At 46.7% G+C, this 142,496-nt stretch overlaps 4 protein-coding genes, 1 non-coding gene and 1 pseudogene across 5 annotated transcripts; 3 read left to right on the forward strand and 3 right to left on the reverse strand.

Annotated features, from left to right (window-relative positions):
- Positions 1 to 28,185: 28,185 nt before the first annotated feature.
- Positions 28,186 to 43,613, reverse strand: Ptafr (platelet activating factor receptor). Its single transcript, XM_021161644.3, has 2 exons — positions 43,507 to 43,613; positions 28,186 to 30,853 (listed from the first exon to the last, which is right to left on the reverse strand). Exon 2 carries the CDS (start codon positions 30,805 to 30,807, stop codon positions 29,782 to 29,784), a length of 1,026 nt encoding a protein of 341 aa, XP_021017303.1. The 5' UTR covers positions 30,808 to 30,853; positions 43,507 to 43,613; the 3' UTR covers positions 28,186 to 29,781.
- A 10,086-nt stretch (positions 43,614 to 53,699) lies between these two features.
- On the reverse strand, positions 53,700 to 73,503 carry Dnajc8 (DnaJ heat shock protein family (Hsp40) member C8). Its single transcript, XM_085838881.1, has 9 exons — positions 73,393 to 73,503; positions 70,586 to 70,687; positions 66,952 to 67,008; positions 64,047 to 64,113; positions 63,414 to 63,508; positions 60,834 to 60,905; positions 56,788 to 56,879; positions 55,820 to 55,895; positions 53,700 to 54,418 (listed from the first exon to the last, which is right to left on the reverse strand). Exons 1-9 carry the CDS (start codon positions 73,468 to 73,470, stop codon positions 54,296 to 54,298), a joined length of 762 nt encoding a protein of 253 aa, XP_085695007.1. The 5' UTR covers positions 73,471 to 73,503; the 3' UTR covers positions 53,700 to 54,295.
- LOC115030911 (U6 spliceosomal RNA) lies at positions 60,110 to 60,214 on the forward strand. The gene has a single exon (XR_003836512.1). It is a non-coding gene; the product is annotated as a U6 spliceosomal RNA (small nuclear RNA).
- A 1,999-nt stretch (positions 73,504 to 75,502) lies between the features above and the next one.
- Atp5if1 (ATP synthase inhibitory factor subunit 1) lies at positions 75,503 to 78,586 on the forward strand. The gene is made up of 3 exons (XM_029475851.2): positions 75,503 to 75,675; positions 75,770 to 75,861; positions 78,318 to 78,586. The coding sequence occupies exons 1-3, from the start codon at positions 75,589 to 75,591 to the stop codon at positions 78,457 to 78,459; spliced, it is 321 nt and encodes a 106-aa protein (XP_029331711.1). The 5' UTR covers positions 75,503 to 75,588; the 3' UTR covers positions 78,460 to 78,586.
- A 21,371-nt stretch (positions 78,587 to 99,957) lies between these two features.
- Positions 99,958 to 118,340, forward strand: Sesn2 (sestrin 2). Its single transcript, XM_021160713.2, has 10 exons — positions 99,958 to 100,383; positions 108,258 to 108,332; positions 110,398 to 110,595; positions 110,946 to 111,128; positions 111,236 to 111,448; positions 112,303 to 112,453; positions 112,893 to 113,011; positions 113,325 to 113,515; positions 115,774 to 115,918; positions 116,565 to 118,340. The coding sequence occupies exons 1-10, from the start codon at positions 100,294 to 100,296 to the stop codon at positions 116,649 to 116,651; spliced, it is 1,452 nt and encodes a 483-aa protein (XP_021016372.1). The 5' UTR covers positions 99,958 to 100,293; the 3' UTR covers positions 116,652 to 118,340.
- A 5,751-nt stretch (positions 118,341 to 124,091) lies between these two features.
- Positions 124,092 to 124,201, reverse strand: LOC115031048 (small nucleolar RNA U13; annotated as a pseudogene).
- Between the last annotated feature and the right edge of the window lie 18,295 nt (positions 124,202 to 142,496).

The following is a 142,496-nucleotide window of genomic DNA, read 5'->3' on the forward strand; positions in this document are numbered from 1 at the left end:
GCTCATTTAAACCTCAGGGAAATCGTAAGGAGTCGGCTGGCACTGTTCCTATTTTTACAGATAAGAATCACAAAACTGGGGCTGGGGTTTAGCTCTGCAGTAGTCTGGATGGGTGAGCCGCTGGGTTTGGTTCCCCAACCACACACACACACACACACACACACACACACACACACACGAATAAACTCACAAGCCAGTCAGCGGTGGTGGATGCCTTTAATCTTCCTCTGCCTTCCTCTGCATTTGGGAGACAGAGGCAGGAGGATCTCTGTGAGTTTGAGACCAGCCTGATCTACAGAGAGACTTCCAGCACAGCCAGGGCTACACAGAGAAACCCTGTCTCAAAAAAACAAACTAAACTAAAATAATAATATTCATAAAATGAGTGTGCAGGTGAGCCCAGCTGTTCTGGTTTCACGCTCTCACCCAGTGCCTGTCTGTTTCCTGAGACAGTGGAAAATCAAGCTATACTGGACTCTAAGATATCCCATGTTGTATAAAACAATGACTGTGCCATGCGCTAAGGGTCTCCACTGTTCAAGCAGCTTTTGACTCTGTCTCAAGGGACGAGAACGACTATAGCTGGGTGGGCCCAGGACTGTCTGTCAGTCACCATTCCTTCAGCATAGACTGACAAACTACTTATTGCTGAGGAGAGATGGGGTGAATCAACACCATGGGGACATAGTTGGATTAAAGCCATATTAGTGGGCTGGAGAGATGGCTCAGTGGTTAAGAGTACTGCCTGCTCTTCCAAAGGTCCTGCGTTCAATTCCCAGCACCCACATGGTGGCTCACAACCACCTGTAATGGGATCAGATGCCTACTTCTGGTGTGTCTGAAGGGAGCTACAGTGTACTCATATACATATGATAAATAAATATTTAAAAAAACAACATATTAGGAGGAAGCTGGAGAGATAGCTCAGAGATTAAGTGTGTGTGCTTTTCTTGAAGAGGAGCTGGGTTCAGTTCAACACCGACATCAGAGCTCACAACACCTGTTACCACAGTTCCAGGGGATTCAATGCCTCTGTCCTTTGCAGACACATGTACTCATGTGTACATATCCCCATACACACACACACATACACACACACACACACTCCTCACACACTCTCACACACACACATTTGCACACACATTTACATACACTTTGACACATATGCACACCCATGCACATAATTAATCATAAAATAAATCTTTAAAAATACGTAAAAAAAACCAAGCCCAAGAACTTAGTGGATACACCAGACCAAGGAAGGGGTGTGCCACCCTACCCTGGAACTCTGTCGTATGAAAGATGCCTAGCACTACAATGGTCCCACACCAGCCTATCATCTGATACTTGCCATGTATGTGCTAACACTTTTGAGAATTCTGGAATTTCTGATTCTTTTTTTAAAAAACACACAAAAATGTAAAAATGTGCTTTTGTTTTAATCCCAGGTGTGGGGTGTGGGGTGTGGGGCTGCTTCTGACTGTCCGCAGCAGCTGACTGTGATCTGCCTCGCGCTCTCGCAGAAGTGTGGTTTTGCCAGCTGCAGAGAGTTTCTGCAGTTGTGTGATGTTTAGAATTCTGAGAACTTTTTAGAGGGTGTATAAATGCTAGGGCCCGAAGAGATGGAGTGGGTGGTTGTTGGGCATTTAGGGAGGTTGTTTGTGGTTTGTTAGCCACTATGGTCAAAGAAGAAGCAAAAGGAAAGCAGATATCAGATTCAGGGCTCTCTTTCCCCTCTATCCTGTTTCCTCCTATCTAGTGTTGGGGGGCATAAAATGGGGGGAATAAAGGGTGGAAACAAGAAGAACCCACAAAATAACAAAGACCAGCTACATGTGTGCGTCAGGAACCAGCAGGCATGGGACTCCCTGGCTGTCTCCGGCGCTTCATCTCTGCTATTGATGCACCTCGGTTGCCTTCCCGCTCACCTGTTCCCTCTCTGGCCTTGAACCTAGACCCACTCTTCCTGCTCCCAAACCCCAGGGCTGACTTCTTCCTCCTAGCAGATCTCTGCAGCTTGGCTCTCAAGTTCCGACTCCAGCAGCTCCAGAAGCTGCTCCTCCCTCCCTCCAGGTGCTGGTCTGGTTCCTATCTTAGGACAATCTCACCCTCCATCTACCTTGGAGACCCTCGGACTCTGCTGCAGCCTCTGGAACTTGTATTCATTCCGTGACCCATATGAACGCATGTAGACTTATAGCTGCATTTAATGTATGCTTTGTGGTGTGTGATATGGAAGTTCATATAAATTAGGGCGAAAAGGAATCTGCATTGTCCTTGAGCCTGTTACCACTGGAAGTGGGACTGTCTAACAGATTTCTGTCATTAAAACTGCTAAACTTAGCTGGGCAGTGGTGGTGCATGCCTTTAATCTCACCACTCGAGAGGCAGAGGCAAGCTGGTCTCTGAGTTGGAAGCCCAGTCTACAGAGCCAGTTCCAGGACAGCCAGGGTTATACAGAGAAACCCTGCCTCCAAACAAACAAACAAACAAACAAACAAAAAGGAGCTGCTGGCCGGGTGGTGGTGTGCAAGCCTTTAATCCCAGCACTTGGGAGGCAGAGGCAGGTGGATTTCTGAGTTCGAGGCCAGCCTGGTCTACAAAGTGAGTTTCCAGGACAGTCAGGGCTATACAGAGAAACCCTGTCTCAAAACAAATCCTAACATTGTGGAAAGACCCAGATGACTGTTGTCTAGGTTTCTAACATAGCACGCTCATGACCCAGTATCTGGTGTAGCTCATGCTGGCTTTGAACTTGCTAGGTAGCTCCTGATTCTCCAGCCTCTACCTCCCCAGTGCTGGGATTGCAGGCAGCTTGTGCAACCAAGCCTAGGGAATGTGGCAGTAGGAGTCAGATCCAGCTTTGTGCGAGCTAAGCAAGCATTCTACCAACCGAGCCACATCCTCAGCCCAGGCCAATGTCTGCCGGTACACTCTATTGAACAGGACTGACTTACTCACTGTGGCAAGCTTGGCATCCCTGGCCCCAAACACCTCCACAGCCCTGAGCAGCCGTATCACATATTGTTATGTCCTTCTTATAGACAAGGAAAGCAGACCCAGGGAGCTGGCATAGTTTGACCCACCATGCTGGACAAGTAGAAGGAGAGAGGCACCTTCACAGCTCAAAGCTCTAGTCGATGCTTATAACTATTCAGCTACCCTGACTTATTTAAGGTGAAAGAAAACGGTGGATGAGAGATGAAGGGGAAGCCCTTGAAGTAGAGGCCAACAGACCCTCAGGAGTTCCCGGGAGCCACTCTAGGTGGGGAAGGCAAAGACTGGCAGGAACCAGCAAGCCTTCCCTTATACAGGGATGGCAACAAACAGAGAAAGAAGGGTACTGGCTGGTTGGTTTTGTGTGTGACACAAGCTAGGGTCATCAGAGAGGAAGGAGCCTTGGTTGAGAAAAGGCCTCTATGAGATCCAGCTGTTTGGAATGTTCTCAATTAGTGATCAGTGGGGTAGGGCCCAGCCCACTGTAGATGGGGCCATCCCTGGGATGGTGGTCCTGGGGTTCTATAAAGAAAGCAGGCTGAGCAAGCCAATAAGCAGCACATGACCTCTGCATCAGCTTCTGCCTCCAGGTTCCTGCCCTGCTTGAGTTCCTACCCTGCCTTCTTTTGATGATGAACAATGATATGGAAGCATAAGCCAAATGAACTCTTTCCTCCCTAACTTGCTTTTTGGTTATAGTGTTTCATCAGAGCAATAAAATCCCTAAGACAAGAAGGATGTTGTAGTCTATCTTGTGTTGCTGAATAAAACAAAGCATTGAGAATGTAGCTCAAGCCGGGCGTGGTGGCACACGCCTTTAATCCCAGCACTTGGGAGGCAGAGGCAGGTGGATTTCTGAGTTCGAGGCCAGCCTGGTCTACAAAGTGAGTTCCAGAACAGCCAGGGCTACACAGAGAAACCCTGTCTCAAAAAACAAAAAACAAACAAAAAAACCCACAAAAAAACTAACAAACACACACAAAAAAACTAAAAAACAATGATAAACAAAACCTGAAAAGAATCAAGTTGTCTAATATAAGTCATGCTAAATGTTACTAGTTTAAAACCAAATGCCAAGCCAGGCAGTAGTAGCTTATGCCTTTAAGCTCAGAGCTCAGGAGGCAGAGGCAGGCAGATCTCTGAGGTCCAGGGCAGCCTGGTCTACAGAGTGACTTCCAGGACAGCCAGGTCTACACAGAAAAACCCTGCCTCAAAAAAAATAAAATAAAACGAAATGCCAGGGGAGTACAAATGTGGATGGCTGTTTCAGCCAACGGATGTCACAGACCACTGAGCCAAAACAAAATAGAAAACAAACAACGAAAAGAGAAAAGCAAAAGGCGCTGCATGAACTATCACCTCACTTAGCTCAACCTCCTCTCCATCAGCCCTGCCCTGACCCCTAACTGTGCTATTTTTTGCCCCATTTGGCACCTTTGAACTTGTGGAAGATTCTGACTCAGCCTGTCACCCCTCAGTCATGGTTCCGCTTTCTCCTGCCCACTTCAGCAGGAACGCCCTGTGCAAGTGTGGCCATTGTATGTCTTGGTCAGCAATCACTTGTTTGTGAGATTGAATTCCTTCAAACTCGGAGAAAGAAAGACTCAAAGACCAAGAGTCATCTAGAAGCCAAGATAATAATCACAGTCATGATTGGGGACAGGACACCTTTACCTACCTCTGTATCTAGGGAGACACCATAATGTATTGTTGTGCCGAAATGAATGTGAGCCCTCCTGGTATTGAAAGACTCCAAAACTCCCAAAGGGAGGCACTTACTCAAGCCTCGGGTCAGCCGCGCACCCAAGAAGACACTGAGACCGGTACTTAAGATGTATAGGGAGTAAGATTTAATACAGCAACGACAAGAAAGCAAACAAAACAAACAAAAAGCACATATACCAGATATCTGGGGTCGGACCTCATGCAGCCTGCAAGGTGCAGAGGAGATCCGGCGATTAGCCCAAACTTTTCACAAGCTTTTATAGGTAGGAGGCAAGGGGGGGAGCAGGGCAGGGAAAATACAGTTTTTACGTCACTAAGTGATTCAACCAAGGGTTTTTCCAAAGTGCTTTTGCAACCGCGTCCCACACTTTGGCCATGTACTTGATTCATTAGAACTGAGGTTTTTACTCACACCCTTATCTCAAAAATGTCCCTGGCACAGTCCTTAGTTGGGAGGGGTAGGACTGGGTTCGTTCCAGGAAACCCTTATCTCAGAAATGTCCCCGGAACAGTTTTCATTTGAGAGGGGGTCTGACTCTGGTGTGAGAGTTCAGAATGTACTCTGGGGTGAGAGTTCTGGTGGTCAGTAATTTTCCTCTTTCATTCCCCACTCCTTCTAGTGAGTAATTCTAATCTTAGAATTTCAGAAGTCTATATTTTTATGCGGAGAATACTGCATTTACTCTATTTTAACATGGGAACAAAAACAGAATAAGAAGCATTAGTAAACAGAACTAGGCAGGGGCCCTTTTAGCGAGGCTTGAGGGTCTGGGCATGATGTAGGTGCACGTAGATCAGATCTCTGGCTGGAACTGGTGAGATGTCCTTGGGATACCCAGCTCGTTCACTGTCTCAGCTGTTGGGATCCCTGGAGCAATGTCGTCCATGTACTCAGTCCGATTTTTCCCAGTTGTGACCAGACCACCTGCAAGCCTTTTAACTTAGCATACAGATCATTATTATAACAACATAGGTTTAAACACGTCATTCAAAACTATGATGGGCATAGGAGTTTCATAAAGGATTTTAAACAGAGTAAAACTGAATCAAGAGATAGGGCATAGGGAAGGAACACCAAGTCTGTGCCAGTCCCCACGATTAATTTTGTCAAGGTCTGTCTTAGAGTTTTAAACTAATTTATTTTATCTGTCCTGAGCTCTGAGGTCTATACACACAATGTAATTTTTATTTGACCTCTAAATGCTTGGCCACACCCTGACTTACCTGGGCAACAAAGCAGGGCTATTATCTGACACTATTGCTTTTGGCACTCTGAACCTTGGAAAAATTTTCTTCAATAATCTTCTTGATGACTATGTGAGCAGTCTCATTTATCCAATTTGAGAACGTTTTTTCTCAGTAAAGTTTATTTCTCAGTTGATGTCAGGTCTGTCTTTTCAAGGGAGGACTAGTTTTCTTTCTTTCAGTTTTTACCATTTTATACAGGGTTTCTTTTACCAGTCTTAATTTGTCTATAACTTGATAGTCTTCAGACTGCCAGGATCATTGCTCTTTGGGATGCCTGTTTTTGGCGGTTAGATCTGCCATCTGATTTCTTTTGTTCACAGCATCTTAGGTCTTTTTCTGTAGATGTCAACAGCTTTCTTTGTCTGTATATTGTTCCATACAGTGGCAAAAGCATACCTGCTGTCAGTGTAGACTTTTCTAAAGCTTGTATCAAAGCCACAAATTTAGCTTTTTGGGCTGAAGTCCCTTTAGGGAGGCTGCTGGCCTAGATCACTTGTTTTTTTTTTTTGTCCACCGCTGCACTGCTGTCCCCGCCTTCCGCTTACCTTCAATCGTGAGGCTACTGCCGTCCGTGTACCAGCTCAAACTCTCAGGCCAAGGCTGATCTGATCTTTACTTGCCGAGGTAAGTAGCCCCCTCTGTTGGTAGATGGTCCCATGGATATGAGCTGCTTTCCATCTACTACTGTTGCTCCTGTGACAAAGCTGCTGCCATCTGTGTACCAGGCAGGCACACCTGGCCAAGGCTGATCAGTCAGATCTCTTCTTGTTCCAGTTTCCTCAGCCAGGACATCAGCACATTGATGTACAGGAGTGGAGTCATCCGCCAAGGAGCAGTAAACTCTGGTAGTGGGTATAGTCACATGCTGACCCAGAGTAAGCTTGTCAGCGTCTTTAACAAGCAGGGCTGCTCTGATAATGTGTCCATCAGTCAGGGGAACAATTGGATCATGTTTTCCAGAGCATTAGTCAGCCATCGGTCAGGGGGCTGAACCACACTTTTAGGGCATGTGCCAAGTTTTGTCTCAGAGTCAGTTTATCTGCGTCCTTGACCAGAAGCCACTATGGGCAGACAAGCAGGTCATCTTACAGTCACCAGGTCTAATTTTCACAAGTATGCCACCGTGGGTCTTTTTCAGGGTCCCAATTTCTGAGTAAGAACCTCTTTGGCAATACTTTTGTTCTCAGTCACATCTAGGAGTCCCAAAGTTAGGGACAACATTAGGGCAGTCTCAATAGCATCTAAGGCCATCCAAGGTTGTTCTTTTTATTTTTCATACGAAGGGCTGTTTATCTTTTTAATTCAGCAAAACCTGGAATCCACAGTCTGCAAAGGCCTGCAGTGTCCAGGAACCTTTTAAACTTGCTTTGCATTGGTCAGTGGAGGAATATGAAACACAGTCTCTTTTTAGCTGCTTCAACAGGTAGACCACCGGTCTCTTTTAAGGACTCAGCTTCTGTGTTAGCACCCCTTCTGCTTTTTCTTTACTTTCAGCCACAAACATGTGAAGGGTTTGGTCATGAGGGGGGGCTCCTCTTCTTTTTGTTAGGGCAGTCTCTCACTCAGTGCTCTTTTTCTTTAACAGATAACAGTAAACACTTTGATCTTCAGCCAAAAGCTTGCTTTTTGTTGCCGGGTACTAAGTTTTCTAGCTTCCCTGACTTTTGTGACCAGCATTTTATTTCTCTTATCTTTTTTAGAAAATTTTCTGGCTCCTTATTTTTTTACAGATCATCTCTAAGTGCTAGTATTATTAGCAAGTGTCACTTTGCTAGGTTCTAGTCTTTGTCATTTATCTCTCTTTGCTCCTGTTTTTTAACTGTAATGGAGATCTCATATAATGTCTCTCTTTCTATCTATATATATCTTTTTTGTTCCTCTTTTTTGTCTTTGCTTACTTTGAATGTTATCTAATTATTACATCTATATTCTGTCACTTAACTTTTTTCATAGTTTACCTCTTTTTACTGTTAGGTCAGATTGTCGGGGCATTAGTCCCACAGAGACGAGACCTCATCAGAGCCTGGCAGTTAGACCCGTAGGTGCTCCTTACCTTGTATGTCTCCCTCACCGGAGCTTAAAACAAACTCACACAGCTCAGGGCAGTGCCTGAGAAGAGAAAACACATGGGGCAGAGAAGGGAGGGCAGCTCTATTTGGCTGCACCAGACCACTGATATCCCAAAATGAACACAATTTTTTTCTCTGTTAACAAGAGACAAGATACAGAGGGCAGGAGAATGAGCCTTTCTCCCACCCAAGAGGCAGGCAAAGGCTGAAAACAGATCCTTTGATGTGAAGAGCCCAGCGCCGAGTCTCCGCTGCGTGCCGGAACGGTGTAAACTCCTGGGAGTGGCAAACAAACGCTGGCAGGCAGAGGCAGCAATTTAACTATTTAACTACCTGATAGACGCCTGGTGCTCTCTGCACTGTCTTTGGGGAGGGAGCACGCAGCCGGCCGGCACAAGGGAGTGCGGGTAGACTCTGGGGGGGGGGGGAACCAAAAGAGGGACGCTGTAGTCGGCCCCTCCCCAGCTGTGGCAGGCTTCACGGCCACTCCGGGACTGGCAGGCGGGGGCGGCAGGCCGCTGCACTCACTATCAGCATTTTACAACTCAGGGCACAGACAGCCTCCGTTGCTGCTGTGTCCGCAGAACTCAGAACCTCAGCACCACTGCGGCAGCTCTGGATCTCAGAGCTCTTTTGAGCAGCCTGGGACTCACCAGCACTGAGTTTTTTTCCCTTTTTTTTTCCTTTTTTAAAACTATTGCTGACAAATTTTGTCCTGACGTCAGTCCAAGTCTACAGTCGACAAAGGGTTAACACACACACACACACACACACACAGTCTTGTCACGTGACACAAACACAACCAGCCAAACGCCACTTTCTGAAGGGGTCGGATTCCACATTGACTCCTTTTCCTGATAGGGGTGGGATTCCACATCCACTCCCGCCCTGGCAGAGAGAACACTCTCTCTCTCCTTCACTCTGCCAGGCAACAGCCAGGTCTTTTTGACTGTTCTGTACCCTGGGCACTCCTTCCAGGGTCTCCCTTGGAACATCTTTTTGGGGTGCAGATTGTGAGGCCATAGACAGTCGTCCTCTCACAGCCACTGCCAGAATAAACCCACAATCTCAGAATACACAAATGCAGCAGTTCCACACTTACACACCCAGCAGATTGTCCCATTTCTAGAATAATAGCAGACACGACAAAAGCAGACACAAGACTTAGACAAAAGAAACCAAAAACAGCGGCGACTTCCCGTCGCCCACAGGCAACTCACAGATTCAGATGGCCTTTCCAAGGCCGGCCAGCTTAGACCTTCCACCTAAGTGATGGTCTCTCGGCCTTCAGAGGGGTCCGCCAAGCGTCCTTGGCCCTCCCCTTGTCTTCCTGGGGCGTCCCCCAGGGCGATCAGACGGTGGGCACCAGATACGTCTATCTCTACCCACCCCGTGCTCTCTATTGAGACCTGCTTGGTCTCCAGTCAGATGGCCTCTCCCAGGCCCACAGTCCCGGAGCACGGTCTCTGGTGCTCGTACTGAGCACAGAGCGTCACGCAAACCCAAAACAGCGATCGCACCAGATACAGATTCAGATGGCCTCTCCCAGGCCCACAGTAAACAGAACACAGACACTAGACCAAAGCAGAACAGTAAATCCTACTTCTGAGCGGGTCCAGGACTTCTGGGTAAACGCGCTGATTCCCGGCCAACGCACCAAATGAAAGACTCCAAAACTCCCAAAGGGAGGCACTTACTCAAGCCTCGGGTCAGCCGCGCACCCAAGAAGACACTGAGACCGGTACTTAAGATGTATAGGGAGTAAGATTTAATACAGCAACGACAAGAAAGCAAACAAAACAAACAAAAAGCACATATACCAGATATCTGGGGTCGGACCTCATGCAGCCTGCAAGGTGCAGAGGAGATCCGGCGATTAGCCCAAACTTTTCACAAGCTTTTATAGGTAGGAGGCAAGGGGGGGAGCAGGGCAGGGAAAATACAGTTTTTACGTCACTAAGTGATTCAACCAAGGGTTTTTCCAAAGTGCTTTTGCAACCGCGTCCCACACTTTGGCCATGTACTTGATTCATTAGAACTGAGGTTTTTACTCACACCCTTATCTCAAAAATGTCCCTGGCACAGTCCTTAGTTGGGAGGGGTAGGACTGGGTTCGTTCCAGGAAACCCTTATCTCAGAAATGTCCCCGGAACAGTTTTCATTTGAGAGGGGGTCTGACTCTGGTGTGAGAGTTCAGAATGTACTCTGGGGTGAGAGTTCTGGTGGTCAGTAATTTTCCTCTTTCAGTATGAAGGGACAAAGGATAAGGAACCGAGTCCATTACTTCCAGACCTCTCACCTGGATCAAAGATATTAGAAGGGAATCAGAATCCAGAAAGGAGAGAGAATGCTCTGAAGAGAGTACCCTGAGGAGAACTATTATCTATTTTACCATCTGCTAGATTGGCTACAGCAAGACTAAAGAGCACAGCAAGTGAGTGAGATTGGAATGTACAGCCCCAAATGCAGCGCTTACCACATCGAACATTTTGAGAGGAAGGTAAGTGAGAAACCGGAATTCCAGGGGGAATTTCTTCCCCACCCATATTTTACCCAAAAACAAAGCACTGGTTGTCTATATGTAACAGAAGAGGAAAGACACTCCTATTGCTGGAAACAGAGAGCTGCTGACAAGATTAATCTGTTCCAACCATGCCTGCGGAAAGAAACCCTAATCTTCAGTAGTCTGCCCTTGTCATCAACCCACGGTTAATTGCCCATTGTCCAGACCCCCCTTTCCCACAGTCTTTTCCTGTCTTCACACTTCATGACTCCTGTTAAAATGACATAAGCCAGGACTGGAGAGATGGCTCAGAGGTTGGGAGCATTGGCTGCTCTTCCAGAGGTCCTGAATTCAGTTCCCAGCAACCACATGGTGACTCACAACCATCTGTAATGGGATCTTCTGGTGTGTCTGAAGATAGGGAGAGCGTACTCATATACATAAAATAAATAAATACATTCTCTAAAAAAAATTATATAAACCAGACACACAAACACATGCTGCTAATCCAGCACTTGGGAGTCTCAGGCAGGAAGATTGCAAATTCAAGACCAGTCTGGGCTACACAGCAAGATTGGACCACAAGGCAAGACACTAAGATCCAGGGGCTGGAGATGGCTCATGCCTGTCATCCTACAACTTGGGAGGCAGAGGCAGGACAATCACAACATGAAGATTATCCTCAGTTCCATAGCAGGTTTAAGCCTGATTTGGGCTAGGGTGAGATCTGTCTTAAAAATGAAAACCAAGCCAATGACATGGCTCAGTGGTTAAGGGTTCATCGTCAAGCCTGGTGACCCGACTTCCATCCCTGGGACTCACAGGATAGAAAAAGAGAACTGACTTCCTCGAGTTGTCTCCTGACCTCCACACGTGCATCCTAACACATGCACAGTCCCCCTCCCCCGTAAATGAGTTAATAGAAGGAAAAATAAATACATACATAAAGAAAGTCACTAGCCTGTGTGAGTTCCTGGCTCCAACCCCTAATGCTGAAATAAATTAATGAACAAATAATGAAACAAAAAATTTTAAGTGGGCCTGGAAAGATGCCTGAGCAGTCTAGAATGCTTGCGGCTCTTGCAGAGGACCAGTTTGGTACCCAGCCCCTACATCAGTGGCCTCACTTCTAGCTCCAGTTTCAGGAGACACAGTGCCCTCTTCTGGACGACAAGGGCACCTGCACTCAAATACACACACATACACACACACACACACACACACACACACACGTAATTTAAAATGAAGTAAAATATTCTTCCATGCATGAGCTTAATAGCTACTCTGTCATCCTTTGCAAGGCCACAAAGCCTCATGTTCGTAGACTCTGAAGTCAACCTGCCATGTTTTTAATCCCACACATACCAAGTGTATATGATGATCGGTACGGAAGCACTTAAATCCATAAGCCTGCTATTTAGTTTTTCTGCATCATGGATGAAATTAGGAAACAGGGTTTGGTAGATTTGTTTACAGTTTGAAGAAACTGGGGAAAGAAAGTGAGTTTCTCTACACCACTTGTGGAGTACAGTCCCAGTTTTACAGAAAGATGAAATCACTGGCGTGGAGTGAGATGCCTGTAGTCCCAAACCTCTGAAGGTAGATGCAGGAGGAGCAGGCAGGCATTCACTGTCACACTTTGCTACATAGAGTTCAAGGCCAGCCCTATGTACCTTCTGCACACGAGACCCTGTCAAAGAAAGAAGAGGAGGGCAGGCAGGAAGGAGAGAGAGAGACTGAAAAAGAGAGAGAGAGAGAGAGACTGAGAGAGAGAGAGACTGAGAAAGAGAGAGACTGAGAGAGGACAGACTGAGAAAGAGAGAGAGACTGAGAAAGACTGAGAGACTGAGAAAAAGAGAGAGAGAGAGAGAGAGAGAGAGAGAGAGAGAGATTCAGGAAGGGATTCATAACTCAGCGACTGCTGAACACTCAGTCATAAATGGCATACATGTCACCCTCTTCCAAGGCTCAGGGAACATCTTAGGAAAAGGGTTGAGAAGAATGTGAGAGGCAGAGGAAAGAGCTGGATGATGTGGCACGGCTAGGCCACTGAGCTCTTCTCTGGACGCTCAGCAGACACAAGCCCTGCACAAGAGGAGAGCCATCAGCATCCTGCCACGCTGTAGGGAGGGGCTCCATGGCTCACCCAGCCGTGAGGACTTAGCACAGTTAATTGACTGACCAGGGAGGGAGGGCCTGTCCCCTTAGTGTTGAAGTCACTGATACAGTGCCCGGGCTCTGTAAGCAATCACAGCGAAACTCACCGAGTCTCACACAACCAAAACCACAGAAAAGTAGAAAGGGGACAAGGGGGGATGAGGACCGACATCCGCACAAGGGGACAGGAGGAAGTGATGGAGTAAATAGCATCTAAATGCATCACATAATGTTTTGACAGTGCCACCATGAGACCTATCACCCATAACCAATGCATGTTAACAAGAAGTCCTCACACCAGCCCCGCGCTTCTCAACTGTGAGATAAGCTGTCCGAACAGTGTCAATGTCTTCCTGTCTGGGAGAGAAGTCCCTGTCCCCGTGTCACGCAGACTTTAACCTTTACTGACCTCAGCTTGGGGGTTCCTGGGGGATTTTTAACTCCTTGGAGTCTTCGCTTCAATAGTTTAATAACCAAAGTGGAGGCACCCGCGCCTTCTCCTTGGAGTCTTCGCTTCAATAGTTTAATAACCAAAGTGGAGGCACCCGCGCCTTCTCTATATCTCCTCTCCCACCAGAACCATGGCTCTGAGTCCACTTTGAGAAAGGAACATATGGAACCTGAGTGTTTGGCAGCCTACACGTCCCCCAAATCACTAACCATGTAAGGTTATTCTTTCTCGTGTGTGTGTGTGTGTGTGTGTGTGTGTGTGTGTGTGTACATGCCTGTCCCTGTACTGTATCTGGAAGTCTCAGGACTACTTTATAAAGTCTGTTTTCTTCCACTTTTATGTGTGCTCTGGGGATAGAACTCATATTCTCAGACTTGCGAGGCAAGTCAAGCCATCTCACCAGCTCTTGCCTTGAACTCCTGGTCCTCCTGCCTCTCCCTCCTGCGTGCCAAAATTACAGGCATGTGCCACCATGCCCAGCTTGTTCACTAAAACTTCTTAAATAACTGGCATCTGTCAGAAACTCGGGGGCACAGCTAGGGAGACAAGAATACACCCATGACTTCGTGGGGTTTATTGTAGTAAAAAAAGCTAGACCGTGCTTTCTATTGCCGTGATATTGAACACCATAACCAAAGGCAGCTTAGGGAGGACAGGGTTTGCCTGGCTTTCATGTCCATATCCCAGCAGCAGCAGGGGGAGCAGTCACCACCACTCCCTCTCAGGGCTCTGGCATTTATATACTCTCTCAAGTGTCTCCAGAATTCCAAACATAAGCTATCTTCAGCTGGCAGAATCACGCCCCTGCCGAAGCACAAGACGAATCATAGTCAGCAGTGCGGACTATCTGAAGCAGCCCCATGTCCCACAGCTGGGATTAAAAGAAAAACCTATTCACATAGCATAACTGGGTTTTTTAAGAAACCAAAATTCTCACTACACCTGCAGGGAGGAACGAAAGCAGAAACCATGGCTGAACACAGCTCCCTGGCTTTCTCTCTATGGTTTGCTCCCTCCTCTCTCATACAACCCAGGCCCACCTGCCTGGGGGGTAACACTGCTCCCAGTGGGCTCCGCCCTCCTGCAGTAACCATCAGTCAAGAAAATGCCTCCCACAGTCAGTCACACAGCTGTGCCTGCCAGCCAGTCAGATAGAGGCATTTTCTCACTTCCCAAATGGCCCTAGCTTGCATCCAGGTGGCAAAAAACAAAACAAATGCAAACATTTAGTCCCACAAAGGAAACAAGAAGATGAGAAGTTCGAGATGGGGGGAGGGGGCTGGAGAGAGTCAGGGCTTGAGAACACATACTTGCTGAGAACCAGAGTTAGGTTCCCAACACGCACACTAGGCGGTTCACAACTGTCTGTAGCTAGTTCCTGGGGATCCAACTCCCTCTTCTGATCGCTATAGCTACCAGGCTTACGTGCACAAACCCACACACAGACATGCACACAGACACAGACACACACACACACATATGATTAAATGATGATGATGAAGATGATGGCAAATTAATAATAATTAGTAATAATAATAATATAATTAACAATAATAGCCTGAATGAACCACATGAAACTCTGTCTCTAAAAAGTCAACCGACAAACAAAAGGAAAAAAAAGTATAAAAGAATCAGTAATTCTCGGGAAGTTAAAGTTGGCTTGAACTCCCTGTCCCTAAGTTGGAACCCTGGAATCCCTCCCAGTATCTAAGGGAGTGGCTGTGAGGACCATGACCTCTGACCCTGGCCCTATTCTAGCTTGACTTCTCTTCTCAGGAATTCCTGTCATCCAGGAATTCCCAGCCATCCACTAAATACCACAGATAAACAAGCAGCTCACTGAGAATCTCCCTGCAAAGCAGAGCCCATCAGCAACTATCTTTCTCCTAGAGTCTCTCCCTACCCCCCACTCCCCTCCCCTTCCGAAGGTCACCCACAGTTGACGGTAGGCTGAATTCTCTCATCTACCCAGTCTCTTGTTGGGAGCTGTCATGAGAGGCAGGGCAACGAAGATGAGGGTTCACAATCCACCTGGGACAGACAGCTTAACTTAGTCCAGTGTGTCTGTCTGAACATTAAAGGTCTCAAACCTTGGAGAACTCCCGTGGAAAAGCACTTAGCCATGCTTCCACATTCCACAGCTTTCCCCTGCCTCCATCCACAACAAATTCTGGACTTGTCTCAGCTTCTCCTGGTCTTGACTTTTCCCAAGACAAAGAAATTTGACAAGAAAACCCTGCCAGGATCAAATCAAATGCAAAGCTTTTTCCCTGATTGTTTTTTTTTAATTTAATTTAATTTTTCTTCTCCCCATTTTACACAGAGAGAAACTGAGTCTTACCCACCACTAATAATCTTCTCTCCTTCCCTCTCTCCTTTCCTTTCTCCCCATGTGCCAGGTGAGCACTGTATCACTGAGCCACATCCCCAACCCCTTAGGAGTTTTGTTTAGTTCTTGTCCTTAGGATTTATTTATTAGCCGGGCGTGGTGGCGCACGCCTTTAATCCCAGCACTCAGGAGGCAGAGGCAGGCGGATTTCTGAGTTCGAGGCCAGCCTGGTCTACAAAGTGAGTTCCAGGACAGCCAGGGCTATACAGAGAAACCCTGTCTCGGAAAACCAAAACCAAAACCAAAAAAAAAAAAAAAAAATTATTTATTAAAGTGTCTGTGAATGGAAGAGAGAGACAGACAGAGAGACAGAGACAGACAGAGAGTTTCTTTGTGTGTGAGAGAGAATCTATGCGCTCCACACGGATGCCGGAGCCTTCAGAAGTCAGAAGTAGATGTTCCCTGGCATTAGAGCTATGGGTGGTTGTGCACTACCAAGTGGGTGCTAAGACCTGATCCAGGCTCCTCCACAAGAGCAGCAATTGCTCTTAACTGCTGAGCCATCTCTCCTGCCACTTGTTTTGATTTTTGAGACAGGGTCTCACATTATAGCCCAGACTAATCTGGAACTTTAATACATAGCTCAGGCTGATGTTGAACTCACAGCAGTCCTCCTGCCTCAGCCTCCAACTAGCTTGTTTTGGCCATAGCACGGGGATTACAGGCATGCGCCACCACACCTGGGAGCAACAAATTTCTAAGATGATGCAATTCTCTCCTATGACTTTCCCACCGCGATGATATAATTTATGTTCAAAGAGCCTTACAAATTCATCTGATGTGTCTGTCACCTAAGATGACAAACTGCCATCACGTGAGGGGGCACTTCCACATTCTAGGTTTGCAAATGGCAAAGCTTGCGGAACTGAAGGAAACTTATAGAAGTGGATGTCTCAGAAAGGAGAAGTCTCGGCGTTGAGAGGAAGACTAAGATCCTCAATTTTCAAACGACACAGTGTGGGTATGTTTTTCTCTGTCTAAGTTCCCTCTTCAAAGAAATTATCCCTCCTGGGCTCTAAAGAACTCACCCTGCCCACCTTTCCTGTTAATTTACAAAAATCAAGTCATCTAGGAAGTGATTTAAGCATCAATAAAAGCCCAAAATTGCATAGGGTGTGGTGGTACACGCCTTCAGTCCCAGCATTCACAAGCATTAGGAGTTTCAGGCCAGCTGCAGGCCAGCCTGGGCTACATGATAGGGCCCCCATCTCAAAATAATAATAATAATTTAAATGTTTTAATTATAAAAAAGAACTTGGAAAGCCAAGCATGGCGGTGTCTGCCTGTGACCCTAGCGCTCAGGAGGCAGAGGCAGAGAGGCAGTTGCTAGCTTAGGCCAGTCTCACTCACACATCAAACTTCAGGCCAGCCAGGGCTGCATAGAAAGATCCTAACGAAAACATAAGCAAAGAAACAAAGTACTGTAACTGTAAGTACTGACAACTATAGGGCAGTCAGTACTTCAGAGTTTGCCAATAATGTACCTGGCACAACAGACCCCCAGACCTTAGCACAACTGACTCCATGATGGAAGTCCTACTAAGGCCATGAAACTCAGCACAAAGCCAGCACCACGGCCAAAAAACAAAAACAAAGACCTAATGAATCAAAGTCCATAGTTCTGGCAAAGTCTCTAAATGTACTTGCTTTTTTGGCTTCTGTAATCCTGTTTCTGGCTTAATGTTCTTGTTAACTGAAATCTGTCAACCCAGGGTTTGGTTTGTTTGCATGCTTAAAAGCTGAGAAAGGCTCAGGGCTACCCTGGGATCCCAAACACCCAGTGTAGTCTGCTGTTGACTAGTTAGGACTTTTTATTGGCTTAAACCTGTGTCTGAGTAGGCTTCTCTGGTGGATACCACAACACTCAAAGCAGTTTGGAGTTCAGAGTGGTTAACTCAGGTCTGTAATCTCATCATTCAGGAAGCTGAGGCAGGAGGATTTCAGTGAGTTTGGGGACAGCTGGAACTACATAATGAGTTCCAAGCCAACCATGACCACAGAGTGAGACTTTGCCTCAAATAAAATAAGAATAATTAGGCAGAAAAAATAAATAGTCAGAACTGTGATGGCGCACACCTTTGAACCCAGCACTCTGGAGGCAGAGGCAGGCGGATCGCTGAGTCTGAGGCCAGCCTGGCCTGTAGAGCCAGTTCTAGGACAGCCAGAGCTAGACAGAGAAATCCTGACTCAAAAAACCACTAGTACTACTACTGGTAATAATAGTAGGAAGGAGCACAGTGTAACATCTCAACGTATGGGACTCCTGGACCTTGTCTGTGTCCACAATTGCTGTGTCCACGGGCGAGAACAGGGCTTTCAAGGATAATAACAATGTTGATTTATTTCTGGGGTCACTTCCTGTGATGGCCAGCAATGGATGCAGGCAACAACACTGGTTCTGGAGGTTGGAAGTATGGGGGTGTGTATGGTTTTCGGGGGTAGAGCACTTGCAACACAAGTTCTATATTGCAAAACAGAACTGTTTCTGATGCCACCCGCTCCATCTAACTGTGCCGCCAGCCCTTGATAGCCATGGGCCAAAGGCTGGGCTGCATAGGTCAACAGGGAGCTAAGAAGACAGAGGAAGTGGCACGGGGAGAAAAATGCCCCCATCGTGGACTCATTCTCTGCCGTGAAATAGTGTCACAGGAAGCTACTCTCCCTGTCCCCAAACCTCTTGTCACCAGCCAACAATGCCTTTTCCCTTTCTGTACAGTTCCAAGAGGACGCTCTTGTCAGGACCCCAAGGACATGGGTCTCATGTTTCTTCCCAACGCGGCTGTGCTGAGCACATTTTTCTCTTGCTCCTTCACCATTCACTTCTCTAACCGGACCTTGAAGGTGATTGAAGGTTACACAGGTAACCCAAGTCGGGCCACTAACCTAGGACACAGGTGACTCTCTCCCATGTAAAGGTGAGCAAGACCCATTCCTCAAACGTGTTTTCCCTTCTTAATCTGTCACTTGTTACAAAGATCTGTCCTCAAATGTCTTCTCCTGGGTCAGACTGACCAACAGCTATTCTCAGGAGTTGTGGGATGTTTTCCCAGTGGTAGGATTTTTTTTTTGTCATTGCTATTTATTATTACGTTTGATTCTATGTGTTGTATAGATATGGACTGTGAATGCTGGTATCCAGGAAGGTCAGAGGTGTCAGATTCCCCCCTGGCCCTTCCCAAGATCTGTAGTACAGGTGGTTGTGAGCAACCTGACCTGGGCTGAGACCAGAACACATCTTTGTTGTAGTTTTGTTTTATTTTGTTTTTATTTTTATTTATTTATTTATTTAGAGACAGGGTTTCTCGTAGTCCTGGCTGTCATGGAACTTGTTCTGTAGACCAGGCTGGCTCGAACTCACAGAGCTCTCACTTAGCCTCCTGAATGCTAAGATTAAAGATATGCACCACCACCGCCCAGGTCAGAACACACTCCCAACAGCTGAACCATCTCTTCAGCCCTTCCTCCACTGCTGGCTTTTTTTTTTTTTTTTTTAATGGGATAACCGGTACCTGAGTCTCCTTGCTTTAGGGGAGTTGTCTGCGAATGGCTTGCCTCCAGCCATGTACAAGGACATTGCTTTTATTCTAACAATCCACTCTCCTTCTGTCTGTCCTATTTCTACACTCTGGGCTGTTTGTCATTTTCTTTTCCCGTTCATAGAAGTGGATCCCATCCCAAGACAACAGGATCTTGGAGCACACTTAAGGACAAACATGCCTAGGTCTGAGTCAGGGTTCCAACCTCACCTCTCCAGTTTCTCGGTGACTTTAAACCTTACCTGAGATTTTAGTAGTAGACTGTGTGCTACACCCCCAGGCAACTGGCAAACTTGCATCTCAGTGGGCACAGCTTCATCCTGGGCTTCTTAAACAAGAGTTCTTTGGTTTAGGAAGAGCAGGAGAATAGACATGCTAGTCCCTCGTTCCTTCTACTCCCGCTTCTTGCCTTCCTACATTCCGGCTGATGATGATAGCATTTGTCGTGAGACATTCCCTAGGTCAGCAGCCATTAGCAGGCCAGAAAAACAGTTGTAAACAGTATAACATCTGGCTATGGTGAGCTCAGTTATCTCCTCCCTTGCCTCCCTATGCCATAGGTGAACGTGAACTGACTTCTGGAATGATGCCCTTGTGGGTCAATCCCCAGCCTGGGGCACTATTGGTACTAACAAGGGGGATAGAGAAGTTCCCAACAGTTACCAGAAAAGAGACTCAACTATAGCCAAGAACAACTCTCGAGGACTGAGACTATAGAGCATTCACAAGACACTAACTTCAGTCTCCAACAACAACAACAACAACAACAACAACAACACACACACACACACACACACCAGTTACCAGTGAGTCAGGCATGGTGATGCATGCCTGTAATCTCAGCACTTGGGAGGTAGAGACAGGAGGGCCAGCAGTTCAAGGCTAGCCCAGTCAATACAGCAAGTTGAAGGACAGCTTGCACTTACATGGAACCCTGTCTGGAAGCATAAGTAAACAATAATTAATAACCTAAATTAATAATAACTAATAGCCCACACCCTACCCCAAGTATCAAATCATGTTTCTCCTCTGGAGAGGAAGGAGAAAGGATGTGGTTCTTATTATGCCTACTCTACCAATACACTGAAGCTTAGGATGCGAACTGATTTCCAGGATCGCACAGCCAGCCAGTCAGTGGCGAAGCTGCGCCTGCGACTCTAATATTCCTCATCTGTGTCACAGGCTCATTCTTGTCCTCTAAATACTTACAACATGGCGGCTTTCAAACATGGCCTCTCTGAGCGTGCAGCTTGGAAGAGACGCTCCCAGCGAGCCCTGTGAGCACAGCATGGCAGCTTTCAAACATGGCCTCTCTGAGCGTGCAGCTGGGAAGAGACGCTCCCAGCGAGCCCCCATGAGCACCGAGTACTGAGTAGAACCATCTGTTCTGTTGGTGTGGTGCTTGTAAACAAGTCTGCCACTGTCACTTGACGGCAGGGACCATCTCTCTTTTTTTTCAACTTGGCCCTGCAGTGTGTGGCTAGACCATTAAACATTTGTGGAATTTAAAGACAAGTCGTTTTCGTTTCCCTGAGTCACCTTCCCACAGACAGCCACAGGCACAATACCACACGAGAAATGGACCAAACTCTTTCACACACCGTGACTCAGACTTCTCGGCCTCAGAGGCAGGAAATACTACCTTGCACATGAGAACCTGCTGTGAGGAAGTCTTCCATGGGAGTCTCAGTTTGCCTGCTCCTCCTTTCTCACTTTTTAGAACTGAATTATCCTTGCTACTTTTTTCTGTTTCTGAAAAAAAAACAACTTCAGGGAGAAAGGGTTTTGTCGTGGCTCTCAGTTCATGGGTACAGTCTATCACGGTGGGGAATTCAAGACAGCTGGAGCGTGAGGCACAATTGGGAAGGGAATGAATTCAGGCTGCTCCCTTAATCCTGTTAGACCTGTGGTTCTCAACCTATGGGTTGTGACCCCTCAGAGGTTGAACAATCCTTTTAAATGGGTCAGCCAAGACCATCAGAAAACACAGATATTTACACTGTGATTCATACTAGCAAAATTACAGTTATGAGGTAGCAACAAAAATAATTTTATGATTGGGAGGTCACCATAAGGTGACGAACTGTATTAGAAGATCGAAACACTAGGTAGGTTGAGAACCATGATGTTAGACAAATCATGATCCCAGTCAGGGAATGGTGACACCCACAGTGGGCAGGTATTCCCACCTCAATTAACATAATCAAGATAATCTCCCACAGGCAAGCCCAGAAGTCCATCTTCCAAGTGACTCTAGGTTCTGTCAACCCAACAATTGTCACCATCACATTACAGTCACATAAAATGTATCGTTTTATGGAGCTAGAGGGGTGATGGGTTGTATTTAAGAATACTTGCTGTTTTGCTGGGTCCCTTGGCAAAGGACCCAGGTTCAGTCCCAGCTCCTAAATGGTGGCTCACAACCATTCATTACCACAGTTATAGAGAACCCAGAACTCTCTTCTGGCCCCCACAGGCACCAGGCACAGAAGCAGAATCACACACTTGTCCTTTAGTGCCTGTCTTTGCTTTCTATCGCTTAGCATAACACCTTCAAGGTCATGGATGGTTTACCTCGTGTCAAATCGCCTTCCATTTTAAGCTAGGCCTATACCACCATATTATCACTCATCTGTCAGCAGAAAAATAGGTTGTCTGTACCTTTGTCTGCTGTGAATAATGTTGTTATGAGTGTTCATGTACAAATAACTGCTTGATTCCTTGCTTACAGTTATTTTAGGTATACTTCTAGGAGTGAAATTACTAGATACTGTGATGGTTTCTCCCTGGCACCACCCGCCTCCCCAGAACTAAGAATTGAGCCTAAACCTGGTGGCGATGGCATATGCTTTTGATCCTAGCCCTCAAGAGGCAGAGGCAGGTGGATATTCGTGAGTTTGAGGCCAGCTTGCATACAGAGTGAGTCCAAGGACAGTCAGGGCTACACAGAGAAACAAAACAAAACCAACCAACCAAAGCATTGAGCCTGGAGCCTCACAGGCTCAGAGTGCTCTACTGCTGAGATAAACCCCACTCCTGTTCGCTTGTTTGTTTGAAACAAAGTCTCACTCTACGGTCCAGGCAACCCTCAAACTCCTGCTTCAGTCTTCCAATCTTGAGATCACAGTCTGGCGTCTGGCACCAGGCCCAGAAGGAATCGCAACAGTTTCTACAGTGACTGCATCATTTCACACCCTCATGAGCAAGGCACAAGAATTCTGCTTTGGAGGGCTGAGGGTGTACAGCCTCATTTGGTGCAGTCCTACCCTGCATGCTCAAGACAAGGGTTAGAGCCGGGCAGTGATGGCGCACGCCTTTAATTCCAGCACTTGGGAGGCTGAGGCAAGTGGATTTCTGAGTTCAAGGCCAGCCTGGTCTACAGAGTGAGTTCCAGGATAGTCAGGGCTACACAGAGAAACCCTGCCACAAAAAAAAAAAAAAAAGAAAAGAAAAGAAAAAAAGAAAAAAAAAAACAAACAAAACAAAAAAGACAAGGGTTAGGTCTCTGGCAGGGCATAAATTGGACCGGTTGGTGTCCACCTGAAACCCTACTACTGGGGAGGTCAACGCAAAAGGAGCAGGAAATCAAGGTCAAGGTCATCCTCAGGTATCCCGAGCTTTTGTCCCCACCGGCAAGAACACGCTCAGGACAACCGGAATCTTCTGCGGCAAAAGCTTTATTGCTTACTTCTTCAGGAGGCAGAGGAGAAGAGAGCTAATGGCAAAACCCCGTCCCTTTTATGGAGGATTGTCCTCCGCCTCGGACGTGTCGCTCTCTGATTGGCTGCAGCCCATCGACCGGAGTTGTCATCACCGGGAAGGCAGAGCACATGGAGTGGAAAACTACCCCAGCACATGCGCAGCTTGCTTGTTTACTACTTAGAACAGAGGGTGTAAGCGCCATCTTGTAATGGCGAATGTGAGGGCAGCTCCCCACACTCAGGTACACAGTGGGTTCAAGGCCAGTCTGAGCTCCATAAGACCCAGACTCAAAAAAAAAAAAAAAAGTCTATTTTTTTCTGCGTCCTCATCAGTACTAATATTTTCTGGTTTTCTCTCCCTGTGGTTTTGGTTTGGTTTCCCCTAATGATCAGAGATGTTGAACATATTCTCATGTGCTTATCAGCCAGTTATATGTTTTCTTCAGAGAAATATATATTCAAGTCATTTTGTCTATATTTTTAATCAAGTTTGACTTCCTGTTATTGAATTGTAGGGGATTTTTGCATACTGTCAACCCTTTACCACACAGTCAGTTTGCAAGAAACTCTCCCATTTTAGGCACCGCCTCCTCTGTTGAGTGTGCCCTCTGATGGTCTGGCTTCTTTTTAAGGAACTAACTATCATGACCATCAAAGACTGAAATCCCCCTGACTCATGTGTGTGTGTTCTCTGATTTCTTAAAACACTCTCTAGGCAACCAAGTGGTGGTCTTTAGTCCCAGTATCCGGGAGGCAGAAGCAGGAGGATCTCTGAGTTTGAGGCCAGCCTGGTCTACAAAGCAAGTACCAGGACAGCCAAGGCTACATAGAGAAACCTGTCTCAAAAAAAAAAAAAAAAAAAAAGGGGGCTGGTGAGATGGCTCAGTGGGTAAGAGCACCCGACTGCTCTTCCGAAGGTCCAGAGTTCAAATCCCAGCAACCACATGGTGGCTCACAACCATCCGTAACAAGATCTGGCGCCCTCTTCTGGAGTGTCTGAAGACAGCTACAGTGTACTTACATATAATAAAAAAAAAAAAAAAAAAATCACCGGGCGTGGTGGCGCACGCCTTTAATCCCAGCACTCGGGAGGCAGAGGCAGGCAGATTTCTGAGTTCGAGGCCAGCCTGGTCTACAAAGTGAGTGCCAGGACAGCCAGGGCTACACAGAGAAACCCTGTCTTGAAAAACCAAAAAAAAAAAAAAAAAAGAACCAAAACCAAAAAAACAAAAACAAAAAAAAAACCTCCCAAACAACAACAAAGTCCACCCCCTGGGAGACCTGTAGAATAACCTAGAAGTCAAGGGATGCCTGGCTGGTCACACTCTGCTCCTTCGCACACTTTCTCACTCATAAGCCTCGCACTAGGTTACACAATGTGGACTCCGTTACAAGGGGAAGAAAGCTGGTGTCTTGCAATGTTGTAAATAGGAGGCTCTGTGGAGTGGAGACAATCTGTTAGGCCAGGGGCAACATTTGTGACATTTAGTCTGTGCCAGGGACAATCAGTCCTAAGCAGCTCTAAGCCCACAAAACTGTCTATGACATTGATAATATATGTGTTGGGGTCCAGGAATCTCCTCACAAGCCACACAGACACCGATCGCAGTCGGCCAAGGAGAGTGTTTTGAGCACCAGCCCCAGGAACATGAACGAGATTTGGGAACTTAACCCTGACCCCGAGATCCTTCGGGACTTTTCAGCCCAAATCTGTAAACACCTGTGCCAAGCTATGTCACCGATCAGGATTTGAGGATAGGGGTTTCCTTAGGAGCAGGTCTTTGCTGTACACTTATCCTGCTCCCATTGGTTGGGGCATTCAGCTGTGGCAGGGGACTTGTCTAATATTCATGTCTACCAGAATGGGACTTGTTTAACATTCTTGTGTTAACTTGCTAACCAGGATGTCAGTTACCCACGGGCATGTTTCTTTCTGCCAAGTAGGAGGTCAGTTCCCAGGGAGATCTTGGGAACTTAAACTTTACTGGACCACTACTCAAAATGGAAGCTTTATTCCAAATACTTTCTTATATTGGTGCAGGTGTCTCTCTTATGTTGGAGTCCGTCCCAGAGACAGCTAATACCATAAAAGCTTATACACAGGTGCAGGAAGTGGTGTGGGATGGTTGGTTTGGGTCCAAGTTTATTGTTGGTAACTATACAAAACAGTTCTATTGGCTTTTTATCGTGATTGGTTTCGAAGGACACAAAACATAACAGAATATATGATCAATCTTGCTTTAGAAAGTTTCCTAGTAACAGAAGAAACATATGAGGAAGTTTCCTTTACAATGGCAGGCTGGCCAGGTAACTGTTACTTAGGCCTTAACATTTTACCTAGGCCTTAACAATATGTATTCTTTAAAAGAAAAGAATCTGAGAGCCAGCCGGCTGGTGGTGCCCCCCACCTCCCTGCTTGTTCCAGCCTGCTCTCTTCGGGGCATATACCTTTGATCCTAACACTCGGAGGACCTGACTTTGAAGTCAGCCTGCTCTGCCGAGTGAGGTTCAGCGAGGCACAGAGAGACCCTGTCTCAATAAACAAACAGATAAATAGCATTTAGACAAATTTTCACTATGCAACCCTAGTTGGTCTGATAACTACCTATACAGCCCAGAGTGGTCTTAAAGTTGTAGCAATCCTCCTGCCTCAGACTCTTGAGTGCTAGAACTACAAGTGTGAGCCACCATACCTGGCCAATATTCCCATTTAAAAAAAAAAAAAAAAAGGTCCAGCAAGGTTCCATAGTCTGTCCGAAATCACAGACTAGAGGCTGAAGAAAGGAGCCCTGGCCACAGGGGTCCGAGGCCATTTTATTGCTCACCCTGTGACATGGCGCAAGCTTCAGAATCTGAATTATTTGAATCTGAACACAAATGACTAATGAGTACCTGACTACAGCCTTTTTTTTTTTTTTTTTTTGGTTTTTCAAGACAGGGTTTCTCTGTGTAGCCTTGGCTGTTCTGGAACTCACTTTGTAGACCAGGCTGGCCTCGAACTCAGAAATCTGCCTGCCTCTGCCTCCCGAGTGCTGGGATTTAAGGCGTGCACCACCACACCAGGCTCTGACTACAGTCCTTTAGTAATCAGAGGGAGTCCAACTAAAAGCAAGATTCCACTGCACATTATGTAGCATGAAAGTTCATGAAAGAGAACCCACTGAAGTGGAGAGGCTCTCCTGGGACCCCAGTCCCCCCAGCCCCGGAGGATTTGCATGCAGTTAACTGGGTGTAGTGACAGGTAAGGTGTCCATGCTCCAGTAAACAACCCTAGCAAGACTCTGGGTCACACACTAAAAAGAGCCCTGAAAGCAGAAGTAGAGTTAGTCAGGAGGAGGAAGGGGATGGAGTAGGATAAGCAGGAGATGAGGGAGGACCAGGTAGCAAAGGGGGAGGGATGAATGTGACCCAGTGCCTTATACACAAGTACAAGAATGTCAATAATGAAACATGTTATTGTGGATAGTTAATATGCGCTAAGAACATATTAGGCTGGGTGTGGGGGCGTATGCCTTTAATTGATGCATTCACACTCTGAAGTGTGAATCTGAAGTATGCAGGTGGATCTTTACACAAAGCCAGCCTGGTCTACAGAGTGATTCCAGATCAGCCAAAACTACATGGCGAGACCCTCCACCCAAACAAAAGAGACAACAAAATCCTCCACAAAGCTCCGGGTAAGGGTGTGGACTGGTGCAGCCATTTCAGAAGCAAGTTGGAAGTCCTTTGTCAAACTAGACAGAAGACCTGGCAACATTGCTTCAGGATATGCAGCCCAAAGAAACTCTGCCGGTGTTTCCAGATGGTTCTAGAGCCCTTCACGCTGACAAGTGAAACCAAGTCTCACAAGCAGTAAGTGCCCCTCCTGACTCCAGCAGTAATGGCGCTCTGGTTCCCTGGGGTCCCTAGAAACGCAGGTCTGTGCCTGTCTCCCAGTGTCTGAAGTGTCTGATCACGCCTAGTACTTGTGCCTGGGAAGAGTCCCCATGAGGCTTCAGGCTGTATGTGCTATACAAGAGACCTCCAACATCAGGGTGGAGGGTTGGATGGGCTCCTGAACTAGCAGCAGGCACAAAGATGCCTAGAAGAATTGGTGTGGGTGCTGGTGAGATGGCTCAGTGGTTAAGAGCACCGACTGCTCTTCTGGAGGTCATGAGTTCAAATTCCAACAACTACATGGTGGCTCACAATCATCCATAATGAGAAACATCCATAAAGAACCTATGGCCAGAGCAAGCAGGGCAGGAGCAAGAGGGAGAAAGGGAAGGGGAAAAAAGAAAAAGAAGAATAGTCTGTGTGTGGGTGCAGATGAGAGTTCTAGGTTTGAATATTAATGGCTCCACCCCTACGAGCCTTTTTTCCACATGTAAAACGAGCATAAAAATAATCTATAGGGTGGCTGTTAGGTAGGTAGGATTGTAAGTTTAAAAAGTTGACCAAATAAATGTTGCAGGGTTGTGGTGGCGCACGCCTTTAATCCCATCACCTGAGAGGCAAAGGCAGGCAGATTTCTGTGAGTTTGAGGCCAGCCTGGTCTACAAAGTGAGTCTAGGACAGCCAGGGATGCACAGAGAAACCCTGTCTCGACAAAATAAAAACAAAAACAAAACAAGACAAAAGACCAAATTTGAAGAGAAAAATGTTTATTAAGTAAACATACTATGGTACATGGATATTGCAAACCAATGGCAAGGGAGATCTGCAGATGATGAAATTCAGAATATACCATATTAACATAGAAACAGAGAATGTTATTTCATTGAAAGCACTAGACACCCATTCCAATGAGCTTAAGGAAGGAAAGAGAAGGAATCCTGACAAGAGAACCTCCCAGGACTCAGGAGAAAGCACTTGGTCCTTCTGGCCCCTTGGAAGCTGTGTCTTCTTGCCAAGTTCTTGTTTCTCTCTGACCTCTGCTTAGCCCAACACATCTGCTTTCTTTGAAAAGCCACTTGTCTGCCAGTCACCTAGGTGGCCACCCAACCCACCTCACATGTAGACATGGCCACAGCTCCCCAAAAGGTGCACCCCAAATCCAGATGTCCAACCCTGGCCCCTCTTCAGGGGAGGTTCGAGATTAGTCACCCAGATTTCAGCTGAACATGCCTGCTCAGAGGTCCCTTGAGGTAGGTTGAACCTCCCAGCTAATGACACTACGAGGTAGAAAATGACATTCCCACGTCCTGAACAGCATTTAGCACAGGCAAGACTTGAACCTGACTTTGTAAGATGTCACAGTTCAAGCATGTTGTTTTAACTACTTAGTCCCCTTCAGCCAGGTCCACAATACCGCCATGCACCAACCCAAGCAGGTTCCTGCCCTGTTGGAACAAGCCTATGCCTGTCTCGCGGACAGGCGTCGACTGACCCAACTTCAAGGAGACACTCGCTGGAAGGAAGCGCTTTGCTTTTTCTTTTTAAAGAAAACAAAGAGGAAAATATGTAATAAAAAATATTAAAAATTAAAAAAAAAAAAAAAAGAAAACAAAAAGGCGCTGGGCAGTAGTGGCACATGCCTTTAATCCCAGCACTCCGGAGGCAGAGGCAGGCGGATTTCTGAGTTCGAGGCCAGCCTGGTCTACAGGGTGAGTTCCAGGACAGCCAGGGCTATACAGAGAAACCCTGTCTCAGGGGGGAAAAAAAAAGCACAAGGTTCAGGAAAACAGGAAAATATCCTCCGAGTGCTGAGACTACAGCTTCTGGACACTTCTCAGAGGGCATCTCATGTAACCGACATATTTTGAATAAACCTGCTATTTCATGTATATTCCCATGGGGGGTCACATTTGTTTTGCTTTATCCTATTAACTTTGTATGTATATGTATATGGGGAGGCGGGGCATGTGTGTGCCATGGTATTAAAGTAAAGGTAGAAGGACAACTTGCCTGTCTGTTCTCTCTTTGTACCATGTGGCTCCTGGGATCAAACGCTGATCAGCAGTGTTAGCTGCAAGTGCTCGCTACCTTGCACTACCATCTCACTGGCCCAGCGTCCTGCTCTCTGTGTTGGGAGACTATGGAACCTTCAGGAGGTAGGACCTGGCTGTAGAAGTCGGTGGCTGGGGGTGGGTTCTATCGCATCCCCAGGTTAAGGTGCAGTCTTTGGTTCCTGGCTCACTGTCACATGAACACCCCATCTCCTGTTCCCACCACCAGAGTCAGAGCTGCCATACCATGCCTTCCTTGCCATGAGGGACTGAGGTCTTCTAAACTGTGAGCCAAAATAAATCTCTCCCTCCTTGAGTTGTTTCTGACAGGGAGGCTGGGTACAGCGAGTGAGATAAGACTAAGACACTTGTCAAAAAATCACTACCACGTGGCCAGAAGACCTCGATAAGAAGCTGCCTGCTGGAAGTGGAAAGTGCAGTGTCCTGAGGTAGCCACCTCTCTTCCATTCCTTCAGCATTCATTCAGTCCTGGGCAAAACTCAGCTGCCTCAGCAAACACACTCACATCCTAGCTTCTGGTCAACTTCTGTGTTTTTTCCTCTGGTTACATTTGAGGCCAGGTACTTGGGTCAGTCAAGAGATACCACCAAACCACTTCCTCTAGGAAGGGTCACAAGGACCTTGTACCTATAGATGGACCAAGGAAGGTGCCATCCGAAATGTAATTGCTTCCCCAAAGATCTTCCACACAATCAGTGACGAATCCCCACAACCCATCTCCCCTCTTCCTGTAGCCCCCGGAAGTCACTGACCAAACCTTAAGTTGCTGCCCCAGTTGGATGAACTGAGCTGCTTAGCGTTTCCCCCCAAGGTCTGACCCTAGCTGGGATGTCACAATCTGAAGCTCTGGGTGAGTCCGCCAGCCACAGTCCTCTAGCGTTGACCCAAAGACTAGTGAAAAGGAGCACCCAGGTTCTGTATTTTCCAGCAACCGGCTCTCTGCGAGGAAGTAACTGCCGCACTTGAGTCCACCAGGGTCAGAAACCTCTCACCTCCTAGCTCCGTCTGTGAGGTCCATTGAAGAGAAGGCTCTGGATCTGGCTTTAATAAGCAGAGATTAATTTTTCAGCGGCACGATAGGAGTCTGGTTGGCTGGCACTATCACCTCGGTGCACGTGTCACTCGTGGCTCTGGAGCACTTCCGGCTACTGCGCATGCTGTAAAACTTCTCACTGAGGTGCTTTCGGAACTTCTTGGTAAGAAAACAGTAGATAACGGGATCTAAGACACAGTTGGTGCTGAGGAGACAGAGGGTGATTTGATGGGCATCATTAATAGCCTGATGGAAGTTGGTCTGGTAGCCCAACTCTGCTAGGGTCCAGGGCAGCTGGACCACGTGATGGGGCACAAAACAGATGATGAATACGGCCAAGACCGTGCAGACCATCCACAGCGCCCTCCGCTTCACCCCCGCTTTGCGCTGCTGCCGCATGGGCTGCGTGAGCAGCGTGTGGATGATGACCAAGTTGCAGTAGAAGATAAGGAAGAAGACGAGGAAGAAGCAGAAGGCGATGAAGACATGAACAACAAGGATGGGCACACTGTATGGCTCATAATGCTCAAAGCAGCGGGTGATGTTGCCTGAGCCATCCTTATTGGGCACTAGGTTGGTGGAGTCTGTGGCCAGGAAATAGGAGGCAGTAGCCACAATGGATACCCAAATGATCAGGGACAAAGAGATGCCACGCTTGCGGGTGGTGGCCTGTGCAGTCTTAATGGGATAGGCTACTGCCTGGTAGCGATTATAAGTGATGACACCCAAAAAGGCCACACTGCAGTAGGTATTGATGAAGAAGAGGCAGCCAGCCACGTTGCACAGGAAGTTGGGTAGAATCCAGTCGCCCTCGTTGTAGTAGTAGACAATCCACAGTGGGAGGGTGACCAGGAAGAGCAGGTCAGCCATAGTGAGATTCACCATAAAGATCTTTATCTCATTTAGTTTCTTGGAAGGGTACAAGTTAGCAAAGACCCACAGCACATAGCCGTTGGCAACCACCCCCAGTATAAAGATGACACTGTAAACAATCGGAAAGAGCGTGTATCGGAACTCAGAATCCACACGAAAGGAGCCATTGTGCTCCATGGCTCTGGGCAGGAAGGGTCACCTGGTCATGGAGCGCTGAATATGCCTGAAAGAACAGAGGAAGATTCTGGTTAATAATGAGCCAGGAAGAGACTCCCTTATATCAACAATTCCAAGGCTCCTGGCTACAGTTTGGATGTTGGCGTCCTCTCTAGGATTCATGTTGAAACTTAATCCCCAAGGATTAAGAGGGAGGTTGTGAAGTCAGAGTCTGCATAAAAAGGGTCAGCTGCCTATAAGATGATTCAATGGGAAAAGGCATCTGTAGCCAAGCCTGGTGGTCTGGTTGGATCCCCAGGACCCACGTGGTGGAAGGAGAGACCCGAGAGGTACTAGCTGACCTCTGACCACTGTGCATGGCGCCGTGTATGCCTCTGTGAGGGTAGTGTGTGTCTGTACGTGGTGTGTGTATGTGGTGTGACTCCACTACTGGGAGATCTGACGTTCTCTTTGGCCATCCACCGGGCACCAGACACACACGTGATAGATATATAGACATGCTCAAACACTCATATGCATAAAATAAATAAGATTTTTAAAAATTCATATAGAAAAAAATGTTTAGGACAGGTATTGTGGTCCACACCTGTAATGGAACGAAGTCACTTGAGAAGCAGACACAGGAAGATCAGCATGGGTGTGAGGTCATCCTGGCCTACAAAGTGTGTTTTAGGATAACCTAAGCTACATAATAACATTCAATCTTTAAAAAAATTTTTTTAATCCATTCAACAGATGAAGGGGTTATATAGCACAGTGGTCTCTTTTGCTTGACATGCATGCGGCCAAGGGTGGGACCTCCTACTCAACCCAAAACCTAACAAACCGAAATTATAAACATCCTTCAACATGACTGAGCAGTGCCAATTCAAAGTGTCAATCAAGGTCAGAAAAAGAAGGACTGAGGAACTCCCAGAATAAATAGCCATGTGGTCTAGCCTGGTGACTCACATATGCAATCACAGTGCTTGGGAAGCTAAGGTAAGAGGATTAGAGTGAATATCAGGCCAGCCTGGACTACACAGTGAGTCGAAGGCTAGTCTGAACTATAGCATGAGACTTTGTCTTCAGAAATCACGCACATGCATGCACGCATCCGCACTTGCGCGCAAATATTTCTGAGCACGGACTCTTATCAGGCAAAATGAAGAGCACAGTGAACTGGCCCTGTCTCCAACGAGTTTATCATCTCATGAGGGAGGAAAAACTAAAGAAATTCAAACAGATGGCTGCCATACAAAGAACAAAAGGGATGCTAATTCAAAGAACCAAAAGAGATCTGGAGGAGCAGGTGGCATTTCTGTGACAGCCTAGAGGAGAAAGGGTGCAGACACCCCACTCAGATGCTGTGCACGATGGACACCAGGACTGAACAGGCAAAGAGCTGGCAGTTTCTAAGAACTGAAGGAAACCCAGCACACACCCCTTACCCCAACCTCCATCTCTCCAGCAACCACTCTGCCTGCACCCTGAGCCCCTTCCCACCAGTCTCCAGCCAGAGTGACTTCCCTGGAAGGTCTTCAGAACTATCCAGACCTCACAGACCCAAAATACTCAAGCTGCTGTGTTGAAGGTTTTTCCATATCCTGTCTCTGTCTCTCTCCCCCTCCTTCCTTTCCTCTTTCCCTTCCTCCCTTCCCTCCCTTCCTCTCTCCTCCCTTCCTCTCTTTCTACCTTCTTTCCTTCCCACCATCCTACCCAATGCTAATAGAACCCAAGGCCTCTGTATACTACTAGGCAAGGACTCTGTCTCAAAATTGGTTATTCTAGTTAGTTGCCCCAACTTGACCCAGTCTAGAGTTATCTGAGAAGACAGCTTCAGTTGAGAAGTTGCCTAAATCAGATTGGCCGGTGGGGTATGTCTATGAGGGATTGTCTAAATTGTTAATTGATGGAGGAAGGCACAGCCCACTGTGAGCGATACCATCCTCTAGGCAGATGATCCTGAACTGTATAAGAAGCCAGCAAGCATCGCCCTCCATGGTTCCTGCTGTACTTCTTTGACTGTGAAGTGAGCTTCTTGTTGAAGGTAATGAATGCTCTGTGGAATAGCAAGCTGCTCTCTGCCTTTCATTTCCTGCCTTGATTTTCCTCTGTCTGACTTCCTTCAATGACACACTGGAGTAGGCTAAGTAAACCCAGTCCCCATTCCTTCTCTACATTGTTTTTTGTCAGAATATTTTGTTGTTTTGTTTTATTTTAATTTCTTTTTTCTTTTTCTTTTTCCTTGGACAGGATCTCTCTGTCCTGGAACTCAGATCCACCTGCCTCTGCCTCCTGAATGCTGGGAGCTAAGCCATGTGCTACAACTGCCAAGCTAGGAGCAAAGGCAACAGGAAGGAAACTAGAACAAGCCACCCCTCCATTGCTTTTTTTTTTTTTTTTTTTTTTTTTTTTTTTTTTTTTTTTTGGTTTTTCTGAGACAGGGTTTCACTGTGTAGCCCTTGCTGTCCTGGAACTTACTCTGTAAGCCAGGCTGGTCTCGAACTCAAAAATCTGCCTGCCTTTGCCTCCCAAGTGCTGGGATTAAAGGCGTGTGCCACCACTACCCGGCTCCTCCATTCCTTTCTATTTCAACTCATGAGTGAGCTCTGGTCTACAGAGCGAGTTCCAGGACAGCCAGGGCTACACAGAGAAACCCTGTCTGGAAAAAACAAACAAGCAAATAAAGAGTGATTAAGAGTGCTTACAGTTCAAGAATGAGACCATAAGTTTGGATTCCAACACCCATGAAAAGTCTTGGTGTGTTCCTCATAAACAGTGAAGGTTGGAGACAGGAGGATTGCTGACCTTGTTGCCTATGAAAAGAGCTGCAAACAACAACATCAACAACCAAAATGTGTCTCCAAGTTTAGCAAGAAGTGAAAGAGGACCAAAACATTTTTCTCCAAACAAACAGAGAAGTGAACCCCCACACGTGCACATATAAACACACACACTCTCACACTCACACATACACACATACGCACATACAAATACACACTCTCACATACTCACACACACACATATTCACACCCCCAAAATAGAAATAAGCCTATAAATAAATCCTCACTCTTGCATGCATGTTCCCAGTAAGCAATCCTAATGAAACTTAGTGGCTTATCAAAGAATCAAAACAAACAGAAAAACAAGACGCTTACTTTCTGAGAGTAATTGGGAAGGAGAGCAAACAGTGGGAGGCGGCAAGAGAGGGTAATGAGGTGAATTCGGCCAACATGTATGCTTTATGTACATGCAGGAACTGCTGTAACGAAGCCCATTATTATTCAGTACTAATTAATGCATACTAATAAAGTAGAGCTGTCCCGGCCGGCCGCAGTCCTCGGACCTCAGGGGTGGAGCAGTTATTCTGCATGTGCCAGGCTATGAGTTCCATCCCCAGCACAAGACGGAAAAAGAAAATAGCCTTGCTTTCGCCAGCACACATCTGTATGCCACGTGTTTCCTTTACCAGAACAGCAGCTTGTCACACCCAGAGAATGTGGACGTCGCTCTGAGACCCCAGCTGTCTCCTATTTAATTCAACAGTAAAGGGCTTTGTAAATAATGTACAGAGATGCCACTCTCCCCCGTAAACTGTTTGTTTTAGACAATCCAATTGGTTTCTGTCAAATGCATCATATTTGTGTTAAGATAGAATAACTTTTGTTTCTGTTTTGTTCTGTTTTGATATGTTTTAGAAACTGTTAGCCGCAATTATTTTTCTTCTGTACTGGAGATTAAACCTCTCACGCTCGGCAGGCAAGGTCTCTGATAAGTGGCAACCCAGCCCATAAGGTACACATATAACCCATAGAAACCAGGGGTCTTTTGAGATCTTCAATCAGTAAAGACATACCAGAGACCAGAAAATATACATGTCCCTGCCCCACAGTCTGAGCCCCTTCTTCTGATCCTCTTCTCTGTCCTGCTGGACACCCCTGACTTGGGGGAGTTCCTGAGGTGGGAAACACACCTGGTCGAACTCTAGAGAAGGACAGGGAGTGGCTACAGTCCACAGCTGGGCAGCTCATGGCACTCTCTCTGTATCTGTGGGGAAATTATGTCCCTACCCACAACCCACACAGGAAGTACCTTCCTTCAATTTGGTGTGGCTCCGCCCATGATTATCTCTAGAAAATCTCTAGACAGAGGGCCCGCTCAGGACATGGTGGACCCTACATGCCTACACAGGCCCATTGAGAAAGCTTATGGTTAGGTGAGTGAGGCATTCACTGGGTTTGCCAAAAGAAGTGCCAACATTTTACCAACCTACATAAATGGTTCACTGCAATTGTTTTCCTGTAGTAGGGGCAAAATGCAGGGCCTTGCACGTGTAGACCAAGCATTCTATCTCTGAGGTGTACCCCAAGTTCTCCTTTAGTTCTTCTGGTCTCATTAACTTATCCAGGCAGGAACTGAACTTGGAATTCTGATTTTCTGAGACCACAAGTCTACCGCACCGTGCCCAGCACACATATGCTTTAGAGATTGATTTCTTTTCCTTTTGGTTTGGTTTGGTTTGTTTCAAGGCAGGATTTTTCTGTGTAGCCCTGGCTGTCCTGGAACTCGCTCTATAGACCAGGCTGGCCTTGAACTTACAGAGATCCATCTGCCTCTGCCTCCCGAGGGCTTGAGAGCTGGGTTAAAGATCTGCCTGATTTGAATATGGTTTCTATGTTTCTTTTCCTCACCAGGATGGAAGCCAGCCTGGTCTATAGAGTGAGTTCCAGGACAGCCAGTGCTATGTACAGAGACCCTGCCTCAAAAAAACAAAAATAAATCAAGTTCACACTTTGAATAATGCCCAAAGATGACAAAGTGACAAAAACATACCTGAGCCTGGTTGCCCAGGTCTTCCCTCCTATCCCAGAGGAACTAACTATGGTTATCCAGAGACCCAGGGACTCTCATCTGCACATGAGTTCCTCCCAGCTCCAGGCAATCTCTGGTACCTGCAAACACACCTTTCAAAAGCTCTGGAAGACTCCTCAGTCCTTAGTCTGTGGGTGGGACTCCTGTTAGTGCCCAGCCAGTAGCCCCTTGCTGTGTGGTAAGTAAACCTTTATTTCTATTAAAAATAATAACAATAATTTACTTTGGAAAAGCAAGCTGAGGGAATGCTCAGACAATTAGAAGGAAGAAGAGGTCTGAATCACTTAATTTAAAACTTGGGCACAGTTCCCTGAAGGGTCGAAGCTGAGCCAACTGCTCAGGCCCAGCCCTCAGATGGGGGTGGGGTAAACCATGCAGATTAATGAAACCAGAGAATCCTGCCATCTGCCTGCCTCTCTACCCCACACCCACTGGAAACACCGGCAGCTCCCAGGGCACCTGAGGAAAGAGTTCCCAGCTAAGAGAGTAGGAGAGGAGGGGCCATCAGGAAGTGGGCAGAAGAAAGAATGCGGTGGTTCTTGCCCCAGCATAGACAATGAGCTGGAAAGCTGAGTTCACCAGCAAGCCAGCCCTGCTACTTTGTGGAGTCAGTTGACAGCAAGAATAGAAATGTCTAAATATTTATAAACTGTAAATCGGACATGCGCAACCTCGTTCCAATCTCTTTCAGTTCCTCACAAACCCTCGGGCGAGAAGATGTATTCGCCAACAGGCTGTGGACAAGGAGTGGGAGAGAGAGAGAGAGAGAGAGAGAGAGAGAGAGAGAGAGAGAGAGTGCACATACCTTATACTTCCACATGGGCACCACCACTTGGACCCAAGCACGCCTTTCTTGGTTGAGGGTGTTGGAGAAGAACTTGAGCCCACCCACCTAACCTGGGGCACTGTCCACCCTTCACTAGGGAAATCTCGGGCATTAGTTCTTACCTGGGATCATATATCCTGCACAAATCAGCTTTGTAAAATGGCTTTATACTCATTCCTTTTCTAGATGAGACACCTATTGTTCCAGAAGAGAATGTAGGATTAGGAAGGAAAACGGGCTGGAGAGATGGCTCAGTGGTTAAGAGCACTGACTGCTCTTCCAGAGGTCCTGAGTTCAATTCCCAGCAACCACTTGGTGGCTCACAACCATCTGTAATGGAATCTGATGCCCTCTTCTGGTGTGTCTGAAGACAGCTACAGTGTACGCATATAAATGAAATAAATAAATCTCATAAGAAAGAAAATACAGCTCTGTCCATTTTCACAAATCTAAGAAATGACAAACTGTGACTCTCCAAAGGAGGCTGTGGCCATTGCTGGGAGCCAGCTGCTCCTGAACTAACACTCCCAAATCTGCCCTAAGGCCTGGGCAGAGTTCAAATGGTGGCTCTCACCTTCAGTGCCAGCACTGAGGAGGCAGAAGCAGGAGGATCTCTGGGAACTTGAGCCTGGTCCACATAGGGAGTTTCAGGCCAGCTAGTGCTACCCAGTGAGACTCTGGCTCAACAAAGGAAAACTACCAAATGCCAGCGGGAAAAGACTGCTTCATCCAGGACCCTGCTATTTTCTTTACATTCCCGAAGACAGGAATTGTTGAGCAAAAAGGAGGATGGGTTTGCTCTATATCGAGCTAAGTCCAGCCCGGTAGAGCTAGGATCCAATTCTCATGCACACAGAGTCCCCATGCCCTTATCGGCAGTGTGAATATTTATTTATTTGTTCATTTATTTATTTTAGATAGGGTTTCATTACGTAACCTTGGCTGGCCTGAAATTTGCTATGAAAAGGCTGGCCTCAAACTCACAGATATCCTCCCGAAATTTGGTATTAAAGGCATGTACCACCATCTCTGGCTTGCACTATAAATATTTTTAAAGAGGCTTAAAGCCAGGCATGATGGTGTGCTCCTGTAATGCTAACACTTGGAAGGCACAGGCAAGGAAGAACAGGAATTAAAACCAGTCTTGGCTACCTAGCAAATTCAAGGCCTGCCTGAGAGACATAAGTTATCTATGAGACCGTCTATAAAGGGGTTGGGGGTAAAGGAATTGGCCACAACAGCATGTACCTGTATCTTCAGCAGTCAGGATGCTGGGGCAGAAGGTTTGCCTTGTGCTCCAGGCCAACCTGGTCTACACTATATAGAGCCGTATAGTGAGAGTCTGTCTCACAACAACAAAACCAGCAGAGTCACCGAGTTCGGTTCTCACGATGCAGAGCACAAACGGGAAGAGGTAAGAAAGGACTGAGTTTACTCCAGGTCACTTCTCCAAAGAAGGTACCGCTGGACCCCAGGTGTCTACACCAGCCATCATCACGGACGTGCAAAGTGAAACCAACCCACCCCACAGCCACTAAAATGACCGCTACCAAAAATTCAACGCGGGTCTGAGGAGATGGATCTATGGAAAAGGACCTGAGTACAGTGCCCATCATCCACATGAAGGCTCGTGTGGCTCTGAGCATCTGTAACCGCGGCCCCAGGGGGATGGAGACAGGTGGGTCCTCGGAGCTCACTGACCACCCAATGCAGCGGAAGTGAAAAGATCCAGAGTCAGCGAAGGCTCTACTCAAAATATAAGATGGAGAAGAAGACATCCTGGTGCTGACCCCTGGCCTCCACTGCCACATGCATGAGTGTGTGCTCCCTCACACCTCAGTGCACACATAGAAAAAAGCTGGGCGTGGGGTTCAGCAGTTAAGAGCGCTGGCTGCTCTTCCAGAGCCCTTCCCAGCATCCACATCACAGCTTACAACCACCTGTAACTGCAGTTCCAGAGGATTCCTGCCCTCTTCTGGACACCATAAGTACTGCATCCATGTGGTACATATACATAAAATAAAAATATAACCTTTTTTTTTTTATTAAGAGAGAGAGAGAGAGAGAGAGAGATGGAAGGTGAGGACTAGCAACCAAGGTTATCCTCTAACACCATACATGTGTCTACACTCACATGCAAATATACATACATAGCATACATCATAAACACACCAAAAAATTATGTTTGTATACAGAGGTCTGAGGGCTGGAGAGACTACTCAGTGGTTAAAAGCATGTGCCGCATGCCGGGTGTGGTGGCGCACGCCTTTAATCCCAGCAGAGGCAGGTGGATTTCTGAGTTCGAGGCCAGCCTGGTCTACAAAGTGAGCTCCAGGACAGCCAGAGCTATAAAGAGAAACCCTGTCTCGAAAAACCAAAAAAAAAAAAAAAAAGCATGTGCCGCTTTCCCATGCAGTTGTGTGAGTGTGTGTGTGTGTGTGTGCGCGCCTGTGTGTATGTCTATATGTGCATATCTATGTATGTGTGTGCGCGCCTGTGTGTATGTCTATATGTGCATATCTACGTATGTATGAGTGTGTATGTGGGTGTGTTCTGTATGTGTGTCTGTGTATATGTTGTATGTATGTCTGTGTTTATCTGTGTCTGTGTGTGTGTGTCTGTTGTGTCTGTGTCTGTATGTGTATGTCTTTATGTGTGTGTCTCTGTGTGTGATGTGTGTCTGTGTATTTGTGTGTGTGTGTGAATGTGTACTATGTGTGTGTCTGTATCTGTGTATCTGTGTGTGTGTGAGAGAGAGACCAGAAGTCAGCTGCTCTGAGTGTTGTCCCTCAGGTGCAGTCTGTCTTGTCTTTTGAGGCAGGGTCTCTCACTGAGTAGGCGAGGCTAACTTGCCAGCGATCACTTCACCTGTCTCATCTCCAGCACCCAGCACTAGGATTACGGGTTTGGGCTCCGTGAATGGCTTTTTTACATGAAGATGAAACTCAGGTCCTCATGCATGCAAGATGAATGCGTGGCTTGATTGAACTCCTGCTCATCCCCCCTTTTTCTATTTGTTTATTTATGTATTCACTGGGACAGGGTCTCCCTTTATATTTCAGGCTGGTTTCAAACTCTCAACAATCCCCCTGCATCAGCCTCAAAGTGCTGGGATTTTAGATGTGACCCATCGTGTCTTGCTAAATTTCCTTTCTTCCTATGCCAAATGATGAGAATGAAATCCTTTCTAGGAGGGTGGGTGATGGTGGCACACACCTTTAAGCACTCCCATTGAGGAGGCAGAGACAGGTGGATCTCTGAATTCCAGGCCAACCTGGTCTACGGAGCAAGTTCTGGAACAGTGATGTCTATACAGAGAAAACCAAAAAGCCAAACCAACCAATAATAATAATGATAATAATAATAATAATAAGCCTTTCTATGGCCAGCCCAGCCTGATCTACATAGCAAGTTGGGGGCCGGCCTGGATTGCACAAGATACTACATCAATAAAATAAAATAATAAATATAAATAAATAAAATAAAAATCTCCCTATGGAGTATTGTTACCAAATCTACAGAGTCTTTCCCCCATGCAACACGATTCACAAATTACCAGATTACTCTAGGAGCTGAAAGGATGTTTGTGCAATGGTCCAGATATCTCTCCCAGCAGGCTTAGGACCTGGGTTTGTCCTAGGGCTGAGATATTGTGGAGGGGTTACATCTGTGGGCACCAAACCCTTCCAGGAAGGAGATTTCCAGGAACCCGGGTGTCCTTTTTTTCTCTTCCCCTTCTCTGTTTTGGGCGTGGTCCAGCTCTGTCATGGCAACTGACAGACTTTTGTCATCACAGAGATTCCAAGGTTGTCTAGAGTGCCAACATGGCGTCCAGACCAGCTGTCTGACCTCCCTGGTGGTCGGGATTTCCATCTTTTTGCAAGTAAGCGCTATGAGAGCGGCAGGACATGATGCTGCCAGCACTTATCAGGTTCAGAGTGGTAACAGGCATTTCAATGGTGGAGGGAGCTCGCTCCCTTCCCAGTGACCTCACAGTGTTCCTCCTGCTAATAAGTGACAAATCCGCCCTGCCCTGCACTGCACCAACTGTATCTTTTGGGAAGAAGCCTCCAGATTGGCAGGAGGGAAAGCATGGTGACTAGAGTCCTGGGAGCAGGACTCCGGTCTCAGTGGTGTAACCCACCACCCTAAGAGAATCTCTCCTCAATTCAGAGCCCCAGGGTTTTTATCTGAAAACTGGGGTGCCCTGCCAGCCTCAACGCAGGGTTGTGAAAGGGAAGTGAGATCCCAGGAGGTGGAAGGAGGTTTGGAAAAGGGTAACACTCTTGGTAAAATGCAATGGACTTAACAAACTGGAAAGGGCCTTGCACAAATGACTGACATATTTTCTGGCCCAGGCAGCTCAAATGTTCTGCAAAGCTAGTGGAAGGTCCTACTCCCATAGAGCTAAACACCCACTCCCACACCCACTCCCACACAGATACACACGGAAGCTTCTTCCACTCTCATCACAATTCTAAGTGGCTGCTCAGAGCAGCTGTGCTGGGGGCTAGCCTCTGATCTAGGGAACTGATTCCACACTCAGTGAAGACTTCTGTCCCTGAAGCCCATCTGTGCTCCTGGACTCTAGCTCAGCTCTCATTCCATCCTGAGCCCAAACCTCCATCCACTGAGGGGACCTGTATGGAAAAGGAGGGGGTCAATGGTCTTCAGTAAGACCTGTGTGCAGGCCAAGAGTGGAGATGTCTCTGATTCCCAATAAAAGGACAAACAGATGGGGAGGAACTGGGAGGAGTAGAGGGAAGGAAAACTGTAAGGTAGATAAGATAGATGGACAGACAGATAGACAGACAGATAGGTAGATAGACAGCTATAGATAGATGATAGATACATAGATATATAAATAGATACATAAATAGATGCATAGATATAGATAGGTAGGTAGATAGATAGGTAGATAGATAGATATATAGTTAGTTAGTTATATACATAGGTATATAGATAGATGCATAGATATATAGATAGATATACATAGATAGATACTTTTTTAAAAAAGATAAAACTGATGCCATGCCAGAGGCTCATCACATCTCAACAATCAGGAGGAAAACTTGCCCATGAGGCACATTTGGTCATCACTGCCAGGGACTGTGAATCCCTTGCCTAAACCTTCACTGACCGGATGGAATGGCCCAAGCTGACTAGGGTGAGGGCAGAGCTGGCCTGTGGCTCACTGTCCACTCCTAACAAGTACAGTTCTGATGATACTATCTTTTCATCTTCTTAGTATAGATCTGAGAGGAGGTGTGGAGGTCTCGTGTAGCCCAAGCTGGCCTTCAACTTGCTATATAGCTAAAGCTGACCTTGAACTCCTGATCTTACTGCCTCTGCCTCTGGAGTGCTGGGATCCCAGACGTGCCCACCATTCCCAACTCAGTGCACATTCCTGTGCACGTTTTATGCCAAACCCTGCTAGCTAGGAGAAGAGACGATAAACGCACAGACAATTGTTCCCCTTTAAGACATTTGCAATAAAATCTATGGTGTCAGCATTGACGGTGACACTCCTGTTCTTGCTGTTTTATGCTCAGCAAAGCACGTTCTCCCCCTTCTTAGTTCATCTTTCCACAAACCTACAAGGTCAGAATTTTAAACCACAAAGAAGAAAATCGAGACTACTCAATGGCCCAAGGTCGCCGCAGATTATAAGCAAACTCGCAGACAGACGGCCAGTCATCTCCTTTTCTCTCTGGCTGGGTGTGCAGAGGAAGGGATTCCCTCTTCTCTGGCAGTCACCACCCCCCACCCCAGCTCACTGACCATCTGGAGCGCATTCTAGTGCTCTGTCAATCCGCAAATGAGAGAGCTATGAGTCCTTTATCCCTCAGTATCCCTCAAGTCTTCGGCCAGCAGCTCTGGTTTGTCAGCATCACCCCCAAGACTTCCTGAGAGGGAGAGATAGCCAGTACCGCACTGGCCTTTGTCCCCAACACCTGAGATTTAACGTGGCAACCTTTTGTGAACCTTTGTACCAGCCACCCAGTTATCAACATCCTCTGGTGAAATGCAGCAGTGGGTGTGGTCCCGGGGACCTAGCTCCATCCCAGACACTTTAGCTCACCCTGCCAGGAAAGTCTGCTGGGGAGATGACATTGATTATACACAGAGAAGGTGTATAACTTCTCCAAAGTCACACAGCTAATAAAGCAAATGGAGGTCTGCTCACAGACCTCTAAGGCCCTGCCTCCCGTCCTCACCACCGCCTCCCAGAGAAGTTAAGGCTAAGATGGCTCCATCTCACTCTCAGAAAAGAGGGGTTCCCTGGAGTGTCCCAGCACCTGATCACAGGTCAGAAATACCTACCACTCAGAAGGCTGAGAGAGGGGTAAGGACCAAGACTAGAGGATGGAGAGGTGCAGGGATTACGCACCATGGACACTCTTGGAAAGGACCCAGGTTTTGTTCCCAGCATCCACACAGTGGCTCACAATCATCTCCAAACTCCAGTTCCAGGGATATGACCCCCTCTTCTGAACCCCAAGGCACCAGGCATGCACACGGTGAGCATTCATACTTGTATACACATAAAATAATCCAAGGCTTGCCTGTGCTACACAGTGAGTTCAAAGCCAGCCTCGGCAGTGTGTAAGACCTTGATGTAAAATAAAAGTCGGGGATGGTGAGATAACTCAGTAGGTAGAGGCATCGGCTGCTAAGCCCGAGAAGTGAAGCCAACCCCCAGGCCCCACATGGAAGAAGGAGAGAACAGACCGTCACAAGCTGCCCTCTAACCCACACATGTGCACCATGACACATACATATACACACAATAAGCAAATAAAAAGTAAAACGAGGGCTAGTGGCCAAGCATGTGTGTAGCCCTGGCTTTGGCCTGTTGCACAGCCATAAAGCTCTTCTTGAATATTAAGCCTGGCCTGAGAAAGATGCCAGAATGGTCCCTTTAAAATCCAGCCACCCATCTACCTTAGTATGACCTGGAGGCATGACTCTGGCCTCCTGAGGAGACCTTGCCCAGCTAGGACTGGGACCCTCCTTACCTATAGGAGGAGCTCAGCCGTAGGCTCTGCGAGTCCCTCCTGGTCCAAGCCTCAGCTCCAGCCTCTGTGTTGTGGCCTGGCAATTGCAGAAGTGAGGAAACAGAGCAAAGCACTGCCAAGTCACCCCTGGGAGGAAACAGAGTGACCCGGGCCCCCTCCACCAGATGCCACAGGAACCTCCACGCGGACTGAGCCAGCCAGACTCAGTACTGCAGAGGTTTCCTGCAGAGCAAGCAAAGGACAGAGAGGGTGTCTGCAGCCAGGGGGTGTGGAAAGGGGCGGGGTGGGGGAAGAGAGGGAGACACACAGAGACAGAGAGACACACAGAGAGAACCATAAGAAGCAACAAACAGCACAAGGAAAGGGAAAGAGAGTCGGAAAGGAGGGGAGAAGGCGAGAGGGGTAGAGGGAGGGAGAATGGCTGATGTAAACAGGAGCGCATGGGAGGAATGAGAGAATACAGAGAGGAGATTCAGGGAGGGACAAGGGAAAGGATGAATGACAGAGAGCAGTCTGCACCAGAGAGCAGCCTGTGCCCAAGAGCTTGCTTGAATGAACACACCAGTGCATATACCTATGTAGGGGAGAGAGAGAGAGAGGGAGAAGCCACTAGATGAGGAGAGGGGTGAGGAGAAGGAGCTGGAAGCATAGTTTTGGTCATTAAGACTGGGCAGGGAATCCCTGGTGAGCAAAAAGAACTGGGCCCAAGAAACCCCTGGGAGCCCAGAGCCACAGGGCTGGAGGAAGGAGGAAATTTCTCAAGCCCTTGAGCTAGAGTTCAGCTGCAAGTGAGTTCCTGGGAAGAAGAGAGGGTGAAGAGGTGTGGGCAGCTGGGGTCGAAGGCAGGTGAGTTTGGTGTGAGAGCATGAGTCAGGTGAGGACTTCCATGTACGCAAATGAGAGATAAGCCAAACCCCTTGCTTTGGTTTCCTTCTGCTTAGCACTCAGGAGTTCAGCCAGGCCCCATGATAGATGCTGTCTATGGATACCAGGCCCCTCAGGTATCAGCTGACCCAACGCCCCCTCCTACACATCAAGGAAAACTGAAGCCGAAAGAGAGGAAAGTCTGTCTTATGCTGAGACACGGCACCAAGTCTGTCTTGGAGAGCCAAGAAGGCAGGACTTCTGACTCCCCACCCAGTGCTTAGCCTCAGTTCCTGAGTAGCTAGGCTAGCCCCTTGCTGCTGGTCAGATGCCTCCCGTGTTCCTTATCAGTGCTAAAATGGTTCCTTAAAGGTCAGAGCATCATTAACATGAGCTTCAGCTCCAAAGAACTAAAACAACCAGGTGTGTGGCTCACATGTATAATCCCAGCCCTTAGACAGTAGAGATCGGGAGTTCAAAGTCATTCATGGCTACACACTGAATTCAAAGCTAGTGTGGGCTACATGAAATGCTATACAAGAGGAAGAGGGAGAGGAGGAGGAGGAAAATAGGGAGACGGCTCATTTGGTAAGTGTGTCTATGACTTGAGTTCAATCAGGGGCCGGGGATGGGGGGATGAGGAGAGTCAGAGGTGGTCGTGCATGCCAATAATCCTAGCAATGGAGAAGCAGAATCTGGAGGCTCCCTAGGGCTTGCTGGCCAGCCAGTCTAGCCAAATCACAAACTTCAGGTTCAGTGAGAGATGCTGTCTCAAAAACTAAAGTGACTGTATGTTGGCTATATGGCTCAGAGGGTAGAGGTGCTTGCTGCATAGCCTAATGATCTGACTTCAATCCCTAGGACATGCATGGGGAAAGGAGAGGTGAGGGTCTACTCTGGCCTCCATACTTGCACCATGGAGCACAAAAATGCACACACACAGACACACACACATACACACACACATACACTAAAATACATAAGACAACGAACAGAGTTGGACATGGTGATTCATGCCTTTAATCTCAGCATTCAGGAGGTGAGGCAGAGGCAGAGGCAGAGGCAGAGGCAGAGGCAGAGGCAGAGGCAGAGGCAGAGGCAGAGGCAGAGGCAGAGGCAGAGGCAGAGGCAGAGGCAGAGGCAGAGGCAGAGGCAGAGGCAGAGGCAGAGGCAGAGGCAGAGGCAGACAAAGCAAAACAACAACAAAAATGTTTGCCTGTAACCCTGCACACCACACACTCTTTTTTGTTTGTTTGTTTGTTTGTTTGTTTGTTTGTTTGTTTTTGAGACAGGGTTTTTCTGTGTAGTTCTGGCTGTCCTGGAACTCACTCTGTAGACCAGGCTGGCCTCAAACTCAGAAATCCACCTGCCTCTGCCTCCCAAGTGCTGGGATTAAAGGCGTGTGCCACCACGTCCGGCTCCACACCACACACTCTTAAGCATCATATATACTTACACATATGTACTCTCACACTCAAGTCCCCTCACCCACCCACTGTGACACTTGTGCCTTCCTCCATGTACCTTCTCCAGTTCAGCCTCTACACATAAGCTGCCATGGCCTCTTCTTGTCTTTTTATTTTGTGACACTGTGTTTCCAAAACAAAACATTTTTAATAAAACAAAAGAGGCATGTGGAGTGTATACATATATATATATATTTTTAATTGAAGCTGAGTCTAGTTGTGTATGTGCTTAATTGCAGCATTTGGCAGAGGCAGGTGGAACTTACTCGTAGACCAGGCTGGCCTCAAACTCACAGAGATCCAACTGCCTTTGCCTCTTCCTGAGTGCTAGGATTAAAGGTGTGAACCACCATGTCTGGCTTACCAGACAGTGTTTTATATAGCCTAGGCTACATAGCGAGCTCCAGGATAACCAGGACCACTTAGACTCTGTCTCTAAAACAAACAAAGATTTGAAAACCAGCTATGTGACTCATGTCTGTGACCCCAGCATTCGGGAGGCTGAGAAAGGAGGATTACTGTGACTTTGAGACCAGACTTGGCTAATAGCAAGTTTCCAGACATGCTGGGCTATAATATGACTCCTTGTCAGAGAGAGAGAGAGAGAGAGAGAGAGAGAGAGAGAGAGTTAGTTAGTTAGTTTATGAGACTATGCTACATGTTGTATTCTCATCCCCTCCCAAGGCTGAAACAAGAGGATTGCAGAACAGCCAGAGGCCACCCTGGGCTACATGGTGAGCTCCAGGCCATCCTGAGTAACAGAGAGAAACTCTTTCTCCAAAATAGCAAAAATGAGTCAGGTAAGAGCCATCACTTGTGAGGCAAAGGCAGATAGATCGTTGTAATTTTGAGGCTAGCCTAGTCTACATAGTGAGACCCTGTGTATAAAAAACAACTTAAGGGGCTGGAGAGATGGCTCAGCAGTTAAGAGCACTGACTGCTTCTAGGGGTCCTGAGTTCAAATCCCAGCAACCACATGGTGGCTCACAACCATCCATAACGAGTGACGCCCACTGGAGTGTCTGAAGACAGCTACAGTGTACTTACATATAATAAATAAATAAATCTTAAAAAAAAACTTAAAATAAAAGAATTATGTGTATATTCTTATGTGTATATATGAATATATACATTACATTCAGTGTGTGTGTGTGTGTGTGTGTGTGTGTGTGTGTGTGTGTGTAGAGAAAGATGACTCAGGACTTAAGAGTGAGCCTTTACAGAGGACCTAGGTTCAGTTTCCTGCTCCCATTTCAGTTTTGGGAACCTACCACCCTCTTCTAGTCTCTATGAATAGCAAGCAGGTACATACATGCATGCAAAACACTCACAAAATAAAAATAAATATAAAAGCAATGTGTATAAAATAACAAAATATTGTCCAAAAACATTTAAGACTGTAGGTATCTGTGGGAATAAGTTATGTAGTGTAAGGAAGACTGGACCCACACCTGTGATTCTCAGGTAGTGCCTTTCTACACTCCCTTGAACACCTGTCAGAATCCGCATACATGTTTAGTAGGTACAACCATTGGAGCAAGGGCGGCTGGTGGCATCTTACAGGTGGAGGCTGAATGTACTGCTCTCAATAGCCATTCTTGGGGACAGCAACGTAATGCCTCTGAATGTTAATGGCACTCGAATGAGATACTCTGGACTGAATTTTCTTTCCTTTTCTAAAAATACTTTTATTTATGTATCTGTTTGTATATCACATGTGTGTAGGTACCCACCAAGGCCAGAAGACAGTGTTTGATCCCCTGGAACTGGGACATTGGCCATTGTGAGTTGCCCACGGTGGGGGCTGAAAAACCAACCTGAGGTCTTCTGAAAACTAAGCAAGTGCTCTTAACCACTGGGCCATCTCTTGAGCCCGTGGACTGGTTTTTCTATATTTCTAATAGTTTATACGTCTATGTTGGGATGAGGCCAGCAAGATGGCTCAGCAGGTAGAGGTGCTTGCTGCCAAGACTAATGACCTGAGTGCAATCCCTGGGACACACAGAGTGTTAGGAGACAACTGATTCCACATTGTCACTGACATGCATGCCATGAGGTGCATGTACCCACACATATACACTAAATAAATAACATTTTCTAAATCTCTTGGGAACACAGAGCAAAGGCTAAGGGACGTTGGTTGATCCAATGAATGGAGAAGGAGAGAGGAAGCAACTTAAGGAGGAAAGAAATTGGGAACTTGAATCAGGACGCAGATCACTAAGGCCAGTTCCGTCTTTCATTAACTGTCACAAAACCGTTGCTAGGTCCCGATATGGCAGTGCAGGCCTTTAGTTACAAGAGGCAGATGACTTTCTCCTTCTTTTTTTAAAAAAATAATTATTTATTCTATGTCTATGAGTGCACTGTAGCTATCCAGACATAGCAAAGAGAGGGCATCAGATCCCATTACAGATGGTTATGAACCACCATGTGGTTGCTGAGATTTGAACTCAGGACCTCTGGAAGAGCAATCAGTGCTCTTAACCTCTAAGCTATCTTACCAGCCCAGATGAATTTCTAACGTTCATGGCCAGCCTGGTCTACAGAGAGTTTCAGGACAGTCAAGGATCTGCAGAGAAACCCTACCTTGAAATAAAATAAAAAGTTGGGAAGTAATAGAGAAAGATATCAAATATCCCTTTTAGGCTTCTATATGCAAGTGCATGGGTTTGCATGTGAGCACACACGTGTGTATTACTGCATGCACTCAGACAAACACACACGTTCACATCCCAGGAGAATTTTCCAAGGAACTTTACGAGCTGACTGCTTGAATCCCAAATGAAAAAAACAAAGATCCAAGAATAGCTAACAACGTTCTGAAGAATGAACATACACAGACCAGGAGGTATGACCGGCATCTCCCCATCGTATCAAATCTTTGTCCAAAGTCACGGCATCCAGATGAGAAAGTATTAGCATAGAGCAGACAGAGTCAAAAGAAATCGACGCAGGTCAGAAGCAGGCCCAGCCCAGGCTTGGGCTGAGGTGGCATCCAAGTGTTCTGAGGACCTACCAAGCAAAGGGAACTGTGGCGTGTGTGTGTGTGTGTGTGTGTGTGTGTGTGTGTGTGTGTATTTGTGTGACCTAATACAGCAGGCTCATTTGCAGTGAGTAACTGGAAGCTCTTCTGTGTGGCAAGGGGATGCCTGCCAGTGCAATCACGCACACTATGTGTCTAAAGATGTGTGTTTCATCCATCAAAAGATGCACAGAAATGTTGTATGAGCTGGTGACAGTCTGTGTGTTGTATATCATTATGTGTAGTGAGTGGTCATAGGTTCTATCTGTGGATGACAAGGGTCTGCTGTGTGTGTGGATATGTAGTAGGGATATTGTGGGGTTTTTAAAAAGGAGTTTTTAAATTCATTTATTTTAAATCATATGCTTTGTGTACATGTTCTGTGTTGGGGTACAGGGGTGTCTGATCTCCTGGAGTTGGAGTCACAAGTGGTTGTGAGCCACCTGATGGAAACTGAATTCAGGTCCTCTGCAAGACCAGCACATGTTCTTAAGGGCTGAGCCATCTCTCCAGCCCAAGATTTTGTTTTGTTTTGTTTTTCAAAGATTTATTTATTTTATTTTATATGAGTACACTGTAGCTGTCTTCAGACACACCAGAAGAGGGCATCAGATTCCATTACAGATGGTTGTGAGTTGCCATGTGGTTGCTGGGAATTGAACTCAGGACCTCTGGAAGAGCAGTCAGTGCTCTTAACCGCTGAGCCATCTCTCCAGCCCCTTGTTTTGTTTTGTTTTGTTTTTTAAATTAGGTGTATAGGTGTGTCTCTGTGAGTCTGTGTGTCTATGCACTTGAGTGCATAAACCTTCAAAAGCCAGAACAGGGCGTCAGATCTCCAGGAACTGGAGCTGAAAGCACAGGACATGGGTGCTAGAAACTGAACTAGGGTCCTCACCCCACGCCCCTTGGGTCCTCTTCAAAACCAGAAGATACTCCTAACCACTGAGCCCTGGTTTTGTTTTGGAGGGTTGTTTTTGTTTTAACATTTTTATTTATTTTTTTATTTTTTTATTTTTTGTGTGTTTTTGAGACAGGGTTTCTCTGTGTAGTCCTGGCTGTCCTGGAACTCACTCTGTAGACCAGGCTGGCCTCGAACTCAGAAATCCTCCTGCCTCTGCCTCCCGAGTGCTGGGATTAAAGGCGTGCGCCACCACGCCCGGCCGTTTTAACATTTTTAAAAAGATTTATTTATTTATTATATGTAAGTACACTGTTGCTGTCTTCAGACACTCCAGAAGAGGGAGTCAGATCTCATTACGGATGGTTGTGAGCCACCATGTGGTTGCTGGGATTTGAACTCAGGACCTTCGGAAGAAGGGTGCTCTTAAGGTGCTCTTAACCACTGAGCCATCTCTCCAGCCCGTTTTTTGTTTGTTTGTTTTTAAAATAGGGCCTCATGGAGCTCAGCAATCTTTTCACTGCTATCCAGCTGAGGATTATCTGGGCCTCCTGACCCTTCTTGCTCCAGCGACTACAGGCGGGTGGGCCCCCACCCACGCTGCATGTTGTATGATGTGTGTTTAAGTTGTGTCTGTTCATGTTTAAAGATCTGAGGACTGTGGGGATGTGGTGTGTGTCTGTGTGTCTCTGTGTGTGTGTGTGTGTGTGTGTGTGTGTGTGTGTGTGTAAGTTAGACATAGCTCTGAAGACCCAGGCAAAGCCTGAGTGGTTCTTTAGGTCAGTCAGACAAACAGTTACACTTGAATCCCACTCAGTCCATCCAGTCCTTACCTGAGCGGTGGTGAAGACGCTGGTCCAAAAGGTGATGGAGCTGCAGGGGACGGAAGCCGCTGAGAGCTTGCTTCTTTGAGGGCGTGTTTCCTTGATGGAGCTCAGGAAGCAGGGAATAGAGGGAGGAGTAGGCAGGAGTCAGGCCCAGACCAAAGTGTGTGATTCACCTCCTTCTGCCCTCCCGTCCCTGTTTGATCCATGCTGACATTAGAATGAATAATTAGAGGAAGCTTGCTTGCGGCCTCTGTTGAACAGTAGGGCACCTGAGGCCAGGAAGCTCCTTGGGCGGAGCCCCAACCCCAAGGTCCCCCAAAATACTCACACCCAACCAGGACTCTACCCATTTCAGGCAACAAGGGGCCCATCTGAAGCCAAGCCCCTCTGGGAGGAAGGGCTGGGCGTGGGGGAAGCAGAAATTTCGAGAATTAGGTTCCTTGTCTGGGGGGAGAAGGAAGATTCCAGCATTGTCCCTAGGAGCCCAAACTTCAACAAGACCGTCCCAAATCCAGTTAAGACTGACAGAAAAGACTCAAAGCTGATAGACACCTGTCTGAGGGGACGCACTGAGGACCACAGATGTCCAAAGGCACTCCAAGTAAGGGAGACTGATAACCTTGTCTCTGGGGATGCCCAGTCTGTTGGGAGATAATTCTGCCTTCGGAAGCTATCTCAGCTGAGAGGGAGGTAGGCAACCTCTGAGGAGTTTCTTGTCTGATGATGGAAGCCAAAGACCACAGCTCCTACAAGGACTTAGGACTTGGCTGGAGCTCCAGTTTCTACACCGTCCCTCTCCTCCCACCTCCTCACCAGGATACCAACTAGACTACCAAACCGGTTGCCTACAACAGTTGCAAGTTGCCTTTAAAGGCACAAAGAGGAAGCCAGGCGTGGTGGTGCACACCTTTAGTCCCAGCACTCAGGAGGCAGAGGCAGGCAGATTTCTGAGTTCGAGGCCAGTCTGGTCTACAAAGTGAGTTCCAGGACAGCCAGGGCTATACAGAGAAACCCTGTCTCGAAAAGAAAAAAAAAAAAAAAAAAAAAAAAAGCACAATGGCTATTTCACAAGAGGAAGTTAAGGCTTCAGGATGACGTCATTACTGACTCAAATGCCAAGCTCCTCACCCTACCCCACTGGCTCCCTCCACTTTACCTGGACCCAGGGAGCCCTCATTAGCTGTTGGCTGTGCCATGGATTGTGTAGGGTGGTGGCTTTGACTCATGCGACCATAGGAAAAGGAGTGGACTAGCTTTTAGCAACCTTCCAGTGAGGGAAGACTCCCTCACTGCTGCTCGGAACTCCCCTTTCCCACTCTGGGGGACAAGGGGCTGCCCTAGGTAGAGGTCAGACTTGGCTGTGAGACTTCATTCAATTCAGTGCCCAAGACACCCTCTCTAGCTGGATCACTACAGAGAGAGCTGTTCTAAGCAATGTTATGCACTGGGTGAGGGTCACTGCTGTTCTTCCAGGCCAGTCCATGTCCAAAATGTGGCCAGAGGGAAATGGGACTATTCCTTCTAGAAAATACGATGTCCTCACTGGTACCCACATAGCTGAAGGTGACAAGGAACTCCTGATTCTAGCTCCCTGTGCCCATGCTCCAGGCTGAGCAGAGTATTCCTGGGTTTGACCTCAACACCAACCATCTGGGGGGACTTCTCCTGACTTAGTGTCTTCCCCTCATATCCTCCCCAGCTAGGCCAGCCACTGTTCACTGCTCCTGACTCCTCCTCCCATTGAGAAACGTAATCTCTTTGGGAACTGGCTTACTGTCTTTTGGCAAGGCTTACTGTCTGTTCTCCATTGCTGCCTCTGTTGACTAGAGATGTCCTCAGACCCATTTGCAGGACAAGCACATCTGGGGAAGCGGCTTCCTGGACCTTTCACTTAGCAGTTGTAAGGTGTGGTGTCAACACACAAGCTTCCTGCAACTGAGAAGACATACCCTCCTGGAATAAACAGCAGCAGGGCAGCCACTCCCTGGTGTCTCGGAGGCTGTGACTACCAGACGTAGGGGAACAAGCACTGTATTTTATCATGCAACTGAATCTGTACTTACTGAACATCACACTCTCCAGGAAGCACTCGCTGGCTGCCAAGGACAGAAACAAGGGCCTCCAGAATAGCGGGTTCACGAGTCCTCCTCAGCCTCTGCCTCCGCTGTGAGGCATCAGTGGAGGTCCCCAAGTGTCTGACTTCCAATCAGCCTGTTTGTTGATGGAGTAAGCTAATTGCTGTGGCTTATTGCTGGCACAGCCTTCTGAGAAGCAACATGGGCTTGCAGGTAGCTGAACAGAATCACCTCAAGTCCTGAAAATGCCTTTATCCTGGAGGAGGAGCCACTTTGCCAGCCTGGAAAGCTCCCTCCCCAGGATACTTCATCAGCTCAGAACACACAGTTCTGCAGTGACCAGACACTTCCCGCCCTCTGCCTCTGCCTTGCTTTGGTGTTAGGAGTTACTGTAGCTCACGTGGTTTGGACATGCCCCAGCTGTACCTGGAAGAGTCGTGAACTCAAGCCCCAGCCTCCACCCACAAGGAACAAACTGAAGGTGTGTGCACCCTGCCTTCTGTAGCCATCCCACCTGGACACATCTACAGGCAACACAGAATGCCCTCAGTCACTCACGAGTCACTGTTCTACACCCAGCAGGCCCCTCTAACAGGCTGAGCATACCCAGTAAGCCAGATGATTGTACACAGCACACTTCACCCTCAGTGAGCAGCGTCTTACTTTACAGATAAGACATTGACAACACCCATGGCGTTGGTGGCCACATTAGATCTGTGGTGGTGATTTCCTACAGTGAAATCAATGTTTCCAAATTGTTGATAATACTGTTAGGATGGAACCCGGGGGCTCCTACACAGCCGTCAGCCTCTGCCATACTTGATATTCCTGTACTTTGCTTTGTGAGTACTGAACCTAGAACTTCACACATGCTAGCAAGCATTCCACTAGAGTATGTCCCCAGCCCTTGTAGGTAAACAAGCCCTTGTAGGTAAACAAGCTAAGGTTTAACCAATTAGTGTAGGGAGCTATGTGCGTCCAGCTGCAAGACACTTGCCTGTCCTTGGAGTCACACCCGAGGAGGAGACCATCAAAGGCTTGGGTATAAAAATTTATTATACGTAAAAGAATATTACCACTAATAAATGCAGACAAGCGAGGACACAACGGGACTGGCTGGAAGATAGTGAATTCTTTGGAAAGTGAACAGGTTTAAGTGGCTGGGAGCCTCGTGCCAAACACCACACGGCATCAGGGCAACAAGTGACTGCCATGTGAATTCACAATACCTCTCCTATTGGAGCAAGGGCCTCAAGGATGGCTTCCCAAGGTGGCCCAGGCTGATCTGGAGTCAGGGCAACACCACTGTAAGCAAGACATTTAACTGGAAATTTTCCACAGACTATGCATGACCCTTGAGCCACACAATTCAAATATAAAACATTAAGTTAGAGGCGTAGGAAAAGGCGGCGGCATGGGTTCGAAGCTCCTTCAATCCTGGTGGATCCGTGGGGAGAGAATGGGGATGGTGAGACCAAGCCCCTCCTCTCAATGTACAAAGGATTACTCTGATTGATATTAAATTGTATTGACAACAAAATAGACTAAAAAGCAATCGCTACTCTATGGTGGGGTGGAGAAAGAATGAGTCCGTGAAGCAGGAGGAGGCAGCGGGGAGGCTCTGGTCCTGCTGCTTACTCCCGCTGCTCCATCTTGACTTTCGGTGGCCGCAGGAAGGTCCGATTCTTCTTCTCCTTCTTCCCCTTTGTATTTGCCTGGAAATTTCGCCAACTGTCCACTCGACCATCCCGACTTTCCTGAAAGAAAGGTCATTAAGCGTCATTAAGGATCAAGGTAAGGTCATTAATGAGCAAAGGGGCCGAACCTGTTCTGCCACCAACGTCCTCCCATACCAACCCTGATGAGCCCTCTGGGACAGTCTAAGAGCAGAGAGAGCCGAGCGGAGCCTTCTCCTTTCTCTAAGGAAGTTTCCCAGCATCCTCTCAAAGCATCTTGGAAGAGGATGAGATGGGTGAAGACAACACTGTGAACCTCTGGGCAGTGTTCTGTGCATTGCTTTCCGTGCTGCTGAACTGCACCCCCAGAGATAGCTTCATGCCGCCTTTTGTTGAATGTTTTTAAGACAGCATTTCACTATGTAGCCCTAACTGGAGCTTACTATGTAAACCAAGCTGGCCATGAACTCTGAGATTTGCCTCCCGCTGCCTTCCAACTGCTGGGACAAAACATGTGCCCCACCATGCCTGGTCCCTAGCTTGTCTCTTCTAACCTTTACAGAAAGCTGACTACAGTGTGCCTTGGATAGGACTGTGCAGCGATGAGGAGCTGACTGGTTTTTAACCACAGAGCTGGCTGGGAGCACAGCCATTTTTTCTTCACCTTGTTCCTGTTGCCCCTCTGACAACTAAGGGGATGTCCTCAAACCAGCTCTTCTCTGGCCACAAAGAACTACCTCATTATCAGATGGGCTACTCACTTTCCCTTTCCATAAAGCTGAGCAGAAACAGAGCCAAAAATTACAGTTTACCAAGCTCTACCCTAAATTCTAACTCCTATAAAAGACCAGATGCAATCCACGACTGGGTCGGACACTTGAAGAGCAATGAACTCAGTTCAGAAGCTACAAGGTGGGCTGGGCTGGTGTGGTGGCTCTTACCTATAATCCCAGCATAGGAGTGGCTGAGGGAAGCAGACCATCAGGGGTTCAAGGACAGACTAAGCTACATAGTGACTTCAAGACGCCTTGGGCTATAAGGTGAGACTGTCTTAAAACCAAAAAACAAAACGTCAGAAGGCTCTCTGCAGAAATTGGGTCAGATGATGAACCTGATCCCAGTGCTTTGTGTGTAGTTTAACTATGTGGCCCTTAACCCCAGTATGTGGGAGGTTGAAGGAGGAAGATGAGGAGTTCCATGTTCAAGCCAGACTGGACGATAGGAAAACTTCCTGCCTGTTTTCACAAACTGTTCTCAAAGCTAAGTGGGGGGCTTCCTGTTACCCTGAAGTCACCTATGTTAGGCCCATTTGGTAGCTGCGTCTGCCAGTGTCTGTGTTGGGGAAAGCTATAAAGGCGAAGCAGCCCAACTGCTTCTCCAGTGTCCACTTTCACACGCACACCCCACTTCCCTGTCTGCCCCAGGCATCAAGCTTCCTTAGTCTAGAATGACCCACCTCAGCTCCTCGCCTCAGACACTCACCTCAAAGTTTTTCTGCCATTCTCTTTCTCGCTTGGCTTTTTCCTGGGCTTCGATCTCCTCTTCTCTCTGTCGCTTCCTGGGAGGGAAAGCAGAGCAGTCTTTATTCAGGGCTCACAGGAGCTGAGGCCCAGCCAGGGGAGACCTCATCCTAAAACACGCCGATGGCAAAACCCAACCCTAAAATGACATTTCACACAAGCCCAACTAGCAAAATCTAATTACTCTGGTCAACAACAGAAAACACAGAAGCCAAATCGACCCCAGTGCTTTTTCCTCTCCCCATCTCTCCCCTGCTCCCCACCCCCGCCGCCCCCTTCTTTCTTGTTTCTCTGTGTAAGTCATGGCTGCCCCAGGAGACAGGCCTGCCTCTGCCAGGATTGAAGGCCTGCACCACCAGGCCAGGCTTCCTTTTTTGTTGTTCTCTGAAACAGTGTCTCAAGTAATTCAAGCTGGCCCTGGACTTGCTAAATAGCAAGCCAAAAATAGTCCCAACTCCTTTTTTTCTGCCTTCACCTCCCAAGTGCTGGAACTGTGGGCATGTTCCACCACAGCTGGCAACCTCCACACTGTGACAATCAAAGGAAATCCCACTTGAGAGAGTAACACGTCCACGGCCTTCCATCACAACCCTACCTACTCACCACAACTGCAGCCATGGCCTAGAAAAGACTCTGGCCTGCAGAGCCTCAGCCACTCTACTGCATTCCAGAGAGGAAGGAAACACTGCGCTCCTCAATAAAAACCAATTCCCTACACACAGGGGGAGTCAGGGTTTCCCAAAAGTCTACAATGGTTCAGACAGCCTGGTCTCATGTATGCTAGGCAAGAGCTGCACCAACTGAGCTGTATCCCTGCCTCTCCAGCATATTCTCATAAATGCCCTACAGATTCATCAGGAGATCCGCAGAGACCCAAGCGAGCTGATCTGTGTATCTAAATGGGACTAAGATGATCACGGAGATAGGCACCTCTCATGCATTTCTTTGGCTTCTCTCTCTTTCCTTTTAATCTCCAGCTCAGCAAACAGCTTCATGGTCTGTTTGTAGACTGCCTGTTTGAACTGTAAGAAAATTAAGGACAAAAGAAAATAAAAGTCAACATTTCACATCAACATTGACATCAAGCAATTACATTTAGAGCCCTAAAGACTACAACCGGGCATTTAACTGTCTGCGGGGAGAAGCAATAACAACACTCTCTCCTCAGGGAGAAAAGACGGCTGCCCAGGAGACCTTTCCTCTCCCAGCCTGCAGATGCTCTGTTAGGACATGGATGCACTTACGCCACCACTTGGGATTTTAAAGGGTGCTCTCTTCTCTAAAACGCCAAGACTAACTTCTACTCTTCCTTTCTTTTCTTTCTTCCTTTCTTTTCTTTTCTTTCTTTTTTTTTTTTTTTTTTTTTTTTTGGTATTTTTCAAGACAGGGTTTCTCTGTACAGCTCTGGCTGTCCTGGAACTCACTCTGTAAACCAGGCTGGCCTTGAACTCAGAAATCCGCCTGCCTCTGCCTCCCCAGTGCTAGGATTAAAGGTTTGCGCCACCATTGCCCAGCTCTACTCTTTTTATAGTATTTTATAATTTTGATTCAGTGGGCAGAATGATGACACTGAATCCTACGCAGTGAACATATGGGGTCATACACATGCCCCACATCACAATCCTGTCTAAAGGGACAAGGACACTAACCACCTGCTCCTAGCTGGGCGTGGCCATGTGACTCTAGAGTTTAGTCACTGTACTTATAACGGACACCTAGGGTACTCTGAGAAGGAGTGGCACCTCTCTATGTCCCCCTGTAGTCTCGTTTAGTCATATGAGCAAGATGATGAGACACCCTAGACTAGGTACGTGAGAGCCACATCGTTGTTGCCAGAGCCCTAGAAGAGCCAAGACCTTGAAGGACACATGGTGCAGAGTTTCTATCAGCAGCCACCCACCTAGGCCTACTGCACAGGACAAACATGTTCTACCTTGATTGAGCCAGTTGTCTCTCTGTAGCCAGTTCACCTTACCTTAATATACCTTAAGCAATACATTTTAAGGAGCATATAACACAACATTCAATAGAAACCATAAAGACCAAGAACTCTATTGAGTTTCATAGTATGGAGGATAAAACCCAAGGCCTCTCAAGTGAAACCTCTACCACCACATTTAACTCCCAGTCCACCCAGGGCTTTTAAGAAAGAACGTTGCCGTTATTATTACTACAGGGTTGCTACTGAAGAGAAGCAAGTAAAGACAAGTGGCCAGATCCCAGCACAGCCATTACATCCCAGGTCCCTGTCGGCACTTTACTTCTTTGCCTTCAGTAAGTTTAGTGAGGCTTTGCTTATGTCTTATTTGTTTGTTGTGGGCTATTTTTTGGAGACAGAGTCTAACTATGTAGCCCAACCTGGGCTCAAACTCAGGGTAATCCCCTGCCTCAGCCTCCCAATTGCTAGATCACAGGCATATACTCATGAAGGCTTCTTTTTTTTAATGTATTCATTTTTTACACGAATATGTGGGTGCATTATGTATGTATTGCCCGCATCCCATGGAATTGTACTTATAGACTGCTGGGAACCATCAGTGGTGCTGGGAACCCAACACAGGTCCTCTGCAAGAGCAGAAAGTGCACTTTACTGCTGAACCATCTCTCCATCCCCTTACTTCATTTTTAAAAAAGATTATATATATACACACACACACACACACACACACACACGTATGTATGTGGCTGCATGAGGGTGTCAAATCCCTTGGAGCTAGAGACACAGACAGTTGTGAGCCACTGTGTGGATGCAGGGATTTGGAGATCTAAACTCTAATCCTCAGACTTACGTGGCAAGCATTTGACCCATCAAGTCAATTCCCCAGCAGAATATATTTTAGTATCTTTAAAAGCACTAAATTGTGAGGTAAAGAGATGGTTCAGTAGTTAAGAGCACTGGCTGCTCTTCCAGGACATAGGTTCAGTTCCCAGCACCCACACAGTGGCTAACAACTATCTGTAACTCCATTCCCTGGAGATCGAATACCCTCCTCTGGCCTTTGAAGGTACCAAGCATATATGCAGGCAAACACCTATGTACAGAGCTTAAAAATTAAAAATATATAAAAGCCACCTTCCCAGAACCCAACCTCTAAGTTCCTATGTACAAGTGTATATGTATGGGTGTGTGTGTATGTATATATGTATGTATATGTGTGTCTGAGTGGGTGCTGGCTAGTTTAATGCCATCTTGACACAAGCTAGAATTTTCAAAGGGACAGAACATCTGTTGAAAATCTGCCTCCATAAAACCTAACTGTACAGCATTTTCTTTCTTTCTTTCTTTCCTTTTTGATTCTTCAGCTGACACAAGAGGATTTATTGTGCATGAGTTACACTTGGCCACAAGAGAGATCAGACCAGAGTGCCAAAGGTCCAGGGCAGAGGGCCAGTGGGACTGTTTTGGTCGTAGGAAAGGCAGTCATTTTCCCAGGTGATCGTGGCGAGGTGACGTTGCGGGTCTACTGAGACTTATTACCGACAGCAGCACACAGTCCAGACAGCTTGTTCCGGCGTCCCAGCCTTGAGCATCCCTCACTTCTGCTCCTGCAGGCGTCGTGGGGGCACAGGCTGGTTTACTTGGACCTCTGCCTCATCTTTCTTCTCTTGTACCTCAGCCTGCACATTCTCTTCTTCTCATGGCGCAGGACTCTCAAGGAAGATGGCGCTAAGCAGCAGCATTTTCTCAGTGTTTGACAGAGATGCCCCAAGCCCACGGTGGGTGGTGCCATCCTTGGGCTGGTGGTCTTGGGTTGTATAACAAAGTGGGCTGAGCACTCTTCCATGGCCTCTGCTGATCAGTTCCTGCCCTCACTGGTTTTGATGTAGCTCTGGCTGTACTAGAGTTCATTATATAGTCCAGGCTAGCCTCAAAACTCACAGAGATCTATCTGCCTCTACCTCCCAAGTGTTGGGATTAAAGGTATGAACCACCACACCTTGTTTTCCCAAGTTTTTTTATCATTTAATTAATTAACTTATGTGTATGTGTGTGTGTTTAAATGTCAGCAGAGGACAAGAGAAGCTATCAGATCTCCTGGAACTGGAGTTTTGGTTTTTTTTTGTTTTTTTTTAAGATTTATTTATGTGCTCGCTTTGGCAGCACATATACTAAAATTGGAATGAGCCAGGCGTGGTGGCGCACGCCTTTAATCCCAGCACTTGGGAGGCAGAGGCAGGTGGATTTCTGAGTTCGAGGCCAGCCTGGTCTATAGAGTGAGTTCCAGGACAGCCAGGGCTATACAGAGAAACCCTGTCTCGAAAAACCAAAAAAAAAAAAATTGGAATGATACAGGGAAGATTAGCATGGCCCCTGCGCAAGGATGACATGCAAATTCGTGAAGCATTAAAAAAGAAAAAAAAAAGATGTATTTATTTATTATATGTAAGTACGCTGTAGCTGTCTTCAGACATTCCAGAAGAGGGCATCAGATCTCATTACAGATGGTTGTGAGCCACCATGTGGTTGCTGGGATTTGAACTTGGAAGAGCAATCAGTGCTCTTAACCTCTGACCCATCTCTCCAGCCCGAACTGGAGTTATTTAACAAGGCATTGTGAGCCGCCATGTGTGTGCTAGGAACTGAACCCAGGTCCCCTGCATACACACACCATACATGTAACACATACCCAGATGGAAGACAAACATATGCACACACAGGATAGATTAAAAGGTCAATCAACAACAACAACAACAAAAGAAAAAAAAAAAAAAAGCCGGGCGTGGTGGCTCATGCCTTTAATCCCAGCACTCGGGAGGCAGAGGCAGGCGAATTTCTGAGTTCAAGGCCAGCCTGGTCTACAAAGTGAGGTCCAGGACAGCCAGGGCTATACAGAGAAACCCTGTCTCCAAAAACTAAAAAAAAAAAAAAAAAAAAAAAAAAAAAAGGTCAATCAATGTCCTTGTAGACGCTTTAGGGAGGCCTTTCTCTTTAATCCACCGTCACCCAGGATACAGTGCTTCCCACGGTAACTCACCAGTTCGGGATCATCTTCCTCCACATTTGTAGGCTTTCCTTCCTTCTTCAGTTGTTTTTTTCGCTCTTTAACCTAAAAACAATTTTTTTTTCATCAAAAGATGAGCCCTCGTCCTTTGAGAATAGCCACTGAGCTGTATATACACCCACTTTCCATAAAGAGAGGATAACACACTCATCAATAGGCATAGAGAGGGTAAGAGGAAGGCAAGAGCCTCCTGCTGCACCATTAGTAACAACAACAACAATTTCTGATAACACTGTAAAAAGCAACTAAGCCTTGGAGCCTTGGTCCTTCCTCTAGCTCCATCTAAAGTCCATTCTAGCCTGCACCCACAGCAGATACCAGGGAAAGTGCAACCAGCAGAGGCCCCCAACTTATAAAGGCTGAGCCACAGACATGGCCAATTAGCTTTCTTAACTGTGGTCAGAGCTATAGCAAAGAAAGCACATTTGCCAAGCTTTGGAAGGATCTACTAAATGGGCGATTTTAGGTATAAATAGTATTTCTTTTTTTTTTTTCTTTTTTTTTTTTTCTTCTTTTCGAGACAGGGTTTCTCTGTGTAGCCCTGGCTGTCCTGGACCTCACTTTGTAGACCAGGCTGGCCTCGAACTCAGAAATCCGCCTGCCTCTGCCTCCCGAGTGCTGGAACTAAAGGCTTGCGCCACCACGCCTGGCATAAATAGTATTTCTAAAAGTACATTCTTGATAGTTTCCACTGTGAAATTCCGGGAACATGGCACACATGGCAATGATGGATATGGTCAGGAGACTGACACTACTCCCACCAGTGACCTATGAGAGGCAGCCAGGTTCAGAAACACTTTACTGCCACCTTGTGGCCAGGAACTCTAAGGAAATACAGAGGATTGAAGAACCTGTCCTGTGCTCTCCTGACCTTACAAGTGCAGGACCTTGACCAGCAGGACCCGGTTCCAGCCCCTTCCTTTTCCTACTTTCCCTCCTCGACCTTATCGAAAATGGGTCCATCTTTATTGTCATTGCCTACAAAGTTCTGAGTCAGACTCCAAAGCTCTTCAAAACAAAGGTGTTGTTCCATTGGGTAAAAAAAGAGAGAGAGAGAGAGAGAGAGAGGCTTTCTAACTGGGCCCAGAGGTATGTGCCTATAATCCTAGCAACTACACATGGAGAAAGATCAGGAATGTCAGGCCAAGTGCTCTTAACATGGCTTAGCAGCTGCTCCTGCAAGAATCCAGGATCAGTTCCCAGCACCCACACAGTGGCTCAGAACCATCCTATAAACTACCAGAAACTCATGCCACCCTCTTCTGACCTCCCTGCATACCAGGCATGCCCATGGTGCACATACATACATGCAGACAAAACAAATCTGGCACTTAAAAAGAATTTACGGCTGGGCTGGAGAGATGGCTCAGCAGTTAAGAGCACTGACTACTCTTTCAAAAGGTCCTGAGTTCAAATCCCAGCAACCACATGGTGGCTCACAACCATCTGTACAGCTACAGTGTACTCATATACATAAAATAAATAAATCTTTAAAAAAAAAAAAAAAAAAGAATTTACGGTCAGTCTCAAGAACATTGCGAATTGAAGGCCAGGCTGAACTACATAAGACCCTCTTTCAAAATAATCCAACCAAAAAAGAAAAAAAAAAAAAAAAGGTCTTTCTACCTGGATGCAATGGCATACAACCCATAAGCCCATGACTCAGGGCGTAAAGTGGAAGAATTAAGAAGTCAAAATCAGGGGGCTGGTGAGATGGCTCAGTGGGTAAGAGCACCCGACTGCTCTTCCGAAGGTCCAGAGTTCAAATCCCAGCAACCACATGGTGGCTCACAACCATCCACAACGAGATCTGGCGCCCTCTTCTGGAATGTCTGAAGACAGCTACAGTGTACTTATATATAATAAATAAATTAAAAAAAAAAAAAAAAAAAAAGTCAAAATCAAGGCGGACGTGGTGGTGCACACCTTTAATCCCAGCATTTGGGAGGCAGAGGCAGGTGGATTTCTGAGTTCGAGGCCAGCCTGGTCTACAGAGTGAGTTCCAGGACAGCCAGAGCTACACAGAGAAACCCTGTCTCGAAAAATCAAAAAAAAAAAAAAGTCAAAATCAGCCCAGGCTATCCTGTCCTGCAACCCCAGTCAGACCCATTTTAAACAAACAAACAAAAGCTGTTATTTAGTTTGTTCAACTGAGCCTTCAGATTGCTGTCATTAACCTGGATGTTCACTCGGAGCTCCATGACAGCCTCTCATTCCTAAATCCTTTAACAAACCAGGGACTCAACAGGGTCTGAACAGCTCCACTTCCCCACTCTCTGAGGCAGGATGGCACCTCAGCTGGGGACTAAAGGTAGCTTTCAACACCACTCAGAACTGGCAGGGAAGTGGGAATGGTAGTGTCCTAGCCACATCTTACCCTGAGCTCGCCTCTCAGGAAAGGAGGCTAGATTTGGGCACTCTTCCTGAGCAACACAGCTAACCAATAGAGAGAATGACCAGTGGTTTGCACTGCTAGGTTGCATACACCCTTCTACATGGTGCCCCAGGCTTGCTGTCACTTCCTATAAACACAGCAGCACTAGAGATACTTACAGTGTGTTCCACGTATTCTTTTCCTGCCTGAATTACATCCAGGGCCCTCTTCTTTTGTTCCTGATCCAGTAGCAACTTGTAAGCTTTGTCCACAGCTAATGCAAAACATTGAAGTTAACTGTTTCTGCAAATACCCTCTCAAAGTCTGAGCTATACTCAGGCAGTGTAAATGGACTTGCACTGTCTAAAAATTCCCTACTTTGTTAAGTTATTTAATGTTGTTAAACCCATTAAAAAAAAAAAAGCATACAACCATAGCAATGACCTTGAAAGTCTTAGAAAAAATTATTAAATATAGACTCAAAGCTAAATATACCACATCTAGATTTAATACATTGATAAAGTTTCCCACTTATGTTTAGCAAAGAAAAAAGGAACCTATGCAATAAAGGTAAATTGGTAGACACAAAAGTTTTAACAAAGCAAGATTAATGTGCACTTTCTTTGCAGTGCTGAGGACTGAGCCCAGGCCTCTATCAAGCATGCTAGGCAAGCACTGAGCTACACACTCAGCCCCCAGGGAGACATTCTGCTTAAATGGCTGCTTTACTGAAATCCACAGCCTTTCCACAACCAGTTATTACTTAGCATCGACATCATATACCACTCAAATATAGGTAAATGTACAAATACCTTCAAAAGCCTTCTGTGCTCTGTCAGCATCGTCCTGGTTTTTGTCAGGATGCACCAAGATGGACAACTGCAGGGAAGAGAAGTCAGGTTCGTCAGCAGCTCACGGGCGGGGCCTGAGCTCTTCACGCACATCAGTAAGTAAAGAGTATGAACTTTGTGTAAGAAAGCTCCAGATGGGCTGGTGAGATGGCTCAGCAGGTAAGAGCACCCGACTGCTCTTCCGAAGGTCCTGAGTTCAAATCCCAGCAACCACATGGTGGCTCACAACCATCTGTAATGAGATCTGACTCCCTCTTCTGGTGTGTCTGAAGACAGCTACAGTGTACTTACATATAATAAATAAATAAATCTTGGGCTGGTGAGATGGCTCAGTGGGTAAGAGCACCCGACTGTTCTTCCAAAAGTCCAGAGTTCAATTCCCAGCAACCACATGGTGGCTCACAACCATCTGTAACGAGATCTGGCGCCCTCTTCTGGAGTGTCTGAAGACAGCTACAGTGTACTTACATATAATAAATAAATAAATCTTTTTAAAAATAAATAAATAAATAAATCTTAAAAAAAAAAAAGAAAAAGAAAAAAAGAAAGCTCCAGATGATTCTTTCAGACATTTATAAGATTGACTCCTGACTCGCTACCACTACACGGAGCAAAAAGAACCATTTTGGGAGATGGAAAGCTACTGTTAACCCACAGTCCTGATTTGTGATTCTAACCTTGTCACATGCTAGTTTTGCAACCCTGAGCAACTCAGTCAGCCCATCTTCACCTCCTTCCTGCACTATCCCTGGAAAGACACAGAGTACCTACATCTAAATAGATTGTTGTGTGAGCAAAATGACCAATGCAAGTAATTAGCATAAACTGAATATGGAGACCCAAACCTCAATGCAGAGGAGGATGGACAGTGGTCAGCAGAGTCAAAGTATCAAAACATCTCCTGACAGCCTCTGTGCATGACACCTCATTTAACTGTTTGGACACATTTACCAGATGAAGTAAAATAGACACAGAAAAGCCCTTGTTCAAGTCCACAGAGCTCCTAAATAAGAGAACAGATTAAAACTAAAGTCATATGTACTCTAAACTATGAAGCCATCTAATGAATCACTAAGAAGTCATAACTCAAGTTTGTTGATTCAGGAAAAGTTTAGGGCTGGTGAGATGGCTCAGTGGGTAAGAGCACCCGACTGCTCTTCCGAAGGTCCAGAGTTCAACTCCCAGCAACCACATGGTGGCTCACAACCATCCGTAACGAGATCTGGCGCCCTCTTCTGGAGTGTCTGAAGACAGCTACAGTGTACTTACATATAATAAATAAATAAATCTTAAAAAAAAAAAAAAAAGGAAAAGTTTAATTAAGGACTAAAAAACTGTTGCTGGGCGTGGTGGTGCAAGCCTTTAATCCCAGCACTCGGGAGGCAGAGGCAGGCGGATTTCTGAGTTCGAGGCCAGCCTGGTCTACAAAGTGAGTGCCAGGACAGCCAGGGCTACACAGAGAAACCCTGTCTCGAAAAACCAAAAAAAAAAAAAAAAAAAAAAAAAGAAAAACCAAAAAAACAAAACAAAACAAAAACAAAGACAAAAACCCAAAAACTGTTTGTTATATTGGGAATTACTGCTAATGGACTGTATTGGAAAACAAGACTTTGGGAAGAGGGAATGGGATGTGAAGTTTAAGCACAGATCAGAGCTCAGGAAAAATAAAGCTGTAAAGTTATATAATGGGAAATGACTGAGCAGGCAAAAACAAAAAACATCTTAGCTTAATATAGCATGTGGGAGCTTAGAGGTAACTATGAGTCAGCAATGTGGAAATCCGCCTCACTAGGGAGAGCACTGGATGTTAACACAACCAGTAAAACTGTTGTTCAGAACTGGAGTGTGAGGGTCAGCACTGGCCAGGTCTCACTCACACGTGAGAAGCATGATGATGCAAAGAACAAAGGAAGGAAGAAGACATTGGCAGGGATCAGAGAGCTACTTTCCTGAAGAAAGTTCAAAAAGCTCTTGTTTCATTAAGCCAGGTAACTTAGTTTTTATAAAGTTCTTACATTTATTGGGGTGGTGGGTATGAAGACACGCCATGGCAAGTGTGTGGAAATCAGAGGACAATTTGCTAGAGGCACTCTCTCCGTCTACCATGTGGGTCACTGGGATCACACTCAGGTGGTCAGGCACTTAGCAGCAGGCACTTCTACCTGCTGAGTCATCTCAGTAACCTAAGCGAGGTATTTCTTGCGTGCTTACAACCATTTGTAAGACACACAGTTACTGAGTGGGTTAGGCCTATGGTCTGTGCCTGTCATCCTTGCTATTTAAAGGCTACAGTAGGACAACCATACAAACTAGGTGTTAGAGGACAGTCAGACAACATGAGATCCTACCTCAAATAAAGTTTGTAGTTACTCTATTTGGATATAAAAATCATTATACCCACAGAAAAACTTCTACACGCCTTCTGTGTCCTGGACAGTATAATTAATTCCATTAAGTAAACCCAAGTGAAGTGCTTTGACTTTTGCTTTTATTTAACATTTATATCACTATATGTATACGTTACTGTAAGATTGTAACAACTGTTATCTAGCCTTAATTTGAAATGGAATGCAGGGTTAATTTCAGCCCAAAAGTATCTAGTCCTCAAAAATCATGTAGCTGAATTGACAGAGTGCTTGTCTATACATGAAAACCTGAGTTCGATCCCCAGCACCCCATAAAGCAAGTGTGGCTTGTGCCTATAATCCCAGAACTCGGGCGGTCAAAGCAGGAGGACCCCAAGTTCAAGATCACCCTTAATTACACAGTGAAAATGCTAGGCAAGCCCAAGGTGCATGAAACCCCATCTGGAGAAACAAACAGGAAGGAAGGGCAAACTCTAACGCCGCGAGCAACAGCACCGTACCTGACGAAACCTCTTTTTTATTTCTTCATCTGTCACTTCAGGATCTATCTGAAGAACCTGGAAGAACCAAGATCAAAACTGTAAAGCTGGACATGGCTGCCCATATGTCATCTCAATCCTAGGAAAACAGAGGCAGAAAGATGGTAAGTGCAGGGCCAACCTTGGTTACAAGCAGCACCGTCTCAACAAAAACAGAAAACTGCAGGGAGTAGTCCTGGAATTCTGCCACGAACGGTCAGAAAGTCAAGACCATCCGTGGCTATGTGACAAATTCAATGCCAATCTTGAGACATGAGACATCATCCCAAAACCAACCAACCAACTAACCAATCCAGGAGGGGCGAGAATCTGTGTATGTGAGTGTGTGTGTGTGTTTAAGTATGTAGCCACCTCCTTGCATGCCGTCTGTCTCCACTTTGGTCCTGAACAGTATAATTAATTCCACTAAGTAAAACCAAGTGAAGTGCTGTTCACTCAGTCTCATAGTCCAGAACTTGGTATCAGAGCACAGAGCTCACCCAGGACAAGGAAGGGAATGAGCACCCAAGTAGTATTTAGTCAAGTGCTAGAGCCCATGCTGGGGGAGAATGGTGTCCACACAGAACAGCAGCTTGACATGGAGTGCCGAGAAAGGATGAGGAGGGCAAGCCCCGAGTAGGCTGCCAAGCACGCCTTGTCAGAACTGATGAGTAGGGTAAAGATAGGAACATAGGCTCAGCACACTGGTTCACACCTATAATCCTAGTGTTTAGGAAGTTGAGACAAATGTTATAGGCTGACCTAAGCTAAAAAGAGAGTCTGATTATAAAAATGAAAACAGCTTGGAGAGATGGCTTAGAGACTAAGATCATGCACTGCTCTAGATTGAGAAGAGCTCAGCTCCCAGCCACTTGTAGTCCAGCTCCAGGAAGTGCAACAGATCTGGCCCCCATGCACACCTTCTCACCCACTCACACGTACAGAGACCCACACAGATGTGTTCACATAATTTAAATAAAAATAGTGGCTGGAGTGATGGCTCAGTGATTAAGAATACTTGTTGCTCTTGCAGAGGACCCAAATTTGGTTACCAGCTCCCATCTTGGATGGCTCACAACTACCTATAACTCCAGGGAATCCAACATGTCTGGTCTCCATGTGCACCTGGACTGATGAACACAAATCTACATATTCACATAATTTTAAAAGTATATGTATGTATATGTGTGTGTATATAAAAATAAACCTTAGCCAGGCATAGTGGCACAACCCCTTTAGTCCCAGAATTTAAGAGGTAGAGGCAGAGGCCGGGAGTGGTGGCGCACGCCTTTAATCCCAGCACTCGGGAGGCAGAGGCAGGCGGATTTCTGAGTTCGAGGCCAGCCTGGTCTACAGAGTGAGTTCCAGGACAGCCAGGGCTATACAGAGAAACCTTGTCTCCAAAAACCATTAAAAAAAAAAAAAAAAGAGGTAGAGGCAGGAGAATCACCGTGAATTTGAGGTCAGCCAGGTCTACAAAGCAAGATTCAGGACAGTCGGGGCTACACAGAGAAACCCTATCTTGAAAAACAAACAAAACAATCAAGGGCCAATCTAGTATGCACAATGGTAAAATGCTTAAGTAATATCTGAAGCCCTTTCAGTCTGATTCCCAGTCTCAAAGATTAGAGAGAGTGAGGGGGGAAGGGGAGAGGTACGGCTCAATGGTTAAGAGCCCCCACTGCATACAGAGAGAGGTTAAGAGCCCCCACTGGACAGTTAGTGCCCATACAGTGGGCCACACACCCCTGGATCTCCAGCTCTGACACCTCTTATAGATTCTAGGCATGTACATGGTATACATATACAAATGCAGACAAGGCATACACATGTGTTAACTTTTTTAAAATAATAATAACCAGTGTATTTAGAGGGCTAAAGGAATAGACCTAAATAGAGCCACTGAGGGTAGGGCCAGAATCTGTCTGCCACCCTGTGTTGGAGAAAAAAAGGAGGACAGGCTGCCAACCCACTGTGATTTGAGAGAAATGACTTTTGGCTTTCTATCACCGGAGGAAGAACAGTGATTAGTGTTGAGAAGAAACGCTCGTCAGAGGCAGGCGCAGTGGGCGGTGCACACTGTACCCAGTGCTGGGGAAGGTGAAGTGGGAGGACCAGGCTGAGCCGCTCTGGGCTACATTAGAGATATGCTCAAAAACTCAAAGGGCACTCGCTTCTCTAAAATCTCCTGATCTTAGTTCTGTTTTTACTGAATATCTGGTTTTCATATTTTCCTGTAACAAAAAAGTTTTAGCAAAGTTTTTGCTTTGTTTTATTTTTTGAAGCAAGGTCTTGCTGGAGCCTTAGGCTGGCCCAAGCCTTTCTATGTAGACCAGGCTGGTCTCAAACTTGTAGGGATATCCCTACCTCTGCCTCCCAAATACACAGAGAATTTCTTATCTGGGACTACAATTTTTTAAGGTCAAGGACCATAAGTTTATCAGATCAGCTATAGCAAAATAAACAAACAAATCCTTGTCCATTTGGGCTACTAAAGGTTGGAGAACATTTAACTAGACCAAGTTTATCTCATTTGGTGTTTTAACAAGATGCCTCAACAAGTCTACTCACAATAAAATCATTCAACCTCAAAGACAACCTACCTGTCACAAAAATAACACCACCCTTTTTTCATTCCCAACCAATAGAACTTGGGGTGTACGCTGTAACATAAGTCTGCTCCCAAGCCAGGTTCTATGATTTACACCTATATAAGCCCAGCACTTAGAGCCTGAGGCAGGAGAACCAGAGAGTCAAACCTCAAGGCTAACCTGGGTTATAGAGCCAGCCCCAGGCCACAGTGAGCTACAGTAACATCCTGTTTCAAAAACAGCTAGCACTCTCTAGCTCCCTTCTCTCCCTCCCTTCCCCCCTTCTCTCCACATAACCATGGCGGGCCTCTCTTTTTCCTTCTCTCTTTCTCTGTGCTTTTCTACAATAAAGCTCTAAAACCATTAAAAACCATTAAAAAAAAAAAAAAAAACACCAGCTAGCCAGGGCTGGAGAGATGGCTCATCGGTTAGGAGCACTGACTGCTCTTCCAGAGGTCCTGAGTTCAATTCCCAACAACCATATGGTGGCTCATAACCATCTGCAATAGGATCTGATGCCCTCTTCTGGTGTGTCTAAAAATATAATAAATAAATCTAAGATAAAAAAAAAAACCCAGGGGGGCTGGTGAGATGGCTCAGTGGGTAAGAGCACCCGACTGCTCTTCCGAAGGTCCAGAGTTCAAATCCCAGCAACCACATGGTGGCTCACAACCATCCGCAACGAGATCTGGCGCCCTCTTCTGGAGTGTCTGAAGACAGCTACAGTGTACTTACATATAATAAATAAATAAATCTTAAAAAAAAAAAAAAAACCAGGTATGCTGGTCATTTCCACAATCTCAGCATTTGGGAGGTTGAGGCAGGAGAATCTGGAGTTCAAAGCCAACCTTGAATACATGAGACAGTCTCAAAACAAACAAACAAACAAACAAACAACCCTACTCACGTATACGTATGGAAAGCTGTCCACCATAGAAGCGACAGCAACAATAACGAACTGGTACATAACTGTCTGCACGTATGCAAAACTCTCCCACCAAACTCTACAGTAACAATCTACTCACCTCAAATGGGTTCAGATTAAAGTAAGAGGAACCAGGACGAGTCAATCTTTCGATTTGATTTTTGGATGTTAGAACTGAATCTCTCTTCTCTATTTGTTTCACCTAAAAGTAAAAGAATTGATAATTCCATTAGTAAAAATAAGCTAAATGTCTACTTTAACACAACACTAAAATGCTCAGCAGACAACAATTTATATCTACCATGTCCAAGACACTTTGGTAACTGGAGAACGATCACAGCGGCATAGCTATTTTACAATGATATTTCAGATCTCCACGTAAATGCTAAGCATGCCCGCGTGCACCTGGAAACCCAGAGCTGGGCAGGAAGGAGACAGGGAGGCCCCCAGAGCTCACACCCTGCACAGCCCTACTAAACTGCTGAGCTCCAGGTTCAGTGACAGGTCTTTTTTTTTTTTTTTTTGGTTTTTCGAGACAGGGTTTCTCTGTGTAGCCCTGGCTGTCCTGGAACTCACTCTGTAGACCAGGCTGGCCTCGAACTCAGAAATCCGCCTGCCTCTGCCTCCCGAGTGCTGGGATTAAAGGCGTGCGCCACCAACGCCCGGCTCTCAGTGACAGGTCTTGTCTCAAAAAATAATATGGACGGTGAAAAACATATGACAATGACCTCTGTGCCCACTGTGTATACATGCACGCACATGTATACGACATGCAATCTGTAAAATTCACATCTACTACGTAAACACTTCTCTTCAGGAGCATTAGCTACTCCACATTTTTTTTAAAAATTATTTATTTTGTTTTATGACTATGAATGCTCTATCTGCATGAATACCCACATGCCAGAAAAGAGCATCAGATCCCATTACAGATGATCGTGAGTTACCATGTAGTTGCTGGGAATTGAACTCAGGACCTCTGCAAGAGCGGCCAGTGCTCTTAACCACTGAGCCATCTCCTCAGCCCCCATTATCCCATTATAGAGAAATTATGGCTTACAGAGAGTGAGGTTTCCAATTACCTAACTTGTTAGAAATGTACCCTATGTCTGACTCAGTCACAGGTTGAGAGGATTCCCAGATACTAAACACAGCTACCACCACAGAGACCTATATAGCTGCATGTGGGTACAATTCATCTATCTTTCTTTTTTTTCATTTTGAAAGGCAAAATGCACACTGAACCATGACCTATGAGCAACATTCAACACCATTATGAAGAACTTACGAGGTGGTTCAGTTGGTGGAGTTCTTGCCTAGCATGCACAAGACCCTGGGTTTGATCCTTGGCAAAAGAAAACGGCTGGAAAACGGCTGGGTGTGGTGGCTCATTCCTGTACACTAGCATTTAGGAGGCTGAAGCAGGAGAATGAGCCCTAGTTCCAAGCAGACTACACTGCAAAGTGAGAAAGCCCAGCTAAGCTTCATTGAGAACTTGTCTTAAAAACAAAAAGACAAGCTGGGTGATGGCGGCATCTTTGGCAGACACGGAAGCAGAGGGGTGATCTCTGTGAGTTCAAGGCAAGCCTGGTCTACAGAGCACCAGGACAGCTAGGGTTATACACAGGGGAACTCTTGTCTCAAAAAGCCAAAACTAAATTTTAAAAATATAGTAAAAACACAACAAGACGGCTACAGAGTCCGTGCTGATTGCCAATGTTGCACCGGGAAGCACAGGCCTTTCTTTCTTCTCTGTTTCCTGCGTGAGGATGTCAACTGCCCTGCCTCCATTTTCCACCAAGATGGACCAAAATTTCTCCAACTGTGAGCAATGCAAAATATGCTAACAATGTGAAGGAAAAAATACTTCGTAACATAACATAACAATTTGGGGGGGGGGGTTGAGACAGGGTTTCTCTGTGTAGCCCTGGCTGTCCTGGAACTCATTCTATCGACCAGGCTGGCCTTGAACTCAGAAATCCGCCTGTCTCTGCCTCCCAAATGCTGGGATTAAAGGCATGAGCCATCATCGCCCGGCTTACAAGTATTCTTATAAGCACAAGAGATAATGGCTATGGTCCCAGCACTTTGGAGGCTGAAGCAAGAGGGTCCAACCTGGGCTACCAGGAAGTACTTAATTCGAAAACGACTGCTTTATAATTTTCAAGCTGCTTTTTTATACATGAAACCCTTTAATCGTCGTGAAAACTCTTACAATGTTAACTTGCCAGTGTGGGAACTGATGTCTTGAAATTTCAACAACAGGCTAATTGCCTTGCGAGAACGCAATGTGTGGGCCTCTGACGCCAGATAGCCAACTTTAACTCAGTTTATCCATTCGTTTAATCAACGGATATATATATATATGCGAAACATCCACCACGCATTAGGCACTGGCGATGCAAATGTCAACAAGGCTCAGAGCAAGTTCACTCCTGTCCTACCTGACACCAAGAACGTATGCACCCTCTTAAGAGGTTCGTCATGTTAAAGATGGGGGGTTCACATAACGCATTCTTGTCCCGATGAACAGTGCTCAGCACTGATAAGACCGCAGAAATCGCCACTCGCACAATTCATGGCAGAGGAGTGGGACAAGGGCCTCCCTCCTGTTTACAAATAAAAGTGGGTGCGCCGCAGCTCGGCCTCCGCCAGCCCGAGACTCCACAGCCAGCAGGCTGCATCGCGCGACCGGCAGCTCACCGGGCCCCTCTCCGGGTCTGGGTCCACAGGCCCAGTCGCCCCGCCGCGTTCCTGGGACCTCAGTGGCACTCCGCAGCCGATCCGCAGTCCCCAGGCCAGACGGCGCGGGCCAACGGTCCCGGGAGGCGTCTCGCCGGCCCCAGCCGCGGCGGACAGAGCCGGAGCGCGGTCGTCCGGAGGCCACCATCCTTACTCCGGGCTCACCTCACTGTAGAAGGTCATAAATGCCTCCTCTGTGCTGCCTCCGCCACCCGAAGCACCACTCTCTCCCGAAGCCGCCATTTTCCCGGCTAACCACCACGTGACCGCTCTGCGCAAGCGCAGCCTCACGTGACCACCCAAGCCCGCCTTCCCGGACTCCCGTAGGCCAGCTGAACTTAAAGGGGCCGAAACCTCTTTTTTTTTTTTTTTTTTTTTTTTTTCGGTGTCTCCAGTCTCTGACAGAAAGGAATCTGTTGTCTCTGGATATACCTATTATTATTCTGTACATTTCCCATGGATGGAATCTACTTATACAATTCTTATTTAGGTTTTTTTTTCATGTGCCAGTTTTTTGGGGTTTTTTTGACCCAGGATTTCTCTGTATAGCCTTGGTTGTCCTGGAATTCTCTTTGTAGACCAGGCTGACCTCAAACTCACAGAGATCTACATGACTCCCGGGAGTGCTGGAACTGGCCTGGGTAACCACCGTGTACCAGTTTTTTAAAAGTTTATCCCAGTGGAGCCTATCCTGGTACTCCAGAGGCAGAGGTAGGCAGATCTTCTGAGTTTGGGGCCAGCCTAGTCTCTATAGTAAGTTCCAGGACAGCCATGCCTGTGAAGAAAAACCTGTCAAAAAAAAAAATTTTTTTTTTTTTACTGCATTTTATGGTGGCATCAAATTGCTCAAAGGTATGTCTATGCAATGATTTGTTGACCTCTTCAGTAGTTCAACATTTGGGGTCTTCTCACCTTTGGACCACTGTGAAATAGTATTATGAAGCTGGGCACATGCCTGTAACCCCAACTCTGGGGAGGTGGAGACAGAAAGATGAGAATTCAGCTTCTTCACTGCGAGTTTGAGGCCATCCCGAGTTACAACAGATCTCATTGAGGTAGGGACAAAATCGGAAAATGGGATGGAAGCTATTATGAGCATGCATGTATAAGGATCTGTTCTTGGAGTTTGTTATTTAATTTTTTTTTTTTTTTTTTTTTTTTTTTTGTATTTCGAGACAGGGTTTCTCTGTATAGCCCTGGCTCTCCTGGAGCTCACTTTGTAGACCAGGCTGGCCTCGAACTCAGAAATCTGCCTGCCTCTGCCTCCTGAGTGCTGGGATTAAAGGCGTGCGCCACCATGCCCAGCTGTTATTTAATTTTTAAAATTACACTTACTTATTAGTGGGGGCACAGTGTCACAGTGCACATGGAGAGGTCGGAGAGAACAACTTTCAGGAGTCCGTTCTCTCCTTTCACCATTGGGGCCCAGCACTAGCCCTATGTGTGTGTGGGGGTGTTATTCGTTTGTTTCTGAAAACAGGATCTTGTTATGAAGCCCTGGCTGGCCCAGAATTCCCTTTGTCGAATAGGCTAGATTAAGCATGTCGGCTTTTCCTGTGTGCCTCAGGAGTGCTGGGATTACAGGTTTGTACCTCCAGTTCGCTTAATGTTCTTTTCAGTGTCCTTGTAGCCCGTCACCAAGTTATTAGGTCCATTCACCGACACATCAATACAGTTCAAAAGTACTAATTCACTACCTACCAAGGCTCTAATGGCTTCACAAGGTAAACTGTGAGAAAGAACTCAGAAGCAAGGATAAAAAAAAAAAATGCTGTCAGGATGACTAGGAAGGTCAAAGAAGGGTTTCTCTGAGAAAGTGACATTTAAGGTGAGAGAAGACACTGCAGTGGCAATATAACCAAAGAACAAGAACACCTCTTAAGAGATGAACACGATTTCATATGTATAAATAGAGGTTTGAGGTCGATATCCAGGCTGTCGGTATCCTAGGCATTGCTACCACAAACTTTGTGTTTCCCCAATCTATTCATGTCCATAGGGCTTGCCATCATGTACATTTTTAATAAAATCGACCTTTGGACGGAAATTGTGCGGTGGGAGTGAACGAAATGCCTCATTCTAAAGAGACCATAAGCCAAGATCCATACTTCGCTCTGTAGACTCCTGGGTCATGATGCGTCAGAGCCTTGTTTATTAACTGTTAACTAAGGCATAAATCCGCCTCCCTCTCGTACAATCGCTGCAGATGTCATAAGCCCCGCCCCCTCCCTCCTGATTCGCGGTTTCCGTGCTCGTCCCACCTCCCCGGCATCTAGATTGGCGGCTCAGCCGCCCTCGCAGTTAGCGCGCTAGGAGAGAAGCAGCCACGCCCGCAACGCGAGCTGAGCAGCGCCGAAGACAATGGCAGGCTCGGCGTTGGTGGCTCGGGCTCGGTTCGGTGTCTGGGGTATGAGGGTCCTGCAAACCCGAGGCTTCGTCTCGGACTCGGTAGGTGGCCGCACGGTCCAGCGCCCATCACGGGGCGCAGGTTCTCTCTCCCTTGTTGTGCCTTTTCTTTTCATGTCCACCACTCTCTCTGCAGTCGGATAGCATGGATACGGGCGCTGGCTCCATCCGAGAAGCTGGTGGAGCCTTCGGAAAACGAGAAAAGGCTGAAGAGGATCGGTACTTCCGGTGAGGCCCACCTGCTCCCAAGTCCAGCCCCCAGTCGCCCTCCCTGTCCTTTCTACGCTCTCTGTCGCTCCGCCCATCTTTACCTGGTCCCGTGGGGCTCCCATCTTCTGGCAGAATTCCAAGGCCGATGAAGCCATCGGGTCTCCTCGTAGTCGAGACTGCTAGCATCACACTGCTGGCCTCCCAGCCAGCCCTAAACCTTTTACACCGGTTCTGCAGGACTCTGCCCAAGGGCAGTCTCCTAATTTATCGTTTGCTGTCATCTTCCCCGCCCCTCCCCCGCAGTCATCCCCTCTGCACCCCTGGTTGTGCGAGACTCCCCCAGGTGCTCGGAGCAGTGTTTACAACTAGCCAGAGCATGCAGAGCCTCTGAGCCCGGCTCACTCACCTGTCACCCCCATCTTTTCTCCCCAACTTCCCTCTCCTCTCTTTAGTTTTGTAAGGCTGTGTCCATTCCCTGAGGCCTCAGATCCTGTCAGCCATTTCTAGATCCTCCACGTGTCTCCAGTTCTCATGATCTAGATAGTAGCTGCTCAAGGTTCGACTTCCCCCACTCCGGGAGACTTGCACTACACAGGCCCTGGGTTGTACATTTCTCTGGACTGGTTAGAAATAGGGAGTGGACTAGGTCTATCTACTACCTTTTCCCGGCCCTGAGTTATCTTTAACTTCGGTCCACTGGAGAGCAGCCAGAAACTAATCTTGCTTCCGTTTCTCCTTTGGTCTGCGTCCTAAACCCATAGGGCTCATTTGTTGCTCATTTATGGAAAAAGAACTTAAACAGAGACCTGGGGTTCAAGTCTCAGTACCCCAAAAAAAACCAAACCAAAACAAACAAACAAACAAAAATTATCAGGGGGCTGGTGAGATGGCTCAACGGGTAAGGACACTGACTGCTCTTCGGAAGGTCCTGAGTTCAAATCCCAGCAACCACATGGTGGCTCTTAACCACCCATAATGAGATCAGATGCCCTCTTCTGGTATGTCTGAAGTCAGCTACAGTGTACTTATGTATAATAAATAAATCTTTAAAAAAAAAATGATCAGGATGGCAATTCTCCTGCCTCAGCCTTTCAAGTGTTGGAATTTTAAGCTATGCCACCACTCCTGGCTTGGGACCTATGTCCTTTACCTTATATATTATTGTTTTGTTGGGTTGTGTTTGAGTTTTCTTTCCTTTAATTCTGTGACTGTGTTGGGATATGTGCACAAGTACAGGTGCCCATTGGGAGTTAGATCCTTGGAATTAGAAATACACTTAGTTCTAAACTTTTGAAATGGGTGCTTGGGGGCTGGAGAGATGGCTCAGCGGTTAAGAGCACCAACTGCTCTTTCAGAGGTCCTGAGTTCAATTCCCAGCAACCACCTGGTGCCTCACAACCATCTGTAATGGAATCCACCAGCAACAGTGTACTCATATATATAAAATAAAATTAAAAAAAGAAAAGAAACGGGTACTGGGAACCAGCCTGAGGTCCTATGCTGGAGAGATGGCTCAGTGCCTAATAGCAATGACTGCTCTTCCAGAGGAACCAGGTTCTATTGCTAGTGCCTTCACAGTGTATAACAGCTGTCCATAGCTCCAGTTCTACGGCATCTCAAACTCTCTTTTGGCCTACATGGGCAATGCATGCATGTATTGTGTGCCTTTAATCCCAGTGTTCTAGAGACAGAGGCAGAAGAAGCAGGCAGATCTCTGAGTCTGAGACCATATTGAGTTCCATGAAAGCCATACATAAAAAGATGTAGCCAAAACATACATGTAAAATGTCAAAAAAAAAAAAGAAGAAGAAGAAGCTGATCACGGTGGTGCACACCTTTATTTAAACATGCCTGTATGTGCATGCGCGCTTTTGTGTGTACGTATGCATGCTTGGGCCAAGTGTGTGGGGACCATCAGAAACCAGTAAAGAGGAGTTACAGATAGTTGTGAGCTGCCTGACATTGGCATTGGGAATTGAATTTGGATTCTTCTAGAAGAGAAATACATTATCTTAACCTCAGAGCCACCTCTTCACTCTGATTTTCTGTTTGTGTGTGTGTTGCCTGCATGTATGTATGTATACCCCGTGAGTACCTGGTACCTGTGGAGGCTAGAACCCTGGAACCGCAGATACGTGTGCTTGTGAGCTGCTGTGTGGGTTCTAGAAATGGAGCCTGCGTTCTCTAGGAGAGAAAGTGTTCTTAGTCATCGGGCCATTTTCCCTCCCAACTCAGGGAACTTCCATCTGGAACTTATCCAAAGACAGCAGTTAGAGCCCCTAGAACCGCAGTTAGAGATGGTTGTAGGCCATCATGTGAATGCTGGGAACTGAACCCTGACTCCCACAAGCTGCACACCCCCCACCTCCCACCCCACCCTGTGCACATATACAAGGAAATGTAATAAAAGTAAACTAAAGATCTCCTTGAGATGAAAGATTGGATTAAATCCCTCAGCCACTGTTTCTTTATAGAGAGAAGACTAAAGAACAGCTGGCTGCCCTGAAGAAACACCATGAAGATGAGATTGACCACCATTCGAAGGAGATAGAGCGTCTGCAGAAGCAAATTGAACGCCATAAGAAGAAGATTCAAAACCTAAAGAATAATCATTGAATGCACGCAGTCGGCCCCTCGCAGCGTGGCCAGTATCACTCCCCACTTCTGTAGACACATGGTTTTGAATGATTACTATTTGGTCTGTGTGCTACTAACAGATAATAAACTATCACCAGGAAACTTGCCTGATGCCTCCTACTGTCTAGAGCAGCAGTTCTCAACCTTTGGCTTGAGACCCCGTCTGTGGGTAGAACGACCCTTTCACGGGAGCCGCCTAAGGACATCCGAACCATCAAGTATTGACATTCTGATCGGAAAAACAGCAGTGAAATTACAGTTATGAAGTAGCAACCAAACCATGAAGGGGTGGAAGCATTAGGAAGGTTGAGAACCACAGAGGGACAGAAACTTTTCATCCATTAGAATGAATTGAGGGTTTCTACTAAATAGAGTAAGGGGGGAGGGTGTGATCCTGACCTCAGTCTAATCAGAATGTGCAGAGGCAGCTTGAAACATAAATCCCAGCCCGATGCCTAAGCCTAGCTGCGGTTTGGAGAAAAGAGAGTAAACAGAGAGTGGTTTCCAAAGCTAGGACCAGAAACAATAGCACTGTCTTACTGGAAGGTTCTTCATATGAACAAGCTATTAGCCGGGCGTGGTGGCGCACGCCTTTAGTCCCAGCACTTGGGAGGCAGAGGCAGACGGATTTCTGAGTTCGAGACCAGCCTGGTCTACAGAGTGAGTTCCAGGACAGCCAGGGCTATACAGAGGAACCCTGTCTCGAAAAACCAAAAAAAAAAAAAAAAAAAGAAAGAAAAAGAAAAGAAATTATACCCAAGTTTGGAAAGTAGCATTGATGGTAAGAGTGCTTACCTAGCATGCACGAAGCTATGGGTTCAGTCCCCGGCACTGCATAAGCCAAGTAGAATGATATTTGGCTAAAGAGACTACCCAGTATACTTACATGGCAGGGGAGATCTCAACTGCATAATTTGTTGTAGTGGGGGACTGCATTCGCAATCTCTCCTGTAAAAAAAAAAAAAAAGAAAAAAAGAGATGACCCAGTGATTAAGAGTATTGGCAGCTCTTCCAGAGGACCTAGATTCAATTACCAGCATCCACATGGGGGCTCACAACCATCTGTAACTCCAGTCCCAGGAGATCAGACTCCCTCTTCTCTCTACAGGCACTCAACATGCGCACAGACACGCAAGCAGGCAAGACACCCATAACATATTTTTTTAAATTTTTTTTTCAAGTGCACACCTTTAATCCCAGCACTTGGGAGGCAGAGACAGATGGATTTCTGAGTCCGAGGCCAGCCTGGTCTACAGAGTGAGTTTCAGGACAGCCAGGATTATATGAAGAAACCCTGTCTCAGGAAGAAAAAAAAAAAAAAACTTTATTTTTTTCCACTTTTCAACAAATTCTTTTTTAAAAAGATACATAGAGCCAGGCAGTGGTGGCACACACCTTTGATCCTAGCATTCAGAAAGCAGAGGCAGGCGGATTTCTGTTAGTTCCTGGCTAGCCTGGTCAGTTAGTTCCAGGAAAAAAAAAAAACAAAACAAAACAAAAAACAGTCTGGCCTTCTGAGAAACAGTTGACCTAACTCCGTAGTAAAGCCCTTGCTTAGACATGCATCCTGGTATAATCCCAGCACTAGGTATGGAAAATGTTGCCAGGAATAACACAGTAAAACTTATGACCCTCAGTGCAGAGATCTCGGGGCAGGCCTTTCTTCCCCCTTGCATTGGAATTGAGGAAGTCTTCGGGTTGTGTGAGTGTTCATACAATGTCTAGATGACTCAGCGTTCTACCACTGTGGACTCTGTGTGTGTGTGTGTGTGTGTGTGTGTGTATTTTACACAGTTGTTTTAGGTATGGGGAAGGTTTGGAGTGGTGAGTGAGTATGTTTCTGCCGCAGAGATCAGAGGACAACTTATGAGAGGACTCCATTCCCTACCATGTCCGTTCTGGGGGTCAAATTCAGATCATTGCTAGGCTTGGTGGCAAACACCTTTACCCATTGAGCCGTCCTACCAGCCCGTTTTTTGGTTTCTTTTTCCTTTTTTCTTTTCTTTCTTTTCTTTTTGTTTTCTGTTTGTTTTGCTTTTTTTGTTTCGTTAGGTTTTGAGACAGGGTTTCTCTGTGTAGCCCTGGCTGTCCTGGAACTCACTCTGTAGACCAGGCTGGCCTCAAACTCAGAAATCCACGTGCCTCTGCCTCACAAGTGCTGGGATTAAAGGAGTATGTCCACCACTGCCCGGCCTTTTTTTTTTTTTTTTTTTAATGATTTGTTTACATATTTATTTGTTTGTTTGTTTGCTTATTATATGTAAGTACACGTCTTCAGACACTCCAGAAGAGAGAGTCAGGTCTCATTATGGATGGTTGGGAGCCACAATGTGGTTGCTGGGATTTGAACTCAGGATCTTCAGAAGAGCAGTCGGTGCTCTTAACCGTTGAGCCATCTCTCCAGCCCCCCTTTTCTTTCTTTAAGAACTAATCCTATAGAATTTTATAAAATAGATTATTTACAGCTTGCACAAGATGTAAAAGTTACAGAGCAAGTTACAATTATTTGCTTGTTACATCTGAAGTTATTTTTGGCAAAATATCTTCATTAATTTTTTAAAGATTTATTTATTTATATACATGAGTACACTATTGCTCTCTCAGACACACCAGAGAGGTCATGAGACCCCATTACAGATGGTTGTGAGCCACCATGTGGTTTCTGGGAATTGAACTCAGGACCTCTGGAAGAACAGTCACTGTGCTCTTAACCACTGAGCCATCTCTCCAGCCCCCCATTTTCATTAATTATGCATACTTTTTTTAGACTTGATACTCCTGGAAATCAACTGAAGGTTCTTACCCATATGTACTAAGTATGTATCTTACCACTGTGCTACATTCATATAAAATGAGGATTCAGCCTCATTTTATAGCCAGAGTTGCAGCCGGTCGTGAGGTAACTTCTCAAAGGTCGCTTGAAGTTTGTCCTGAGCAGAAAGCTGTTTCCTCCCGATAGTGCTCTCAAAACCCTTAGCTACAGTTCCAGGGCTGCGGTTTTGATGCCCAATAGTTCCCTCTTCCATGCGGTGTGAGAAGTGGTGCCCTCTGTTTCTCAGAAGATGGATAGATGAATGCAGGCTCCTTGGCAGTAAGTGTAGACATGGCTGTGGTTTGTGTTGGCACTGACATGTTGCTGTGACAGGAGCCCCTTCAGCATGTCTGTGCATGCCTTTGCAATGCAAACTCGTGATCCTAGCTCTTGGAGGTTTCCACAGCAGTTAACTCGAAAGTTGTTTTTAGCTGAGCGGTTATGGTACACACTTTTAATCCCAGCACTTGGGGAAGCAGAGGCAGATGGATGAAAGCCAGCCTGATCTATAGAATGAGTACCGGGACAGCCAGGGCTACACAGAGAAACCCTGTCTTGAAAAACAAAAACAAAAACAAAACAAAACAAAACAAAAAATCTACCCCAGTGGTCAAACACTTGAATAGTTCCTGGGTTTGAGTCCCAGCCTGGGAAGAGAAGTTGGGGAAGGGTGGGGAGGAAGAGGAGGGCCAACATTATCTTAGGACCAATTAAATCCAAATGTATGGCTGAAGAGATGGCTCAGACAATAAAGTGCCCTCTGTATCCACATGAGGACCTGTAACTAGCCTGGAGGGGGGCAAAGGAAGCTGGAGGCAGGAGGATCTCCAAAGCTGCTTAGTCATCAGCCTAGCGTAATCCATAAGCATTCGGTACAATGAGAGACCCTGTCTCAAAACAAAAAGATAGAAAGCAATTAAGAGAATGAGGAAAGATACCCCGTGCACTCAGGTGCTCACATGTGCATCCACCTTAGTACCTATATACCACACACACACACACACACACACACACACACACACACACACACACACACACCTCTCCCACACGCCCTCCTACCTAAGGTGACTTACACTCATAATGTCAACACTTAAGGTTGACACAGGCACATCTCAAGCCATCCCTGGATTCCATTGCAGAACCTTATCTCACAAGAAGAGAGAGCTAGAGAGATGGCTCAGCAGTTGAGCATTTGCTGTGTTTGCAGAGGACCCAAGTTCGGTTCCTAGCTCCCACAGGATGGCTCAGAACTGCTTGTAACTCCAGTTCCAGGAGATTCAGGGACAAAGGCACCAAGCATGGATGTGGTATACATACATGCAGGCAAACACCAAAAGACTCATACATATACAATCTTATTACTATATTTGATGTTTCAACGTAGGGTTTCTCTGTGCAGCTCTGGCTATCCTGGAACGTGCTCTGTAGACCAGGCTAGCCTCAGCTTCATAGAGCTCCACCTGCCTTTGCTTCCTGAGTGCTGGAATTAATGGTTATACCACCACATCTGGCTATTAAAGAAATATATTTTTAATCAAAGAAGAAACAAAAATAGCTGTCAGTAGTAGCAAACACCTCATAATTCAGAAGACTGAGTCAAGAGAATTGGAGGCCAGCCAGCAGCACAGTAAGACCGTACCTCAGTAAAATAAAAATCAAAACAATTTGGTTCTGGACATTGGTATTTTTAAAAATTTCCCTGTGGGGCTGGTGAGATGGCTCAGTGGGTAAGAGCACCCGACTGCTTTTCCAAAGGTTCAGAGTTCAAATCCCAGCAACCACATGGTAGCTAACAACCATCCGTAATGAGATCTGGCACCCTCTTCTGGAGTGTCTGAAGACAGCTACAGTGTACTTACATATAATAAATAAATAAATCTTTAAAAAAAAAAATTTCCCTGTGTTTTCCCCCACCAAATTGTGGCTGGAACTGAGAGTCACTGGCCTGTCTGTTTGAGCAGTTTATTCTCTGCCCAAGACATTGGGCTGAAGGCCCCAACAAGGACAAAAATTCAGTTTCTACCTTGTCACCAAGAGGTATACTCTATTTTAAGGGTAACATCTGTGTTTTGTTTTGTTTTGTTGTTTTTTGTTTTTCGAGTCAGGGTTTCCCTGTATAGCCCTGGCTGTCCTGGAACTCATTTTGTAGATCAGGCTGGCCTCAAACTCAGAAATCTGCCTGCATCTGCCTCCCAAGTGCTGGAATTAAAGGTGTGTGTCACCACCGCCTGGCTTTCTTTGCCCAATTCTTACAGAGAGAGCCCTGGGCCCTATAAGCATTGTTACATATTCTAATATTCTAGGTTAAAAAGAACAAAAAAAAAAAAAAACCCTAGGTTTTGTGTGTGTGTGTGTGTGTGTGTGTGTGTGTGTGTGTGACAGGTCTCATATATCCCAGGCTGGCCTTGAACTCAACCTTTCACATAGCCAAAGAGAAGTCCAGATGCACGGAGACTGGACCAGGATACAAGTCCTATCACACTTTTTTTTTTTTTTAAAGATTTATTTATATGAGTACACTGTAGCTATCTTCAGACACACCAGAAGAGGGCATCAGATCCCATTACAGATGGTTGTGAGCCACCATGTGGTTGCTGGGAATTGAACTCAGGATCTCTGGAAGAGCAGTCAGTGCTCTTAAACCCCTGAGTCACATCTCCAGCCCCCTATCACACTTCTACCTTAACTCTCTTGAGAAGGGGTCTCTCACGGAACCCGGAATTCTAGCTCCTTCCTCATGCTCTTCCCAGAGAGCTGTATATAATTCCCGCCTGCCTGTACAAGGCCTGGTACTCGGGAGAGGTTCTTGAATACACAATCTGTGGAAGGTTAACTGAAGGGCGGGTTCAATCTGTGCAGCTATAGGGAAGTGCTTATACATGCTAAAGTCAGACTTTCTGGTGGTATGGTTGTTTTGGGCCAGTCATTTTCTAAACAAATCTAGTAAATGAATCGGTTTCCCCAGTTGGGCTTTGGTGAAATCCTGCTTTGGTTTGTTGTTGATGCTGATAAGGAGAAGGTAGGTGTTTTTTTTTGTTTTTTTTTTTTTTTTTTTTGGTTTTTTTGAGACAGGGTTTCTCTGTGTAGCCCTGGCTTGTCCTGGAACTCACTTTGTAGACCAGGCTGGCCTCGAACTCAGAAATCCGCCTGCCTCTGCCTCCCAAGTGCTGGGATTAAAGGTGTGCGCCATCACGCCCGGCAGGTGTTTCTTTATGTCTGTCTAGGGAAAAGGTTCTCAAAAATATCATCGCCAGCAACCTTAACAACCCTCCTATCTCCTCCCTCCTCCCAGCCAGGCTCAGAGTTAACATGCGCAAAGCCACGCCCAATTTTTATGTGGGTGTTGGGATCTAAAGTGAGGTCCTCCTGCTTACACAGCAAGTGCCCTTCCCCACCGAGCCCAACCTTGAGAGTGCATGGGTGTGGCCTCCAGCACATTCAGTTTTATGCCATGCTTGGGCCTGAACCCAAAGCTTTCAGCGGGCTTGCTTAGGCGATGTGCTGCGGTACACGTCAGCCTTTTAAGGTCCTTTAAACTTTTGTCCAGCAAAGTTGCTATTGGTATCTACTGTCTGCTGGGCACGCAGTGTTCACTGGAGATCCAGCTACAAAACAGACAGCTCCTTTTCTTATGGAATCCACGGCCTACTGGGAAAGAGGCGTGATTAAAAAAGGATTAGTCAAAAATGTGGGCAGTAACCCAACGGCGATGCGTGGGGGAAGCTGGAAGAGAACAGGTTAGGCCCTGCACCCAGACCTGGGGCTCAAAGGGAGAGGATGATAGGAAAGAGGAGGTGTGGCTCAATGGAATTGTACTTAAAGAAGCCGGCCCCTGAAGAAACAAACCGGCTCCCGCAGATTGAAAACCGTTCCCCCAGTGCACATGGAGGTGACAATGTGGTGGGGTAGCCACAGTGTGGCAGGGTAACTACCTGCTAGGATCTACCAACTTCCGTGGGCTAGACTAGCCACATGGATGCTTAATCTCGGTGTTCCACTCCTCGGTCCTTTATTCCTTCTTCCAGTCCTCCTGAACGCCTTTCTTGCCTCCTTTTCTTTCTTAGGCAGCAGAATGCCGCCTAAGCCACCTACACCCTACTCCCAGGGATCTATCACTTGGGAGTCTTCAGCAAAAGAAAGAATTTGTGAAAACACTAATCTTACCCTGACCCCACCCCGTTGGTTAGCTTTTATTTTGTTTTCTTGCTGGTTTGTAATGCAAATCACTATGGTCCCCTTCAAATTTATAGTAATCTTTCTGCCTCTGCTCCCAAGAGTGAATATACTTTTTTTCCTCTCTCTTTTGGTCTCCCCATCTCCCTCCCCCGCCTTCCCTCTCTCTTTGTTCTTAAGTTTATTTTGTTTTAGACAAGGCCCAGGCTGGCCTCAAACTTATCGAGTAGCCCCACCTCCTCAGCGCTGGGATCACAGACCCCTGTCACCATACCAAGTGTGTTTATTCTCGCTTTCTTTATCTCTTATTATTATTATTTATTTATTTTATGTATGCGAGTACACCATTGCTCTCTTCAGACACACCCGAATTGGGCAGCAGACCCCATCACAGATGGTTGTGAGCCACCATGTGGTTGCTGGGAATTGAACTTAGGACCTCTGGAAGAGCAGTCAGTGCTCTTAACTGCTGAGCCATCTCTCCAGCCCCGCTTTCTTTGGTTTGTTTCTTTTGGTTTTTCTCTGCGTAGCCCTGGCTGTACTGGAACTCGCTCTGTAAACCAGGCTGGTCTCAAACTCAAGAGATCCGCCTGCCTCTGCTTCCCAAATGGGAGTAAAGGTGTGTGATATAGATACGCTACATAGCCTAGGCTGGCCTTGAACTCATCATCCTCCTAGCTCACCCTCTGAAGTGCTGGAATTTCCAGGCATGGACTACCAGATCTAGCTCTTATTTTTAAAATTCAGGTACAGCTGATATTTTAGCATTCAAGAGGAAAAGGCAGTGAGGTCAGGAGTTCTAGGTCAGGCTCAGCACATAGGCAGTTTGAAGTCAGTTTGGGCTACATGACATTGTCTTGAAAAAAACAAACAAACAAGGGGCTGGAGAGATGGCTCAGTGGTTAGGAGCACTGGTTGCTTTTTCAGAGACCCTGAGTTCAATTCCCACCAACCACATGGTGGCTCACAGCCATCTGCAATGGGATCTGATACCCTCTTCTGGTGTGTCTGAAGACAGCTACAGTGTACTCACACATATAAAATAAATAGCTCTTTAAAACAAGCAAGAGGCTGGAGAAATGGCCCAGTAGTTAAAAGCATTTGTTGCTTTCCAGAGGATCTGGGTTGGATTCACAGCACCATGGGGTAGCTAACAACTATCTGTTGTAAGTTTCAGGAGATTGATACCCTCTTCTGGCTTCTACAAGCTCTGTATAGATGTAGTACACAGATATAAAGGCAAAACATTAATATACATAGAAATATTTAATTTTTTTAAATCGAGGAGCTAGCGAGATGGCTCAGTGGTTAAGAGTATTGACTGCTCTTCTGAAGGTCCTGAGTTCAAATCCCAGCAACCACATGGTGGCTCATAATCATCTGTAATGAGCTCTGACACCCTCTTCTGGTATGTCTGAAGGCAGCTACAGTGTACTCACATATAACAAGATTTTTTTTTTTTTTTTTTTTTTTTTTTTGGTTTTTCGAGACAGGGTTTCTCTGTGTAGCCCTGGCTGTCCTGGAACTCACTTTGTAGACCAGGCTGGCCTCGAACTCAGAAATCCGCCTGCCTCTGCCTCCCGAGTGCTGGGATTAAAGGCGTGCGCCACCACGCCCGGCAAGATTTATTTTTTAAATAAATCTTAAAAAAGAAAAAAAAATCAGCCGGGCGTGGTGGCGCACACCTTTAATCCCAGCACTCGGGAGGCAGAGGCAGGCGGATTTCTGAGTTCGAGGCCAGACTGGTCTACAAAGTGAGTTCCAGGACAGCCAGGGCTATACAGAGAAACCGTGTCTCGAAAAAAAAAAAAAAGAAAAAAAAATCTTAAAAAAGAAAGAAAGAACACTTACTACTCCTACAGAGGATGGAGATGATGGAGATTCAGTTCCCAGCACCCACATGGTGATTCACAACCATCTGTAACTTCAATTCCAGGAGACCTAATGCCTGGTGACTTCTTCTGGAGTCCCTGGGCATCAGGTCCAAACACGGTGCACATACATACATGCACATACATACATACAGGCAAAATACTCATGCAAATTCTATTTTTAAAATCTGACCTAGTGTACATCATAAAAGATGAATCATTAACCATTTAAATGATAAATCACCTGAACTTGGCAGTATGACTGGCTGGATTTTCTCTTTTGATGAAGTTTTACTCCTTAAAGCATTATGTTGCTCAGGCTAGCCAGAAATAACAATCCTCTCGCTTTGGCTTCCCCAGTGCTGGGATTACAGGCATGAACTACCAAGCCCAGCATAGTGTGTGTGTGTGTGTGTGTGTGTGTGTGTGTATAGGTGTGTATGTGAGGCACGGTCCCTCAATTGAATCCAGAACTCACCAATAAAGTTAGTCTGGCTATTCAACTTGCTCTGGGGCTCCCTTGGCCTGGCTTTCTGAGTACTAGAGTCACAGGTGGGCCACCAGGTCCCTACCACAGCCACCTGGCCTTGTGTGGCTTCTGAGGATTCCATCTTGGGTCCTTACACCTGTGCAACAAATACTTGAATCTCCCCAGCTTCTGCTGCATTTTACATCAACCTATGTCAATACTTTTTTTTTCAAGATTTATTTTTTATTTATATGAATGCACTGCAGCTGTCTTCAGACATCACATTACAGATGGTTGTGAGCCACCATGTGGTTGTTGGGAATTGAACTCAGGACCTCTGGAAGAGCAGTCAGTGCTCTTAACCACTGAGCCATTTCTCCAGCCCATCTCCCACCACTTTTTTTGGTAAATACATTTACTAGAATATTTTTATTTCTTTTTTATTATTTTTATTTTATTTCTTTTTATTTTATTTTTTATTTTTATTATTTTATTTCTTTTTATTTTATTATTTCTTTTTTATTATTTTTATTTATTTTCTATTTCACTTCTCTTTGGTCTTTCTTTTTTCTCTCTATGTAGCTCTGGCTGCCCTGGAACTTACTCTGGAGAGCATGCTAGCTTCAAACTCAGAGATCTGCCAGCCTCTGCCTACTGAGTGTTGGGATTAAAGGCATGCATTGTCACCACCCCAGGACCCCGATTTTTGGTTTTTTGGTTTTTCTTTTTGAGACAGCATCTTAGGCTATAACCCAAGCCTACTTCTTCCTTTTTTTTTTTTTTTAAGATTTATTTATTATATGTAAGTACACTGTAGCTGTCTTCAGACACTCCAGAAAAGGAAGTCAGATCTTGTTACAGATGGTTGTGAGCCACCATGTGGTTGCTGGGATTTGAACTCTGGACCTTCACAAGAGCAGTCGGGTGCTCTTACCCACTGAGCCATCTCACCAGCCCCTAAGCCTACTTCTACCTTGGATCTTCCAGCCACTGTTGGAGTTCGTCAAAAGACCCTCACTCACAAAGACCACAGAGACCACTGCCATTGCTGCAAAATCGCATGAGGATTTTTATTGATCCAACATGTTGGGGCCTCCCCTCTCAGCACTCAGGCCAGAGGAGAGACCCAGAACAAAGAAAGAACACACTTTTTTTTTTGGTTTTTTGGTTTTTGTTTTTTGGGTTTTGGGGTTTTTTTTTGTTTTTTGTTTTTGTTTGTTTTGTTTTTTTTTGTTTTTTGTTTTTGTTTTTTTTTTTTTTGAGACAGGGTTTCTCTGTATAGCCCTGGCTGTCCTGGAACTCACTTTGTAGACCAGGCTGGCCTCGAACTCAGAAATTTGCCTGCCTCTGCATCTGCCTCCCGAGTGCTGGGATTAAAGGCGTGTGCCACCATGCCCAACAAGAACACACTTTTTATATCTTTGTAAAGGACAGATTTGAGCAACAGGGTTCTCATTGGTGTAGCAAGTAACCCTTCCAGGCATTGGTTGGTTTGTATAGTGACTAAGTAACTCTTTGGCCTAGTCCCTCACTTTGCTTGCCCCCATGGTGGGATATTATGATTTGGTCAGCAAAGCACTAATACATTTTGAACTTATGGGTCAGTCACAGCTATCAACATCAGGGGGATTCTAGCAACAAGGTCAGGGTGGTTTGTGGTCTTTCTCAGAATTCAGTGTGGAGCGGGGCAGGAGAATTGTTAATCTTGTTATGATTACTTCTCTGAGAACAGCTAATATTGTTTTAGCAGCTTGTAGGCTCAGTCATTTTGACCGCTAAAACTATGTTTTTACGTTTGTTTAGTCAGCCAGCTTCCTTATCTGGCTCTGCACTTGGCCTGCTAGTACAGTTTGGAAGTCCTTTTCGAAGTGGGAAGGTACTGGGTGGTCTCGAATTCATTTTGGATATTACACCACCTATCCTGGTTTCCAGGCCTGCACCACCATGCCCAGCTCCTTATCATCACAGATCTCCTTGTTCTCACATCCGAAAACAAGGTGTAGCTTATTCCCTCAGATCAAAGAGTTAATTGGCTACTGTATTTCCTCCCCCCACCCCCTGAAAAAAACCCTAAGGTGCAGGAGGTTCTGGTGCCATCACCAGGAACCCTAAAAATGCTGCCTCTGTTCCTTCCATGTTTTCCCTACAACTATTTACACCTGTAGCCCAAGAAGCCTTTTGGCTTGGGAGAAGGAACAAATGAACTAAATACATAGGTCCACAAAAGACATGACTCTTCCAAGTGTGTAACCCATTTATCCATTTAGTTATGGAAATAAATTTATTTTTGTTTCTCACACAGTCTCATGTAGCCCAGGATGGCCTCAAACTTCTGATCCTCCTGCTTCTACCTCCCAAGTGCTAGAATTGTTGGCGTGGACAGCCATACACAATTGCTTTGATTTGTAGATATTTTAGTTTTTACCATGGCAAAACACCAAATATTATGTGTAACTTCTATCTCAGAGCTTCTATCCAGCTGGCTTTTAAATAGAAATCTGTATCTTCCACTGGGGACCCGGAAGCTCTTGAACATTTCAGGATCTATGATTTTGTGAAGCTTAATTAATTAATTTATTTTCTGTGTGCATGTCTGTATGTATGTCTGAGCACACTGCCAGTGGGCACCTAGTGCTGGAGAGGCCAGGAAAAGAAGCAAACTCTCCAATCAAGGAACGGCAGGCAGTTCCTGATGGTTGTGAGCAACAAGGTGGGTACCAGGAACCAAACATGCGTCCTCTGCAAGAGCATCAAATGCTCTTAGCAGCTCAGCTGTCTCTCCAGCTCCCAAGTCTTTTGGTTTGTTTTAGATTTATTTTACTTTATGTGTGTGTGTTCTCTACATGTATGTATGTATGTGTGTATGTGTGTATGTATTATGTGAGCCATGTGCATGCATGGTACCTATAGAGTCAGGAGAGAATCTCTCATACCCTGGAACTGGAGTTACAGATGTCGGTGAGCTGCCATGTGTGTGCTGGGAACTGCACACAGGTCTTCTGTAAGAATACCACATGCTCTTAACTGCTGGGCTATCTCTCTAGCCCCCCACTACCTTTTAAAATTGTGTTTAGGGTCCAAAAGACCCAGGTTTGAATCCCAGCCTTTAAACCATGGCTCACAGCCATCTTTAACTCCAGTTCCAGGAGATTCAATGCCTTCTTCTGGCCTCCATGGTCACCAGGCAAGCAAATGGTTTACAGACATACATGCAGGTAAAACACCTACACACATTAAACAGAATTCTTAAAATTTAAAAGTGAATAAATTATGTTTCTACGTTTCTTCTAGCAAGTGCAAATAGACAACTGGAGGTAAGTCGGGGAGCGTAGAGAATAAGGAGCACACGCTAAGGGGATGTCACTTCTTTCTCAACGTTTCATTCCCGGCTTTACACAAATTGGCTGACTTTGACCTGATAGTACTCAGAAAGATGTTACTCAATAAATGAGCATTAAAACTCTTTTCTGTGACAGCAACAACTCCTGATCCTAGCTACTTAGGAGCTGAGGCTAGAAGATCCCCTGAGCCTAAGGCTTTTTTCTTTCTTTTCTTCCTTCTTTTCTTCTTTTTTCCTTCCTTCCTTCCTTCCTTCCTTCCTTCCTTCCTTCCTTCCTTCCTTCCTTCTTTCCTTTCTTTCTTTCTTTCTTTCTTTTTTTTTTTTTTTTTTTTTTTTTTGGTTTTTCGAGACAGGGTTTCTCTGTGTAGCCCTGGCTGTCCTGGCACTCACTTTGTAGACCAGGCTGGCCTCGAACTCAGAAATCCGCCTGCCTCTGCCTCCCAAGTGCTGGGATTAAAGGCGTGCGCCACCACGCCCGGCTTCTTTCTTTCTTTCTTTCTTTCTTTCTTTCTTTCTTCCTTCCTTCCTTCCTTCCTTCCTTTTTTATTTTTTTTAAAGATTTATCTATTTATTATGTGTAAGTACACTGTAGTTGTCTTCATATACTCCAGAAGAGGGAGTCAGATCTCGTTACGGATGTTTGTGAGCCACCATATGGTTGCTGGGATTTGATCTCAGGACCTTTGGAAGAGCAATCGGTGCTCTTAACCACTGAGTCATCTCTCCAGCCCCTCTTTCTTTCTTTTTTTTAAGATTTATTTATATATGTGAGTACACCATTGCTGTCTTCGGACACATCAGAAGAGGGCATTGGATCCCATTACAGATGGTTTTGAGCTACCATGTGGTTGCTGGCAATTGAACTCAGGACCTCTGGAAGAACAGTCAGTGCTCTTAAATATTGAGCCATCATCTAGCCATCTCTCCAGCCCATTTTCTTTTTTCTTTCCTTTCCTTTCCTTCCCCTTCCCCTTCCCCTTCCCCTTCCCCTTCCCCTTCCCCTTCCCCTTCCCCTTCCCCTTCCCCTTCCCCTTCCCCTTCTCCCTTCCCTTCCCTTCCCTTCCCTTCCCTTCCCTTCCCTTCTCTTCTCTTCTCGTTTGTTTGTTTGGTTGGTTTTGGGGGACAGGGTTTCTTCATGTATCCCTGGACATCCTGGAACTTATTCTCTAGACCAGGCTGGCCTCAAACTCAGAGCTCTCTGCCTTCTGAGTATAGGGCGGGGACGGGGGTGGGGGGACTAAAGGTCTGAGCCACCACACCAGGCTTGAGCCCAAGTTTTTAATGCCAGCTGCACAAAGTAGTAGACCTTGTCTCTTAAGCGGGAGTGGGGAGTTAATGATTACCTAACTACTAACCTAAAGGAGAGGAGAAAAGTCGGGAAAGGGAGTTAGAAACTCCTGTGGTTGCCTTATGCCTTGACCCCCGAGCAAAGGTCAATAAGCACTGGCAAAAGTAGAAGGAAGTCGAGGATACTGAGCCCAGTGGGGGGGCGGTGGCCTAACAGGCTCAAGGCCCAGGGCTTGGTCCCCACACAAGAAAGGGGGGTGGGCGAGATGACTCAGTGCTTAAGGGCACCTGCCAACCCCATAAGGACCTGAATTGCACCCCAGAATCAAATGGTAGAAGGAGAAAACTGACTCCCACCACAGTGCCTTTAGGCTTCCACAGGTGTGCCTTGACACATATGAGAACACACACTCACATGTGCTTTCTCACACCCCAGCCCTTGTCTTCCTCCCTTCCCCCAAATGTCTGGCCTCAAAGTGCACTTCTTGGTTTTACTTAAGTTAGTTTTCCGATGTGTGTGGGTGTCTTGCAGGTATGTAGGTCTATGCATGGGTGTCTTGCATGTACGTAGGCCTATGCACGACTTGCATGCCTGGTACCTGTGGCGGCTGGAAGAAGACATTGAACTCTCTGGAACCGCAATTGCAAGTGACTGTGAGACACTGTCTGGGTGCTAGAACCTCCGTCCTCTGGAAGAGCAGCTGGTGCTCTTCACTGCTGAGCTGTCTCTCCAGCCCCCCTCATCTCTTTACTTTTCATTTTGGAACTGGGGAACAGGGTCTCACTAAACTCTCCACCCGGCCTTTGAACTTATGATCTGTCTGCCTCAACCTCCCCAGGAGCTGGGTTTACAGGCGTGGGCCGCCAGGCTCAGCTATATTGAGGAATGGGGGATAGATCTTTCCTGGAGGTTTTGGACTCGGATTCCTATAGATAATGTGGATACATGAAATGCTCCGTGTGCTTCATGATTGCTGAAAACAGGACAAGTCTAGCTACCGGCTGATGACCTCAGTGTCACAAGAGAAATCATACCTAGGTGAACGCTCAAATGTTTTTGATTAAGATAAGGTCTCGTGTAGCAGAGGCCTCTGAGGGCACCTTGTGCTCCGCAGGTCACACACAGGCACATAAACGTAAAAGAAATAAACTGCTGATTTTTTTGTAAAGAATTAAAAGTTGAAGAGCCCAGAATGATGATAGCACAGGGGTATAATCTAAGCACTCCAGTTTGTGCGCAGGACAACCAGTCAGTCAAGGTCATTCCCCACCCCACCCCTCCACCCCCCCATCTCCCCCACCCCCCCACCCGCTACAAAAGACCAAGGAAACCTGGGCTACAAGACACCCTGCATTATGTAAGAGCTTACAAAGCACTCGGGAGGCAGAGGCAGGCGGATTTCTGAGTTCGAGGGTAGCCTGGTCTACAAAGTGAGTTCCAGGACAGCCAGGGCTATACAGAGAAACCCTGTCTCGAAAAACCAAAAAAAAAAAAAAAAAAAAAGACAATAAATACAAGCCGGGCTGTGGTGGTGCATGCCTTTGATCCCAGAATTTGGGAGGCAGAGGCAGGCAGATTTCTGAGTTCGAGACCAGCCTGGTATACAGAGTGAGTTCCAGGACAGCCAGGGCTATACAGAGAAACCCTGTCTCGGAGGGAAAAAAAAAAAAACACAACTGCAAAGATCATGCAGCCCGGTCTGGAAAGCCACCTACTCAGGGGCCTAAAGTAGGAAAATCAATAGTTGTTCCTTTCTGGTCTTTAAATAACAAACAGGCTTCTCTTTCACTTTTGATTTATTTATTTATTTTTGATACTAGCACTTACTGAGTTTCCGAGATAAATCACTCTGTAGCCCAGTGTGGCCTTGAGCAACCATTATCACGCCGTGCTTAAGGGTCTCTTTAATATTAAAAATGTAACACATCGAAGCACTTAAGTGTGTAAATGGATTTTTAAAAAATGAGTAGAGATTTAAAACACCAGGGGAGGCAACACAGACTTGCAATCCCAGATACTTGGGAAGTTGTGGCAGGGCCATCATAAAGTTAAGATCAGCCTCTGGATACATAACAAGTTTGAGTTCCCGATTTGAGTTATGGGCCTGGTGTACAGACCTAGTCTCAAATATTTAAAATAAATAAATAAATAAATAAATAAATAAATAAATAAAAGCAAGCCTTGTGCTACCAGCTCCCTTCCTGCTCAGAGCGGGCGGGAGGAGAGGCAGGCGCTGAGTTTTAGACCAATCAGAGCCCGGTTGATAGGCAGAGCAAGAAGATTTTAAAGACCTTTCAGGTCTCCTCAACAGCTTCGGAGACTCGCTTGCCTGGTCAGCCTGGAAACATGCCTGGTCCTATCCAGAGCGTCGCTGCAGGCTCCTATTGGCTTATTCTAAACCCCGCCCACATCCCTGCTCATTGGCCGCTGCGATTTACGTAAGAAGAGCCTGTTGCTGAGCACCAAGGGGGTCGGGGAGGAGTGTTGCCGCTTTTGCCTAGGATACTTTGGGGAAAAATAGCAATATAAATAACAACCCCGGCTGCCCTGTTGAAGAGTTCTGCGTTAGCTTTCGTGCTAACAGCAGCCCTGCTTTGACACAGCAGGAAACAGGGGCAGAGAGAAATGACTTGTTCTGATTTCACACGGTTTAAAAAGCTAGGACTGCATCCACCCTTCACCCCCTATGCCCATCATGATAGGTAGTAGGGCACCATAGGGAACAATTTTTTTTTTAATCAAGCCACTGGATTAGACTGTTAAAGTGTCGGTTGGCTGGACCTTAACATCTGGTCTCCATGCCGCAGACAGACTTCTGAGGGTTTTTAGCGAAGCAATGGGAGAAATATTTAGGCTGTGAAGTTTTATGAAAGCTTATTTCTTGCTAGACTCTTCAGCAGCCAGGATATTTACTTAGCCACCGCCTGTCTTTTTATTAAGACCTTGACGCCATGATATGGGGCCTGACAATCTTCTGTACAGAATCTTTTGGAGCGGCCCAGGAAGCCTTTTTCAGTTCACCGGGGCTGAGCTATAGCAAGATCTGGCCTGCAGGGGGCGCTGCGGGCTCGCTCAACTGATCAAACTAGAAAAGTCCAGCTAATTGCCCCGAAAGCACCCAGAATAGATGAGCTTTCATATTTTACTAAGAAAGATGAGCTTTTCCAAACTTGACGTTTTCTATCCAAAATGTGCAGTCGAGGGAAGTGACTTTATCAAGACAAACTCTGCACGTTGAGCGGAGAGAGATCTCCTTTCGAACGAACTTCCTTGATTTAGTAGATAAAACTGATTCAAGAGTTGGGAAAGGAAGGGGCTTAATTTGGTGAATAGAGACAAAAACAAGCGTCCGAGTCGCTGTTAGGATCGGAGCTGACTCTGTTTCTGGGGGGTCTGTAACAACTCAAAGAGGTGAAGTCAGGGTTGGTCCTTGTTCGGGACCTCACACAATGGCTGTTTTAATGAGTAGGTGAACGTGAGTAAGCTTCTGGTGGGTGTGTGGAGTGTCTCCTTTGGTTTTATCAAGCCAATCCAATCGGAGCGAGAGGGGCTTCTTTCCTACAAGATTTCCCTGGGCAGAAACTGTGTTTTGCAACTGGGGAGCTGGAAAATAGTAAGAGTTCGGGGGGGGGCACAAGGAGTGATAAACCATAGTGCCTGGAATGGTTACAATGTAAAGGCATTATAATACAAAGGTTCAAGAATTTGATGCCATAAAATTAATTCTGAAAAAAAAAATAGATGAGAATCCCGTTAGGTTTTTAGTCTGACAGGGTCTGAAATTGAAGAAGTTTCAAAAAAAACCTTTCAGATGTGATCTAGACATGTCTAAAAGGAATCAAAAGAGCTTTGGCCAATCAGTGGCTTTAACACGGCTGATGCAAGAGACCAGAGAGTATGGCAACAGGAGGAAGAAGGAGACCTTGCCTGACCAAAAACTATGCAAGGCATGGGGGAGGGGCAGGGGAGGGATGCGTCCAACCAGTGTCTAGCACACCTCCCCATCCCTCACCAGGCTGGCAGCGTCACCGCTGAATTGCCACCGCCAAGCCTAGCAACTGGCACACACTCCATGGTCAAAACTGTTTACTGAATGAAAGCGGGAGGGAAGAAGCAGATTTCTCTGAGCACAGCCGGGGAGTCCCTCCACCTCCACTGGTTATTCTTACTCAGTTTCTAGCCACCCTAGCCATCTTCAACCTGCAGCTGAGCTTCCCACAGAGGCCCTGCCACAGAGATGTGCGGACACACCCATTCTAGGCCACTTTACAGTTATGTCTCTTACTCCTAATTAATAGATCTGGTTTAGGCATCGATCATTAAGTGCCAGCCTGCCTCTTAGCTATTCACTTCCTTCTTTCCTCACTGGTGGGACAGAGTTTCTGCTGTGGAGTCATACTGCCTTTGAGCATGTTGCACATTACTGAGCCACCTGACCTCAGCCAGCACACCTCTTGAGAGCTTCAGTTTTGTCACGTGTCAAACGGGGACATAAAGGCTACTTGAGGAGGTTGTGGTGAGAGTTATAATGGGCTAATGGGTGGATCCTGGACTCCTGTTAGTAGAGCAGAACACTGTTTAAAAGTCTGTGCCTCCTCCACTTTCATTCTTTAGAAGCTAGGCCACAAAAGATCATCTGCTTTAGAGTATTAGTGTCTTCTGGTTTTCCTCCACAAAAATCATTTGCCTCATAAGTAGAGCTTATAGTTTTATCTCTGAAGATCAGAAAGTCAATTTTTTTTTTTTTTTTTACTTTTAGAAAAGATCCCCTCATGTAGCCCATGTAGGGTCCCTTGGTGACTTTTTTTTTTTTTTTTTTAATCTTTCAAGACAGGATTTCTCGGGCTGGAGAGATGGCACACTGGGTAAGAACACTGACTGCTCTTCTGAAGGTCCTGAGTTCAAATCCCAGCAACCACATGGTGGCTCACAACCATCCATAATGAGATCTGACGCCCTCTTCTGGTGTGTCTGAGGACAGCTACAGTGTACTCACATTAAATAAATAAATAAATAAATAAATAAATAAATAAATCTTGTTTTTGTTTTGAGACAGGATTTCTCTCTGTGTGTAGCTCTGGCTGTCCAGGAACTCACTCTGTAGACTAGGCTGGCCTCGAACTCAGAAATCTGCCTACCTCTGCCTCCCAAGTGCTGGGATTAAAGGCGTGTGCCACCACTGCCCAGCTAGGATTGTTCTTATGAAGACAATAACATATTCATTTAAAAATATGTACTGGCGAGATGGAGGAGTAGCTCAAGAGAGCATTTCCTAGCATGTGTAAGACCCCGGTTTAATCCCAGTACTGAAAACAAAGTATACTACGCCATGCCAGTGAGGGAGTGATCCAGAGTTAGACATGATTACTGCTTTAAGTGATGTTTTCCACAGCTTAATGCAGTCAAAAAAAAAAAAAAAAAAAAAGATGCGGTGTGGTTGACAATCAGTTTTACCTTTCTAAATGGAAGTGTCTTCACACATGGCTGGTAATAAAGTCAATTAACTGGAAGGAAGGGGTAAGGCTTATAACCGTGGTACTGAAGCTCCATGTGTTTGGTAAGCAGGGCCAGGAGGAGGTTAAAGGTGTTGAGGAACAGGGGCAAGGTGACTTTCAGCAGGGCTGAAGGCGGCTTTGGGAGGGAGCAGCATCTTGAAGGTTTCACTCAGGCCCCCAACAGAATGAAAGCTCTAAAGGTTCCCTGTCACTTCAAGGAGTAGAACTTGAAGAGGAGTATCAAAAAAGTTGAAGGATCATGGGTGTGACAGATAAGACTGAAGATGTAGGCTGAAACGTATCTTGGCAGGCCTTGAGGATCCACCTAGAGGTTTCACTTTATTCAGTAGCTGATGAAACACTACTGAAAAAAAAAATGTAGCCTGGCTACTGACATTGTTGTTATTTCTGTTAGTGTGTGGGAATAGAACCCAAGGCCTTGGGGTCCTAAGTGGACACTGTAACATTATCCTCTATCCTTATCCCACAGAGTATATGCATTTGTTTGTTTATTTGTTTTTGTTTTTTTGAGACAGGGTTTCTCTGTGTAGCCCTGGCTGTCCTGGAACTCACTCTTTAGACCAGGCTGGTCTCAAACTCAGAAATCTGCCTGCCTCTGCCTCCCAAGTGCTGGGATTAAAGGCATGTGCCACCACTGCCCAGTGAGAGTCTGTTTTTAAGGAGAAAGCTGAATCTGATATAGAGTTGTTTAGAAAAGAATTAACCCAAAGGGATATTCAGTGGCCAAGGGTATATTATTAGAAGCACGTTGTGCCAGGTGGCATAAGGTAGAAAGAAAAAAAAATGTCTAAATGTAGACACTGCCCTCAACAAGTTTATAATAAAAACTTTCAGATAAGACAAATACACAGAATATGACAACACAAGTTACAGTATGGAAAGTATTAAAACACAGAGAGAAAGGTCCAGCCCGAGTTTAGGGCTCTAAGGAGCATGCAGGTGAACTCCCTTCCCTACAGAAGGCATTAGACTAAGTCAGAAGATCACCGTTGGTATCGTAAGCCTAAACTCAAGACTATTTCAGGCAGGAACTGAGAGGATTAATCAGCTCCAGCTCTGTCTAGGACTCCTTAACCAGAATAAAGAGAAACTTGAAACAGGAGAGGCCTGAAGAAAAACCTTGAAGGAGATGAGTAGAAGTGAATGGGTGAATCAAGGGTAAAGTGCTGAGCTCTGGATGGAAGAGGTGAGTGTCGGGAAGTCATGTGTGTGAACGTCTAGAGAAAGAGGGCTAAAAACAGAAACTAGGAGAGCACCCACGTTTAGGGAGTGGATGGAAAAAGAGGAGTCAGAGAGGAGTGGCCAGAGGGAGAAGTGAGAAATAGATCAAGCCAAACACCTAAGTTACAAAGTTTCCATCAGTGCCTGGAGGTTGGAAGGCGGTGTGAAGGCACCCAAGGCAGAACAGAAGAGGGGAAATTGTAGCAATGAAGATTGAGATTAAATTTGAGATTGTCAAGGGTATTTCAGTGAGGGCTTTTCCAAGAGACTCCACAAATAAGGTGATTTCCTTGGTTTAGTGTTTCTGAAGGTGCAGATCCCTCAGGGCCTGAGGGGACAGGGTGGTGGCTCTTGGCTTCAAATTTGTGGGTTTTGATCTATAATTAGAACTACTGGATGTGTGTGGTTAGAACTCTCTGCAGACCTAACCAGTCCCTCCAGGAACTGGAAAGCTGAAGAACTTACTCAGAAGGGATTTCACACCTGGCTGTCTGGCCCAGCCCCGTGAAGTCCCGTTTCGTCACGCAACCCTAATGACTCCCTGGGCTGTCACTCTCATCTGGTATTGCCAGAGACCTGACTAACGCCTTCTTGCAAAAGTTTGCAGCATCTGTGCGAGGCCAACTACAGCTCCCAGAGTTCCCAGGCGCTTGTCGATGCTGATTGGACGGACGGTTGGCTCCGGAGGGAGGTGTCGGCTCCGCCTCCCCGGGAAACAGGCATCTGATTGGTTGCGCCGTGGGACTTTTGTGTCCCCGCCCTCCCCCAGGGACCGCAGCGGGCTGACAGAGCCGGGCGAGCGCTGGCAGTTCCGTGGTGGGGATGGTGAGGAGCGCCGGCTTCCCGAGCAGCGCTGGCCACTGCGGACTTCCGAGGCACTCCGGGCCGTGAAAACCTCTGCGCCGCGGCCAATCTCAGGCCTCCGAGGCCGGCCGCAGTTTTCCAAGCTGGGCTGAAAGGAGTGTCTATCTCCGTAGCACCGGTTCTCCTAATCCCGAGAGACAGACCGGGGATCTCGAGCTTCCCCGGCGACCCCTAGTCCCGGCCTCCTGTGCGCGCCCGACCTAGACCCCCTCGGGTGTCCCAGGCGCGGACGAGCCGCGGCCGGGTCCTGGCGTGCACCATGATCGTAGCGGACTCCGAGTGCCATTCCGAGATCAAGGGCTACCTGCCGTTCACCAGGGGCGGTGTGGCCGGCCCCGAGACCCGAGAGGTAAGCAACAGCCGGGCGAACCCGCTCTCCTCCAGCCACCGCCGGGCTTCGGGCAGACCCGGGCTAAGTCTGGTGCGTCCCCCCGGGCTTAGGGTCTGAGAGCACGTAAGCTAGGGCTAGGGTTGCATCAACTGCAGCCTCCGCTCTCCCTCCCTTCCCCTCCCCACTGCCCTCTCTCTCTTTCCCCTCCCCACCACCACCCTGGGAGGGAGGGGGATGCGGAGCCCTCCCTGGCTCCTTCGGACTCCTGGCCAATGAGAGGGGACGCCTTCTCGTGGCTCTTTGGGTTTGTTCTCTGGTAGAGCGAGCGTCTTCAAGTCCAGGCAAATCCCGGCCAGAGAGACCCGACCACTCCTCCTCCCCGCCCCCTTCCGCAGATTCCCTTCCTCTCGGTGGGGGCAGGCGGGCTGGGAGCTCTTTCTAGGATCGGTTTCTGGTCCTGTCGCTCAGCGAAGGGAGTAAACCACCTGGGACTGACCAGGGAAGGTCGATCCCCTTTCTCAATCCTTACCTGCACCCCCGATCTGGAGACTGGTCCGAGTGCTTTATGGGTCTGGCTGGCGGCCTGATCCTCGGTGGCGGCAGCCTGAGAGAGCTGGGGGAGAAAGCGGATAACCCTTGGTCCCGATAGATTGCTTCCTATTAAATTGTTCTGGGGTCCTCAAAGTTTGTTTTGCTGTCTCCTCAGAGCGTAGAGAGACTTCACAGGGAGACAAGGTATAATGCCAGTATAAAGCCCCCGTCTCCCTCCCAGCAGACTCGATAGTGGACATAGTCTATGTATGTCGTGTATGGAGCACCTACTAGATGCCAGGATATAGGTTTTGTCTGACAAAGACAGCAAATACAAAACGTATTTTAACCCCATTTTACAGAATGAGAAAATTGAGGCCCGAAAGGGACAGAGAGAGGCCTAGCCCTCATTCTCTGGACTGTGTGTGACTAGGATTTTGGAGAATGCTTGGCACTGCAGAAGATACTGTTCCTTTTTGATTTTCTAAGACTAGAGCAGTGTGGAAGGTCTATTGCCGGGGCTGGAGTGGTAGTCTTAAGGTGTATGATCTTAAAACCAGCCCATGTCTGAGGAAATGTCATGGGGCGGGGAGGGGGGTGTTGGAGGCAGCCATCAGTCTGTTGCTTCTTCATATGGTTTAGGAATCTGTATGCAGAAAGGACACCTTGCCAATGCCTCTTTGCTGATAACTTTTGTCTGCCTTGTGAACAATGTTGTTTTTGTTAGTGAGCACACCCGAGCACTGAGGGAGGTGAGGGCTGGATTCCAGTCCCACCCTCCACTTTCTCTCTCGCTGGGTTATCTCAGCTGAGCGATCGCTTTTGATTGCAGTCTCTTACCGGGTATTTTGATAGTATCTCTAAAAGGTTGTTGGACATTAATTTAAAATATAAGCAAATGCATGAGAAGAGTGCCTGGGACATATTTACTGCGGGGGGGGGGGTTGTATTTAAAATGCTAGCTTCTGGAAGACTGTGTTTAGCTGACATCTCTCCCCACCCCCAGTGCCTCTCAAGGGACTTCCAGAGTTCAATTCTCTACTCTGGGAGGAGGAGAGCCCACACAGCACAGCGCTCTGCCTGCTGTGCCTGTAGGAAGAAAATCTCAGGTGGTCTGTGTAGATCTTGGGTAAATGCCTTAGAGGAAGGCCCATCCTCTTTGAGACAGGGTCTCACTCTGTAGTTCAGGCTGGCCTTGAATTTATGACTATCTTCCTGCCTCAGCCTCCTGAGTGTTAGGATTACACACTGGATTTAAGAAAGTCACTTTGCGCCGCTCGGTGGTGGCGCAAGCCTTTAATTCCAGCACTTGGGAGGCAGAGGCAGGTGGATTTCCGAGTTCGAGGCCAGCCTGGTCTACAAAGTGAGTTCCAGGACAGCCAGGGCTATACAGAGAGAAAACCCTGTCTCCAAAAACAAAAACAAGAAAAAGAAAGTCACTTTGTGGGCTGAGGAGATGGCTCAGTGGGTAAGAGCACCTGACTGCTCTTCCAAAGGTCCTGAGTTCAAATCCCAGCAAACACATGGTGGCTCACAACCATCCGTAATGAGATCTGACTCCCTCTTCTAGAGTGTCTGAAGACAGCTATAGCATATTTACATATAATAAATAAATAAATCTTTAAAAAATTTCATCCTTAAAAAAAAAAAAAGAAAGTCACTTTGCAGTTTCGGGGAAAGCTGATAATGTTTGCAACATTTTTTTCTACATCTTCTACTCCTCAAGAAAGGATGTCTGTTTTAAGTGGGATCCTAAGAAGATGGGGTATCCATCATCCAGACTCTAGTGTTCAAGACTGGAGGGCTAGATGGGTAGTCCCCACAATTGTTTCAGACTTTGTTTCAGAGGGTCAAGGCCTTCAGCTCTGCCTGTCTCCAGAAAGTTCCAAGGGTCTGACTCTTGTCTTGGGTAGTATGTTTTCAAATTCTAGAATAACTTCCCCAAGCTTCTCTTGTCAGAAAAGCACGTCTTCCTCCACCAGATGAGCCCCTTTGACTAATCCTGCTTTTGGTCCCTTCTTCATGGTAAGCTAGTTCCATAGGCTGAGGCCTTTCTTTCTGCCTACCTCCATCTCTGGGACTAGTTAGGAACCCCCTGCAGGGCTCACTGTTCTTTGCAACTAAGTGGTTAACTGACCCTTGTCAGCTATTGAGGCTTTGAAATCCCATCTGACCTGTGCTAGGCCAGAAGGGGACCATTCTGAGCTTTGGCCACTTGTCTTTAAAGAGGGGACAACAAGTTCTGTTTCTCTCAGGGTGGTTGAGAACAATTAAGGTGCCTGTGAGATCAAATATGTAAAGCACTTTAGCCTGGGGCCCAGCTCAAGCTGTTTGCCACTCTGCTGGCCTGCCCCTTCAAGGCTGGCTGGAAGTCTGGGGCAGCTTGTATGGCCTCTCTTCAGGTGTAAACCCAGACTCTTATCTGGGTCCAGCTGACAGGTAGTGGGCAGGCCTTCCCAGCTGCCAGTATGACTTAGCAGGAGTCTGTAGGTGAAGTCCTGGGGCTGGCAGACTCCAGAGAAGCAAAGCAAAGGCTGGGAACCAATGCAGCTGGGGAACAGCGCTCTGGGAAGTCAGTGGGCTGGGTTTAAATCTCTAGGTCTCGTGCCATTTCCAGAAACTTGTTATAGAAGACTAGAAAGGGTTCAGTTTGGGTTCAAATTACACATTAGACACTTGTTAGTCGATGCTTAAATTTTTAGACCTTTAATTGGTTCACTGTAACCTCCAAAAACATGTGGATTAGACATAAATAGGATTTGAGCCTCTGGGTTTAACAGAAAAGTTAGTCTAGAAAGCTCTTGTGTGAGGAGCCAGGCACCCGGCTTCAAGGCCATTAGTCCCTTTCCGATGAGCTAAAGACCTAGAGAGCCCTCCCAGAGGACTGTCCAACTTTATTGTTGCTGCTGCCAAATGATGCTTCAGTTGGAAATAGAGGACCTGTCATTGCTGCTTTTCTCTCTCTCTCTTAGAGATTTATTTATTTATTTTAAGTATGTGAGTACACCATAACTGTATAGATGATTGTGAGAGCCATCTTGTCGTTGCTGGGAATTGAACTCAGGACCTCCTCCCATTCCCTGGTTTATCGATGTTACCTCTCACCTGTGAGACCTGGCTCCTCCAGCTTCCCATGGACTTGCCCAGGTGTCAAGGTTAGGGGAACATTCAGGATATCAGAGCTGTGAGTTACAATCTCTAGATTTGTATCCAGGACTCTCCAGTGTCCCCTGTGGCAGAACACTGGTTCTCTATCTTCACAGGCTCCTCCACTGCCTTCTCAACCAACTCAGAGGTCACCTACCTCTCCAGTAGTTTTTCCTGTTCTCTTAAACTAAAATACCATACACGCTCCCAGCCCATCATCATCCAGAGTTCTGTCTCATCCCTCTCCATCATTTGCCTGCGTTCTTCCGGGTACCTAAAATGATATGAAGGCTGACTGGGACTTTGTCTTTGTGCTGTTGTATTCACACTGCCTGTAGTTAAAAAAAAAAAAAAAAATCATCAAATGAACAGACTAATTCTGATTCTACCTGGGAAGCATTCAGCTCTGGGCTCTGTACCTGAGAAAGTGATTAGTAAACGGTACCCACCGTGCCTGCCCCACCCCACCACTTCCTCTCCCTGTGGACTGCTGGAAGTGGGACTTTGGTTTCAGTAATTTAAAAAAGAAAAAAATCTTCACAAAAGGATGCTAATGGACCAGTGGGGCAGAGAAGCTCTTGTTTAAAATAACAATGAAGTTAATGACGGGGACTTTTATTAAGTGCCCTCTGTGCTGAGGTAAACTGGGGCGCTGCTCTGTTAAATCCTAGTGACTGCAGGTTGAAAATCCCATTATTCCAGTAGGAAACTGAGGCGCGCAGAGCTGACTGGTGGTCGGAGCAATCAAAAATGTTTGTTTGTGTGTGTGTCTGTGTGTGTGTTTGTGTCTTGTGTCTAAACCTTGTACAGGCTATGTGCGACGACTTGAGCTAAGGTTTCGGTGTCCACAATGGCAACACACTACAAAAGAGCTACAGCCCCAGCCTTCCATGCTCCTATCTTTAATTGTACTCTCATTATTTTATTTATTCTACTGGGAAATATGGATGGGTCTAGAACCCAGGAGTAACATTTCCTGCCTTTGCTGACTCTTGGCTCAGAGGATCCCAGGGCTGGCCCCTGGCCCCTCCCCCACATATCCAGGGGCTCTTAGTTCCCTGCTAGAGTAACTGTGGTTTTCTTTTCCCCTTTTTAATTTTTTTTTGTCTTAGAATTGTAATATTTGCATAATCAACCCCCCCAATGGTTTTGTTTATTTAGAGGCAACACCTCACCCTGTGGCCCAGGCTGGCCTCAAACTCCTGATTTCCAATCTCCAATCCTCTTGTCTCAGCCTCCCCAGAGCTGGTATTACAGGTGTCTGGCCTGGTTCCACTGTGCTTCTATCTGCCTTCAGGTCCTCTGGAGAGAGGGAGGCCCAGTTTGTGGAGTCAGCAGTTCTTATCTCCCAGACAGAGCTGTTGGGCATTTTCTCAAGTGAGAGAGGAGAGAAGCTGTAAAGGGTGCTTGGGAGGCTGGTGGAGCACTCGGGAGGCTGGTGGAGCACTCAGGAGGCACAGGCAGGGGTGGGGGTGGGGGGAAATCTCTGCATTCAAGGCCAGCCTGGGCCACACAGTGAGGTGTGGTCTATAGAGTGAGTTCCAGGGACAGCCAGGGCTACACAGAGAAACCCTGTGTCAAAGGGGGGGAGGGGAGGAAGAGGGGGGAGGGGAAGAAAAAGAAAGTAGTGGTTGAAAGGGGCTAGCCTGGGCTGGTGAGATGGCTCAATGGGTAAGAGCACCCGACTGCTCTTCCAAAGGTCCAGAGTTCAAATCCCAGCATCCACATGGTGGCTCACAACCATCCGCAACGAGATCTGGCGCCCTCTTCTGGAGTGTCTGAAGACAGCTACAGTGTACTTACATATAATAAATAAATAAATCTTAAAAAAAAAAAAAAAGAAAAGAAAGGGGCTAGCCTAGTCCCTTCTGCCATCCAAAATCAGACCCAGAAAGCCTAAGTAACCACACAGCAAATTGGCATCAAAACCAATGTGTATACCTAGGCTTCTACGCTCCTTATCTTTTTTCTCTTGTTATCTTGTATGCTCCTATAGAGGTCACCTCTCCTCCAGGGACTTTTTTGTTGTTTTTATTTTTATTTTTTTATTTTTTATTCTTGTCTTCTGAGACAAGGGTTTCTCTGTGTAACCCTGGCTGTCCTGGAACTTGCTCTGTAGACCATGCTGGCCTCGAACTCAGAAGTCTGTCTGCCTCTGCCTCCTAAGTGCTGGAATTAAAGGTGTGCACCACCACTGCCCCAGGACCCTTAAGGGTGACAGTGATGACAGTTTTGGCCACTTTAAAAAAAAAAAAAAGAGTAGTCAGGTGGTAGTGGTGCAGAGGCAGGCTGGTCTCTTGAGTACGAGGCCAGCCTGGTCTACAGAGAAACAGACTGCACAGAGAAACCCTGTCTTGAAAAGGATGGATGGCTGGGCAGTGGTGGCACACGTCTTTAATCCCAGTACTTGGGAGGCAGAGGCAGGTGGATTTCTGAGTTCAAGGCCAGCCTGGACTACAGAGTGAGTTCCAGGACAGCCAGGGCTATACAGAGAAACCCTGTCTCGAAAAACCAAAAAAAAAAAAAAAAAAATGGATAGATAGATAGAAAGATAGAAAGAAAGAAAGAAAGGTAGATAGATAGATAGATAGATAGATAGATAGATAGATAGAAGCTCAAGTATAGTTTTGAGTCCTTGAACATCTGAGGTCCTAAGTCAGGATCTTACCAGGAGAAAGGGCTCAGGGGACAGGTCTTTTGTAGTGAAGGCAGAACTGTTATTTGGATCAATGATGTCAAGGCTGATGGTATGGAGACCCCCCACACCAACATTCAGACACTGGATGAATAAATAGAATGTTCTCCCTGACCTCGTATCAAGGGACAGGAGAAGTAGCTTCATTGAATACATAGCTTCAGCTCAAAGAAGCTGAAGTCAGAACAGCTGCCACCCCCAGCCTGCACATCCTCCTTGGGGTGCCCCCCCTGTCCCCACGGCACACTCTGCTTTCTGTTTTTATTCACAGAATGACCCGGCCCTGCTCTCCACAAAATGTGGTGTGGGAACAGAGCAACTTAAAAGAGGCCTTAGTGGACAGTGTTTGTGGTAGCAAAAGCACCAGGAATTGTGGGGTCACGAATGAAGGCCTGGCAGTAGACCTTGGAGAACTATCAAGTCCCAGACGGGGTGGGGCTTGACCACTCTTTCCTCTGGAAGGCTTTGGTAAGGGAAGGTGTGAGTTTTAAGGATCAGATTCATGCTTGAAAAAAATTTGGTTACAGGGCGGATACTGGGTAGCAGTTGGTTAGGAGAGGGCAGGGTAGTGCAGGCAGGAACAGTTGGTGAGGCTGAGAGCGGAGATAGCCTAGACGTTGTGGGGAGAGGGATAAACCAATGACTGTTTGCAGGGCCTTGAGGGGGGTGCGGCTCAGTGTAGAATGTGCCCCGCATGCACACCAGACTTGCCGCCTAGGTTCCTCCTCAGCATTGGAGAGAAGACAAAAAGGAAAGGAAAATGATCATTTGAGGGGGACTGGGGCTTCCTAGGCACAGAGGGTGGGAACTGGCTTTGGAATATAAAGCCTTCTTAGTTGAAAAGAGTCTTCCCCTCAACCCCAGATTGTGAGTGTCTCATTGCATAGCTCTGACTGTCCTGGACCATGCTCTGTAGACCAGGCTGGCCTTGAACTCACAGAGATCCACCTGCCTCTGCCTCGTGAGTTGTTGGGTCTAAAGGTATGCACCACTGCTGGCCTGATCTCTTGGTTTTAAAAATGCATTGTGTTCATAAATCACAGCTTGTGTGTTGGAGGTCAAAGGACAATTTGTAGGGGTCGGGTATCTTTCTACCATGTGGGTGCCCAGGGACTGAATTTAGGTCTTCACACTTACCCACTGAACCATGACTTTGCCCTCTGTAAAGAATTCTTTCTACTATACAAGTCCTCTGGGACCACCAAGACCCTGGCCTTCTGGGAACAGGCGACAGAAAGCTGTGACTTGCTTGCTTCCTTGGGCCCCTCCCATGCAGCCAGACTGGATTTCTGGATCCTGAGTCCCTGAGCAGCTCAGCTTTGATTCTTCTCTCTCTTGCCCATTTGCTATGCAGGGATCTAAGTGTTCCCTCTGGTTCCTCCGTTCAGGCTGGTATTATACCAAGAAGATAGTTTAGAAACTCAGTGTCATTCAGGGTTGGAGAAGGGGGCTAGAGAGCTCACAGAAAGTCCTCTCTGTCCTCCCTTCTGCCAAATAACCACCATGTGTCTCCCCGTAGGAGCATCGGGAGGGCCGGGAGGGCCAGGTCCGGCGAGGCTCTCGAGGGCCCAGCGCTTTCATTCCAGTGGAAGAGGTGAGTTTGGAAGTGGGGGCAGTTAGGAGTCTTCAGTCCCTAGAAGCAAAGGGCATAGAAACGGGAAGCTTGGGCTCTTTTCTTTCCCCACTCCTGATTTATGTAATTTCTTGTCTTGTCTTGTCTTTATTTTTCCCGAGACAGGGTTTCTCTGTATATCCCGGGCTGTCCTGGAACTCACTTTGTAGACCAGGCTGGCCTCAAACTCAGAAATCCACCTGCCTCTGCCTCCCTAGTGCTGGGATCAAAGGCAATATTTTTATTACATATTTTCCTCAATTACATTTCCAATGCTATCCCAAAAGTCCCCCATAGCGCCCCCCACTTCCCTACCCACCCATTAGAAAGTTCTTGAAGCTGGGCTGTTCTCAACCTCATTTTCTGCCAAGGAATGGGTTCAGACAGATGAAATGATAGTGTGACAGGGCCAAGCTCAAGGCTCCCAAGTCAGAGCTTATCTCCTTTGCAATGTGAGAGGAACAAACCCACTGCGGTCTCAGCCTGTATCCCAGCATTTATTTATTTATTTGTTTTTAGTTGTTTTTAGTTTTTCGAGACAGGGTTTCCCTGTGTAGCCTTGGCTGTCCTGGAACTCACTTTGTAGACCAGGCTGGCCTCAAACTCAGAAATCCACCTGCCTCTGCCTCCCAAGTGCTGGGATCAAAGGCGTGCACCACCACGCCCAGCTGTATCCCAGCATTTTTAACCTTACATAGTGTTCTTGTATTTTATTTTTTCTGCTTATAAATAATTTGTCTTTTATTAGGAAAAAATGAAAGGAAAGAAACAAGAGGCCTTAGGAGTTCATCTAGATTAGAATCCTGTTTCTGTCATTTATCAGATCTGTGGTTTTAAGCAGATCTGGTTTCTCCATCTATTAATGGAGGAAAATAATAGTATTCACCTCACAGGACAAGTTGCGACACTCAATGAGAGTCATAATTGGGTAGCTATCTGTTAGATGAATGAATCAAGGCTGGGGATGTAGCTCAGTGACAGAACTCTTGCTTCCTAAGCACAAGGCCTTGGATTTAGTCCCGGGATCCACAGCAAACAGACAGACAAACAAAGAAGTAAAACAAAGAAGTAAAAGAGAGAAGGAGGAAGAAAAGGGGGAAGAGGCCATCTGCAAAGCCCTGCACTAGACCCTTAGAGCCACATAAGCCTATCATCCGACCACTTGGGGGGGGCGGGGGCAGAGGCAAGACGATCAGAAGTTTGAGGCCAGCCTGAACCATATGGGACCCTGTACAAAAAAAAAAAAGTCCGATAATGTTAAAAGGCTCTACGTGAAAAGACACTCAGGACATGGACACTCTGCTACACTTCCTCCTACCCTCCATGGCTGTCTGCGTCTGCCATCTTAGAACAGAAATTCTATGAAGCCAAGAGAAACTGTATTCAGTTCTTACTGCTAAGGATTGAGCTCAGGGCCTCATGCATGCTAAGCATTCATTTTACCACTAAGTCACACTCCCCAGCCCCAGCAACCATTCTTAGTTCTTTGCCTAAGTCTTCATAAATAAAAGAGAGAAGGAAGCCAGAAGTGGTAGCACAGGCCTTTAGTCCCTGCACTCAGGAGGCAGAGAGGCAGGTAGAGCTCTGTGAGTTCGAGGCCAGCCTGGTGTATAGAGTAAATTCCAGGACAGCCAGGGCCACACAGAGAAGCCCTGTCTCAAAGAAAGGAAGAGAAAAAAAAAAAAGGGAAAAGGTCAGAGGAAGCGCATAGCATGCTTGTCTAGCTGTAAGGCCCTAGGTTCGATCCTCAGCACTGAAAAACATGTTTTCATTACAAACTAAAAGCAGGAAAGTTGAACTGTTTTGAGAATTGAGTTAATATGGAGTATTATATGAAGTATAATATGAAGCATTTGGAGAGCACTAGATGTATAGCAGATATTATATAAGCTGCCTAATAGTGTTTGCTTAATCCGTTTCTTTCCGATGTGGTTGGTACTGTTCAGTCTCCTATTATATCTATATAATATAACCATATACATAACAAGGAAGATTGGTCGGTGTGGGGGAGCAGGAGAGAACCCATGCGCTCTTCTTTGCCTGGCAGATCCTTCGGGAAGGAGCTGAGAGCCTGGAGCAGCACCTGGGGCTCGAGGCCCTGATGTCCTTAGGGCGGGTGGACAACCTGGCGGTGGTGATGGGTCTACACCCGGACTACCTTAGCAGCTTCTGGCGCCTGCACTACCTGCTGCTGCATACGGATGGGCCCCTGGCCAGCTCCTGGCGCCACTACATTGCAATCATGGTAAGTCTGTCAGAGCGTGGTGCTCACAGGGGTGAACAATTGGCGTTACAGGCTTCGGGTTCATTTGAGGACTCCCCTGGGTTGATTTTTTTTTTTTTTTTTTTTAAGGTGAAGAGGAAGTAGCGAGCTTTATTACCTCATGGAATTTTAGGATTTTGAAGAGAGGCATCTTTAGGTGTATACTTTGCAAACGAAGACAGTGAGGTGCAAAGGGGTCACTGACCAGCAAGCTGGTAGCAGAGCTGAAGTTAGAACATAGATTTTCCTGCCTTTTAGATCCTAAGGGGGGGTCTTCCCAGAATGGGGCACAGAAAGAAGGTAACTCAGGCTCACTGACCCTGTCCCCACAGGCTGCTGCCCGTCACCAGTGTTCTTACCTAGTGGGTACCCACATGACTGAGTTCCTGCAGACCGGCGGTGACCCCGAGTGGCTGCTGGGCCTTCACCGGGCCCCTGAGAAACTCCGCAAGCTCAGCGAGATCAACAAGTTACTGGCGCATCGGCCGTGGCTCATCACCAAGGAGCATATCCAGGTATGACAGGCAGAGCGAGCTGGGGACCCTGAGAAAGCCCATGGGCTGGGCTGGGGCAGCCAAGGGCAACCGCCGAGTGGGTTCGTTTATCTCTCCCTCCCTTCCAGGCCTTGCTGAAGACTGGCGAGCACAGCTGGTCCCTGGCCGAACTCATCCAAGCGCTGGTCCTGCTTACCCACTGCCACTCTCTGGCCTCCTTTGTGTTTGGCTGTGGAATACTTCCTGAGGGAGATGCAGAGGGCAGCCCTGCCTCCCAGGCACCTTCGCCTCCCAGTGAGCAAGGCACCCCCCCGAGCGGGGACCCACTGAACAACTCAGGGGTAAGCCGTTGGTCCCGGGTCTTGATGTGGGCGAAAACTAGTGTGGCCTCTGCTCTGGGAATAGAAACCATTGCCTGCTTGCCTGTCTCGCCATAGGGAGAGAGTCCAGCAAACTTGCCTGGCTTTCAAAAGTTTCTTTTACCTGTTACTTGGGATTAAAACTTAGCTACAGTGGGTTATGAGGAGTAAGCTACGGGGTGCTTGACCTAACTGCAGTACACAGCCTCTTAAAACTGACGTCAGCTGGCTTTGTTATTACTCTGTTGAGATAAGCCTGGGATGGCCTGGAACTTACCATGGCGTCTAGTGGTTCTGCGATGGCAGGCGTGCACCATCACGCCAGCTGATTTTCCTTGTTGTTATGGATGTTTTGGATTTGCTTTGTTAGTTTGAGATAGGCTATTACTCTGTGGCCCAGGCTATCCTCAAACTTGTGACTACCCTCACTCTCCCACCCGTGAGCCACTGTATCTGACATTTTTTTTTTTTTCTGTCCAGTTGACTATACAAAATTTGGGTTTTGATATAGCTCAGTGGTAGATTGCTCGTCCAGCCTGTTTGTGGCCTTAAGGTCAATCAGCAACAGCACTAAAACACAAACAACAGAAACCACGATAATCCCAGCACTCAGAAGGCAGAGGCAGGCCGGGCTCTGAATTCAAGGCCACTGGTCTACATCATGAATACACAGGCTACATCACAGGCTACGTGGGCTGCCCAGTGTGTTGTCTGGCTCAGAAATTACCCTAGTTCTTTCTGATCACTCAGGGAAGCCAGGAATGTGGAAGAGCTGAGTAGAGTCTTCCAGAAGGTCGTGAAGGGAGCAGATGCTAATTCCTGGGTCCTTCCTACAGGGCTTTGAAGCCGCTCGGGACGTAGAAGCTCTGATGGAACGCATGAGGCAGCTTCAGGAGAGCCTGCTGCGGGATGAGGGGGCTTCGCAGGAGGAGATGGAGAACCGTTTTGAGCTGGAGAAGTCAGAAAGCCTGCTGGTGACCCCCTCAGGTATGGACGGGATCACAGGTGTCAGTGCCAGGGGCCACCCCTCTCTCTTTGTGCTTCTGATGGGAACAGATACCTCCACACACCTCTGCTCTCTCCTTCCAAGAGGTTCAGAATTCTTGCCTTTGATTGAATCCTGGTCTGTTAGCCCTGAATTCAGTCAGGGCTTGTGTGAGGTAGATGGAGCCAAGCTCGCAGTCTTTCCCAGGCTGAGCCATTCTGTAAAACTGTCATTGTTGCTGGGGGGGGGGGGGGTCCTTGGGTAAGAGTCACCTCCTCCCCAGGGGTGGCTCTAGCTAACACCTTCCCACTTAGTGTAGGGAGGGGCTCTCTGTGGTCCCTGCTATACTCTCCTCCCGTGCCCCCAACTCCACCTTCCTGATGACGGGGAGCCTGCTGTGTTCTCAGCCTCACTGTCCCTTCTTTCTGATGTGGCCCTCAGCGGATATCCTGGAGCCCTCTCCACACCCAGACATCCTATGCTTTGTGGAGGACCCCACATTTGGATATGAAGACTTCACTCGTCGAGGGACTCAGGCCCCCCCAACCTTCCGTGCCCAGGTATTGTTCGTTTGTTTCAGATTTACACAGAAGCAGGGGCAAGCACTCCACGTGGCTCTAAGTTGACAGTCTCCTCACCTCAGAAAACCCCGTGAGGGCAGTGGAGACCGGAAAGGTCCCTGTTGTGGGTTGGGAGGTCATCATCACCCGGTTGGTTTCTCGGGCTCCGCACAAGCAGTATGTGAAATCTCTGGTTCAGGCAGGGTCTGTTATGCAAAGCTAAAGTGTGACTCCTAGACATCCCGAGGCCAGATCTCTGGCCAGCCTTGGCCTTCCGAAGTCTTGGTCAGTGACCTCTTTCCCCGTTCCTCAGGACTATACCTGGGAAGACCATGGCTACTCGCTGATCCAGAGGCTCTACCCTGAGGGAGGACAGCTGCTGGATGAGAAGTTCCAGGTAGCCTGCAGCCTCACCTATAACACCATCGCCATGCACAGTGGCGTGGACACCTCCATGCTCCGCAGGGCCATCTGGAACTACATCCACTGCGTCTTTGGCATCAGGTGAGCATGTATCCCCCGGGCTTAGGTCCCTAGGGTCCTGAGGGTCGCTCCTGAGTTCACTGTCGCTTTCAGTTCTTGTGCTCTCCTTGGCTATAATAAAATCTCCAGCCACACTTATAACTATGCAGGTTTAAAGCTAGTAAGAACGCTCGCTGTTCAGACTTTCTAAACAAGACTCTTTATTCTCTCCCAGATATAACTAACTAGGCTTTGCTTTGGTGTCTTAGGAAGACTAAGGACTAAACCCAGGGCTTTGTGGAGCCTAGTGAAGCACTCTTTGTTTTATTTTATGTTGTTTTATGTCATTTTCCTTATTTATTTTTGATGTTTTGGGATAGGGTTTCACTCTGTAACCTCAACGAGCCTAGAAAAGTGTATGATTCGGGCTAACCTTGAACTTGTTACAGTCCTCCTGCCTTAGCATCTTAGCTGCTGGGCTTACAGACCTACTCCAGCAAACAAAGTACTCTAGCTTATGATTTCATGTGTTTTTGTGCATGTATTCACACACCTCTATGCAAATACATTACATAAACATGTGCATACGTTGTAAATTTCCAATAGCATATCTCTTCTCACAGTAAATAAGGACAGCACAGATATGCACAGCAGAGAGCACATACTTTAAATAATGATATTTCCATTCATAACCTACTGTGCAGCTCATGGAAATTATACATGAGAGCCAGGCGTGTGGACAGTGGTCACGTATACAGAATAAATGGTATTGTGAGATAAATGTTTTATCTTGTTAAATCGCTTCCTGGTTTCAAAACAATTGTGTGTATTTTATTTCTTGGTATGTATGTTTGTGCACACGTACGCCTGTGTGGCACAGCCTACATGTGGAGGTGAGAAGAAAACTTGCTGGAGTTGGTTCTCTCCTTCCACCATTTGGAACCCCGGGATCAAACCTGGGTCATCTGTCTTGGCAGCAAGCTCCTTTAGCCATTGAGCCATCTCGCCTGTCCGCTGACTGGTGTTTGAGGAAGGCCTTTTTTAGGGGTCCTGTGCTATTTACTGTCGAGTATTTAGGGTTTTTTCAGGGTGGGCTTGGTTCTCCTTTTGTTCCTTTTCCCCCTTCCCTATGTTCTCCTCTCTTCCCTACCCCCAAGTCGGCTCGGAGGCTCTGTTGGCCCAGACCTGGGACTCCTCAGCCTCTTTGGCCACCAGCACTGTCGGCAGTTTTTACTCTTAGAAACAGTTTGCACTGACCACTCTCCCACACATGTTCTTATAGGTAAATGCCCAAAATAACATGACTTATCCGAGAGATACAGAGAGAACGTTGTTTCTTTTTGAGATGTGGTCTCATGGTAGCCCAGGGCACCTTGAACTCAGAGCTGACTGTCTATTTTAGTCTCTCTAATGCTGGGATTGCAGCTGTGAGCTGATCCCCTGGCTCCTGACTTTTTCTGTTTTGCTTTGTTTTGTTTTTTTTCCTTTACTTTTCTTTATTTTCTTTCTTTTAATTGATTTATTTTTATGTATACCTGTAAATCCAGCACTGGAAAGGCCAAGGCAGGAAGATCAGGAGTTCATGGCCACCCTTGGCTATTTAACAAGTTCAACAGCTGGGCTACAGGACTCTCTAAACAACAACCATAAAGCCCAGCCGCACTCTTCAGGAGATCACCTAATTTTATTGCTCTCAGGTGTTTCCTTCCTGCCTTTTGTCCAGGCACACATAGAAACCAGACTAGGAAGGGAGAGACCCTGGCTGCTCGCTCTCTGCTGACTCGCTTGCTTTGGATTTCGAATGAGTTAACTGCCTTCTCTAGGCCTCGTTTGGTCTGGAGGTAGCATTAGCCCTGTCTGCTTTGTCCTCAACCGCTCCATTCTTCATGGTTAGCCCTCCCTGACCTTCGTGTCTTTTACTATAGGACAGTAAGTGTTTGAAAGTCACTGTCTGTTGTCTAGGGAAAGGGCCTTCCTTGAATCTCAGGAATTAAATTGATGAACTTCGAGTATTGTATATGACTGGAGTGTATACTCTCGAGGGCTCATGACTGGCAGACAGTCTGAGCTCAGTAGCGCACGCCCGCTGTCATTGTTACTTCGAGTGTTCCTCTGCGAGCCTGGTTACCTCTGATGACATATGATGTCAGCTGTTTTTCTAAGAGGAACCAGGCTTCTCGCGGCTTCCCACCTTCTTGCTTTTCTGGCCACCCTGTTCCTCCTTCTGTGGGGTGGGGGCAGGGGAGCCAGGCTGCTTCTGGGAGCAGAGCATGAGCAATGCTGTCGGGTCCATCCATCAGATACGATGACTATGATTACGGCGAGGTAAACCAGCTCCTGGAACGGAACCTCAAAATCTATATCAAGACGGTGGCCTGCTACCCTGAGAAGACGACCCGCAGAATGTACAACCTCTTTTGGAGGCACTTCCGCCACTCAGAGAAGGTAATGGCAACACAGACAAGGGAAGGGCTACCGAAGAATCAGGGGGTAGGGTCCTGCTGGGTGGTACACCTAGGCCTGTTCCAGGTTAAATTCTATTCTACTGTGTAATTTCAGATTTCATTTAAATTGGGTACTTTATTCCCTGTTTTCCACAGGTTAGGTGGGCATAAATGCAGATTTTTTATTTGTATGAGGTTTTTTTGAGACCTTTTTTCTGTGTAACCTTGACTTGTCCTGGAACTCACTCTGTATACCAGGCTGGCCTCAAACTCACAGATACCTGCCTGCCTCTGCCCCCTGGGTGCTAGCATGAGCCACCACCACCACCTGGCCATAGGTGTGGGTCTTAATCCTCACGTAGGAGCAGTGTGACTTTGGGCAAGATACCTCTGAGCGGGTCCCCTTTATAATGACAAGGGACACAATGACACTACGTATGGAGACATTTGATCCAGCCCTAGAGCCAGTTAGCTGGGAGCTCTTCTTTTCAGACTTGGGAGGTAAAGCAATCGTCTCTGTACCAGATTGCACTGAGTCAGCAGAGAGGTCAGGGCATCTTGGTGGGAGGCGCCGGTGGAGTGAGTGGCAGGGAACCGGTCGACTGGAAGATGAGTTGTCAGCCAGCCTCGTCCTCTCCCATCCCCAGGTTCACGTGAACTTGCTGCTCCTTGAAGCCCGCATGCAAGCAGCCCTGCTCTATGCCCTGCGCGCCATCACCCGCTACATGACCTGACTACCCCACACGCAGGACCAGCACCCGGGAGCAGCTGACCCTGGGCCACCGTCCTCTGTGCAAGGACTTCTGTGTCTGGAGACAGATCCGGGAAGGACCCTTTCTGTCTCATGTCTATCCACCACATGCTGGGGATGGGCATGTCTGTGGCCCCAGGCAGCCACCAGGGCAAGCCACATTTTCCTTTTCCTCACTGGACTGAACAGAACCGTCGCACTGACTTTGGGGTCTGAGCTCTGTCCCTGGAGCTGGAAGAAGATTAGGAAAGGCCAAGGGCCACATCCCCTTTTCTTCCCCTGCTCCTAAAAGATGAAGGCTACAGAGCTAAGGCTGGGCCCCAGGCACCACAAGAGCTGCCTTCCTGGACTGGGAAGCCCCTGGCTGCCTGTGTGGGAGAGGAGCAAGGACGTCCAGGGACTAGCACTCCAGGAAGCTTGCCTTCCCTCCTTCCTCATTCTCCAGTTTCATCAGCCCCCCAACCTGCCTCCCACCCATCAATGTGAAAGTTGGGCTCACAGCTGGTCTGTGTGCCCAGTTCCCCTAAAGCCTGTTCTGTTGGGCATCCTGTTCTTTGGTTACCTGAGGAGGGGTTCAGTTCTTTTGTCTCCTTTGCCCTCATACCCTTTTCTCCCATGCCTGGTGGTGTGGGGCCTGGGAGAGGGGCCAAACATATCCAAAGAACACACTGTCTCTGGAGAGTTGGAGCCCGTGGTGGTCTCCCTGCTGTCTGAAGAGTAAGGAGTGGCTGCTGGTGAACTCTGTATTTGGGTCTTGAGGACCTCACCGTGGAGCCAGAGTCAATCTGTCCCTCTAGATGGTATTGCCACACGGAGGCTGGCATCCCGACCTCCTTATCCCTTGGGTTCTGCCAAGAGTGTTTGCCAAAAACAAAAAACAAACAAACAAACAAAAAAAAAAAACTGAGCCTTTCTTAGGTGGCACCAGGGCCCACCCAGTAAGATGCATATACCAAGGTTCTCTTTCCCTGGGCTGCATGGCTCCACTCCTTGGACCTCACGTTGGAGACTGGGGGATTGGCTTACATTTCTTAAGGTTTGACGCTTTCCTCTGGGCTCTCTGGCCAAACCATCAGCAGCAGACTGACTTTTCTCGCAAGACCTTGAAGGCCCCTGGGGACCCTTATTCCACAGTCAGCCTTTCCTGGCTGCCTTCCAAGGGACACCACCCCCATCCCAGTGTCCCATCTGTCCCCTCTCCCGGATTTAAATGGATGACTTGGCAGAAGCAGCCACCACCGACAAGCACTTTGCAGAGCAAACAACTGTGAATTCTGATGTCCCTTCTTCCCCTTCCACCAGCAGCAGTAGATAGGTGCCTCCTCTCAGACCAGTCCAGAGCTGTCTGAGGGAACCAAGACACCCTGCTGCCATCTCCAGCTCATCTCCATCGGGCCAGGCACCACAGGAGCCTGGCCAATGTGCCACACTTGACGCCCGTGCAGGCACGGGAAGCCACTAGTACCCCCTCCAGGCTTGAAAGCTCTCCCTGCAGTGAAGGTGGGCAAGAGAGGAGGGGGCCCCAGCATGGGGGGGGGGGAGTTCTAGAGGGGACACGATGATGCCGACAGTGTCCCCTGGGTGGGCGGGAAAGGGCATCCAGTGTTAAAGTGCAGAAATCTTGGACCTTGTAAACAGTAATAGAAATAAAAGTGCTGAGGTTTGTTTTGTAGTCTTTGCTAATGGGATGTTTGTCCGTTTCCTGAAGGCCAGAGTTCACATCCTAGTGTAAGCCAGAAGCTGGGATTGTGTCACAGACTTGACCTCATGACCTCTGCCCTGCCTTTGCCTGTGCCCAGTGATTGCGAGACTGGGAATCGCTGGCATTGGAAGTCAACTGGGATGAGCCTGAGGCTCAGTAATTCTGTTTGCCTCGTGTGTGTGAGGTCCCGGGCTCCATCCCTGGCACTACAAAACCAAGTCCACCATTGCTTGGGTGCTCAGCCCCGCCACCCATTTAGCATGTCTGGCATTGGGGACTGGGAAATGGCAGTAGTGTTTTCTGACCGAGGTGGCCCTGAGCCGGGTAGTGGGAGGCCACCTTGAAGCTGCAACCCATTGAGGTGAAATGACTTGAGACCGTGGAGCCGGGGTTCTTGTGGGACTTGGTTGATGGAGGCCTTGGCATGCTGCCTTCCTGGGTTTTTCCCCATTTGTGGACATCCTGTGGACCGGGGTGAGGGTGGGAGAGGGGGTGATAGCCACCTGAGGGGTCACTCCTCACCACATCATTATGCTTCCTGTCTAGAACTGAGGCGTCAGGACTATCAAAAAAAGTTAAAAATAGGAGGAGGACATAAAAAGGAAGAACAACGACTCAAGGCTAAAAGCGTTTGCTGCCCTTGCAGAGTACCCGAGTTCAATTCCCGGCACCTGTACAACTGCCTACCACTCCAGATCTAGCAGATGCAACACTCTCCTTTGTCCTACACGGCACCCGCACACACGTGCCTATACACACAAGCACACACAAATTAGAAAGTTGAATGTAGCTGGACATGGTAGCACACATCTTTGATCCCTGCACTTGAGACTGAGGCAGGCAAATAGGCGTTCGAGGCCGGCCTGATGTTCAGTGGGAATTCCAGGATAGCCAGGGCTACACAGAGAAACTCTGTCTCAAAACAAAATAAGACAAAAACTCATAAAATAAGGCAAGAGGGCTACAATGGGATAGCTACTCCCCTCCCCTCTGCACACTCCAACACAAATGCATATACAAGACACACACAAAATTTAAAAAAATAAAAATAAAATAAAAACTTAGAAGAAAAGAACTAGAGGCATCCCCAAAGTTGTTCCTGCTCATTTAAAGGTGTCGACCTTGATCAAGTTACTTGGTACCAGGAATTAGAAAGTGCAGCAGGAAAACCACATAGTGACTAAGCGAAGACCTCTCTGCCCGCTTCCCATTTACCCTGAACACTGCCAGCATACACTGAAATGTGTGTGTCCTCCTAGAAGCCTTCCCGTGAGACCTGTGAACACTTCACCTCTGAGATAGCCGTGTAGGCTGCCCTCAGGCTTTCTTCAGGCCTGCTGCTGCCGCTTGGGTGCAGGCTCAAAGGCATGTGGCCACTGTGCCATACATTCTTTGTACCATTGTATTGCTTTTTGTTCCCAGACTGGCTGATTTTCTTTTCAATTTTTTTTGTTTTTGTTTTTTGTTTTTCGAGACAGGGTTTCTCTGTGTAGACCAGGCTGGCCTCGAACTCAGAAACCGGCCTACCTCTGCCTCCCAAGTGCTGGGATTAAAAGTGTGTGCCACCACACCCGGCCCAATTTTTTTTTCAATTTTTTTTTTTTTGTGTGTGTGTATGTGTGGGCGTGGCTGTGGCGATCAGAGGGACACTTTGAAGCAGTTGATGCTCTCTTTCCACCATTCAGGACCCGAGGCTCAAACCTGGGGCAGGTTTGACGTCAGTCACCTGTGCACACAGATGTTTTACTAGCTCTCAATCTGAATCTTTTTTTTTCTTCATTTTTCACCCCAAGGATCTCACGATGTAGCCCTGGCTGTCCTAGAATTCTCCATGTAGACCAGGCTGGCCTCGAACTCACAAAGATCCACCTGTCTTTGCCTCCCTAGCACTGAGATTAAAGATACGTGCCACCAATGGCCGAGCTTCATTTTGAATTTTTTTTTTTAAAAAGCATGTTTTATTCAATTAGCACACAGACCTGAAAACTTTCAAAGTCTCAGCTCCAGTGTGTATGTAATGAATTTGTTTTAAATCACTGCAGCCAACAATTCAGGACCTGGGCACAACCAAACTGCTTGGAGTTTGTGAAAGACAGAGCTATGACTAGATTCTCCCCACTTTTCCCTTCTTTCTCTTTATTATTTTTATTTTGTTTTATTTGAGAAGAGGGTGGTGTTCTCATTTGCCTGTGGAGGCCTTGAACTTTCATTGTAGCTAAACAGGGCCTTGAACTCCTGGCCACTGGAACTCTTGGCTGTTCTGGTCTGCAGTATTGTAATCAACGGCTCTTGATCCACAAGCAACATAGCCCGGTACTAGGTACTAATCGTTATCTATTTGTTTGACTTTACAATTTTTGTAATTGTTTTGTAGTTGTAATTGTTTGCACACTACAACATTTTATCGGGAGTAGAAGAAGGAGCAGAAGGAATCTCCTGCCACTTGCTTTCAGAGTCTTCAGAGCCCTAGGGCAGGCAGATAGGAGACTAAGTCATGCTGGACAAATTCACACCTTTGAATCCCCTAGAGGACCAGTGGTTGGAGGCAGAGCCGAAAAAGTGACATCTTTAACACCTGTTCTGCTGTTCGCTCACTCACCAGAGGCTGCCGAGCCAATGAGTACCAAGCCCTGGAGATAGAGTACTAAATTCTGGGACAAAGTTGCCACTCTCTTGGGATTTGCCTGCAAGTGGAGGAGGCTGATGTAGGATTGTTACTCAACTCAGGATTGAACATTGCAGTTGTGATTGGCAACACAAAGAAAGAAATACCGGGTCCTCCAAAGCGATTTCCAATGCCGGGGCAGAAACTTCTCTTCCAGACTATTAACGGCAGTGGCAGCACATTTAAGAGCACTCCCCACCCACTAAAGTACCTTCTTGGAAGCTGAGAACAGTTGGAGAACGTCTCTACATTCCTCTGGTTTTCCACAAACTCTCCTGACCTCCCGTTCCTTTCCTCCCTCCCCACTCCATTAAGAGTGTGGTTTCTGAATGTTTTAGCTAAGTCCTTTTAGAGCTGCACTGGAGTGGAGGAAATGCCATGGCTGATGGTTTTGCCCCCTCCAGGTGATGGAAGTCAGCTTCCAACGAGTGCTTGATGGCAGCAGAGTATTTTGGGGTCTGCTGGGGATGGTGGTACACACCTATAATCCAAGGTTGCAGGAAGCTGAGGCAAGTGGATCTTGAGTCTGAGGCTAGCCTTAGCTACAGAGCAAATTAAAAGCTAGCCTAGGCTACAGAGAAAGACCCTGTTTCCTTATTCTTGTTTTGAAAGGGGATCTTGTAACCTCAGGCTAGTCTCCAACCCCTTACATAAGAGAGGCTGTGTCTGCCCTTGATTGCTGCGCCGGGATAATATATTTGTGCACTGTGTAAAGATTGTCTCTGCATATTTGGTGCTGGCAGAGTGTTGAGTGCAGACCAGACTTTGATATTTTTATTTTTATTGGATCATTTCCTGCCTGGGTATTTTGTAAACACTCCCTCTCTTGCATTTTGATTGGTTTAATAAAAAGCTGATGTCCGAAGTTGCACCTCTGAGGATGCTTACCAGGGATTTCCAAGAAATTCTATCACTCTAGAAGGGGAGAAGGTCTGGCCCTGCTTGAGGTCTGTTGCATGGATGGAGTGCCACAGTCCTACACTTTCCTGCCTTGATTCTTCCTTTGTTTAAAAATATTTTTTAACTTATAATTTTTTTTTAAGTTTAAAAACTTTTCTGTGTTTCATGAGATCTGCCTGTCTCTGCTTCCCAAGTGCTGGGACTAAAGGTATGTGTCACTACACCCAGCCTAAGAGATCTAGAAAAGAAATCCAGCTTTGAAAGGACGGGAAAGGGGCAAATGAGGAAAGCCAAGGCTGGAAAACGGCCTGGGTAAGTCTTGTAGAATTTTGGACTTTGGCCTAGGGGTATAGCTTAGGGGCAGTGTGCCCTGTGCCTGGGTTTTATACCCAATCCTGTAAAAAAAATAAAAAATTTAAAACAATTAGCCTTTGTCCTATGATGTTGGGAACTCTCAGGAGGGGGAAGGGGGGTGTTGTAGTTTCAGTAGATAATATTTATTAGAAGACGGAATGGACTAGAAAGACTTGCAGTCCAGAGATCTTCACATCTAAAGTCTCATCTCTCTCTATGAGCCTGTTTAAGACCAGTTCTTTATGCATTTAGAATCTTATTATGTAATGACCAGTTAATTAATTAATTAATTAGAATCTTATTAACTAGCTTATGCTAGCCTGGAACTTATGATCCCCTTGTCTCAGCCTTGCAAATTCTGGAATTACAGGTGGGAGTCACTATAGCTGGTTTTATTTACTTCCTTATATAGATGGTTTCACGAGCCGCCGTTTAAAAGCCTCTCCTCTTCAAGGTGGTGCTGGTGCAGGCTTTTAATCCCAGCACTCAGAAGGCAGAGGCAGGTGGATATCTGTGAGTTCGAGACCAGCCTGATCTACTACACGGTGAGTTCCAGGACAGCCAGGGCTACACTGAGAAATCTTGTCTCAAAAAAACAAAAACACTCGGGAGGCAGAGGCAGGCAGATTTCTGAGTTCGAGGCCAGCCTGGTCTACAAAGTGAGTTCCAGGACAGCCAGAGCTATAAAGAGAAACCCTGTCTCGAAAAAAAAAAAAAAAAAAAAAACCTTTCATCTGCCGGGCGCACGCCTTTAATCCCAGCACTCGGGAGGCAGAGGCAGGCAGATTTTTGAGTTCGAGGCCAGCCTGGTCTACAAAGTGAGTTCCAGGACTGCCAGGGCTATACAGAGAAACCCTGTCTCAACAAAACAAAACAAAAACCTCTCATCTAAAAAGGTTTTCTGTCTACTGGGGCGTAGTAGCCCTGGCTCACAATTCCAACACTGGGGGGGCTGATTCAGGATGATTGACAGCCTAGACTACAGAAATAGACTCCAACTCAAAGAAAAGCATACACAGGATTAGACATGGTAAAACTAGCCTCTCATTCCAGCACTCAGAAGGATGAGGCACTTAAGGTCAGACTGGACCACAAAAGACCCTATCTCAAGACGATAGCAACAAAACAAATCCCAGTGAGACTTCGGTGGTGTCTGCCCTATATCCCAGCATTTGGGAGCCAGTGGCAGAAGATTATCATACAGTTTAGGGTGAACCTTATGCATAGGGTGAGTTCAAGGTTAATTAATTAATTAATTAATCAATTAGTTGATTGATTAATATGAAGAAACCTCAGGCTGGATATTGGCTTAGTTGGTGGAGCAGTTGCCTAGCACAAAGCCCTGGGTTTGATCCTCACAGAAACTAGGAAAAAGGATAAACGTTGGTAATCCCAGCATTTGACATGGCTGAACAGGATCAGGAGTTAGAGGTTATCCTTGCCTATATTCTGAGTTTGAGACTAGCTTGTGCTACATGAGATCCTGTCTCAAAAAAGAAACAAACAAACAAACAAAAAAACCCTGGTTCCCATCCCTTCCTAGAATACAGTCAATCCTTGTTAAAAAAAAATAATAGCCAGGCGGTGGTGGCGCACGCCTTTAATCCCAGCACTCGGGAGGCAGAGGCAGGCGGATTTCTGAGTTGGAGGCCAGCCTGGTCTACAGAGTGAGTTTCAGGACAGCCAGGGCTATACAGAGAAACCCTGTCTCGAAAAACAAACAAACAAACAAAAAAAATAATAATAATAAAATTAAAAATCCTTTCATTTCCAAGCTTTTATTTTATTTTATTTTTTAAGTTTGTCAGACAGGTAATGGGCACATGTTGTAACAAGGTTTAGTGGGCGGGGCGGCACATAGCATGCAATGGTGCGAACGCCCAATCATCGTGCTTTATGAACCAGAAAAGATCGATTTTATTTTTTTAATCTAAGTTTATTTGTGTGCTTATCTCATTTTCCTGTTTACTAAAAAACCCCTAGGGAGGCAGGGATTTCTGTTGGGTGTGTTCTGTTTCATTCTTCTAGCAGGGGCTCAGAGAATGGATGTGGAATACGTGTCTCTTTTTTAACAGAATGTCTGGTCTAGTGCTGGGCCTCAGCAGTCAACAAATCCCAGTCTCAGGCTTGCGAGATGGCTCGCTGAGGAAAGGCCCTTGCTGCCAAACCTGACAAACGAAATCAAATCTCTGGGACCCACATGGTAGAGGTTGTCCTCTTATCTATACACACACATACACACACACACACACACACACACACACACACACACACACACACACACACTGTCTTGCACACACATCCACAAAATGAATAAATAAAGTGTGATTTTTTTTTAAATTTTTTATTTTTTGGTTTTTTCTTTTTTTTTTTTGTTTTTTTTTTGTTTTGTTTTTTGTTTTTTTTGTTTTTTCGGGACAGGGTTTCTCTGTGTAGCCCTGGCTGTCCTGGCACTCACTTTGTAGACCAGGGTGGCCTCAAACTCAGAAATCTGCCTGCCTCTGCCTCCTGAGTGCTGGACTTAAAGGCGTGCGCCACCACGCCCTGCTAAGTGTGATTTTTAAGACAGTGGCCTCAGCTCCTTTCCAGCCCCCTCTCCCTGCCGGGCTGGCTGTTGGTTATGTGGCCAGATCTCAGACAATGAAGCTCAGCCTAGTGGTGGGGAAAGAGCCTGGACTTTGGAACCAGACAAGAGAGCCTCGAATCTGAGTGCGAGCCCATCTGGAATGGGGCAGAGTATAAACAAACAGAACCAAGGGCTCAGATGACCATTAATAACGTGTAATTTTTTTCATCTAAGAAATGTGTTTAATTTTTTATCTATGGTAATGTGATCATCAGAGTCAAAATGTTATGACAGCTGTGTGGGGCACACCTTTATTCTCAGCAGGTGGATTGCAGAGGCAGGGGGATCTCCGTGAGTTTGAGGCCAGTATGGTCTACATAGAAAATTATAAGGCAGCAAGGGCTATAGTCTGTCTATCTATCTATCTATCTATCTATCTATCTATCTATCTATCTATCTATCAAGGTGTTATTAGGTCCAGTGAGAGAGATGGTTCAGCATGAGAAGGCACCTACCACCAAGCCTGACGAGCTGTTACGATGCTCAGTGTCCACACGGTGAAAGGAGGGACCCGCCGCCTCCCTCCAGGTTGGCTTCTGATCACCACACATGTGTTCTGGTATGCACACATTCTCTCTCTCTCTCTCTCTCTCTCACTCACACATGTACACACACACACACACACACACATGCACTAATAATGAAAAATTTCAAATTATGAAAAACAAACCCGGGCTGGTGAGATGGCTCAGTGGGTAAGAGCACCCGACTGCTCTTCCGAAGGTCCAGAGTTCAAATCCCAGCAACCACATGGTGGCTCACAACCATCCGCAACGAGATCTGGCGCCCTCTTCTGGAGTGTCTGAAGACAGCTACAGTGTACTTACATATAATAAATAAATAAATCTTTAAAAAAAAAAAAAGAAAAACAAACCCGCCGGGCGTGGTGGCGCACGCCTTTAATCCCAGCACTCGGGAGGCAGAGGCAGGAGGATTTCTGAGTTCGAGGCCAGCCTGGTCTACAGAGTGAGTTCCAGGACAGCCAGGGCTACACAGAGAAACCCTGTCTCGAAAAACCAAAAAAAAAAAAAAAAAAAAAAAAAAAGAAAAACAAACCCCTGTCATTCTCACACTCTCATTTATGGATAATTTACCTGACAGAACATTTGACAAAGTCTGGAGACATTTTTGTTCATGCCAGCTGGCAGTCCTCCTGACTTTCATTGGGTCAAAACCAGGGGTGCTGCTAAGCGTGCAACATCACACAGGACGTACCCCATTACAAACTACTAAGAACTCAGTGATCTCCAGGTTGAAAAATTCTGAATGAAATAACGTTAACACACAATGTTTTCTATAAAATGCCTGGTAAGGTCTGGAGCACTTGGCAACTAGAAAGCAAATCCTGTAGTGTGTGTATATGGTGCATGTATGCATATATGTATATTCATATATATATATATTCATGTGTGTGTGTCTGTGTGTGCCCATGCATAAGTGTGGGTACCCTCAGAAGAGACATTGGATCTCATGGAACTGAACTTACAGGCATTGGATTGGAGAGCCCTTGTCCCTGCATCATGGGTGCTGGGATTTGAACTCAGGTCCTCTGGAGGAGTGGCAATTGCTCTTGATCCCTGAGCCATCTCTCCAGGCCCTATCATATTTTGGTGGGACAGGGTCTCTTACTGAATCTGGGGCTCACAAAGTAAGCCAGGCCAGGAGGCCAGGGAGTCCCAGGGAATCTCCTGACTTTGTTCTATTAGTGATACGATTATATAGGTTTTAGCATGGGTGGTAGCGATTTATCTCTGGGTCATCTTCCCGGCTCCCTTTCAGAGGAAACTGCGTGCAGAGGAGGGAGGACATGGAAGGGTTCTGTGAGTCCACACCTCCATGGTTCTTTTCCAAGGCATCCTGCAGACAGTGTGATGGAGTGAAGAGGTTCACACCAAAGAAGTGGTTTTAGCACCAAAAAAGCCTTTGGAAAGGAAAGGGTGAGGAGTCTGTTCGGAGCAGAAGTGCAGCCTTGGACTTTGGACTCCTGGGACTGTGGGGGAGGGGAGGGTAAGGGTAAACGCTTTTCCCACTAGGCAGCAGCCGCTCTCGCTCTCTTGGCATGAGTTCCAGCTGTTGTCTGGGTCAGCACCAAGACCTCTGGGCAGTGTCAGATCCAGGACTTCCAGCCTATCCCTCCCTAGCCCACCGTCCACCTCCAACCCCCACTTCAGAGGGATGCTCTGAAGATGAGGTCTAGCTCAGCAAGAAGTTAAGTGAGACCCTCCAAGAGAGCTTTGTGTCACAGGGTCTGATGAAGCCTCCTGGATGAACTGGAGAGGGCCTAAGCAATCCAGGGCAAAGGGCAGCCAAATCGGAAACGGATTCAGTTCTACTGAGAGAAGCATTTAGCAACGCTCACCGCTTCCCCTGCTGTGTGCCAGGCACTGTTTCCTATGGAGAAGGACGTTTGGAACAGTCCTTACTTGTTCTGATCTTTACCTAGAGAACATTTGAACTCCAGCCTCGTCAACACGAGCGTTTGTCCAGTGCAAGACATGCCTAGTAGATACATGCCTAAAAATTAGGTATGGCGTGATGGCACCTGCCGTTAATCTCACTGCTTGGGAGGAAGAGTCAGGAGGATCTCTGTGAGTTTGAGGCCAGGATAAATGGTCTGCATAGTGAGTTCCAGGCCAAGCAGAGCTACATAGTGAGATGTGGTATCAAAAATAAATAAATAAATCTAAATTATTTATGTATCTTAGTCTGCACACTTGAGCATTCACACACAGACACACACAAAGACACAGACACAAATACACAGACACACACACACACACCAAAACAAATGGGGACAGAGGAATCATCAAACCTATTTCATAAAAAAATAAACTGGATGAATAGCTCAGTGGTAGAGATTTGTATAAATAATACAGCACACAGGGAGCCTGCATCAAATTAAATTCCTAATACATACTGTGGTGGTTTAAATATGCTTGGGCCAAGCCGGGCAGTGGTGGCACATGCCTTTAATCCCAGCACTTGGGAGGCAGAGACAGATAGATTTCCAAGTTCGAGGCCAGCCTGGTCTACAGAGTGAGTTCTAGGACAGCCATGGCTACACAGAGAAACCCTGTTTGGAAAAAAACAAAAGAAAACAAAACAAGGGCTGGTGAGATGGCTCAGTGGGTAAGAGCACCCGACTGCTCTTCCGAAGGTCTGGAGTTCAAATCCCAGCAACCACACGGTGGCTCACAACCATCCGTAATGAGATCTGACTCCCTCTTCTGGAGTGCCTGAAGACAGCTACAGTGTACTTACATATAATAAATAAATAAATAAATAAATCTTAAAAAAAAAAAAAAGAAAACAAAACAAATAACTATGCTTGGGCCAGGGAAGTGAATGGCACTATTAGGAGGTGTGGCTTCATTGGAGTAGGTGTGGTCTTGTTAGAGGAAGTGTGTCACTGTAGTGGTGGGCTTTGAGACCCTCCTCCTAGCTGCAGTCTTCTCCTGTTTACCTTCAGAGCGAGATGTAGAGCTCTCAGCTCCTCCAGCACCATGCCTGCCTGGATGCTGCCATGCTTCCTGCCTTTATAATGGACTGGACCTCTGAACCGTAAGCCACCCCCCAATTAAATGTTGTTGTCTATAAGAATTGCTTTGGGGCTGGTGAGATGGCTCAGTGGGTAAGAGCACCCGACTGCTCTTCCGAAGGTCCAGAGTTCAAATCCCAGCAACCACATGGTGGCTCACAACCATCCGTAACGAGATCTGGCGCCCTCTTCTGGAGTGTCTGAAGACAGCTACAGTGTACTTAGTATAATAAATAAATAAATCTTTAAAAAAAAAAAAGTTAAAAAAAAAAAAAAAAAGAATTGCTTTGGTCATGGTGTCTGTTCACAGCAGTAAAACCTTAACTAAGACACACATACACATACCAAATCTCAGAGATATGAATGCCTTTCTCCACTATCACAGGATTAATTAAATGACCCAGGATCATTGTGACAGACTTTTATGGAGATGGGAGAATAAATAGAGTATAGTCCTTGCCTTCAAAAGCAGTAGGGTCTCACAGAGGAGAAACAGACAGTAAAAATCTAATCCATCTAACAAATGAGAGGCGGTGACAGAGCCTTCAGGCTGGTAAGGCAATCTGAGGTTAGTTGTAAGTGGTTGTGTGGGGGCAGTTAGGAAGTCTTCAAGTGGAGAAATGTAGGTGAACTGGTCTTGGAAGATGAGTAAGTAGATGTTGCCTTTACAGGCAGAGATCCTGAGGTCCACTGGGTTAGGCCACAGGATGTGTGTGTGTAGCTCTAGGAACAGATCTGTCTGGAAAAGTTGATAAATTGGGCCCAAACTATTGTGAATGGGCTCAAAGTACTACTGAGCTGGAGAGGGACTCAAGCAGGCAAGGAGAAAACATTATTTAACAACCAGCACGGTGTAGACAAACCCTGAGCAAGAATGGCTCTGGAGCTAGGAGCAGTTCTCATGGTGGAGACAGGCTGAGTGAGCCACCGCTCAAGTATCCTGGAAACGGGGTATGGATTTGCCCATCCAGCCTCGTCCTCACCTTCTGGAAAAAGCTTGGGGCTACTTTGTCTGGAAATGCACTTATCTAGCCCTAGCTGTGGAAGGCCTGGCCCTACCTCTTCATCTCCAGATACGGATACACAGTGAAGTCGGCTGTAGCTGATTAGAACACACAGAGATTGGTATAAAAAAGGGCACGTTCAGACAGCTGAATCAATGAGAATTGTGCCCAGTATGTTGAAACATGTAAGAAACAAAACAAGATTTGTCCTAGGAAAGCAAGAGAAAAGAAAGGCAAGTTTAGATTGTGTCCTAGTTAGGGTTTTACTGCTGTGAACAGACACCATGACCAAGGCAACTCTTAGACGGACAACATTTAATTGGGGCTGGTTTACAGGTTCAGGGGTTCAGTCCATTATATCATCAAGGCCTGGACCATGGCAGCGTCCAGGCAGGCATGGAGCAGGAGGAGCTGAGAGTTCTACATCTTCATCTGAAGGCTGCTAGCAGAATACTGGCTTCCAGGAAGCTAGGATGAGGGTCTTAAAGCCCACACCCACAGTGACACACCTACTCTAACAAGGGCATACCTCCTAATAGTGCCACTCCCTGGGCCAAGAATATATAAGCCATCACATATTGAATCTGAAGGGGAGGGGATATTTCTACTTGCATCTGCAGGGGAAACAGTAAGGCATGGTGACCTATGTCTGTCTCAGCACTCAGGATGCTGAGGGCAGGAGGATTGCTCCAACTTCGAGGCCAATCTGCTCTACATGAGTTTCAGGTCAGTCTGGGCTCAGAGTGAGACTCACCTTTTTAAAAAAGTAAATAAAAACAAGGGTGAAAAGAGGCTGTGTGTATCTTAGTTAGTAGACTGCTTGCCCAACTGGCATCATGAGATCTAGGTGTGGGGCTGGTGAGATGGCTCAGTGGGTAAGAGCACTCGACTGCTCTTCCGAAGGTCCGGAGTTCAAATCCCAGCAACCACATGGTGGCTCACAACCATCCGTAACGAGATCTGACTCCCTCTTCTGGCGTGTCTGAAGACAGCTACAGTGTACTTACATATAAATGAGATCTAGGTGTGACCCTACCACAGCATAAAGGTGGGGATGGTGTCCTGTGCTTGGAACCCCAGTATTGAAGAAAAGGAGGAAGGAAAATCACACGTTTAAAGGTCATCTCAAGTGAGTTCTAGGCCAGCCTGGGCTACATGAGACCAACTCAGCCCATAGACAGTTATCTAGATAGATAGATAGATAGATAGATAGATAGATAGATAGATAGAGATAGAGGTCCATCCAGCTTGGTGGCACTTGCATGTAATTCTATTGGTTACAATACTGGAGCTGTCTAAAGCAGGATTGCTGAGAGTTCAAGGCCAGTCTGGGCTATTGAATGAGACAGTCTCTAAATAAAAGAACTAAAGAAAAGAAAAAAAAATTACTTGGGTGTGGTGGCATATATTCCTAGCATTTGAGGAGTAGAGGCAGGAGGATCAAGAGTTCAATATCACCCAGCTCACCTAAGCTATGGGAGCTTAGTTTTTGTCTCAAGAAAGAAAGAAAGAAAGAGAGAGAGAGAGAGAGAGAGAGAGAGAGAGAGAAAGGAAGGAAGGAAGGAAGGAAGGAAGGAAGGAAGGAAGGAAGGAAGGAAGGAAGGAAGAAAGAAAGAAAGAAAGAAAGAAAGAAAGAAAGAAAGAAAGAAAGAAAGAAAGAAAGAAAGAAAAGAAAGAAAGAAAGGAAGGAAGGAAGGAAGGAAGGAAGGAGAAAGAAAAGGTGAATAGACTGGAGGTGTAGATGTAATGGAGTCAGTGGCAGAATTTTTAGTTTTTTTGTTTGTTTGTTTGTTTGTATTTTATCAAGACAGGGTTTCTCTGTGTAGCCCTGGCAGTCCTGGAACTCACTTTGTAGACCAGGCTGGCCTCGAACTCAGAAATCCGCCTGCCTCTGCCTCCCGGGTGCTGGGATTAAAGGTGTGCGTCACCATGCCCGGCTTGTGGCAGAGTTCTTGAGTTAGCCAGGCCATGGAATCTCTGAGTTCAAGGCTAGCCTGATCTATAGAGCAGGTTCCAGGACAACCAGACTATACTAAAAAACCCTGCCTCAGCAAAAACAAAACAAACAAACCAGAAAAACAACAACAACAAAAACAAACCAAAAAAACCAAAAAACTGTCCTTGAGCTAGATAAGGCCATACTTACTTATAATCCCAGAACTCAGGAGGCCGAGACAGGCAGATAGATCTGTGTGAGTTCCAGGCCAGCCTGGGCTACACTGTCTCAAAGACATAAAATGATAGAGGAACTCTGGCCTACACACCCTTACATCACACACTACCCCTGCCTCAAATATACACACTCTGAAGAGCTTTACAGTGTGATTAAAAAAGGGTGGGGTGCCGGGTGTGGTGGAGCACGCCTTTAATCCCAGCACTTGGGAGGTAGAGGCAGGCAGACTCCTGAGTTCGAGGCCAGCCTGGTCTACAGAGTGAGTTCCAGGACATCCAGGGCTATATACAGAAACCCTGTCTTGAAAAACAAAAATAAAAACAAAAACAAACAAAAAAAGGTGGGGTGGGGACTGAGCAGAGCTGGATCTAGGGGGGCCAGAGCGAGGGGGGAGGGGGGAGGGAGGGGCTGCTGAGCTGCACACCTTGGAGAAGTGAAATACCATGGCCTTGTCTTTGGCTTGTGGTCTCTGGTGTGGGGCCCCAGGCCCCAGGGTCAGCGTGAACATGCTTCTTGGTTCTTTGGTCATCATGACTTCAGTGAGTCCCTTCACTAGCTCTCTGAATCAGGGAACTTTTGGGAACAACTAAAACCAGCTCAACTCTCAGCCACAAAGGAGAGTCCCTGGAGACTTAGGAAATGTCATTGCACCTCGCAAAGGAATAGATGTTTGTCAGACCTCACCAGCCAGTTTAGGAGACCTCATGAGACAAACCAAGTAGAAAGCAAATAAAATGGTTACTGTCTTGGCCTTCAGACCCACGCACGGAGGCACATACCTGTAATCCCAGCACTGGGTTAAGAGGGTTTGAGGCCATCTTGAGCCTAGTGTCTAGCCTCTAACTGGCTATGTACTAGAGGATGACTCTGAACCTCTGATTGTCCTGTCTCCACCTCCTGGGTGTTGGTGTATTACCACACCCAGTTTATAGAATGCTGGGATCAAATTAGAGCTTTGTGTGTGTGTGTGTGTGTGTGTGTATTAGGCAAGTACTCTACCAACTGAGTGAAAGACTGGGTCATTTATTTACTGTTGTTCTTATTTGTATTAGTATTTGTAACTTTAATTTTTTTTAAAGCCTATTTTTAATGATGGTTCTTAAATGCTTTCACCTCCTTTCTAGTCCCCAACCCACCAGAGGTAGTGGAAAAGAAAGAATATGGGGGAAGTGGACCTGTTTAGAAATGGTTTTTAGGAGCAAATATCATCTGAGTTGTCAGGAAATCAGTAATTCAGTTCACAGGTCAGCAGAGGCAGCTGGATCCATTCGCAAACCTTCAGGGACACACCAGCGGTCCAGTTCAGTAGCCTTGGGATAGTAAACATGAATCAACAGCAGTGGCCCGACCTAGCAGGGACAGCCAGGCCTTGGCCTCAGCCTCAGCACAAGTCAGCAGGAGAGGCCAACGGGAACACCAAGAAAAGCTCTAGACTGTACCTTTCTCAGTCAAACAAAGATCAGCAAAGACATGAGACCAATAAACGTTGTGCAGCTAGCTCTATAGGCAAGTCAACTTCACCTCCTTCACTGTCCGCTAAGTTGTTTTATATTCCTGCTAAACATCCGGTGTCCTCCATGGGCCTTGTCCCACCGTGTGTCTAGCCCTAACTCTAAAGTCTTAATAAAGCTCTATGCATAAAGTCTGTCTCAGCTGACATCACCCTGCCAAATGACCGTTGTCCAAGGAAGCAGCAAGAAACTACAGCACTCCACCAGGAGTTTCTGGTGTGTTTTTCTCTACGGAATCCTGGCAAAAAACGAGCTCAACTCCATAATGCAAGGCCGACCATACATGTGTGTCGTTAGCAAAGAACCCTTCTTCACCTAACCTTTCAAGCATTTGCTTTAACAGAGCATCCTTTCACCTGCTTCTGCTTCAGCGAAATGTTCCTTCCCAAGTCTACCTCAGCCTTTCACCTAAGTCTGCTGCAGCCAAACATTCCTTCATGTGTTGGCCCCAGCAAACACCGTCTGACATTACTGCCTTTGCAAGGAACTCTAAAGTTTCTACTTCAATTTAGTATTAGTATTATTAGTACTAGTATTAGTATTAGTATAAATATCAACAGGGTTTTATGTGGCTTATGGTGATCTTGAACTTGCATGGAGTTCCAGGATGACTTTGTTTTGTTTTGGTTTGGTTTGGTTTTTCGAGACAGGGTTTCTCTGTGTAGCCCTGGCTGTCCCGGAACTTACTCTGTAGACCAGGCTAGCCTCGAACTCAGAAATCCACCTGCCTCTGCCTCCCAAGTGCTGGGATTAAAGGCGTGCGCCACCACCGCCCGGGCCCCAGGATGACTTTGAACTGATTCTCCTGCCTCCACTTCCTAACGACTGAAATTATCTGTCTCTGTCATCACTCTTGACAACCCCGCAAATTTCTGTCTGTTTAGATATATACAGTCTCAACACAGACTGTTCAATAGAACCTGAACAGTAAGTTGCTGTCATGATATACTCTTCCTATTCAGTTGGAAGGCTAAGCCAGGATGATTGCAAGGTAGAAGCTAGTCTGGGTTACAAGGTGAATTGATGCCACACACACACACACACAAAATTTGGGGTGAAGCTGGCTGGTAATGGCGCAGGCCTTTAATCCCAGCACTCAGGAGGCAGAGGCAGGCAGATCTCTGAGTTTGAGGCCAGCCTGGCCTACAGAGCATGTTTCAGGACAGCCAGAGCTACACAGAGAAACTCTGTCTCAAAACCCCCACCTCAAAAAAATAAAATAAATTGAGACCAAACTATAGGGTTCACCTCTATATAAATAAGGTTGACCTTGAACTCATGATCTCCCTGACTCCATCTCTCAGGAGCTGGGACTCCAGGCATGCACACATACATTTGCCAGCCTGAAATGTAAACAGGAAACAATAGGAATAAACGTGAGCTGGATGAGCTGTGTGCTTGCGGAGCGCTTGCCTGCCCTCTAGTACTTGTCTGAGTACTAAGAAAAACAGGTGTGAAGCCGGACAGTGGTGGCGCACGCCTTTAATCCCAGCACTCGGGAGGCAGAGGCAGGCTGATTTCTGAGTTCCAGGCTAGCCTGGTCTACAAAGTGAGTGCCAGGACAGCCTGGGCTACACAGAGAAACTCTGTCCTGGAAAAAAATAAAAAGAAAATAATAATAACAACAATAATAATATAATAAAAAGAAAAAAAAGAAAAAACAGGTCTGGACTTGTCTACAATCCCAGCGCTAGGGAGGTGAATGTCAGAAGATTAGAAATTAAAAACTGCCAGGCGTGGTGGCGCACGCCTTTAATCCCAGCACTTGGGAGGCAGAGGCAGTCGGATTTCTAAGTTCGAGGCCAGCCTGGTCTACAAAATGAGTTCCAGGACAGCCAGGACTATACAGAGAAAGCCTGTCTCAAAAAACAAAAAAAAAAAAAAAGAAATTAAAAGCTATCTTTGCTATAAAGACAGTTTGTCTAGATAAAGTAAAATAAAATAAAATAATTATAATAGGTGGTCTTTTGCTACTGGCTTCTTTTACTTTCAAAATTCAGTGGTAGTGGCAGCCAGATGACTCGGGAGGTAAAGACACTTGTTGCCAAGGACTGCGTGGTGGAATGAGAGAAGCAACTTTTTCAGATTGCTCTATGACACAGGAGGCAGGCGCGCGCAGTGGCTTGTGTCCACAGCATTCTGCCTAGTCACATGCGCGCACGTTAAATAAATGAATAAATCCTGTCCTAGCCTAACTTTTTTGTGGTTGTGGTCATCGTCGTTTTGTTCTCTGAGAAAGGCCTCACTCTGTAGCCCAGGTTTGCCTGAACTTACTATGTAGCCCAGGCTGGCCTGAAGCATATGTTGATCATCACGTCTCAGTGCTTCAAATGGTGAGATTGCAGGCATGAGTCACCACGGCAGTTCAGATTGAGTAATAGCTACTGCGTAAGAGCTGATGGCTTTACATTCTCAAGGGTGAGGAGTTCTGGATGATGAGGGCATTAGAACATGGCAGAAGGCACGAGAAAGAGACAGGGCTTTGGTGGAAGGAGAGAGAGGAGGGGCAATCCTGTTGTTTATAAGGAAGCCAGTCCTGTTACAACGAGGGCATTCCTGGGTCTGTTCACAAGAGCAGAGCACCGTGACTCAACCACTTCAGGAGTTTCACAGTTCACTGGCATTGCCCTGGGGATTGTTCCCAACATACAAACTTCTCAGGACACACTTAAATTACAACACATCTGCTTGCCTTCTTAGTCAACACACTCTTCTCCCACCCCTCAGCAGGGTTTCTCTGTTGTAGCCCTTCCTCTTCTGGCACTTGTTCTGTAGACTAGACGGAGCTGTCCTTGGTCTCAGACAGATCAGCCTGCTTCTGCCTCCTGAGTGTTGGGACTGAGGGAGTAGCTACCACTGCCTGGGGTATTTCTTTTTTATAATGGCAGGTGTGATCCCAAATAGGGCCCGCCTAGATCTTCCAGGATAATGTCCCTCCCTTGTCACCATTTCTTCAATTCATTTGCAAAGTGATGAGAGATGTTGACTTGGATATCTTTGCGGACTATTTTTCAGAGGCCACAGCTCCTTATTAGCAGTTTCTTTCTCAACTAGACATGAAGACACGAGGCTGTCCTCCCAGGTCTTAGGAATTAGGAGCCTGAGGCCAGAGGATGATGACTTTGTGTCCAGCCTGGGCTACATGGTAAGATACTAACTCCTAAAGGTTTTAGATTTTTTTTTTTTTTTTTTGGTTCTTTTGAGACAGGGTCTCATGTAGCCCAGGTTAGTCTCTAACTCACTACATAGCTGAGACTAGCCTTAGGCCCAATATCTTCTTGCCTCCATCTCCCAAGTGTTGCAATACTTCAATCCTAGAGATGAAATCCAATGACCAAATGCTTGAAGTGACGTAACTGGCCTGGGGCTGGGGTCTATGATCGTTTTGGGTTGCTTTTCTATGGTTTCTGGATGAGCGGAAACATTCTATCATAATATGAACCTTATCTTGCAGACAATGCAGGTTCCCAGTAGAATTACCATAGGATTCTAGTATCAACTTACAGAGAATGCTCTCTACTTTAGAAATCCACCTGCCTCTGCCTCCCAAGTGCTGGGATTAAAGGTGTGTGCCACCACTGCCCGGCTGAAAATTTGCATTCTTTATCATTAAATGACACCTTTTCAAGGTGAGCATTTTCTATAGTAAGAAGTTCATGTCTAAAGGAGATAAAGACAGGTTCCCAGGGCCTCAAAGAACAAACCAAGCTTCTCCTTGAGAGTAGCTCCCCACTTCCAGCACATTCCTTTATCGTGACAATAGCTCTGGGCCTTCCTTAGACAAGAATAACAAGCAAGAGCCACATACAGCATTGGTACCCCAGTTCAGTCATTCGTGACGCCCCAATGACCAGAGTTCACAGTCTGTGCTTGGTACCCAGACAGGGCTTTGACAGGCAATGTGTTTGTTAGACACAATGTCCTTTCAGCTTGCAACCAAACAGCGTCAGCCTGCTGGCTGTGACCAGCAGAGCAAGTCCAGGCTGAGTCATTGCTACTTAGTTTCACAACCTGTTTGACCACTAGGCCATAGAGGCTAGGCAGGATTCTGGGTGCTTGATCTTTTAGATCTCCAGGACAAAACTGTGGATCCTCATGCAAGAGGAGATTGGTTCAGTCAAGCCCACCCAGTCTTCATAGATGTTTCTTCAAATCTCCGAAGCTCTCCCTTTGCCTTGAAGTACGATCTTCAGAAAGGAGAAGCTGTAGCAAGCCCTCGTCCCTCACCTGTAAAACGGGAACTAGATATGGATTTTTATTACTGCGTAGTTTGTATGCCGTACCATATAACCTTTATGGCAACCCCGTAAGATTGATGTCACTCTTTAAGTTGACAAATGAAAATATTGGGATTGGAGTTGTTATGTCACTAACTGAACTCACACAGGTAATTGCAGGGTCAAGAATCCACCCAGGTCTACACAACTAAAGAAATGATACTGGCCTGGGCTTCATAATGACTTCTAGGCCAGCCTGGGCTACATAGCGAGATCTTGTCTTGTTTCCATTAACCTGACAACCTGAGTTTGATCCCTGGGAGCCACATGCTAGAACCACAGTTGTCCTCCGACCAAGGCATACCCTCCCCAACACAGATACGATAAACTATAATAAAAAGTATTTATCCAGCACTCGGGAGGCAGAGGCAGGCGGATTTCTGAGTTCGAGGCCAGCCTGGTCTACAGAGTGAGTTCCAGGACAGCCAGGGCTACACAGAGAAACCCTGTCTCGAAAAACCAAAAAAAAAAAAAAAAAAAAAAAAAAAAGTATTTATATACACATACACACACATACACATACGCATATATAACATAATACAAATAGGTGGGCGGGGATGAGGCATGCATGCCTTTAATCCTAGCACTCAAAAGGCAGAATCAGGCAGACCTCCGGGGTCGAGGCCAGCCTGGTCTATATGGTAAGTTCTAAGACAGCCAGAGCTACACAGAGAAACCCTGTCTTGAAAATTCAAGAAAAATTAAAATAATAAATAAATAAAGATGCACATATATGTTACTATATTACATATGATTTTTACATATATAAATTTTTGCATTATATATATATTACAAATAGGAGTCACAGGTGGTAGTAATCCTTGTATTTGGGAGGCCAACCTGGGCTACAAAGTGAGCCTCTCTCGCAAAAGCCTCCAAAACTGAAAACGAAGAGATTGTGCTGAGAAGAAAGCAGGAAGAGGCCTGTGTGTTGCTGAGAGCTTGCTGTTTTGCGGAGTCAGAGTGAGCCCTTCTGCTCAGCGGGGCTTGGTTTCTCCGACCTTCCGTAGAGTCTGAAGCGTCTGAAGACATTGTTCTCACTCCAGTCTACAGCCTGTATTTTTAAGTTAGAAGGATTTTCCCCTCCCGAAGTCGCACCTTGAACAGGATCCGCCATCTTGCAGTTTGTTCCTGGCCTCCCTTCAGGGGAAGAGCAGATAACAGAGATCCACACTGCTTGCCGTTCTTGCTTGTAGCGTTTTGTTTTGTTGTTGTTTTTGTTTGTTTGTTTTTTGCTTTTTACAGTTCCTACTGAGCCACTTCTGCACCTGCACTGTTAGGACGGCCAGAATGCTGGCACCGCAGTCTCAGTACATGACACTGGGCTAGGTGTGTCGCACGGGGTTTCCTGTTCATCGTGGCTAGGCCTTAGAGGTTGCCTGGCTGTGGGAGATGGAGCTGGTGTCTCAGCCTCTGAGTATTTGCCTCTTGTCTTTGCCGCTCTCTCCTCCTCTTGTATGAGGTGGTGGGTGGTAAGCCTGCGGGGGAGCTGAGGCGTGTGTGTTATTACATTTAGTCTGGACTCGCATCTTCCCACCAGAGTGGAAACTGAGACCTGAATCTTCAACCATTTCTGCATCTACAGTTGCGAATGTGGGCCTTTGTGTGGCTTTTGTATAGCTAATGGCTGATAGACCCCATTCACCATGGATGAATGGGTGGAGGTGCCATCAGCCCCCACCGAGAAGAAGGCTAGCTCTCCTCATCACTAACAACTGTGGCCTCTAATGGGTCTTTTCCTAGGTGTCTGTAGCAGTGTGGAGTCTGAGCACTCCCTCCTTCCTCTCCTCTCTGCTTCCTAGTGAGGATTTCTCAAATATTCTCCTTTTGCTTTTCTTCTATCCAGTGCTGGGAATTAGACCTAGGGCCTCCTGCTGACTGGGAGCATATTGTTTAAGCGCTCTCTCTCTCTCTCTCTCCTTCCTTTCTTTCTTTCTCTCTCTCTCTCTCTCTTTTGGTTTTTCGAGACAGGGTTTCTCTGTGTGGCCCTGGCTGTCTTGGAACTCACTTTGTAGACCAGGCTGGCCTCGAACTCAGAAATCCGCCTGCCATCACACCCAGCTCCTTCCTTCCTTTCTTCTTTTCTATTTCTTGTTTTCTGTCTTTCCTTTTTACAAATTAGGTTAAGGGTCTGGAGAACTGGCTTAGAGGTTAAGAGTAATTTATGCTCATCCAGAAGATCTAAGTTCTCTTCCAAACCCACATTGTAGGGCTCACTGCCTCCTGTAACTCCAGTTCCATGGGATCCTAAGCCTGCTTCTAGGCTCCACCGGCACCTACACTCACACATGCAGATACCCCCAGACACATAGTTGCAAAATAAAAACAAAGCTTCAAAAAAGCAATTTTGTATGTGGTGTATGTCTGTATGTGTGTGTGTGTGTTTGCGTATGTGTGTGTGCATGTGTGTTATGTCTGTGGGGTGAGCTTGTGTGCATGGTGGGGGTGTGGGGATGTGTGTGTGGGGTGTGAGTGTTTGTGTGGGGTGGGTGAGTATGTGTATATGATGTATGTGCGTGGTGTGAGCATGTAGTATGGGTATGTATGTGTGATATGTGTGTGGTATGTGTGTGTGTGGTGTTTGTATGATATGTATTGCATATGGTGTGGGTATGTGTGGCTGTGTGTGTTTATGTGTATATATGTATGGAGTGTGGTGTGTGTGGTATGGGTATGTGTGTGTGTGTGTGTGTGTGCGTGTGCATGTGTGTGCCTGTATATGGGCTAGCAGAGGCCAGAGGAGCATGGCAGGGACCTTGTTGTAGCACTCAGTGCTTTGCCTATCCTCAGATAAGATCTGTCAGTGAAACTGGAGCTAGGCTAGAGACCTGTCTCTACCCCTAGGACCCTGGACTTACAAGCTCCTGCTAACCATGCCGAGTTGGGGATTTGAACTCAAGTCCTCAGGCTTGTGCTGCAACTGTTCTTCTCTCTAAGCCATCTCTCCAGCCCGTGTGTTTTCAGCTTTTCCCCCTTTTCAGAAAAGACTGAATTAAGCTCTCTAGGCTGACCTTGAACTCACCATGTCAGTACTCAGGTAGGCCTTTACCTCTTTTTTACTTTATTTTATTTCATGTGTATGAATGTTTGCCTGCATGTTTATGTGCAGCACTCGAGTGCCTGAGGCCTGTGTAGTTGAGAAGAGAACAGTAGATCTCCCAAAAGTGGAGTTACCAATGGTCGTGAGTCATCACGTGGGTGCTGGGAACTGAACCTGGTCCCCTGCTGGAGCAACAAGTGCTTGCTTTCTCTCTCTCTCTCTCTCTCTCTTTCTTTCTTCCAGAATTATTTATTTTATGTATATGAGTACACTTCAGACACACCAAAAGAGGGCATCAGATCCTACTACAGATGGTTGTGAGTTACCATGTAGTTGCTGGGAACTGAACTCAAGACCTCTGGAAGAGCAGTCAGTGCTCTTAACTGCTGAGCCATCCATCATTCCACTCTGCAACAATTGCTCTTAACCCTGGGCTATTGCTCTAGGTCCTTATTTAATTTTTAAGACAAAGTCTCCTGTGACCCAGGCTAGCTTTAAGTTTCGTATGCAGCTGCTGATGAACTTCTGTTTGTTTGTGTGTTGAGACTGAGTTTCTCTGTGTAGCCCTGTGTCTTAGTCGGGGTTTCTATTCCTGCACAAACATCATGACCAAGAAGCAAGTTGGGGAGGAAAGGGTTTATTCGGCTTACACTTCCATATTGCTGTTGATCACCAAAGGATGCAGGACTGGAACTCAAGCAGGTCAGGAAGCAGGAGCTGATGCAGAGGCCTTGGAGAGATGTTCTTTACTGGCTTGCTTCCCCTGGATTGCTCAGCCTGCTCTCTTATAGAACCAAGACTACCAGCCCAGGGATGGTCCCACCCACAAGGGGCCTTTCCCCCTTGATCACTAATTGAGAAAATGCCTTACAGTTGTATCTCATGGAGGCATTTCCTCATCTGAAGCTCCTGTCTCTGTGATAACTCCAGCTGTGTCAAGTTGACACAAAACTAGCCAGTACACCCTGGCTGACCTAAAACTTGATTTGTAAATCAGGCTGCCTCTACTTCCCTCAATCTACCTCCTGATTGTGGCGCTGTAGCTTTTTGCCACCATGCTTAATCTTGTTTACATGCTCTTGTATTCTATCAACTGAGCTATATACATCTTGAGCCTAAGCCTTCAATTCTTCATAAAAAAAAGATTATTGTTTAAGTGTGTGTGTGTGTGTGTGTGTGTGTGGTGTATTCATGTATGAGATCACAGTGCCCAAGGAGGCCCGAAGCATCACTCGCCTTGAACCTGCATTTATAGGCAGTTGTGATTGTGATCCGTCTGACTTGGGTGTTTGGAACTGAACTTAGTTCCTTTGCAAAAGCAGTATATGCTATGACTGTGCAGCTATTTCTCCAGCCCCCTCTTAAATGCTTGATTCTCTTGTCTCAGTCTCCCTGTAGCTGTGTTTATAAACCTGCAGGACCGCAGTAGGCAATAAACAATTGTGGTACAGGATAGAACCCAGGGCCTCACACCTGAGTGGCTAGCCATTCTTTGGCCTTGGAGCTTTGTGACCTGTGCTCCTTGCTTCTTCACAAAGTCTTCTTTGAAGCCTATATCTCTTCTGCATTGTACAGATGCAGATAGGTATACATCAGCATTGTGCAGATGTAGATATACATCAGCATTGTATAGATGATAACATAATGGCCTATGAACCTTTGATTCAAGGAAGGGGTTAATGATAAAAAGATGTTAAAGGACCAGAAACCCAGAGCAGAGCTCATGGCAGACTCTGTTCTGGCAACCAGCAAACCGTGAGATGTCCATCTGCCTCAGAGGGCTAGTAAATGGAGTAACAGAGGGAGAGAGATTTGCAGAAAGTGTTTTTTTACCTGGGAGCCTGGCCCCAACAAGTGCTCACTAAAGGGAACTGTCTCTAAGAGCCTCCATCCAGGAAATCTGAGCCCCAGTGGGTTAATTATCTTCAGACAGAAAACAAGGCTGACTTCCCCAGACAGCAAAGTGGTGGTGGTGGTGGTGGGGAAACAGACGACCCAAACAGACAGTTACAGTTCAGCTAAAAAAGCAGGAGCTGAT

This window comes from Mus caroli, unplaced genomic scaffold (genome assembly GCF_978045245.1).
Source record: "Mus caroli unplaced genomic scaffold, Mus_caroli_1 scaffold_6, whole genome shotgun sequence".
NCBI lineage: Eukaryota > Metazoa > Chordata > Mammalia > Rodentia > Muridae > Mus > Mus caroli.

Coding starts and splice junctions, on each gene's coding strand:
- Atp5if1 (XM_029475851.2), top strand. CDS start 75,589: ATGGCAGGCTCGGCGTTGGTGGCTCGGGCTCGGTTCGGTGTCTGGGGT. Junction 75,676..75,769: donor GAGGCTTCGTCTCGGACTCG/GTAGGTGGCCGC, acceptor CTCTCTCTGCAG/TCGGATAGCATGGATACGGG. Junction 75,862..78,317: donor GAAGAGGATCGGTACTTCCG/GTGAGGCCCACC, acceptor GTTTCTTTATAG/AGAGAAGACTAAAGAACAGC.
- Ptafr (XM_021161644.3), bottom strand. CDS start 30,807: ATGGAGCACAATGGCTCCTTTCGTGTGGATTCTGAGTTCCGATACACG.
- Dnajc8 (XM_085838881.1), bottom strand. CDS start 73,470: ATGGCGGCTTCGGGAGAGAGTGGTGCTTCGGGTGGCGGAGGCAGCACA. Junction 67,009..70,585: donor TTAATCTGAACCCATTTGAG/GTGAGTAGATTG, acceptor TGGTTCTTCCAG/GTTCTTCAGATAGATCCTGA. Junction 56,880..60,833: donor AGGAAGATGATCCCGAACTG/GTGAGTTACCGT, acceptor ATTTTCTTACAG/TTCAAACAGGCAGTCTACAA.
- Sesn2 (XM_021160713.2), top strand. CDS start 100,294: ATGATCGTAGCGGACTCCGAGTGCCATTCCGAGATCAAGGGCTACCTG. Junction 100,384..108,257: donor CCGGCCCCGAGACCCGAGAG/GTAAGCAACAGC, acceptor GTCTCCCCGTAG/GAGCATCGGGAGGGCCGGGA. Junction 110,596..110,945: donor GCCACTACATTGCAATCATG/GTAAGTCTGTCA, acceptor CTGTCCCCACAG/GCTGCTGCCCGTCACCAGTG.